At 41.7% G+C, this 144,179-nt stretch overlaps 3 protein-coding genes across 7 annotated transcripts; all 3 read right to left on the reverse strand.

The window, feature by feature from the left end:
• Window positions 1-19,925: 19,925 nt before the first annotated feature.
• CHCHD5 (coiled-coil-helix-coiled-coil-helix domain containing 5) lies at window positions 19,926-23,921 on the reverse strand. 3 transcript variants are annotated; one of them, XM_012742827.2, is made up of 4 exons: window positions 23,792-23,921; window positions 22,631-22,771; window positions 22,381-22,546; window positions 19,926-20,103 (listed from the first exon to the last, which is right to left on the reverse strand). In XM_012742827.2, coding segments are annotated over exons 1-4 (333 nt in total). In that variant the 5' UTR covers window positions 23,794-23,921; the 3' UTR covers window positions 19,926-20,079. The 3 variants fall into 3 exon arrangements, with proteins under 3 accessions (XP_012598281.1, XP_012598280.2, XP_075857086.1); XM_012742826.3 differs by having other exon boundaries at window positions 22,631-22,767; window positions 23,792-23,882; XM_076000971.1 differs by having other exon boundaries at window positions 23,768-23,882.
• A 5,484-nt stretch (window positions 23,922-29,405) lies between these two features.
• Window positions 29,406-58,561, reverse strand: POLR1B (RNA polymerase I subunit B). Of its 2 annotated transcripts, none has more exons than XM_012742820.3 (15): window positions 57,779-58,561; window positions 55,647-55,814; window positions 55,270-55,416; window positions 53,682-53,814; window positions 52,045-52,181; window positions 51,035-51,258; window positions 50,084-50,255; window positions 43,430-43,601; window positions 42,497-42,778; window positions 38,364-38,497; window positions 35,614-35,784; window positions 34,859-35,015; window positions 32,053-32,249; window positions 31,342-31,595; window positions 29,406-30,344 (listed from the first exon to the last, which is right to left on the reverse strand). In XM_012742820.3, the coding sequence occupies exons 1-15, from the start codon at window positions 57,953-57,955 to the stop codon at window positions 29,465-29,467; spliced, it is 3,405 nt and encodes a 1,134-aa protein (XP_012598274.1). In that variant the 5' UTR covers window positions 57,956-58,561; the 3' UTR covers window positions 29,406-29,464. The 2 variants fall into 2 exon arrangements, with proteins under 2 accessions (XP_012598274.1, XP_012598275.1); XM_012742821.3 differs by lacking the exon at window positions 57,779-58,561 and adding an exon at window positions 57,056-57,275.
• A 4,775-nt stretch (window positions 58,562-63,336) lies between these two features.
• On the reverse strand, window positions 63,337-96,767 carry TTL (tubulin tyrosine ligase). 2 transcript variants are annotated; one of them, XM_076000972.1, is made up of 7 exons: window positions 96,436-96,767; window positions 93,255-93,333; window positions 85,407-85,639; window positions 77,912-78,047; window positions 76,372-76,641; window positions 69,879-70,022; window positions 63,337-67,147 (listed from the first exon to the last, which is right to left on the reverse strand). In XM_076000972.1, the coding sequence occupies exons 1-7, from the start codon at window positions 96,590-96,592 to the stop codon at window positions 67,036-67,038; spliced, it is 1,131 nt and encodes a 376-aa protein (XP_075857087.1). In that variant the 5' UTR covers window positions 96,593-96,767; the 3' UTR covers window positions 63,337-67,035. The 2 variants fall into 2 exon arrangements, with proteins under 2 accessions (XP_075857087.1, XP_012598295.2); XM_012742841.3 differs by having other exon boundaries at window positions 63,337-67,215.
• Between the last annotated feature and the right edge of the window lie 47,412 nt (window positions 96,768-144,179).

The following is a 144,179-nucleotide window of genomic DNA, read 5'->3' on the forward strand; positions in this document are numbered from 1 at the left end:
AAGGCAATATCCCAGTAGACAGAATTAAGGACAGTGGTGCTGCCCCTGAAAAACCCCTCTAAAATATGCCTTGCTACATTTTCACTGATTCATGGACAGTAGCCACTGGGCTAACAGTGTGGCTCCAACCCCTATGGCAGCAAACACGGTATCAGATTTTATAAAACCTGTACCCTCTGTTTTGCAACTGATATGGACATCCGTAAAAATAAGCATGAGTACAACCACCTGATCAGACCTGTGCCCTCCAGGTAAGGACATCTGAATACATCATCACATCTCACTCAGACCATGGCATTCTGTCCATAATCCAGATATAGAACTCAGAACAAGGCCAGTGATTCCAACACAGGAAGCCACCAAAGTCTGCCAAATATGCCTATAAATTGAGTGGCAAAGAAAACTCCAGGGCACTTAAACCCAGGAAACCAGGTTTTGGCCAGTCCTGGCAAATAGACTGTATACCTTCCTATATGCTCTCTTCCTTGGAGTACAAGCAGGCGTTGCCTACAGTAGGCAATTTCCCAGGTATGGCACAGGAATTTATGTCCTCATAGCATATACGAGCCATACTATTTAAGGACTCTTGGATGAACTAGGTTACATATTTGGATTCTCTGAATACATCTAATCTAACAACAGTGCTGTATTTACAGTCAAGAGTATCCAGCAGTGGGCAATCACCTTGGACATTCACAGATTACCTCCCACCCCTTATCACCCACAGGCGATAGATGCCATTGAAAGATGGAAGGGGGCTAGGCGCAGTGGCTCACGCCTGTAATTGTAATGTTTTAGGAGGCTGAGGCAGGAGGATCATTTGAAGCTGGAAGTTTGAGGACCAGTCTGGGCAAACATAGCAAGATCCTGTCTCTACAAAAAAAATTTTTTTAAATTTAAAAAGCTCATAAAAATGGAATGGAGGCTTAAAGGAGAAACTAAAAAAGATACATGGACAGCCAAAGCTCAACTTCCAGTACAGTACACACCTAAGACAGACAATATGGGTTCTAAACATGCCAACTCCCCAAAAGAGAACTTCCTTTTTAAATAGAATGTGTAACTATGAGTTTAAGGGGCAGGCCCAGACTGGCTGTTAGGGACCCGAACCACCCAATATGTTTGTTTCACTCCTGTTTTTCCTCCCATGCTTACTCCTGTGCAAACCAAGCTATTGAAATTGAAAAGGGGCCAAGCAGAGACAGGGGATGGAAAACTCTAACCTGAGGCTTTTTTTATTTCCTGGATCTTGGCAGTTACGGATAATGATGATAACAATTATAAGTATGATTGATGACACTGATTATAGGTATGAAATATCAACTCTCAAAGTGGTCCTGGCATGGCCCAGTATGTCAGGAAGTGGGAGATGTTCTAAGATGGCACAAATGTTCAAAAAAGAAAAAAAAAAGCTGAGCTGTTTAGGAATAAGTTCAGATGTACAGTGTGTACTAAGCCTGGTAAGGGTCTGGTTATTCAAGTCACATGGCCATGAAAAGAGAGCCCAGGCTGGTAGTGAAGGAACGCCTAGACCTCTTTTGTCTCTTGCCTGCAGGACATCTGGCTTGGCTAGTCATCTTGGAATCCTTTGGTCACCTTGTCCTAGTCTGTCACCACTGCCCTCAGTCTAACTCCTGGACACTCATTCTATCAAGAGACCTTAATCTGAGGACTAATGACTTTAGAAGTGGAGGACTTCTGCCCAAGACATCAGAAGCAAATTAATTTTCTAGACATTTATGTTTCCACTCAGTCTTATCCTATTATTGATGGTATTCTCTGGTTTTCTTTCACCATCTTTAAAAAAAAAACCCACAAAATTCTCTCATATTGCTCAAGCTGCCCTATCCCTCCTGACCCTGCTGACAGACCCTTAACAGCTCCTCCTTCAAACATTTTGGAAGCAGTCTTCCAAGGAAGTGTTCCTTCTTACAGGTTCTTTCTGATACTTAGATTTTCTTCATATTGTTAATTGCATCCTCCAGTCCTGTAAAAACTGGACCTAGACCTTACCTCAGCACTATGCTACTGCAGAGGTCCCCAGACCTATTAGGAGCATCTAATTCACCCTGAGTGGGACATACTATTGAGATTAGATTGGGCTATGATAGCCAGAGAGTTATACTTCCAATATAGATTTGCCCCAAATGAATAGTACTTCTTGTGGTGGCTACCAGGTGTGTAACAGCCTACCACACATAAACCAGTCTGAACAGTCTAGTGTGAGTGGTGATGGACAAGCACATTGCTCTGAGTTTTCTGTCAGCCAGTCAAGTAGGACACCTAAACTACTGACATATCTAACTGGCCTTGCTCTGGATGGAAGTCTGGTTGCAGCCTCTCTTCTTTCAAGTAGCCTATTCATCTTAAGGTTGCCTAAGAAAAAGAAAAAGGATCCATACAGCTAACTAAGATATTTGATGGCATGGCCTATATTTCCAAGGAGAATTATCAGCAGGATGTGTGGAAGGTCCGGGGTGTAGAATGTCTGCATCATGGTGCCCTGGCGACCTTGCTCGTCTCCACATAGGCCATGTAGATGAGGCTCAACCACAGTCTGACTCCTGTCTTGGAGGAACACCTGCTAGCCTCCCTGAAACATGGCAAGATGGTCTGCTGAGGAACTGCCATGAGCCAGTTTGTCATTTGCCTCCCTGGTTCCCATGAGGCATGGAGTGCTAAGTCTCACCCTCCTTTGAGTGCAGCTGCAGACTGTAATGTGTTTGCCTACAGTTATAATTAGCACCCACACTTCAAGGGAGGTGATTATAAAGAGCATGTACACTAGGGAGTGGCAATTTGGGGCCATCTTAGAATTCTGCATACCCACCTTTGAGCAGGTGCATGGCTTTATAAAGCTGCTTGGCTGGCCGGGCGCTGTGGCTCACGCCTGTAATCCTAGCTCTTAGGAGGCCGAGGCGGGCGGATTGCTCAAGGTCAGGAGTTCAAAACCAGCCTGAGCAAGAGCGAGACCCCATCTCTACTATAAATAGAAAGAAATTAATTGGCCAACTGATATATATATATAAAATTAGCCGGGCATGGTGGCGCATCCCTGTAGTCCCAGCTACCCGGGAGGCTGAGGCAGAAGGATCACTCGAGCCCAGGAGTTTGAGGTTGCTGTGAGCTAGGCTGACGCCACGGCACTCACTCTAGCCTGGACAACAAAGTGAGACTCTGTCTCAAAAAAAAAAAAAAAAAAAAAAAAGCTGCTTGGCTGAAGCAGGGTGTGGGCCCCACCTGTCACCCATGTTGCTGTCATGTGGCTCCTTTTGTTTTGGTCTTGCCCTCTGCATAGGCCACAGGGATCTGGCACCTCTGACTACTCAAGCATTCATTGTATATGTAAGTAATAAACTGCCTAATATGCAAAATAGCTCCCGTTTCTTTACTGGCCAAATACATCAGCCAGGCTTACCTTGTGCCTGATACTTAGCAGCTGAAGCTACCATTCTGCTGCTCAGGGCCACTGCTGGGCCACCTGACAGGAAGATACTGGGTCTGCTAAGGGATGAAAGGAATTATCCACCAAAAGAAGTGTAGGACATGCCCAGCATGTCCAGCCAGCACTGGGGAGATAAATATGGGACTGGTTCTTCTCATGCTGCATCAAGTGAGATGAAATGTAAAGCTGGATAAATGCGAGTTTATTGATATAGGAGTGCTGTCAGGTATTGTAGGGTTAACACCCTGGCAAGGACCTGCAGATGATACTAATTCTCTACTGGGTTGGCTTATTGGAAAAATCAATAGCCCACACTAAGTGATGTAGAACTGCTATGCAAATTATGGACAAAAAGATCAAACAGCTCAGAGAAATCACATGGTAGAGTAGATATACTTCTGAGGACAGAAAACCCACCAGGGAGCTGTGGTCCACAGAGGGGCCTGGGAAACCTTTTACTGATCCAAGTGATAAGGAATGTGCTATTGAAGGAACTACCAGCATCAGTGGGGAGCTCAGTGTGGCTGTCCTCTGCCAGCCAGGGCTGATGGTGGGAGAGGCTGTTACAGACTGTGCTTCCAATACTAATGGGGGTAATAGAATCCTGAAATAATAGAAGCCAGGTGACAACACTCCACTGCCAGAAGAAAGGTGGGTGAGATTACTATAATTCGTGGCAAAAACAGATGTACTATATGGCAAGCAGGGGAGTCTGTTTCCATAGAGAATGATAGAGGTGATAATAGAACATAGTATTATTACAGGCAAGATATACCTAAATTTATGCAATCAAAGAAAATCAGGAAAGATGACAAAGGCTCAAGACAGCCATCTGAATAAAAAATTACGATCCCTTGCCCAACTTCTACACCTGAGCCAGTACTCCACAACTGAAGGGGAGACCAAGCCACATAAGGAAGGATCCTAAAACATTATGGCAAATGTCTATGGTAATGATTTCCTCCAATCCCTCTCCAAACCCACCTGGGGTCAGGTATTCTGGTAACAACTATACACTGAGGAATAACCAGACATTTCAAGGACTATCAGACACAGGATCTAAGTTAACGTTGAAAACCACAGACTGAGAATATTGTCATTAAAGGGACCAGGTAATATATGGGATATTGGGCCAGGCCATGTGCATAGTGGGTCCAACGCAAGCTTCCAAGAGTCCTTTCCCAATATACTCACACAAGACACGCTTAATTTCTCCAGTATGACAACACACGTGAAATGTTGTTTTTTTTTTTTTACCAGGGACGCTCATCAGAGACTCACTGTATCAGGTTTTTATGGCGGGCTGGTCATGTGGGCATCCACTGTCCGGCATGCGCCAAAATTCCAGACTCCCAGAAGGAGTTCAGCATAAACCACATTGTACACGCAGTTTAGGTACAGTGAGCCACTCTCATCAGGGAATGATGGAAACCCTCCCAAAATGCAAGTGTCTACATGCCACCCCAGGGGGGCCAACCTTGCCAACAGGCTTTTCCAAGGATGGTAGGCTCAGGCCTGCTATTTTAACTCTTTTCTACACAGGTTGTCAACCTAGAATTATATACTCATTTTAAGAATGAGCACAAAATAAAGACATTTTCAGGCCAACAGAATAGAAAGTTTACTCCCAAAAGAGCTTCAGTAAATTCTAAGGGATTTCATAGGCAGAAGACGAGCAATCTGGTAAGAAGGCGAAAGATGCAGAAAAGAATCAAGAACGTGAATGGCACAAAACGCAGAACCAGAAGAACAACAACGTGAAATGGGGAGACCATGTGAGGTTAATGTATTCAAACATCTTTGTATGGTTTGAAGGACAGTAAAGCTATTAATTAATTTTAGATTTAAATAAGTTAATTATAAATGTAAAAATACCTAGAATAAAAATTATTAGGCCAGAAATACAAATCCCATGTTTCTATAAAAAATTAGAAAAAAGGATTCAATCAACCTCCCCAAAAAATAGCCAAAAGAAAAGGCAACAATAAAGCATGAAATAAGGTGGTCAAAATAATCCAAACAGCTCACTGATTATCACCTAAATTATAATAGAATATATAATACCAGTAACTGAAAAATTTCACTTAAAAAACAGATTGTCAGAATGGATTATAGAAAATGTAGCTTTATATTGTTGACAAGGAATATCTAAATATTTAATTTCCAGAAAGATCTAAAGTAAAGAAATGCAAGTAGACAAACGAAGTAAAAGAAAACAGATGTGACCATGTTAGTACCAGATAAATAGAATTTAAAGCAAAAAGCATTACTGGAGACAAAGAGGATCACTCCATTATGACAAAAGGTTTAATTCACCAGGAATATAAAACAAGTACAGTACAAATGTGTGTGAACCTAACTAAATAGCATGAAATTACTGTATATAAACAAAAAATGGACACAACTACAAGGAGAAATTCATAATACTACTATCCATGGGATATTTTGAGCATCACTTTCCGTAATATTCTGATCATGATGTTACTATATTGATTAAATTCTTGCAGCCAACAAGCTTAACTTATGGGCAGACATAGAACAGCTGTGCAGTATACATTGTTTTGAATCTTGCAAATAGCATATATGAAGAAGCATCTCACACTGAGCCACAGAAAATATTTCACCAAATCTCAGGAGATTGATGTCATTCTCTGACCACAATTCAATTAAATTAGAAAATATTAGTCAAAAGAAAATTAGAACACCATATTTGGAAATGCATGAGCTCATATGTAAATAACTCGTATGTCAAAGAAGAAGCCATAGTGGAAATCACTCCCTATGCAGAAATGAAAAGCAATGACAATACTACCATATCACAAGTGCTATCGAGATATTTATAGCCTTATAATCTTGTGTTAGAGAAGAGTAAAGGCTATCAGTTAAAAATCCCTGTAAGCACTCAACTTAGGAAGTCACAAAAAGGACAAAATAAATCCAAAGAAAAGATTGATCCCATGGTGTGAGCATTCATTCTCTGTGAACCAGGACCTCAGATCCAGTAGAACATCAGGGTGTAATGATGTGAAGCCCACAGCTGGCAACTGGTTCATTGTGAGTGACATCCAGAAAGGCCACCATTGCTTACTCCTACCACTTGAGTCCAGAACTTGCATATCCTGGCTATTGGTGCAAGGCAATGGACTACAACCCTGAGAAGTAACTGCAAGAGGGACCTATCAGCCCACTAGACAAACATGAGACAAATGTGAGGCAGGACTCCATTCATTACCTTGCCTCCATTGACCCACTTTAGACAGGGGACCACAGTGACATTTCAGACCCTCTGGTATCAGTCTCACCTGAGAACCCAGTATTCCAAGCCCTTGAGAAATCTACATAGTCCCCATTCTGTGGTGGGTGCTACTCTATAACATAGCTATAGGTCCCTTTTAGGAATATTTATGCTTATATTTGCAGTGGCATTGTCGGGCCCTTCCTCAAGGGGAACTGGGCTGCCCTCTGTCAAGGGGGTCTGAGTTTGAGAACTGACTCACATCTAGAAATGAATGAGGGCTTGTGATTTGCATTGTGGTGCGTGATAGGAGGCTTTGCTCCTCAAGTCTTCATTTTTTTCCTGGTTATACTGTCAAATAATACTCTAGTCAACTCCCCTAATTCCTCTCCCCCAGGGAACACTGGATCATTGGCCATTGTCACAGATACCCGTGTGTCCAGGCACCCTGGCTGCCACTCCAGGCTTGCTGCCCACTGCAGTAGTTATAGTCACCTGCCTCTGCTTTTCCAGGATCCTACCGCTCCCATTAACGCTAGGGAGTCAAGTTCAATGGCATCATACCTCACTGTCACCCCTTGCCTGTAGGGGACTGCACCACCAAGTTTTCCATGATCCCAGAAGTCCCCTCACCAGTGCACTCTGCACTACAAAAGGGCCATGGTGTCTGCAACTTATGCTCAAATTGCTCAGGAGAATATTTTAAGAAAATACAGAGAAAGAGAGAGAGAATGCAATAAAATGAGGCCAGATAGCAACATAATAAGAAATCTGAGTAAAGGGAATACAGTTGTTTTTTGTACTATAACTGGGATGTTCGTATTTTATACTTTTTGTGTCAAATAAGATCCTTAGAAGTTCAGCAGGAAATAGAAGTTTAGTGGCACGCAGTAGCCTCCAGACAACTTCTGGTTACATTTCCTTTCTGACTGCAAAGGCGTCTCTTTTAACCTTTTACTTATTCCTTAACCCAGCTTCTGAATAGTACATATACTTTATTCTGAAAGAAGAAATTTGGGATTAATTATTTCAAGTATTCTTTCTTTTTTTTTTTTCCTATTTCCTGTTTCATTAACATCAGGTTTTAATTTCACTAATTCCTTCTTTCTAATTTTTGTACTGCAAGAGCCCAGACTTGGACCAATCAAAATCTTATTTCCACAATACATTTTCATCATTATTCTCATCATTATATGGCCTGCTTTTACTTATTTTGTGTTTTTAAAAATAATATAATAAACATTTTTGTAGTCACTGTCCAGCCTAAGAACTAGAAAGAATAAACTATACCTGCATACCTTTAAAATAAAGACTTATCTGTACTATACCTGCATACCTTTAAAATAAAGAGAATTCCATGCACACCTCCGTGTTAGAAAACGCCCTTGCTTAGCCCTTAATTTTGTTCCAAAGGTGTTTTGGGTGCTACAAGTTTATTTCATGTGCAGTTTGAGTACAGTGTAATGGTGAGCTCCCAAAAGATTGAAAAATTGGGGGACAAAATGGTGCAAAATGGAAAATGCAACTTCCACTAACCATTTTCATGGTCAAGTCCTGTCTTCCTCTTTTGGGAAGGTTAACAAATCTAGATTACCTAAAGTTCTTTGTACAGCTATTTACTTACATTAAAATTATTGTTTGTTACTTATATAAACATATTTTCTTTGTTTAGTTGATTTTTTTTCCACTTGTGAAAATTATTCCAGTGTCTAGGCTTGGAATAAATGATACCTTCAGCTGGGTGTGGTGGCTCATGCCTATAATCCTAGCTCTGTGGGAGGCTGAGGCGGGAGGATTGCTTGAGGTCAGGAGTTCAAAACCAGCCTGAGCAAGAGCCTGACCCTATCTCTACTAAAAATAGAAAGAAATTAATTGACCAACTAAAAATATATAGAAAAAATTAGCCAGGCATGGTGGTGCATGCCTGTAGTCCCAGCTACTTGGGAGGCTGAGGCAAAAGGATTGCTTGACCCTGGGAGTTTGAGGTTGCTGTGAGCTAGGCTGATGCCACGGCACTCTAGCCTGGGCAACAGAGTGAGACTATGTCTCAAAAAAAAAAAAAAAAAATGTTTTGGCCATTCTTTCACATTTTATAAGACTTAAATGAAATTAAGAATAGGTGCATTACATTACTAACACACTATTAATATATCAATATTTTCATTGTTATAAATGTATTGTATTCTGATACGTAGGTGTATCAAAACTTATTGACACAATCCTATATTTAAAGATAATTACAAACCACAATGTGATGAAACCCTTGTGGCTAAATCTTTGCTGATTTTAAAAATGATTTCCTTGTGATGTTTTTTTTTTTTTTTTTTTTGAAACAGAGTCTCACTCTGTCCCCCTAAGTAGAGTGAAGTGGAGTCATCATACCTCACAGCAACCTCAAACTCCTGGGCTCAAGCAATTCTCTTGCCTCAGCCTCCTGAGTAGCTGGGACTACAGGCACGTACCACGACTTCTGGCTAATTTTTCTATTTTTAACAGAGACTAACTTTTCTATTTTTAGTAGAGACAGGGTCTCACTCTTGCTCAGGCTGGTCTCGAACTCCTGAGCTCAAGCGATCCTCCCACCTTGGCCTCCCAGAGTGCTAGGATTACAGGTGTGAGCCACCACACCTGACCTTGTGATGATTTTCTAGACTGTGAATTGTTGGTTTAAAGATACTGATATTTTTCCAGGTCTTACCAAGTCTTGGTGTGTTGCTCTCCAGAAATACTTTCCCAATTTACACTCCTAGTAGCTATGACTGGAGCACAGTTTCCTATACCCTCACCAACATTTAAATATAACAATTGACTAAATTAAATACTAGGGTAAGGGCTACACATACAGGTTTAAAATATAACATAATTTGTATAGCTCATTATTTGAAAATAAAGGCCAACTTGTTTGTATTCTTTGAAACTTGGTATCCAAAATCTCAACCTACTTCCAAGAAATATGAATAACTAAATGATGTAAAACATTTGAAAGTAAAGTAGAAAAATCAAGAATGTTATGGAACGTAAGTTATTAAAATATTGATGAAGTAATGGTAATGGCTGAGGTTTGTATTCTTTTTGCAAAAGAAGCAACAAATAGTCCTGATGGTTCTTAGGCTGTGTAATGCTTGATGGGTATAACCTTACCGTGTCCTCACAACAGTGAGATGAATAGTTTTATCTCCATTTTACAGATGAACAACCAGGCTCAGGGAGCTTAAAGGCACTCCCTTCCCCACAAAAAACACCTGGAAAAAAGTAAAGGCAGGAATCCGATTCTGATCTTTTCCAAAGCCTGTGCTCATTCCACTAGAGAGGCCATATTGTGGCCACTGGCTCTTATCTGACTCTAATCTCTGAGAGCCAAAGTGCCCCATGGTCCACTGTGGGGGTGGGGGGACTTAAGGATGTCAGTAGATAGAGTTTTGGCCAGAGTCCATCTCACAGTGGGTCAGGCAGGACTGAGCGCATCTTGTGGCTGTTTCCCCAGTCACACCAAATATCATACTTCACAGCTAGCCGAGTCCCCACATTTCTTCCCTGACCCAAAGAATAAGGGACAGGACAGGTGAGAGCTCCTGTAACTGCTCGCTTCCCACCTCTGCCACCCAGATACTAAAATAAAAAGTGATTCCTTATTTCTGGGGGAATCCCTATCCCTTGGCACCACCATCGAGGGCTTCAGAAATGGCCCAGGTGGGGATTCCCACCACATCTTCATGTAACCCACATGCTCGGTCTGTGCGAAGCCCAGATGATAGCTTTTCACAAATGTAACCAGATGGTGATGCCAATGCTCAGTTGGACCCATGGACAAGTGGGAATACTGCACATGGAAGAGGCCATGTACGAGATGGCACAGCTGCAGGGCAGACGGTGGAGTCTATGCATGAGCTCAACAGAATGGCCTTTCCTCACCAAGGTTGCTGGGGCTGTGACACTGATGAATGTCCAACCTGAGCTACAGACATCAATCACAGTGACCAAACTGCCTTACTAAGGTATGTGGTCCAGGAATAGGTGAGTCTGAAATCTTCGTGAGTTAAACATAAGGAGGGCGTTTCAGAGCTCAACAATACTAGATGTCTGTGGAAGACAGAGAACACCCAGATTCATTGAATATCTTGACTCTCAGTCCACTGTTGGGTGCCTTCGGAGGCTTTGTTGCAAAATGTGCGCCACTGTCAAACTACCATGAATGATCCAGAGTAAGCCAAAACGTGACAGTTTAGTTCTAAAGGCCACAATAGTTTGCTCAGAGTTGGCTGATCAGACTGGAACAGCAACACCATAGCCTGAAAAGGTGCCAACAGAGGTGAAGCACCATAGGAAGCCACAGGAGGGGTGGTGGAAGGTCTAATGTCATCAGTCTGTCTGAACTGGGTGGGGACAATGCCCCCTGTAATGTGGCTTCTTGTTCTGTGAGATAAACAGGAGCCAACCTTTGGCAGAAGTCACAAGTCTGGCATGTAGTGGAGGCTTCTGCACCAGAAACGGGGTCCTTTACTTTGCACCCAGTATACGGCAGGTGGCTGCAGTGCCATGTTCAGTATGACAGCAGATCCCGGGGCTATTTGGACAGTACAGGCTCGGTCAGCAGCCTGACTCTAGTCAGTCTCATTAGAGAAAGAGCCCTAACTATGGGCCCAATATGTTAAATCATCAACGACAATTTGTTTTCATGGTTTGTATCCCAACGAGGGGTGTCTTTAATTTGCCAGTCTGGTTTTCCAAGCAACAGGGCAGATGGCCAGGCCACTGGAAACAGTCCGAGTCAGTAAAAATATAATCTGACTGGTTCTTAGAGTATCATCTATGGTAATGAGTTCTTGACCAAGAGTGATTGTGCTCCAGGAGACAATTGACAATGTCTGGAGACATTTTTGATTGTCATGACTGGGAGTGGGAGTGCTTCTAGTGGGTCAAGGATGCTGGACCCTACAATGTCCAGGACAGCCCCCACACAAAGAATTATCCAGCCCCAAATGTCAGTAGTGACGAGGTTAAAAAACCCTGGCTTGAGACAACCGGTCCCACTGCGCCAACTGGCCATTCCTGCAGTTGGTCTTCCAGTTGTCCCTGGGAGGCTGGATGACTGTTCATCATTTTAGTCTATTTTTGTATTTGTTTTAGATTCTTCATAAGGAAACCTATAATTAAAGATAGAGACCTAAGGGGCCATAATTCCAGGCAATTTCCATTTTTTCCCAGACCTTCAGGTGATTCTCCTGCCTTCAGAAGTCTGAGAATGTGACCATAATTGTCAGTGGCCCTGCGAAGGCTGTTTTTTTCTGGGCCTCTTGAGAGTGTTTTCTATTCTCTCTCTCAACAGCCACCAATGCAGAAGACTTCTGTGGCCAAACATGTGGAGACTTCTCTCCCCCAGTAAGCAAGCGATCGATTCTGCAGCACCCAACAGCTGGGTGTCCTCCAGTTCAACTCCATCGCTATCTACCTGGAGATAGGGTCGGATCCCACAGGCTCAGTCTCTCACGACTGTCCCCTACTTCCAATGCCAATTGCAAACCCCAGGTTGTTTTACCTGTGCTTCTGACCCACTGGCTGTCAAGTGGGGATCCCATGGCCCCCTCCTTGGGTTCAGCTAATTTGTTAGAGCAGCTCGGGGAACTCAAGGAAACATGTTTTCCAGTTTATTATAAAGGATATTACAAAGGATACAGATGAAGAGGTGTACAGGGCAGAGTATGAGGAAGGGGTGCAGAGCTTCCATATTGGATATGTTGGTGCAAGGGCCTCTGTCTGCACTCTGGCCCTGGCTGAAATAGTGGGAGCCTGTCTCTGCTTTCCAGTTAATCTCTCTCTCTCTCTCTCTCTCTCTCTCTCTCTCTCTCTCTCTCTCTCTTCCAAATAAAAACAAAAAGAAAATGCAAAAAAAAAAAAGAAAAGAAAATGCATGCAATGGCCTGGATAAGGATCTAAGGTTAAAATACAAGACAAGAGAGCAGCTCTCCCAAATGAAGTTAATGATTCCAAGACACTATTTGTTGAAGTTGAGGTGAGTATTCAGCATGTCTTCAAGGCTATGGGGCATCACCAAGACAATGGGTTTAATGTGTCTGAATACAATAGGGATACTGGCAGCAGTGGTGCGCACCTGTACCCCCGCTGCTTGGGAGGCTGAGGCAGGAGGATCACTTGAGCCAAGGAGTTTGAGACTAGCCTAGGCTACATAGCAAGACTCAGTCTCTAAAAAAAAAAAATAGACTTGCTCTTCACCACTTTTTGTAAAAATGCAGGTAGCAGAGAATCACATTGCTGTGTACAATTAGCATAAGCTTTGTTTCAAGGTCATTCTACTTGGTATGTGATTGTCTTCCATGCACACAGGTTATGAGGTGTTCCCTCTATGAACTGAGGTTTTCTCTCAGGCTCTGATCAAACATAGACAAGTAGAATGAAAACATGGTCTGGCTGATGCTTCCACCCCTGGCATCTCTCCAAACCAAGGTAGGCTTGGTGGCTGAGAAAGCCCCGTGCAGACGGCAGCCTGAGGGGAGGAAGGCCAGGGAAGGCCTTTCTCTGCTAGGAAGGATATTCACAATTTTTTTTCCTGTGCACAATGTGAATTCAAAAATTCTTGAGAAATGGGGAACAACATCCTCTAGTGAGAATTTTGGAGTTAGAGGACATAAATAAAAACCAACAAAGTACTTTCATAAAATTCCGGAAGTCTCAGGAAAATTTTAAAGTCAAATTAAGATCTATAATTAAAAAGATTTTTTTAATCTATAAAATGTTCATGCTCACAATTGAGAAGAAGACAGGACTTATCAGAAAAAGAAGAAAATGTACATTTTAAATTTAATTCGTAGAAAACCTTGGCATGTATTTTCTCCTTTCATCATGCTTCCCCTTTTCTCCTTTTTCTCCTTTCTCATCTTGCTGCAAAGGTCACGTTTAGGGGTACAGGACCTAAGGGGTAGGAGGTAACTCCGTCAAAACAAAGATAAGAGGCCGGGCGCGGTGGCTCACACCTGTAATCCTAGCTCTCTGGGAAGCTGAGGTGGGTGGATTGCTTGAGGTCAGGAGTTCGAAACCAGCCTGAGTAAGAGCGAGACCCCGTCTCTAGTATAAATAGAAAGAAATTAATTGGCCAACTAATATATATAGAAAAAAATAGCCGGGCACGGTGGCACATGCCTGTAGTCCCAGCTACTCGGGAGGCTGAGGCAGAAGTATTGCTTAAGCCCAGGAGTTTGAGGTTGCTATGAGCTAGGCTGATGCCACGGCACTCACTCTAGTCTGGGCAACAAAGAGACTCTGTCTCAAAAAAAAACAAAGAGAAGAAAACCTAAACTCTTCTTCTGCTTCACATCTGCAATGGGGCAGGAAACCACAGATGTAACTGGTGAATTGTAAGAAGTTAGGAGTCTGAAGACTGCAGCAGGCATGGAGAGCTTATTTTCTTCATACAGGTGACGTGATCTAAGCTACAGGGCCTGAATCTAAGTAAATAACTACATATGTAGAAGAAAATAGGAACAGTCAGAGGGATGGTACCAAGAGTGAAGAATTGCCCTTCACCAGGCAAGACCAACTATGACAAAATTAACTGAGTCCTCATTTCAGCTTTAAAATGAATAAACGAGGAATTACATACACAGCCCAGGCTTAAGATATGGAGTGAAGTCTTCTAGGGAAAAAAAAGGCAACAATAATAACAATACCAAACCTTCTTTTTCCTTTTAATTCTCTTTGAAAGATGAGTGTGTGAATGGAACATGGCCAAGTAGAGAGTTCTAATACTTGATTGAGGAAAACTTAAAATCATATGTTATCCATGGTTTTTAAGGATATTGCATTGAAATAATGAGCCATTTAAGTTAAGGTGCTATCAATTGAATTGTACTTTAAATCATTAAATTGGTACCTCATATCTGATTTGATTTAAAGAAGGCTATCTTTGCTAGGCATGGTGACTCATGCCTGTAATCCCAGCTACTCAGAAGGCTAAGGTGGGAGGATCACTGGAGGCCAGGAGTTTGAGGCTGGGCAACATAGTGAATCCATGTCTTCGCAAAAAATAAATAAATAGAAAAAAAAAAGGAAAGGCTATCTTTCTGGACTATAGATAAAAACAAGGGGATGATAACATGGCCTGAATGACAGTTATCAAAAAGTTCTTCAAAGTTTCCTATACTTTATAGGTTTATTCATTTTCCCCCAACTTTTTATTTTGAAAATTTTCAAACCTACAAAAAAGTTGCAAGAATATCTTGATTTATCAATTGTTAACCCTTTGTATTTGTTTTCTCTAGAAAGGTAGATGGATAGATGTAGGTATATGTTTATATATATGTACATGCATATATACACATGTATATACACATAATAATATATATGAACAATAATCTCTCTCTCCCCATATATAGAGTTAGAAATGGGTATATACATACTTTTCTGAACTATTTGAGAATAAGTTGCATTTATTGTGAAACTTTATCCCAAACACTTCAACATGTATCTCCTAAGAATAAGGATATTCTTCTGTATTAACTCATTATCATTATCAAACCCAAGGCATAACATTGGCAAAGTACTATTGTCTAATGTGTAGTCCATATTCAAATTTTCCCCAATTGTCTTAGTAATGGCCTTTACAATGGGCTCAGGCAAGGGCAATATCTCTTTAGTCTCTTTCAATTGATACTGTCCCCTAGACTTCTTCTGTCTTTCATGACACTGACATTTCTTTTTTTTTTTTTTTTTTTTTTTTTTTGAGACAAGTCTCGCTTGTTGCCCAGGCTAGAGTGAGTGCCGTGGCGTCAGCCTAGCTCACAGCAACCTCAAACTCCTGGGCTCAAGCAATCCTTCTGCCTCAGCCTCCCGAGTAGCTGGGACTACAGGCATGCGCCACCATGCCCGGCTAATTTTACATATATATATTAGTTGGCCAATTAATTTCTTTCTATTTATAGTAGAGACGGGGTCTTGCTCTTGCTCAGGCTGGTTTCGAACTACTGACCTTGAGCAATCCGCCCGCCTCGGCCTCCCAAAGTGCTAGGATTACAAGCGTGAGCCACCACGCCCGGCCGACACTGACATTTCTGAAGAGTCCAGGACAGTCATTTTGCAGTATCTCCCAATTTGAATCTGCCTGATGTTTCCTCATTCAAGTGGGGCCACATGTGAGAAGTTTACAGTGCTGCCATGAAAACATGTAGAAGTGGAATCTGGCCCTCTGAGGAGAGCAGGGGGAGGTAGGATTCTCTAAAGAACTCTTGGCTGAGCTCATTTCTGAACAATGAGTAGGAATTAACTAAGCATTCTGGTCTGTTGAAAGCAGGACTATTCCAGGCCCAGTTGGTGAGAAAGAGCATGGTGGCTGAAGAAAGTAACAAGCTGGGGAAGACGATGCCTTCAGTTCTGGACGCTGTGGGACCGAGTGCTCCCCCTGAGGAATCTAAGTGAAAAGCCATGTGGGCAGGTGGAGGCCTGAGGCAGAGGCCTGGGCTGGAGATAACCATCTGTGAGTTAATGATTTGTCTGACATTTGCTATGAATGAGATCACTGCACAGAGTGGAGAACAAAAAGAGGCCTGGTGTAAGCCTTGAAGAATACACCATGCAATGGCTGGGTGGGAGAAGGTGGAGGAATAGCCAGAGAGATGAGAGGAAACCTGCAGAGTGTGTGTCAAGAAAGGCAAAGGAAGAAGAGTTTCATGAAATGAGAAGTGTGAAAGAAAAAATTATTTTGACACTTGTTAAACAATAAGGAAAACTTTATTCAGAATCATTGTCCCTGTGTCACCTCCCACTGCCCTACCAATGCGTACTGGGATCATATCCAAACTCCTTGTCTCAGGGTCTGTTTCTGTGGGAGCCCAAGCTAAGACAGTGCATCATGAACCAACGATTATGATTCAAGCACATATGGCACATTAACAAAAACTGAACATATGCCAAGCCATAAAGTCTCAACAAATTTCAAGATTAAATCATATAAAATGTTCCCAAACCAATTGCAATTAGGCAAGATAACTAGAAAAATCTCCTTATGTTTAGAAATGAAGAAATATGATTCTAACTTCTAAATAATCTGAGATCACAGGAGAAATCAAAATAGAAAGCCACGCTTTGTGGGAAATTTAATTGCATATATTAGAAAAGAAGAAAGGCTGAACACCAGTGAGCTAAACATTCATTTCAAAAAGGTAGAAAACAGAAAATCAAATCCAAAGAAAGAAGGAAATAACTAATTGAATTAAAAACAAATAAGCTGGGTATGGTGGTAGCACACACCTATAGTCCCAGCTACTTGGGAGGCTGAGACAAGAAGGTTACTTGAACCCAGAAGTTTAAGGCTACAGTGAGCTATGATTGCACCACTGCACTACAGCCTGGGTGACAGAGTGAGACCCTATCTCAAAAAAAAAAAAGTCTTGCTCTCAAAAACAAGTATGTAAACAAATTAATAAAACTGATAACCCCCTGTCAAAATTGATCAAGAAGAAAAAAAGGAAGAGTGTACAAATAACCAATGTGAAAAATAAAAACAGGGGGCTACCACTATAAATTCTATAGACTTCAAGAATATGAGGATATTAACAAATTGATGGCAATTGGAAAATGTAGATAATTTTTGTCTTGGTCCATTTTCTGTTGATATAACAGAATACCATAGACTGAGCCAGGCACAGTGCCACATTGCCTGTAGTCCCAGCTACTCAGGAGACTGAGGCAGGAGGATCACTTGAGGGCAGGAGTTTGAGGCTATGGTTCACTATGATCACTCATGTGAATAGCAAAAATGGGATAGCATAGATTGGGTAATTTATATAAAGAAGAAATTTATTTCTTATAGTTCTAGAGGTTGGGAAGTCCAAGAGCATGGCAACTGCATCTGATGCAAGCCTTCATGCTGCCTCATAGCATGGGAGATAGCATCACATCGCAAGAGGGCACGAGTGTGCCAGCTCAGGTCTCAATTCTTCTTCTTACAAAGCTACCAGTTTCATCATAGGGGCCCCGACCTGATAACCTTGTCTAATCCTAATTATCTCTCAAAAGCCCCACCTCCAAATACCATCAACATATGAATTCAACATATGAATTCATTCAAACATATGAATTTGAGTCCAAGAGCATGCAGTTTCCATGCTCTTGGACTTCCCAACCTCTAGAACTATAAGAAATAAATTTTTTATATAAATTACCCAATCTATGCTATCCCATTTTTGCTATTCACATGAGTGATACATGAAACTTAGGGGGATACATTTAAACTGTAGCAATGTGAGAAATTCCTAAAAACATACAACTTACCAAAACAGACACAAGAACGAGAAACTATGAAGTTTTTGCAGTAGATTAAATATGGGCACAAATGTTTTGCAGCCAGATGTCATAAAAAGGTGAAGTCTCCCCACTCTTTTAATTGTGGCTGGACTCATAACTGCTTTTACTAAAGAATGTGGTAAAAGTGCTGTCTTTTTCTAAAATTTTTTTTGAGTCAGGATCTCACTCTGTGGTCCAGGATAGAGTGCAGTGGCATCATCATAGGTCACGGCAACCTCAAATTTCTGGGTGTAAGTGATCCTCCTGCCTCAGCCACCTGAGTAGCTGAGACTACAGGCACATACCACCATGCCCAACTAATTTTTTTATTTTTTGTAGAGATGAAATCTCATTATGTTGCCCAGGGTGGTCTTGAACTATTGGCCTCAAGCGATCCATCCATCTTGGCCTCTCAAAGTGCTAGGATTACAGGTGTGAGCCACAGCGTCCAGCCAAAGTGATATCTTTGCAGTTTCCATTTTCACTGAGGCCCTACATAATGGCCATTTCCCTAAGGCCACTACATAAGGAAACTGGTCTAGCCTATTGGAAGAGAGGCCACATAGAGATGTTCTAAAATGTAATGTGAAAAAGCTGGGTGCCTATAGTCCCAGCTACTTGAGTCTGAGGCTGCAGGATTGCATGGGCCCAGGAGTTTGAGTCCAGCCTGGGCAATGTAGTGAGATCTCATCTGTTAAAATAAAAGTAAAATGTAGTCTGGATCTCCATTTGGTCTGTTCTAATTGTTTCTTTCAGTTGTATGAAGCAGAACCCCACTCAAGCTTACTCAAGCAAGTGGGCTGGGCTGAAATCATGCACAGAAATCTGAGGGCTCAATCCACAGCCCAAGGAAAGTAGAGCTGCAAACAGAAAGCCACCAAGGCCCAGGCAGCCCTTTCAGGGACCACAGGAATGGATCACAATCTTCTCTGCACTACCTGGGTTTCCCCCTGTCTTGGCCACATGGGGTCTGGTGGCTCCTGCAACCCTGACTTTACAAAGACTTCCACCCTGAGTCCTAAGCCAATGGACAACTTCCTTTGTCTTGGAGATTAATCTCCAGGAGAGACTCCCATGGGGCAGGCTCATTTTCTAAGCCAGAGCACAAGCCTTAGAATTCAAACGGCAAGTTATTCCAATTACAGAGGTTTGGCGTCACCTCCAGAGAGAAGGGACTTGTCTGAATGGTGAATCTGGGTGCAGGCCAAGAGCATGCTCAGCTCAGCACTCTGGGGTCTCTCTCCAGCATACTTGCCTGCCTGCTCTCTACTCAGAGCTCTCTTCTGATGGCAGAGAGTACACTCTGCCCACATAGGGCAGGCCAGAAGTGCCTGACAATTGATGCCCAGAATAGTCCTCGATGACAGATGAGGAGTTGGTGGATAAATATAGTTCCCTGGCCCCTTGATAGGGTATTGAGGCATGTGCTATACAGGCTCCCAGAGGTCCCCAGTGGGATTGGGCCCTAATGTACCTTTTATTGGTTGCCTTCCTCTCTGTCTCCCTTCTCCACTCCCCTACCAGTGTTTCTGGAATCAAATTCCAAATATACTATCTGCACTCAAATTCTCAGTGTTGGCTTCTGGAGGACTGTAAACCAATAGAAATCCAGTGCTAGACTTCTAAGCCACAGCCTTCCATGCACTTGTTTTCATCTCCATTGCCTAATGCTTCCATCTATTGCTCAACTGGTTCTGAATTCAGCGGGGAAAGAGGGATGTTATTTATTGTCTCCCAAGCCTACAGAAAATGCAATAAAGATCTGGAAAATGCTACAGTGGAAAAAAGAAAAGGTCTGTCTGCCATGGACATGCAGCAGGAGACAAGAATGACTATTTGGTGGAGTTAACAAGGGAAGAAGGGTTGTCCCAACCCTGGTGAACAGACAACCAGGGATTCTGCCCAGCCAGCTCTCCAGGGCCCTCTCAGGTGCTGATGGCAGGAGTCAAAGCCCAGTGTACACAGTCTTTATTTATTGAGAGTCCTGACATCCAGGAAAGTGAGGCCCACAGCCAGGGCCCTCAGAACTCCATTTGGCTGCTCTGCGGGGCTAGGGTGTCAAGTAACCAGTCATTCATGTCCAGTTTTCCTGCAGCCGAAGGAGTCCTCAGGAGGCAGGAAGCGGCTGTGCCTGTGGAGAAAACACATCAACACAACTAGCACCTCTTCTGTGCCCAGCCCGGGACCGCGGATGGGGAGATCATGCAGACCCAGCAGAGGCCGGCCTAGCAAAGCCCACGGTCTGGAGGGAGAGGGTGTCAGGCAGCGACTTGGCCATGTGCTTGTGAACTAGTCAGCTGTGCTGAACTGTTACTGGCAGCAGGGAGGCCCATTCTGCTGAGTTTACTGGGCACCTGCTATGTGCCCAGCAGGCAAAAATCTCACTCTGGGGAGTTTGCCATCAAGTAGCGAGAAACAGACAACAAATGAACAAAATATGTCAACTCATGAGAAATTCAATGAAGAAAACTAAATGAGGGTAAAGAGTAGAGGCATGTTGGAGCGGAGGGACATGCAGCACTTTAAACCATCAGCTACAAGAACACTGGACGTTCCAGCAAGATGTTATATCATGTTGTGTGAGATGGGCTTGTCTGTGTGTCTGCTACTGTGTAGACTAGACGACAGAGGAGGTTCGAAGCTAAGCTGCCCCCAAGCTAAGAAGGAAAAGCTGTAACTGGGATGCCACCACCAGGAAAGAGGAGGACAGTGGGGAGGAGCAGGGTGTTAGTTCCTCTGGGTGTACTGGATAGACATGAGTAGGGTTTAAAGGGAAGAGCTGTGACCTAATTTCCATTTTTAAAAGCTCCTTTGGCTGGCGGGGACTGTCAGGGGAGGGGTGGGATAGCCACAGGGAGACAAGGGAGAGGCTGTTTGTTTGTTCAGGGAAGGAAGGAGCAAATGGCCCTAAGATGGGAGGATAGGTCTTAACTGCTCAGATGCCCAAAAAACTTGAAAGAAAGGAATGCCCCCAACCAATGACTATAAAACTTAGTGTGGACAGTATGTGATCACTACGGAATGTTTCCTGAGGAGAATTAAATTCCTTCTGGCTGGTTTCTACTCTTGGGGTCTCAACTTTTCACATATCCCTGCCTTATAAAAAGGACCAACAACTGTAGGGTCTGGTTAGAAGAGCAACTCCCAAATCTTTAGCCAAACACTCCCCAAAGCAGGCGATGGGAGGGAAGCAGTTACAAAGCAGTAGGATATGAGTCGTGATGGAGGGGCTCGGAGACCTACAGAGCCCAAAGATGGGGATGGGGCATCAGAGAGGTTTTCTGAGGGAGGAGGGTATCATCTATGCTGGAATAGGAATTAGCCAGGAGATGGATTAGGAAGGGCAGTCCAGGCAGAGGAAACTGGACAAAAGCAGCAGAGGCAGTCACTTGAGTAACTGCATGTTCACTGGGGCTAGAATGTAGAGCTTGAGGTGGAAAGTGGGGAGAGGTGGGGCCAGAGGTCACAGGGGCTGCAGGCTGTGCTGGGCTTGATTGAGTCTTGGCCTGGTGGAAGTGAGCACCGTGGAAAAGTTTCTAAGTAGAAGCAGAACATGGTCAGATTTCCTCTGAGATCACTCTGGGACCATCATAGAGAACAGAATGAAAGGTAGGATGGAGCATGGAAGCCCAGGAGAAGGTTGGTCTAATGGTATAAGAGAGAAGCTGGGGCTGCAGGGACAAAGAGGGCCACAGAAAAGGTGCTCAAAGGGGCTGGGGACAGATGTGACTTTTGCCATCGGAGCTCATGATCCAGTGGGGGAGGCAGTAAACATCTGAAAGAGTGGTTTTCAACCTTTTATTCATTATTGACCCCCAAGGAGTCTTTTCAGACTTTTGTTCTAATTGCTCTATCCATGGAATTTTAATATCACAGATATACTATATATCTGTTTACATACTGTACATATTAAAAATATTAAATATTAAAAAACATTTTTAATCCCACCACAACCCCTCTCCCAGTGCAGCTGGGAGGAAGGGAGAGAGAGGGTAAGGGAGGAGGTAGAGGAGGTCAGCCTGGGGAAGAACACAGAAAACCCAGCAAGGACCTAGGACTTTGTTCTCAATGTCAATGGGAAGCCACTGGAGAGCTTTAAGGCATAATGTGACTAGACTTCAGTTCTTAAATGCTCACTCAGCCTACTGCACAGAGGTAAGAGAAGAAGGATTCGGGGAGACCAGGGAGAAGGCTGGGGAAGACATCCTGGAGGTGGAGGCAGGTGGCTGGACTAAAGCAGGGGCTGTAAAACGACAAAAGGTGATCATGTTCTGCATTCTGGATGCATAGCGAAGGCCTGTGTGGTAGTGCGGTGGGGCCAAGGATGACTCCAAGGTCTTTACCTGAACAACCAGAGGATGAGGGGAATGTTATGGGGGAAAAAGTTGAACTGGTGAGCTCCCCTTACCTCCATAGTCGTGGGTGAGCGCGGTGGCTGCACCTGTTCAGCGCACTGCAGGAAGCGGCGCACATGCTCTGCACAGTTGCCTACGGCTGCCTCGTTCTGTCGAAGACACTCCTCAAAGGACTCGAAAGGCTCAGCACAGGCCTGGCGGATCTGGCGGATGATTGGGCTGTGGGGATAGGGCAGTTCAGACCCTGGGAGACTCCCAGTCCACTGCCAACCCCCACACTGCCACATATTTGCCCACACTCACTGGGAGGATGTGCATCTAGCAATGCTCATCTTAAGGTGGTGACAGTCGCGCTGCCATGACTCAGGCTTGGCCGCCACACACTGGCCATACTGTTCCAGTTCCCGGCCGCAGTAGCGAGCAGTGACCTCCAGAGCTGCCTGCCTGTGAGACAGGGTTGGCTGAGGATAATTCCAGGCAGCATGCAACAAAAGGAGTTTTCATCTGGGCCTGAGGTAGGACTAGGTGTCCTGGGCAGATCTGGGAGTCTGAGGGATCCTGAGATGGGGCCAAGGAGGTATAGAGGTGAGGCCTGGCCCTGGGGTTTGTGAAACTGGGTGGGAGCTTCTGGGGAAGGTAGTAGAGGTCTTAAAACAAGGTCTGATTATTCTAAGGTAGGACTTGGGGGTCCTAGAAGAAATGTCTTAGAATCCAGGTATCCTCCAGTAGGCCTGGGATTATGTGCAGGTATGGCCTTGGAAATAAGATCTAGAGTTCTACGGAAACAGCATGGGTGCCCTAAATGAGTTTGGAGGTCTTAAAAGTGAGGTTTATAATTCCAGGACCTAGGGTGGGGGGGTTCTCAGGACCTGGGGTAGGGTCTCTTGGCCAAAGTCTTAAGAGATCAAATCTGAGGGGGTGGGGTAGATTTGAGGGTTCTGGGACTCAGGGTCCTAGGGACATGATCTGGAAGCCCTGGTGAGGTGGAGGCTCTGAAGCAAATCTAGAGAGTCCCACAGTTAAGCTCTTGGGGTTTCAGGAGGACAAGGTCTGGGGTCTTGGGCAGATCTAGAAGGTCCACAAGGTAAGATCTGGTGATTGAAGGGGGGGAGCTTGGGGCTTTAATGAGGGGTATAGGAGACCTAGAGGTCCTTAGACAAGTCTGGAGTCCTAGGGTTGCCATGTGAAGGAATGGAACTGGGGCCCTGGGGACGGAGCATGGGTGAAGAGAGACTGGACCTGGGAGTCCTAAGTGAGCACGACGAAGGGGCGGGGCCTAAACGCTCAGAGGGCGGGGCTTGGGCATGCGGTGGAATGGGGCTTGTGAGGGAAGACAATGAATCGGGAAGGTCGGAATGGACCAGAGTGGCAGGTCCTGATCCCCGAGGTCCTAGGCTAGGTCCAGGTCATTGGGGAAGAAAAGGGAGCAGTGGCACATACGCGGTAGACGTCCCCGCTACTCACATCTCGAGACCGGTGCCGATGTGGGGTCAGGCAGGCAGGTGAGACCCGCCTTTTCCGGTATCAGGTTGTCGTGGCGGCGGCCAGCCCCGCCCTCCCTGCCTGGCTTCTTCCGGTCGCAGAGTGGACGGGCAGCCCCATTCGTTTTGGGCCCAACGCGTCATGGCGGCGCCCTGCCTCTCCTTCCGGCCCGGCCCGTCATGGCGGCGCCCTGCGGAGCCACTTCTGCCCTCCGCGGCCTAGCTGCTTTATCCCTTCCTACTTCTGGCTTGCGGTGGCTGCGCCTGCTGGTCAACGGAAGTAAGCAATCGAAAGGAGCGCAGTGCCTGGGCCCTAAAGGGAGGGCGGCGCTGAACTTTGCGGCGCCTCACCGGGCTGAGCCACAGCTACGAGCGCCCTAAGTCTCCCGACTGGAACTAAGGGCGAGCGCTCCCCACATGCCGTTTGCGTCTTGGTTGGGCGCTGTGGCTGCCGACTGCTGGCTGCCGGGCTCAGAAACCGGGGGCAGATCCCTAACATCACGCTGCCACCTTCGGCCTTGTGCAAACGCTCTTCGTCCTCCCGGGACACTGTTTCCTGCAAGCGCGCGGAGCCAGGGTGCAGGGAGGAGGTCACCCCAAGAGCCGGACCACCCCTGTAGGGCCTCCCCTCTGCCCAGAGTGGGTTACCCAAAACGTGCCCCTTGCCCTTTGGCAAAGGGTCTAAAGCCAGGACATAGATGGGCTTTAATCCTTTATGCGACCGTTGGCAAGTTGTTTCTCTTTGTAATTGCTCCTGGTGTGGTCATCTAGATTCCTCCTAGTGTAGCAACGTTTCCAGCTTTCATCTGTCTTTAAAATGTGAGGTTAGACATGGGCGTGAGTTTCCGCATTTATGAGGCTGGATATCCCTTGGTCAGAACACTGAGCATCAGTCCTGCTGTCTGGTATGCAGATCTTTCAAGACTGCCAAAGTGAGCAGAAAATGCAGTTAATCATAGTGTTTACGAAGAACAAGAGCTATTAGACTGTGAGCAAGTGATAACAACACGTGGTCTCAGTATGCCCATCTGTAAAATGGGAATGCTGACGGTGAAATCCTTAACATAGGACATAATGCCAGTGAACGGTTTAACACAGATACTGGAGTAGTAGGAGTTCAGGATAAGGGAGAGTTGTTAAATGAGGCTGTAACCATAAGCTGCCCTGGTTGGCAGATGACATCTGATGTCTGCACCACTGGCCATCTGAAAGTGCCTCAGTTGACACAAGTAGGTTTGAAGCCATGGGCACTGAAAGGAAGCTATAAACCTTGAGATCTGTCCATTTTTCTTACTTGAAAAACTTTCAAGTGTATGTTTGATGGTTGAAGAGGGGAAGGGAACAGCATCAAGGGCTGTGGGAAGAGACACAGGACTGATCTCTTTGGCTTGATTGTGGACTGAATCCCTAGATTTTCCTCTCCTGGGAGAATGAAATCTTAACTCATCCTATGTCGTTGTTGGTGCTCAAAAGTGATACCCCAAGACTGGCACTTTTGTATGCTGAGAGGCCTTAGAAGCCGCCTCAGAATCAAGATCCCTCTAACTTAGTCTTGTTAACTCCCCATTCCCAAGCACAGGGAGGGACTCTTTCTGGAATTTCCTTATCTGACCAAGAAAGCTTCTTTCCAAAGAAATGCACTTGTTTTAAACCCCTCCCTAGGGATATCCTCATGGAACCAGGAAAGATCAACCACCTGAGAAGAGACTGAGAGTCTTCACCACACACAGGTGGACTTTCTTCTGTTCTGGGGGGAAACTCCAAAAGTTAAAGTCCTCAGGGACTTTATCTGCACAATAAGACAAACTTTGTTCTCATGCAGCTGCACCTCTCACCTTCCCAAGTCTGCCTCCCACCTCCCAGGTCCATTCATTCTCCCTAAAGATTTACTGCCCCCAAAAGAATTGTCAACATTTCTCATCTCCCCTCACCTCATGAAAAAGGGCATATAAGTTTACTGGGTTATTGAGTAATTCTCCCATGATTCCCCCATGCAAGTTAAAATCTGCATGCATTGTCTATGAATATGCTTTTTTTTTTTTTTTCCTTTCGAGACAAGGTCTTGCTCTGTCACCCAGGCTGGAGTGCAGTGGCATGATGAAAGCTCACTGCAACCTCAAACTCCTGGGCTCAAGCAAGCGATTCTTTTGCCTCAGCCTCCCGAGTAGCTGGGACTAGAGCCATGCACCACTATGCTTGGCTAGCTAATTTTTGTGTTGTTTGTAGAGATGGGGTCTTGCTCTTGCTCAGGCTGGTCTTCAACTCCTGATCTTGTAAGCCTTCCATCTTGGCCTCCCAAAGTGTCCAATTAATCTTTATCAACTGTGTAAATAGTTAAGTGCTTTGAGTGGAGTGGAATGTACCATACTTTTTCCAATAGAAAAGAGACATTTTGCATTTAATGGATTTTCACTTAGTATCAGAGTTTTCAGGAATAAGATAGAGCCATCATGTGGGGGTCAGGTGCATGTGAATAAGACAAGTTCTGATCCCAAGTACTGAGGCTCTGGTAGTAGCAGGGGAGAGAGCCATACAGAAAACAGCTACATAAATGAAAGGTGATAGAACAGCTTCAGCAGTTGATGAACTGTATAAAAGTCAGGCAATGGCACATGGCATCTGGAGGTGTCTGTATGTGTGGATCAGGGAAGGTCTCAGGGTCAAGCTCCAGATACATCTTGAGTGGGGAGGAGATGCCACCTGACCACGTGAACAGCAGAGACCAAGGGTATCCTGGAGGGAAGGTCAGGGACCTAGAGATTTCAGATAAGCCATTGTTTGTGGAGAATTTTTTTTTTTACCTCTTTAGTAGTACAAAAGCCAACCAGTCCTATAATAATCAGATCTTTCTAACTTATTTCCTTAAGGATGAGATTTTCATAGTATCATCAAATGCCTTGGCCTGGCCACACGATGACAAAATGTTCCTCACTCAGAAGCTGGAAGGCCAGGTGTGAACCTTGTAGCTAATGTGCATGCTCCCTACAGCCTCCGCCTGCCACTGAAGCTCCTATCCATGGGGTGCTCCCTGCCTCTGGTGGCATCAACCTGAGACAGGGCAGCACTGGACACTGGGTGTCATGGAGTTTGAGATTGCAATGAGCTGTGATGACTCCACTGCACTCTAGCTGGGGTGACAGAGCAAGACCCTGTCTTGAAAGGGAAAAAAAAAGGCAGATTCATAGACAAGGCATGCAGATTTTAACTTGCATGGGAGAATCATGGGAGAATTACTCAATAACCCAGTAAACTTATATGACCTTTTTATATGCCCTCTTTTTTTAAAAAAGGCAACTATTGATATAGGCAACTTGAATAGATTTCAAGGGAATTACGTTAAGTGAAAAAGGCCAATCTCAAAATGTTATGATTCTATTCACATAATATTCTTGAAATAAAATTATAGAGATGGAGAACAGATTAGTGGTTGCCAGGGGTTAGAAATGGGGGACAGGGTTGAGGATGTCTATAAAGGGAAACCATAGTATCTACTTGAGGCAATGGAACTGTTCTTGATTATGTCGTTTACATCAGTCTACACAGGTGATAAAATTAAATAGAACTATGCACACAACACAAATGAGTACATGTAAAACTGGTGAAATATTTAAGTTCTGTGGATTGTCCTAATGTCAATTTCTTAGTTGTAATTATACAATTTAAAATGAAAAGTTAAAAACAAATTTCTAACAAGTTTTAGTGCTGGTAAAAAAATAGACTTGAACAATAGACCTCACCTATGGGTCAGAGACTGAAATAGGGTAAGAAAGTCTATAGTTGGGATTCTATTTACATAGGGGGGAGTTACCAGACAATAGATTCGAGGTGTTTTTCCTTACAGTTTCAAGAAGCAAAGCCAGGATATATCTTGAATGAATAGATTTTTCTGTCTATTCGTATTTGCCTTATAATTAGAGGTAGACCACCTAAAGCCAAACTCAGGAAAAAATTATCTTAGGAAAGCTTTTATTATCAAAAAGCCTCTCATATAAGTGTATATAAGATTATTTACTGCCAACACTATTTATAATGGTCAAAGAATGGAACGACTCAAATATCCATCAACAGGGGGCAGTATGCAAAAAAGAATAAGCAGCACTCTACAAACTAACATGAGAGCAGCTCAATATAAATAATGCAAAAAAAGCTAAGTACAGACTCAATAGAAGACCCACTGGATTTGAGATTTATTATAAAGAAAGATAAGTTATATTTAAAATTTTTCATATTCATTACATGTTGAAATGACATTTCTGCTTTATTACTTTAAAATAAATATATTATTAAAATTATTTCTAAGATATGCAAACAACCTTAATGTCCATTGATGGATGTGGTATATACATCCAATGGAATATTAGCCTTAGAAAGGAGGAAACTTTCCCATATGCTACAACATGGATGAATCTTGAAGACATTATGCTAAGTAAAATAAGCCAGTCAGAGAAGGAAAAATATTACATGATCCCACTACAAGTTATATAATATTAGTCAAACACATAGAAATAGAGAGTAGAATGGTGATTGCTAGGGCCCAGGAAGAAGGGAAATAGAGTTTTTGTTCAACAGGTATAAAGTTTTAATGATGTAAGATGAAGTTCTAGAGATGTGCTGTACAACATGGTGGTTATAGTTGAAAATATTGTATTGTACACTTAAAAATTTGTTGAGTAGATCTCAAGTTAAGTGTTCTCACCACGCACACCCCAAAAAACAAAAACAAAGGGGTAGGACATTTTTAAAGATGATGAATATGTTTATTACCTTGATGTGGTGATATCACAGTTGTGTCCATATGTTCAAACCCATCAAATTATGTACATTAAATATGTATAGTTTTTTGTATAACAATTACATTTAAATAAAGCTGTTAAAAAATATTTGTTTTTTTAAAGATCAGAATTGACCTGAAATCTACCTTATTTTTTTACTTTAACATGGCTATAAGAAAATACAAAATGATATACATGGCTTAAATTATATTTGTATTTTACTGCCCTGTTATGGATAGACTACCAGGTGTGTGATAGTCACTGCCTGTTGAAAGGAGGGTATAGGGACCCTCTGGGTGGAAGGGACCCTCTACCTTTCTATGTATGAATATTTCATAGGGAAGCAGGGTATAGGGACCCTCTACCTTTCTATGTACGAATATTTCACTTTTTAAGAAGATACATGTGAAATTTTTAAACAAATATACCAAAAAACAGTATTAGTAGTTAGTATACGAGAGATACTCAGAACCTTGAATTCTTGGTTGCCAAGTCTTTTTTTTGAGATAGAGCCCCAGCTAGAGTGCAGTGGCCTCATCATAGCTCACTGCAACCTCAAACTACTGGGCTCAAGTGATCCTCCCACCTCAGCCTTCTGAGTAGCTGGGACTACAGGTGTGCACCACCAAGCCTGGCTAATTTTTCTATTTTTGTTTGTGGAGATGGGGGTCTTGCTCTTTCTGAGGCTGGTCTCAAACTTCTGGCCTCAACCAATCCTCCCAACTTGGCCTTCTAAACCGATAGGATTATGGGCATCAGTCACCATGCCCATCCCCAAGTCTTGGTTGAGAATTCCAACACCCTTGAAAGAACACAAGAGTAATGTAGTGGTAACATCATTTTTTAATCTGATCGATCTCCTAATTCAAAAGGCCAGCACCAAGTTAAATGACATCCAGTTTCACTTTGATGTTCATAGCTGCCAGTTCAGCTACAAAATACCGGAAAACATAAGGCACAGAAACAGTATCAACAGTGTCACTGCGATTACACAAAGTACAGTTGTATTTTCTGTTACGCATGGCAGACCAAGATGGGGGTGGCTTCTCCAACAGTGGAGAGAGTAAGCTGCCACACTTCACACACACATGGGCTACCGATCGGTCAGAGCAGTTGAAGAGGCGGTCATGAAGGAGGAAAGATGTACCGTGAGCTAAAAGAGCATCTCGCTCCATCTCCCCAAAACGGATTCCACCCTGAACATTTCTTCCTCCAATAGGCTGGTTGGTGACTTTGTCTCTCGCTCCAGTTGTCCTAACTTGAAATTTGTCTGAGACCATGTGGCGTAGACGTTGATAATATACGACGCCTATGAAGATGTCTGCTTCCAGCTCTAGCCCACTGATGCCACTATACATCCTCTCAGTGCCATAGAAGTTGTAGCCAGCAGCCTTTAACATCTCACCAAAGTATTCTAAGGCTGAGTTCTCTGAGAAGGTGAAGGGTGTAGCATCATGGCAGAGACCGTGCAAAGCTGCAGACTTCCCAGCCATACTCTCAATTAACATACCGATGGTCATGCGCGATGGAAAACCGTGAGGGTTGAACAGAATGTCTGGGACCATCCCACTTTCAGTAAAAGGCATGTCTTCTACTGGCCATAATCTGCTCAAAATGCCCTTTTGCCCATGACGACTGGCAAATTTATCCCCAATAGTTGGGTTCCGAGGGACTCTCATTGTGATACAGATACACTTAAATTTTCCACTCCCAGTGTCATTACTACACACTTTGATGTTATCCACAACACAATTTTCTTTACTCCTAGGAAAAAATAAATCATATAAAAAGTCAAACTATTTGTCTAAACTTAAATATGTTTGAGTTTTGTTGATATAAAAGGATATTCCCAACTTATTCTTACCTCTATTCTCTTAATACAAATAAAGTTGGTATCCCTGAAAATATTTATGAATTGGGCTGTTGATTATATTTACTATAGAATTATGCTAATTTGAAAGAATATCAGCAATAAAGGCAGCTGAAAAACTATTATGAAGACCTACTGAAATCAATTTTATTGTTGTAAAAAGAAGCTACAATAAAAATTTATTTTTAGTAAGAGGCATAATGAACTCAACATTCTGGCCAGAAAACATTCCTAACAATGTTTACGAGAGAAATGATAAAGTTTGAATAATACAGTTTTAAAATAAGTCACCAATAACTCTCAAAAATTGTAACGGACTGACAAGAAAAGTAGAAAAACAAAGGCAGTACAACAGACAGGAATTTTTGTCTCATTTAAGCAATGCTAATTTAGTTATGACTGAGACAATAACTGCTATGGTTTGAATGTTTGTGTTCCCTCCAAAATTCATGTCAAAACCTAACCCCATTGTGGTGGTATTAAGAGGTGGGGCCTTTAGGAGGTGAATAAGTCGTGAGGATGGAGCCCTTATGAATGGATTAGTGACCTTATAAAGGAGGTGCAAGAAGTTGCTTGCCCCTTTCTGCCTTGCCATGTGAAGACACCTAGACAGCACCATCTATGAGGAATGGGCCATTACCAGACACTGAATCTGCCAGCACCTTCATCATGGACTTCCCAGCCTCCAGGACTCTGAGAAATAAATTTCTGTTCCTTGTAAATGATCCAGTCTCAGGTATTAGTATAGCAGGACAAACAGACTAAGATAATAACTAAATAATCACTTATATTTTCTCCAAATATTTTCTTGCTAAAAGATAACTTTCATTGACCTCTAGCAATTCCACTGAGAAATAGCCTTTAAGAAATAGCACAGATACACAAACTTACTTGTAGTACATCACAAAGCTTTCCCCGGTGTTCAGGTTTAGGTAGCCGTAATATGGATCTCCATACTGCAGTTTTGCTCCTATAAACGGCAATCCATCATCATCTAACTTCTGCAAAATCCGTGGGTCACCAGGTTTGACTCCAAACACCAGATTATCATCTCCTTGTTTAATTTTTTCAGTGAGGTCTATGAACTCAGACTTGTAGACACTTCCATGGGCAAAGCCTCGCTCCCAAGAGGCCTTATTCACAATCTGTGAGGTCCAAGAATTGTTAATTTAAGAGACTGAGGCCAAATTAGGATTTTCACAATAAAAATGGGCAGGACTATAATAATATTTGGTTTAGGACAACTGGCCTTAGATTTTATAATTCTCCCTACATTTTCCAAATTACTGATACTATAAAAACCCAGACACATTTAAATGGCTTAAATCCTAATCACATATAAATATAAAAGATATATTTAAGACCACACTCATTCAACACTTACTCATAGTGCGCACTCAAATGTTTGATATCTGAATATTTAGTAAATATTCCTCAAGGCTTGCCCACTTTCAATTCAGACCAGGAACTAAACATTTACCAGAACTCTCATATGTCAAATACTAGGTACTTGGGGACACAAAAATATTCCTTGTGTCATCTTGCAGTAAACAAAAGTTAAAACATAAAAAGACTAGAACTACATCTCCTGGAAAAACTTACCATGGCATCTTCCATATCATAGCCAGTGTAAGAAATCACAGCTACGATGGCATTTGTCCCAATTGGATAGTTATCCATGTCATAATAATCATACATGTAAGGTCTCACTAATGGGCTTTGCGGAGTCTGAAGACGATACAATTTATTATCTGATCGATCTTGATAAGTGAGAAGTGGAAAGCCCATAGTTTGTTTACCTACAGAGGGAAATAACATCTTAGCATTTTCTGTTTTTTTTTCCCACCTTGATTATACAGGTGAAAATTAAAAATGGCAACTACATATTCACCATAGGGGAATGAATAAATAACACACATGGATGTGAAAATGAAGTACACCAACATGTATCAACACAATCAGATCACGAAAACCATGCTGAGTAGGACAGAAAGCACCCAATGACATTCAACATGGCACTATTTATGTGCATTTGCAACACATCTCAAACAATTCTATACTTAGTTTATGGATATGTGTGAGATATAATAAAAGAATAAGTATGTGCACACACTACAGGCTATTGCTACTTCAGGGTGAATGGGAGCAGTGATTATTATCTAATGAGATTACTTTCTTACACACACACACACACACACACACAGAAGAAAATGGAATATTTGTTAATACTGGGTAGAGGGGCAGAGGGTGAGACTCTTCCTTATACTGCCTCATGGTACAGAGAATCATTTCTGAACAAAATGACTTAAAAAACTAAAATACACATATAAGTGAAATCTTTCAAAAATATAGGGAGGTTTACATCTTCCACTAAGAAAGGGCTACTCTTAAACAAGATCCCCCTCAACACTTGAGTAAAAGATCCAGAATAAAACCAAAACAACTACACATAGCTGGAAATAACCAAAGCAGTCAGAGACTGAGAGTAATTTTCACCTGAACAAAAGTAACTGTACTAGGTGATTTTCCAGTTTTTACATTGTTAATGTTTTTCTTTTTTAGCCTAATGGCCCAGTCAATGTGATGGCTACAACTTAGATACTGGTTTGAAGAACCAAGGAATAGAGTTCAGAGCATGACAGCAACTAGAAAGTAAAGGGGCATATTTCAGAAGTCAGAGAACCACAAAGGGAGATCCTTAAATTCTGCATATTGGTGGAGTCCTGAACAATGCACACATGAGAAAGATCCAAACAACCTATCTCAGGCTGAGACAATGCATTTCAACTGCTGTGTTCACTTAAGTAACTACCATTAAAACTAAAAAACCAGTCCTCGTCCCCTGGAGAGTTTTTGGTGACATGCAATGAGCCATGGTGATGAACAGTATAGTAAGGAAAGACACATGAAGAAAAAAACTAAAATGGATTTGCAGGCCAAACACCACAAAACAAAACAAAAAATCAACTATAACAGACCCAGTTTTTAAAACATTATTTACCATGTTCACAATACAATCCAATATCAATGGATATACAAAGAAGGAATAAAACATGACTCATACTCAAGAAAAAAATATAATCAATGGAAACTGATCCTGAGATGACCCAAATGTTGGAATTAGCAATGATTTTGAAACACCTATTATATAAACCATGCTCAAAAATGTAAAGAAAAATATGTCCACAATGAAGATAAGAAATCTCAGAGAAAAGGGAAACTATAAAAAAGAAACAAGTGGGAATTCTAGACTGAAAAATACTCATGTGCCACATGATGATGTTTTAGTCAACAGTGGACTGCATCTATGATGGTGGTCCCGTAAGAATACAACATTTTTACTGTACCTTTCCTATGTTTAGATAAACAAATCCTTGCCACTGTGTTATAATCGCCTACAGTATTCAGTATAGCAATATGCTCTACAGATTTATAGACTAGATGTACAGTAGGTTATGACATCTAGGCTTATAGAAGTGTACTCTATGATGCTCACATGATGACAAAATTGCCTAAGGACTCATTCTCGGAATGTATACCTGTTGTTAAACGATGTATGAGTGTAAAAGAAAATTTAGTAGATGACAGAGTGAGAAGTGAATGTGATGATAGATCAATAAAAATGATCCAATCTGAAGAAAAGAAAGAAAAAAAGGACATAAAAAAAAGAACAGAAACTCAGTGGCTTATGGGACAATAACCAAAAGGCTTTTAACAGACATGACAGCTGAAATCTCAAAAGAGGAGGACAGACAGACTAGGGAAGGAGCAATATTTGTAGAAATAATGACAGAAAACTTTACAAATCTGGCTAAATTTAAAAAAAAAAAAAAAACTCCAAGCAGGACAAACACAAAAAATTCTATCTAGGCATATCATAGTCAATCTGCTAAAAACCAAATATAAAGAGAAAATCTTAAGGATACAGGAAAAACACATTATATTCAGGAAAACAATAATATCTATATGACACACCCAAGAAGAGACTGTAAGAGCTTTTAAGTGGTCAAAGAACAATAACTGTCAACTCAGAACTGTATGTCCATTGAAAATTTCCTTCAAGAGAAGCAAAATAAAGACATTTGTCAGATAAATGAAAACCAAGAGAATTTGTGGCCAGCAACTTGCACTATAAAAAATGTTAAAGGAAATCTTTCAGACCAAAGGGAAATTATATGTGATGAAAACCTGAATTTTTAGGCAGGAATAAAGAACACTGAAAGTGATAATTAAATGACAATAATGGCTTCTATTCTTCAAAAGCCGAATCACCAGATCTAAGACAACCTAAACCAATGGACATTTTATAATTCTTAATACTTTTCTCTGAGTTTGAAATTACTTTAAAAAGTTACAAGTGCTTTTATTCTGTAAGTGTTACTACTGCCCCATACTCCCTCCACCTCACCCATCTGGCACTGGTACATGTTCCGTGGACTCTGGTTGTGATCAGAGAAAGGGATGAAGTTGGCGATCACACTCAGCAGGCTGTGAGGGAAGAGCTCCTGGTGTGTGGTGACTCCAGCAATCACCTCATCCTCAAAGATGGCGACGTTCATGAAGATCTGGAAAAGAGCAAGTTCAAGGCTCACAATAACCGTGACTGCTCACATATCAACTCTGTTTCTCAGAGTTCAGTACTCAAAGACCTGAAAGAAAACCTTCCCCACCCAGCATCAGGAATGCTGAAGGGATCCACTGGGAAGCACAGGGAAGCTTCTAGTTAGAAATAGCACCTGCCTTATGTATTTCACTCTATATCTGCCCCAGTTCAACTATGAAAGGGAATAGGAAGAAAGAACAATCTTTTAAGTGGCATAAAGCCCACAATTTTGCAACTGCAAAGATATAGGCAAAGACTGACAGTGAGTCTAATAGAATTGTTTCCATCTCACGGGCTAGGGCAGAGCCGGGTGCAAAGGAGTTCTGGGAGCTGGGCAGGCAGCTCATGTGACTACCAGTCCTCTCTCAGGCTCCATGCAGCAAGATAAGCCATGGAAACTGCTTTGCGCTGGTCACAGAGGTGGCAGAAAATAAGCGTGACTTTCTTTCAAATGTCTAATTGTTACTGTAACAAATGATAATAATCCCTTTAAAAGGAACAGTTAAGTCTCTGAAAGTTACACAGGCACACATGCCCACTCATCACACACACTTACGTACCTGTTCCATAGTTCCAATTAGTTCTTCTTTGCCTAATCCCAAGTTCTGCACAGGCCGTACCAGTCTACAAGGAGTGGTAAAAAGAAACAATCCTGGATACAGACTTGCTTTTCCTGTCATGGGGACAAGGGCCACCTCCATCCAGGGAGGAATTCTTTTTTCTCTCAACACCTGTTTTTGACAAAAAGAGATACAATAAAAATAACTGATGTGTGGCTGTCCCCACAAATCTCAACCCCACGTGGAATGCCACTCCCCCACACCCAGTCATGACCAAAGCCCTACTTCGGAGGGGGGAGGAGGGGCTCAGCACCGCCAGCAGGCAAACCATTAACAACTGAGGCTGGGGATGAGGCTCACTGAGAATGTGTCTATAGACACACTAATGAAATTCTGTCCTCTGGAGTTTAAAATATATTTGATTACTGGCTTTATTTTTAGATGATTAGGTGAAAAGGCCCTTCCTTTTCACTTAATAAGTGAAATTAAGGAAAAATACCAAAACTATTAAACAGCTGCTAGGTAAAAGGAGAAATACAAACCGAAATTACAGAAATTTGGGGGAAAAAAGGACAAAATCCATGTACCCAAAGTTTTATGGGGATTCACAGCTAAACCCATTATTAATAAAAATGAAAGGATGTGTGAAATAAGAAAAAAAAAAAGAAAGGACATTGGGCAGACGGGGAGATGGAGTGATATAGATCAAAGTGTACAAAGCTTCAGTTACACAAGAGGATTAAGTTGTGGAAATTGAATGTACATTTTGTGACTACAGTTAACTATATTATATTGTATACTTGAAATTTACTAAGAGGGTAGATCTTAAGTGTTCTCATCACATATACCCACATATAATGATAAACAAAAAAAGAAAGAAAGAGAATGAAACTAAACGAATTAACTTAAAAGCTAAAAAAAAGAATAAAATAAACCAAAAGAAAGCATAACAAATTATTTTAAACAATCTGAAATTAATGAAATCAGAGTATAGAAAGGTTCAAATTAATGAATCAAAATTCTTGGTCCTTAAAAATCAATACCCACTACTTAATGTAATCAAAGTGGGGGTAGGAGGGAGGGACAATATATTTCAAGAAACAAAAGAGGAAAACCACTGAAACAAAATTTTCTAAGTCATACTTTCTACTTTTTTTTTTTTTGAGGCAGAGTCTCACTTTGTTGCCCAGGCTAGAGTGAGTGCCGTGGCATCAGCCTAGCTCAAAGCAACCTCAATCTCCTGGACTCAAGCAATTCTACTGCCTCAGCCTCCCGAGTAGCTGGGACTACAGGCATGTGCTACCATGCCCAGCTAATTTTTTTGTATATATATTTTTAGTTGGTCAATTAATTTCTTTCTATTTTTAGTGGAGATGGGGTCTTGCTCAGGCTGGTTTCGAACTCCTGACCTTGAGCAATCCGCCTGCCTTGGCCTCCCAGAATGCTAGGATTACAGGCGTGAGCCACCATGCCTGGCCCATACTTTCTACTTTGCATACTTTCCATGAAACCAAGATGAAGTGGACAAAATGCAGGTTATCAAAATAGACTAATTTTCAATTTCTAATTTCTATATAAGAAATGAAGATATCAAGAAACTACCCTGCCAAGGAAGCACAAGAGCCAGATGGTTTCACAGCAGACTAGATAACCCAATGTTTCACAAACTGTTTGAGAACACTGAAAACAAATGAAAACTTTCTAATTCTTTTTTATAAAACATTTATGAATGTCAATTTAAAAAATCTTACAGTATTAGTATTTAAGAAAGTATTGGTATTTCTCAAACATTAAGAAAGCAGCATACCATGACCAAGTAGGATTTATTCTAGGAATTTAAACACTCATTATTTATCACTATCACCTGAGAATGATCATTACTAGAAGATGAATGAATACACTCAATTAAAGGAAAAAAATCTTGCAATTTTCCCCCAAAACGCCAAACAATTAAACCTAGAATTACCACACAATCCAACAATTCCACTTCTAGGTCCATACCAAAAAGGACTAAAATAAAAGCAGGGACTTGAACAGATACTCATACACCCATGTTCACAGCAGTATTATTCACAACAGCCCCAAAGTGGAAACAACCCAAGTGTCCTACAAACATTTAAAAAATAAAAACTAAAAGTATTGTTTGATAACTTGGAATATAAAAAAGAAAAACTAAAACTAAATTTTAGTTTAAAAAATTTAAAACTAAAACCCAACAAAATAGAACAGAATATGAACCACAAATTCATCCTGTTGCTAAAGGACAATTTTTCCAATGGCCATTATCTAAGCCAACCAATACTCTTTGTTAAGAGAAAATTCCAAATATAAGTTATTTAAGGAATGTCCTTCTACTTGCCTTTTTTAAAAAATGTTATTTTCAAAACCTAGAAGGCGATAGGGTATGACATGTCTTATAGATCTTTAATATTATTGAAATGTCCTTATTTTGAGATCCCTTATGTCACTAGTATTAACAAAGGAAAAAAAGTTAAAATTTGTTAGATAAGGAGACTGGGGGCTCAATGAAACTACCAACAAATACACATGGGTCAAATATCAGTCACTGACCCCAACAATAAGATCAGTACAAGGCAAAACTCTCACCAGAGGGAATATGCCAACATTTTGGAAGTGGCTTCTACCGCACAACCATTTGATCACTCTGAACGGCCCTGGGGCTAACCCCATCAATTAGAAAAGGATTGAAAACCTAAAGTTAATGACAACTTACAAAGAGTTAAGATCACCTTAAAATGACGGAGAGAGTCTGCAACTCCTGGAGCCAGCTCCTTATCCACCCAGCCAACCATGACACCATCCAGCAGGACAGGGTAGCACTCACTGTAGGGTCTGTGGGGAGCTCCATCTACAGGAGTGACCCCTGGTAAGGGAACAAACAGACGCAACACGTTAGAGTGCTCTGTGCACCGTTGCAAACTCCCTCCTGATGGGTTCAACAGTTGCTTCATCAGTTTAGATATCTAATTATCCTTGTCTCTGAAACTGGTACTGGTGTATCTCTTTACTGAGCTTCACAGATACTGCGTTTTTTTTTCTTTTTTTACACAATTTAAGGTTTGTGGCAACCCTGCATCGAGCAAGTCTACTGGCACCATTTTTCCGACATACTGTGCTCACTTCATGTCTCTAGGTCAGTGTTTTGGTATTCTCACAATATTTCAAACATTTCTATTTTATCTGTTATGGTGAGCTGTGATTAGTGATCTTTGATGTTACTACTATTGTACTTGCAGATCTGGTGGAAACAGCAAGAGAACTAGAATTGAAAGTAGAGTCTGAAGATGCGACTGAATTGCTGCAACCTCATGATCAAACTTGAACAGATAAAGAGTTGCTTCTTACAGATGAGTAAAGAAAGTGGTTTCTTGAGATGGGATCTATTCTAGGTGAAGATGCTGTGAACATTGTTGAATGACAACAAAGGATTTAGAATATTCCATACACTTAGTTGATGAAGCAACAGCAGGGCTTGAGAGGACAGACTCCAATTTTGAAAGCGCTACTGTAGGTAAAATGCTACCAAACAGTATCACGTGTTACAGGGAAATCTTTTGTGAAAGGAAGAATAAACTGATGCAGGAAATAAGATATCTTACTACTGCAGCCACCCCAATCTTTAGCAACCACCACCCTGATCAGTCAGTAGCCATCAACATTAAGGCAAGACCCTCTACCAGCAAAAGGATTACGACTCACTGAAATCTCAGATGACTGTCAGCATTTTTTAGCAATGAAGTATTTTTAATTGAAGTATTTAGAATGTTTTTTGTAGACATAATAGAATATAACATAGTGTAAACAAGTTTTGTATGCACTAGGAAAGCAAAATGTTCACTTTATTGCTGTATTTGCTTTATCACTGTGGTCTGGAACACAACAGCAACATATCTGAGCTATCTCTGTATGTTTTTCTATTGCGCGTTTAAGTCTAAATCACTTTAGCAAGGACACCCAAGAAGCTACTAACTCTGATTGCCTGTGAGGACGTTAGCTAGCAGTGGTCCTCAAACTTTTTGGCAACAGAGACCAGTTTCATAGGAGACAATTTTTCCACGGGGGTACATGGGGGGAGGTGGAGCTCAGGTGGGGATGCTCAGCCCAGTTCCTAACAGGCCACAGACTGGTACCAGGCCTAGGGGTTGGGGACTACAGAGGAGACAGGGGTATAAGGGAGACTTTGTACACCTTTTAAATATTTTGATTCCTGAGCCATGTAAATGTATTAACTCTCTCCTAAATAATCTAATTACAGTTGATCATTATTTGCTACATGATATCTGTAAGCACAAAATCAGTACTAGGAAGTGCTTTCAAGGTTATTTGACTACATGGCAAAAAATTTTAGTCCCCTGATGCACACTCCCAGCTGAGGTCAAACAAGGTGATGCCCTGTCTTCTTGTCTCAGCTCACGTTGTAATCAAGTGACATTTTCACAGTGTGTTTAGTGCCATATATTTTGCATTTTGTTGTTGATTTCACTGTATAAAGTGGTCCTCCAGTGTAGTGCTGAAGTGCTGTCTAGTGTTCCTAAATGCAAGAAGGCTGTCACGTACCTCACAGAGAAAATACCTGTTAGATAAGCTTATAGCTATAGTGCTGTTGTCTGTTGCTGCTCAATGTTAACAAATCAATGATACACATTACAGAAGGTGTCTTTCAATGGAAAGACACATAAAACAAGGCTATGCATTGATTAACTGATGAAAATTGATCAGAGGCCCCCAGGAACCTACTCCTGTACCTCTCCTAGAAACAAGGGTTCAATATTCACTGGTGACTTTATAGAACACAAGTACTACATGTAATGAGCATCAGCTGGAATTAAGTAAAAAAAGAACATTCTTCTATGAATCATAAATACCATCTGAAGACAGCAAGTGTTGAGCATCACAGATTACCCAGTCTGTGTTTCATCTATCACCCTAAGATGACCAGCTCTACTAAAAGTTAGGCAGCATTTTCTATTCTGTCTTCTTTCCCAGTATCAGAGCAAATAACCCTTCCCATCTCTTCTGCACTAAGAAATATTTTCCACCTCTCCACTATCTGTTTTTCTCCTTTCTATCCTCTCCCAGACTTTGATGTTTTTTAATCACTGGTAGCAAAGAAAATTCTTTTCCTTTTAGAGAGTGAACCTTCAAATTACACTGATTACATCTACTGAATCTTGAGTATTTCTTGGCTACTTTCTCTGGGGCTGCATTCTCACAGGCCACTCTCTAGTTGGGAGAAATAATTTTAAGCAAAAATTTCTTGACTGTTGCCTCAATGCCCATCTGGTTGCTCGAGAATCCCTATATCGTCTGATCCCCATGAATTGGACCTCTTACCACATAAACATTAGTCCCACCCACTGGAGACCTCGCCCACAGCTCACCAAAGACTTAACACTTCTGGTTTCCAATTCCCAACAGGAGAACCCCAGGACTAGAAGACTACAGAGCACCCAAAGACAAGACTGACATCTTTTAAATATGAAGGTAAATGCAAACCAAATACCAAACCTAGAAGAATAATGAGAGATAGCTTTCCAGCAGGGCCAAGGTTACCAGGAACAAAGGTTATGTATCTGATGATATTGAGGCAGATTTGACCACTCCCCTCCCTTCCCTTCCCTTCCCTTCCCTTCCCTTCCCTTCCCTTCCCTTCCCTTCCCTTCCCTTCCCTTCCCTTCCCTTCCCTTCCCTTCCCTTCCCCTCCCCTCCCCTCCCCTCCCCTCTCCTCTCCTCTCCTTTCTCTCTCTCTCTCTCTCTCTCTTTATTTATTTATTGAGACAGAGTCTTGCTTTGTTGCCTGGGTTAGAGCGAGTGCCAGGGCGTCAGCCTAGCTCACAGCAACCTCAAACTCCTGGGCTCAAGCAATCCTTCTGCCTCAGTCTCCCAAGTAGCTGGGACTACAGGCATGCGCCACCATGCCCGGCTAATTTTTTCTATATATATTAGTTGGCCAATTAATTTCTTTCTATTTATAGTAGAGACGGGGTCTCGTTCTGGCTCAGGCTGGTTTTGAACTCCTGACCTTGAGCAATCCGCCTGCCTCGGCCTCCCAGAGTGTTAGGATTACAGGCATGAGCCACCGCGCCTGGCCTGACAACCCCCTTTTAAACTGTTTTCCTACAAACCTGTAAACATTGTTTTCTACTTACAGATGCAAAGGCGCACCAAGAGATGCAAGGAGAGTGACCCAGAAGGTTACACAACAGCTTCTATATTTCCAATATTAATTGCTGGTCTACTGCAAATACTTTGGCATCGTTTTTTGGTTTTGTTTTTTGAAAGAGAAAAACAAAACACCTGTAACATTGAATTCTTCCCGTTTTCATTTTCAAAGAATGGATTTGAAACCTTCTGTAGAGAACCCAAGAAAGCAGCCCAACTCCTACACAGAAAAGTGAAAAAAAATTCTTGCAGGAATTCTCTGCTGAATCCCCAAAGGAAACGAACTTACGGTTTGCAGCTGTTAAAAACCATATAACCGGCCGGGTGAGGTGGCTCATGCCTGTAATCCTAGCACTCTGGGAGGCCGAGGCGGGCGGATTGCTCAAGGTCAGAAGTTCAAAACCAGCCTGAGCAAGAGCAAGACCCTGTCTCTACTATAAATAGAAAGAAATTAATTGGCCAGCTAATATATATACAAAAAATTAGCTGGGCATGGTGGCGCATGCCTGTAGTCCCAGCTACTCGGGAGGCTGAGGCAGGAGGATCGCTTGAGCCCAGGAGTTTGAGGTTGCTGTGAGCTAGGCTGACGCAACGGCACTCACTCTAGCCTGGGCAACAAAGCGAGACTCTGTCTCAAAACAAAACAAAACAAAACAAAACAAAACCCATATAACCAAACAAGACTGCTGATCATACATACCCAGGTTGCACAGCAAAGCTGGAATAGGTGTTGTATACACAAACTGTGTGACAACCTCACACACAGCAGTTAAGTGGTTCATCAGCCCACAGGGCTCCCCGTCTGGGGTGTGCACGGGACAAAGGAAGCCCCAGGACTCTGGCAGCAGCCTGCGTACTGTGGTGGTCCTCATCTTGGCAAAATCAGCCCCTCTGTGCACACAGCGGAAATGGGAGAGATACCGTATGAAGTTCAGCTTGTCAGCTACAACACAAAGTCCAGAATCTTGCAGGAAGCCAAGACCTTAATAAAACAAAGGTTACTCAAAAAACGAGCCAAATTTATAACTTCTCCTAGTTCTAATAAGTGGAGTTCACAAAAACTAGCAAAAAAAAATCCCGTGTTTCACAAATCATATTAGCCCCAAGTGGTTCCCTATCTCCTCCACCACTACCGTCTACATGAGAGAACATTAAATGAGTAATAAAATAGCAAGTATTTAAATTCATCTGGAAGGCCTGGATGATATACAAGCATGTGATAGCATGCTAACAAAGGAATCTGCATCAGTAGTAACTATTAAAAAAATGCAGATTTCTGGGGTCCCAATTACCACTTTTTGCTTTTAAGTTTTCCAGATCATTCTAAGGTAACTGGTTTAGGGATGGGCACGTATAGCGACTCTTCCGGACATCCTGTGAGGTAACTCTTCCTCAGAGATCTAAGTGGTTTGGCATTTTCCAGGAGGCACAGGAAATATATTTGGTTATTAGAATTAGATTTAAGCTATACAGACTTCAGACTGATATATAGTCAAAATTTACCACAACATGAAATCTGTCTTTAGTGAAAATGAGGAATTTACTTTTAAAAAGAATCTCTCAGGGTCATGTAAATTGTAAGGAAATAAATTGAAAAACACAACTAAAATGAAGCCAGTCTATTTAATTTCACCTGTTTTAGAACGCAGATTCCCAGTAGCAAAAAGGTATTCAAATGGTTTTGTGAGCTCACTTCCCAGACTAAAAATCTTCATCAAATTATCCGTGTTCACGGACACATTGGTCTTCTGAGCCTTCTTATCAAAAGCTATTTTAATAGACACTAACCAAGATTCCATTTTTTCCTGAAATAAAATAATTTCAATTTAAAATAGCATCCATTTTAATTATCACAAATTTCATATTTATTCACATGTAACCTGTACGATCCTTAACAATAGTCCACAAATTTATATACCTGACATGGAAAACATCTAAATCACAACCCTGAAAGACAGCTTTTCTACAGCTGTCTGTACACATAGTACTATACGTGTGGCATTTCTTATGACAGAATAGATAAGCAAGTTCCTCTAGGACAGGGTTTCTTAACCTCAGCCCTATTAACATTTTGGTTGGAGAGTCCTTTCTTATGAGGGCCTTTACCCAATGGATGCCAGTAGCACCTGCCACTGAAGTTGTGACAACCAAAAATGTCTCCAGACATTGCCAAATGTCCCTTGGAGGGTGGGATGGGGGCAGACCACTGCTTTAGATAACCCACATTAAGGGAAAGAATCGAATTTATTTGCTTTGGCCTTAGAAGTTTTTAATTTAAATGCTCTTGTCCAGCAGTTGGAACAGCTTCAATCCCAGAAAAAAGCAAAAGCTTTGAGACAAAAGCAGTAGCCCCATGTTCCTAAGAAGTAAAACCAAGAGCTCAAAGTCCCCAAATTAGATCCAACATCCAAGATAGCTGATGAACTAATAGGAAAGATTGATACTTTCTTCCCCTATAAAATCTGAAACATAATGGAAATGAAGTAGAAGACCAAAAAAAAAAAGAAGAAAGGAAGCCACAGAGACAAGAAACAGATCTGTACCCTGAGATTGGAGAAGGCTAGGAGAATAAGGAGCTCAACTCTCTCCTTTGTTAAAGGTCTGCCTATTGTCTCTTATTAAAGTCTTGCAGAGGCAAAGAACTAGCATTTATTGGGAACACACCATAAACTGACCCTCTCAATCTATGTTGAAATTTCACAACAAACTTTTCTTCAGGAAGCAGCACATTACAGAACCACTGAAAAGTTTTAGGCCAAATACATGTCAGTATTAAGAATTTTTCAGACTTTAGAAAAGAAACAGGTACATAAATCATGTACTACCTAACACCCATGATGGAGAATGAGGTAGACTTATAATCAAATGTGATCAAGTGTAATCGAAAGTAAAGCACACAAACTATTAATAAGTAGGATAATAAAAGTTACAAAAAAACCTGTTCATTCAGGTCAGGTCTTACTGCCAACTCATGCTTTTTTTAGTTCTAGCACTTTTAATTTTGTTGAGACAGAGTCTGCCTCTGTCATCTTGGGTAGAGTGCAGAGGCATCATTGTAGCTCACTGTGACCTCAAACTCTTGGTCTCAAAATATCCTCTTTCCTCAGCCTCCTGAGTAGCTGGGACTACAGGTGTGTGCCATGACACTAGGCCTATTTTTCTATTTTCAGTAGAGATGGGGTCTTGCCCTTGCTCAGGCTGGTCTCAAACTCCTGAGCTGAAGCAATCCTCCTGCCTTGGCCTCCCAGAGTGCTAGGATTATAGGTGTGAGCCACCATACCTGGTCTCTAGTGCTTTGTTTGTTTGTTTGTTTGAGACAAAGTCTCACTTTGTTGCCCAGGCTAGAGTGAGTACCGTGGCGTCAGCCTAGCTCACAGCAACCTCAATCTCTTGGGCTCAAGAGATCCTACTGCCTCAGCCTCCCGAATAGCTGGGAATACAGGCATGCACCAACATGCCTGGCTCATTTTTTTTTGTATATATATATATTTTTTAGTTGGTCAATTAATCTCTATTTTTTTTAGTAGAGACAGGGTCTCGCTCTTGCTCAGGCTGGTCTTGAAATCCTGACCTCGAGCGATCCGCCCACCTCGGCCTCCCATAGTGCTAGGATTACAGGTGTAAGCCACTGCGCCCGGCCTCTAGTGCTTTTTGAAGCTAGCATTACAGATAAGTGATGGGAACACATGTATGCAACCTGGATACATCGTACAAGCAGCAGAACTGAGCAGGAGACCTCTAAGAAGCCTTCCTATGGTGAAAGCTGTAAGAGAACAGTTGTCCCTTGGACAACTGTCCCTCTGTGAGGGACTGGTTCCAGGACCTCCATGGATATCAAAACCCAGAGATGCTTAAGTCTCTATAGGAAATGGCTTAGTATTTGCATATAACCTACACATATGCTCCACATACTTTAAATCATCTTTAGATTATTTATAATATCTAATGCAATGTAAATGCTAAGTAAATAGTTGTTATACTGCATTTTTTTATAATATGTGCATTTTTATTGTGTTTTTATTTCCTGAATATTTTCAATCTGAGGTTGGCTGGATCCATGGAGGCGGAACTTGCGGATACCCAGGGCTGACTGTATAAAATTGCACTAATCTGAAAAGATGAACTGACACTGCCTACGGCAGAGAGGAGACACCACACAGAAACCATGAACAGTGTCCACCTTGTCTGTCATAAGAGTGTAGAAAGGGCAGCTCTTTAATAGTGCCCATTTCCTCACTGTTGTTAAGTAGCCCTCAGAACTAATTACACCAACCACAGGGTCCCAATTTATGCTGATGACAGTCAGGGTAGTGGCTAAAGATGTCTGTAATTCCAAAATTACAACTAGATAGAAAGAATGAGTTCCAGTGTTCTGCAGTATTGTGGGGTAAACATGGATTACTATAATTTATTATGCATTTTCAAAAAGCTAGGAGGATTCCGAATGTTCGTAACACAAAAACAGAATGATAAATGTCTGAGCTAATGAATATGCTAATTACCCTGATCTGATTATTATACATTGCATATATGCATCAATAGACCACTCTGTATTCCTTAAATATGTACAAATATGTACATATCAACTAAAAATAAAAGGAAAGAAAATAAAAACAAGTCAGAGCTTCCTATGGGTGAGTCAGAAACCACTGAAAATCCCTGAGGGAATGTTTTAAGTAGGTTTTCCCTTATATCTGATATTTGGAGGAAAAGCTGGAAGACATGCATAGGCCATTTAATCACTGGGTATCTCTGCCCACAGGCCTCTGATTGAATATATTAGCCATTGCTAATCCAGCTGATGAAATAATCACTGCTTGAACTCTCACACTTTAAAGACCTACCTATCTCTTCTTCCAGAAGATAGCACCAAAGTACCACATTTCATTTCTGCCTACTATCTGGTACTGGCACTCTCAAGTAATTTTACAGTCATTTTAGACACAGCATTTAGTGTCACTGTGGATCCAGTTATACCGAGTTATCAGTACTTTAAAGGAATAACTTTCTGGGAGGAATAGGGGGAACTTTATAAAATTCTACAATGAATCTCAAAACAGACTTTTCCCTAGTATGACTTTTAAGTAGACTAGTAAATATCTGTACTGTACAGATGAGGGAACTACCAGAGAGTGAGCGAGAACTGTGAGCTCACCAAACAAGGGTGTCAGTGTAGGTTTGGTCTTTTATCAAGTGAACCTAAAAGAGTAAGTTTCAATGGAAGAGCCTGGCACTGTTGTTCCACTTCTGCTTGTTGGTGTTTTCCATTCCTCTGTTAAGCCTACACCTGCCAGTGTCATAAGCTTTTTTATCAGGTATATGTTGAACACTTCAGCTTCACAGTCAAGACAGAATCAGAAATCCTGGATAGGCTGGGCACAGTGGCTCACGCCTGTAATCCTAGCACTCTGGGAGGCTGAGGAGGGAGGACCGCTCAAGGTCAGGAGTTCAAAACCAGCCTGAGCAAGAGAGAGACCCCGTCTCTACTAAAAATAGAAAGAAATTTTTTTTTTTTTTTGATACAGAGTCTCGATTTGTTGCCCAGGCTAGAGTGAGTGCCATGGCATTAGCCTAGCTCACAGCAACCTCAAACTCCTGGGCTCAAGCGATCCTCCTGCCTCATCCTCCCAAGTAGCTGGGACTACAGACATGCGCCACCATGCCCGGCTGATTTTTTGTATATATTTTTTTAGTTGGCCAATTAATTTCCTTCTATTTATAGTAGAGGTGGGGTCTCGCTCTTGCTCAGGCTGGTTTCGAACTCCTGACCTCGAGCAATCCGCCCGCCTCAGCCTCCCAGAGAGCTAGGACTACAGGCGTGAGCCACCTCGCCCGGCCTAAAAATAGAAAGAAATTAATTGGCCAACTACAAATACATAGAAAAAATTAGCCGGGCATAGTGGCATGTGCCTGTAATCCCAGCTACTCAGGAGGCTGAGGCAGAAGGATTGCTTAAGCCCAGGAGTTTGAGGTTGCTGTGAGTGAGGCTGACGCCACGGCACTCTAGCCCGGGCAACAGAGTGAGACTCTGTCTCAAAAAAAAAAAAGAAATCCTGGATATAATACTGATTTCTCTATTTCCCTTGTCTTTTCTCATGACTATGTCTACACTTCCTCATTTAGATTTAAAAAGCAAGACCTGAATAGTCTACAAATAATACAGAAAATAGGGCCGTTACTTCTGGCAAGAAATATCAACTTCGTATAACTTCTTTCTTTTTAAAATTTTTCCCACAAATAGGACTCTTTATTTGTCCTTATTAACAGTCTGAATTTCTATACAAAGTAAAAGTGAAGAAGGAAGCTATATAAAGTGAAAATACATTTTAAAGAGAAAGGAATGGGTCAGTTTCCATGAGTGGAGAAAGACATATAGGGCTTATTTCAATGTAAATAAAATGTGAATTTAAAAGTCTGTAATTTATCTTATGTCATGGTCATGTATCCTCTGAAGACTGTGTTCCAAACTTACAAGTTTACAACTTAAACATAGCTGGTAAGGAATTAAACACTCTTAAGCAATGAATTCTCTGAAAAAGTCCTAATATTCCCATTTCCCTGTTGCTAAAACAGGTCGCCTTAGTAATGCCTTGCTACTAAAGACATATTACTCCTAACAGTGTGGGATACAATGAACCCACCATGCTTAGTTTAAGTAGGTGGGAAATGCAACTTAGCCTTTACTCAACAGGCTACCAATAACAGAAAACTTCTGCTGTCTGATTTCATTTTTTGCTAGGGAAATACTAGGCTGCTGAAATTTTCCAATCTAATTTTATGGATAGAGCAGACAGAAACAAAAATTATTAGTTTTCAGTATTAATTAAGAATTACTAATTAGATAAGGAATTAGGAGATCTTTACTTCAGCTTTCTCTACCTTCCCACTACATTACCTCTTATATTAAATGCTTTTTAGATAAAATGCAAAACATAAAATGCCACCAAATCAACATTCTTATGAAATCATTTTTGTGTAATGCTAAGTCTCTTTCTCTCTCTCTATATATATATTTACAATTAATTGTCAGCATTTATAGTAGTTATGTCTTACTGAATTATGTCTTACTGAATACTGAACCCTCACTCCTAGGGGAAACACAGGGCTGGATTCCTGCAAGTCTCTGCTCGTAACATTGTAGTCAGCCGATCAATACATAACTTTGATTTGTGTTTCTATTGAAAGACAAGTTATTAGCTGGGCACAGTGGCTCACACCTGTAATCCTAGCACTCTGGGAGGCTGAGGCGGGAGGATCGCTTGAGGTCAGGAGTTCGAGACCAGCCTGAGCAAGAGCAACACCTGTCTCCACTAAAAACAGAAAAATTAGCCAGGTGTGGTGGCACATGCCTATAGTCCCAGCTACTTGGAAGGCAGGAGGATCACTTGAGCCCAGGAGTTTGATGTTGCTGTGAGCTAAGCTGATGCCATGGCACTGTATCCCAAGTGGCACAGTGAAACTTTGTCTCAAAAAAAAAAAGAAAGAGAACTTATTAGGTATATGTTGTTAATTCATTAACATGGAACTCTCAGGCACAGCACAGCCTTCTTACATTTAGAAACACTAGACAGCACTTAGCACTATACCTGGGGCTATTCTAAAGAGCAAAAATCATGAATAAAAAGCACAAAAAGTGAAAAACATCACACTAAACAGACCTTAAAAAGGACCCTTGTTTACAGCATCAGGGCTGACACAAGATAGCAGAGCCCTGCCTTGCCTGACCTCACTGGTAGCAGGCATCAGAACTCAAGATTTTTCACTGCTCTGCTCATGTCTCTGAATAACCACAAAAACATGAGTATTAATATTTGGATTACAAATAAAGTTTAACCAGTAGGTGAATTCGCAAATATAGAATCTGTGACTAATTCAGATCAATGGTATGTAGGCCATTTACTTTTTACCATTAACCCTTTGCACTAGCTTGCTTTTTTCTCATTATCCTCATTTGAAATGAGGAAAAATGAGAAAGATAAGAAAAAAATGAGAATTTTTTCTCATTATCCACTCGACATTATCTACACTCAACATCCGAGTGCAAAGGGTTAAAGCTATAACCAAGATTTGATGTGGTCTTTCAACTATATAAAAATATTAAACAAATTTCCAAACCTGGTATAAGCTACAATTTTTTATTCCCTTATTGATAAATGAACAAACAAAAGGAGATCATGAAAAGTGCCAAAACCAGAAATCAAAACATGCTAAAAACAACACCGCTTGATACAATCACACCATTCCACACGTGGCACCACTGGCAGAGGGGGAGGCTGCATGTATTTACCTTCAGAAACATAAGGAAGAGCTGACCAGGTGTAAGGACTTCTTGATTCACTATACTGTCAGGATTGTCCTCCATGCACTCTCCTTTGGCTAATGCAAAGAGCTTCCGTGTCATGAGACAAAGCATATAAAACTTTTCAGTATTGGATTTCAAGTGGATACAGATGCACTGACTGTCAAACAGAAAGAAAAAGCTTAAGACAATTCAGTTGCTAGTATTACTTAATGCCCTACTAACCAAGGTCCCAAATTCATGCTTAGAATAAAATCCTTTACTTGGAAAAACTGCTTTTCACTTTTACTGGCAACATTAGCAAAAGAACAGAACATAGTAGCAAGGTCTAGAGCTGTGCTGGTCAAACTGAGAGCAAGCAGCCACATGCAGCTAACTTTGATTATTAATGAAATTAAATAAAATTCTGAATTCAGCTTCTCAGCCACACTGGCCACATGTGAAGTGCTCAACATGTGGCTTGTGCCTACATATTGGACACTGCTGGTCTAGAGCTGGCTCCTTTATAACTATACAGTGGTTATATAAGACAATGTCCTTGCCTTGGGGAAATAAAGGGACATGTGTGCAACTGCAACTTTCAAAAGCTACGAAAGAAAAATGTATACCTGTGTACAGAGAAAGTAATAAATAAAATACTACGAGTCAGTATATATGTGTCTAATGTATTATACTATTTGAACATTATTCCTGAATTTTGAAGTTATTTCAAAATAAAAGTTAAAAAGTACAAGTGAACTTTAAAAAACGACCATAAAAAGAGAGAAAGGCGAGGATGGCCACAGAAACAAAGGTAGCCTCCACTGGCCAGGACCAGAATTCTACCCCCAGGTTCATTCTGAGTCACACATGATTTGCCAGCCCAAACTGCAGTCAATACAAAGCACCACTGACGCCCCACCACCCCTGCAAAAAACAATGTAAGCAAAGCGCACATACTTAAGCAGGAACTCTGCAGCTTGTTCATTTGGGTACCAGTCGGGAAGATTGAGTTTTACTCTGAAGCATTCACCTAGATAGTTAAGGACCTGTTTTTGTGTGGAACAGCCCTCTTCTGTTACAATCCTTAACATCTGAGAAACAGAGTTCCTAAAGAAAGAGTCATCCTCTTTTCCTTTAATGAGCTCTTGAAAAATCTGATAATCGGAAAAGTTGACAAGTGCCTAGAACAGAAAATAAAAGGTTTTCTTTTTCATGCTCACAAATAATAACTATAATATTTTATTCATTTAGCAATAATTTTCTCCTCTGATTTTTTCATACCCAAGAAAAATTAGCACTCCACTATTGCTGAATCAAAGGAAGCTCTCCAAAACAAAGCATTCCTTATTTGCCAGCCAGACACCAAGGTGGCCCCCCAGTGGTCTCAGCCTCCTGCTGTTCACAGAAGTGTACCATCTCCTCCCACACCGAATTGGGGCTGGCCTGTATGACCAAGAGGATATGGCAGAAAAGATGACATGAGACCCCCAAGGCCAAGTTATAAGAAACACTGCATCTTCCACCCTGTTCTCTCTGCAAACTATGTCAGGGAAAGATAGCTGCCTCAAGCAGCCTATGGAGAGGTCTATGTGGACAGGAACTCCATGAGACCTCCTGCCAACAGTTAGCACTGACTCATCAGCCCTGTGAGGGAGCCCCCTTTCAAGTGGATTCTCTGGCCCTGGTCAAGTATTCAAAATGACTGCAGCTCTGACTGACATCTCATTGCACCCTCCTAAGACCCCAGGCACAGCTGGCTGCCAAACCACTCCCAAATTTCTGACCCACGGAAACTGTCGGACAAATGTTTATTGATGCTTTAAGCTACTGAACTTTGAGGTAATCTGTTAGAGAGCAGTAGACAAATAGTATAGCATGTACTTTAACGAGAACCCACCCAATCTGAATAGGGTACTACCTCCACTCAATCCCTTCCTAACAAAAGAAATATATTCATTAAGTCACACCTTAAGTGCAAATCCCAAAGGAAGAAAAAACAGTTCTTTCCGGTAGATAAAGTTCACCGTAACTGTGCCATTTTCCAAGTAGTGAAGGTTCATATTAACCGCGGAATGTTCTTCCCTCACACAGTGCATTGAAACTCCTATTGAAACAAAAAGCAAAAAATCAGAAACTCAGTAATATAATAATTGCCTCAATCATTTTTTTTCTGAACTATTTTATTCTCTTAGATATACATTAGAACCAAATCACTAAGTTTAGCCAAGATTGGCAATCAAAAATGTTTCTAGATCTTGCCAAATGTCCTCTTGGGTACAAAATCTGTTTTGAGAAAAATTAATATAAAGTAACTGAAGCTATGAACTTAAGTTTATTTCAGCCTTAGGCAAAGATTGCTAAGACATACTACATCAATTGATACAAAAGAATAAATGACTAGACATTTTGATGGGCTGAAATGTTGTTTTTCTAGGTATAATATACACGGCCACAACTAAAGGCTGATTTTTTAGCTCAAGTATAAGGATAAATTGCTTAATCATAGGGGTTAAACAAGAATGCAACATGCTGCCTTGTGAAGCCAGGCACTGTCACAGAGTGCTCAAACAGAGGCCAGGTGGCTGTAGCTAGAGACCCTGAGGGGAGTGGTATGGTAGCCTGAACCAGAAGACTTCCAAGACCCATGCCCAAGTCAAGCCAACCTCCATCCTCATAAGCAATAACATAAATACATGCTCTTGCAGTTTGAAAAAAATGGAACGTAATAGAAAGTAGGTTTCCCACTGCGAAATGTTTTTTTCAGGTGTAATTTAAAAAATTTTTTAAATACTTAATTGATCAAAATTATATGTACTGGCCGGGCGCGGTGGCTCACGCCTGTAATCCTAGCTCTCTGGGAGGCCGAGGCGGGCGGATTGCTCGAGGTCAGGAGTTCGAAACCAGCCTGAGCAAGAGCGAGACCCCGTCTCTACTATAAATAGAAAGAAACTAATTGGCCAACTAATATATATAGAAAAAATTAGCCGGGCATGGTGGCACATGCCTGTAGTCCCAGCTACTTGGGAGGCTGAGGCAGCAGGATTGCTTGAGCCCAGGTGTTTGAGGTTGCTGTGAGCTAAGCTGACGCCATGGCACTCACTCTAGCCTAGGCAACAAAGCGAGACTCTGTCTCAAAAAAAAAAAAAAAAAAGAAAAAAAAATTATATGTACTCAAAGTGTATAATACCTTGAATATACACAAATATAACACTGTGTGATGATTACCACAATCAAATTAATAAAAACAGCAATCACCACCCACAGTTACACACTGTGTGTGCACACATGTGTAGTCAGGACATTTAATATTTACTCTTATCAAATTTCAAGTAAGCAGCACAGCGTCATTAAATATGGGCACTATGTTGTTCATTAGATTCCCCAGAACTTATTCATTTTACAAGTGAAAGTTTGTACCCTTTGACCAAAATCTATTTCTTCCTTACCCCATTATGAAATTTTAACATGGAAATGCTTCATAGAAAAACAAAAATATGAGAAAAATATCAAAGACTCTATTTAGATGTATCTACTTTTTTTTTTTTTTTTAACAAAAGGTTTTAAACTTTTCTAAAAGAGCATTCCAATAATCACTAGAACTTACCATACTGAGTATAGCCAGGCCCTCTGGTTTTCCATTTTGGTCTAATCATTGCAATGGGAAAATTTCTCCGAGGCATAATCAACATTCGAATTACTTTCTCAATGCCATTAATTATAAAATAGCCTCCCATTTCCTGCCAAAAAGATGAATTATAATTTATTAAACAAAGATGCACAACTAATCGCAAACACGTATTTTATCACTAGCCAAATGTAGTATGACATGAATAAGAGGTGAACAGAGGTAAAAGGAACTACTGATCCCTTGAGAACAGTACACAGGCACTGTTTATGTGTGCATTAACAGTCTTCTCAAGTACATTAAAAAGTTCCTAAGGACATGGGAGAAAAGTATGGAAGGAAAACAAGGTATTACTTCTCTCTACTAGACAGACTTGAACTAACTTGCCTTTCTGTCTTCTAAAATGACCTCAGTCTTCAAATAACATTAACAAACTTATTCCAAAGAGAAGCCTAAAGGTTAAAATGGTAATCATTTTGCTTCCATAAGAGTATGGTTTCCCAAGAAGTTAAAGAGCTAGTATTTACTAATTGCCTACTATGAAACAGGCATATCATGCCAGGCACTCTATGTTATAACATTTAATCCTCATAACAGTAAGTGGGATAACAACTAATGTGCTTATTTTCAGCAGAGGAAACTTCTCCAACCCTCACAACTGGTAAGTGGAAGAAACAGATGTCAAACACAGATTGGACACCAAAACCCTCTGGGAAGAGGGTTTGTATTGTATAACACATTGTTATACAATTGTATAACACATTGTTATCTATTGGAGACAGCGTCTGTTTGTCTTGATGACTTCAATCAGTACTGCAAAGCCACCTAACATAGTTGAAAGAAATGATGAAGAGGAAGAAGGTATATGAATCATTTAATATGCTTACAGAATCTGTCAGTAAAGCAGACTTTTTTTTTTTTTTTTTTTGAGACAGAGTCTCACTCTGTTGCCTGGGTTAGAGCGCTGTGGTGTCAGCCTAGCTCACAGCAACCTCAAACTCCTGAGCTCAAGCAATCCTCTGCCTCAGCCTCCCGAGTAGCAGGGATTATAGGCATGCATCACCATGCCCGGCTAATTTTTTCTATATATTTTTAGTTGTCCAGCTAATTTCTTTCTTTTTTAGTAGAGGCAGGGTCTTACTCTTGGTCAGGCTGGTCTTAAACTCCTGACCTCAAGCAATCCTCCCTCCTCAGCCTCCCAGAGTGCTAGGATTACAGGCGTGAGCCACCATGCCTGGCCAAAGCAAACATTTTTGACAATAGTTTTGTGGGTTAAGACAGCTTGAAAAAAATAAATTTCCTGGAAGGACATGTCTAAATATGTTATCACTCAGAAAATTAGGGAAAAATCTACCAGTTCTTTCCCCAAAACAATAATGTTCTCTAATTATACAGCCACTTTTTCATACTGTCTCATTTGATAGTCATTAAGAGCAATGCAGTCTTGTAGATAAGATATTAATTCCCATCTTACCTATATAGAAATTAGAGAAGAGAAAGGAAAGTTGACTCCTCACTACCAACCCAGGCCTGCTCTACTATCTCCAGGCATGGATCCCCAGATTACCTCTGCCTCCTCGTGGTGCTCAATGAGGGCTTGTGGAGGAAGGCTGTGTAAATTGCAAAGCTTGGACTTCACCATGATGGGAACATAGCCAAGAGACTGCTTAATGCTTCCTCTTGGGATTCCATTTACTGCCCAGCTGATATCAACCTAAATGAAAAGGAAAGAAAAAAAATTACTTAAAAAATATATTTGAACCTGCGAGAACAAATGAGTATTTTTTAAAGAGTGAGGAAGAAGACCATACTAAATGATTTTATGCTTAGATGATAGTACTAAGAAAGTAGAATTCTGGTATAAACTTTTAGGCTGCAGCTGTAGTCTCAAAAACAAGCAGTATAAGAGTCACATACACATAGCACATAGTCTCTTGTACTCACTGTCAACTTCCCACGGTAGGTACTCCTTCGGCCCCGGCATTCTGCTGGGTAAACATTGAGCTCTTTGCAGATGGTCCCTTTTGGAACTGTGGGCGGACTAATAACAGCATCCACAATAGTAATAGAGATACGCTCATCTTTGAAAGCAAATTCAAAGGGAGGTATAGCCTGAAATACAATTCATGATAATAAATTGCTTGCATTTCCAAGGCACTTTTTCTCTAAGATTCTTCCAAATCCCATGTGTTCCATAAACATTGATGCCTATAATGCCAATGTGGCACATCTAAAAAAGACAGTTAAAGCTACATGCAAGTCTACTCATAACTTCACTAAGTACTTAAAACTATAATGCGTTAGCTTATGATTTTTTTGAGTGCCCAGTATGTGTCAGATTCTGTAGCAGGCTCTAGGGATACAGCTGTGAACAGAACAAAGCTCCTGCTCTCTGAACCTAATGCCTACCTTGTCTATTCTTATCTTGTCTATGTTCACAACAACACAAATGGGACTGCTGCTAATAAGGCAAGGATATGGAAACATCCTCTTGATTTAGTACTGGACACCTTAACAGCATTCTTTAGGTTGATATTTGTACATTTCATTTCCATGGTGGCCTCACACTGAAGCCGGACACATGCAAAAGGTAGCCAAGGTTAAGTTTTCCCTTCCACAGCAGTTGCTTCTCTGCATCACCTCTTGGGGGAGAGCTTTGCTTTTCTGAGGAAGGGGCACCCCTGAACTATGAACAGTCTCCTGGTCTTAGTGTTAGAATAATGAGAATGCCAAAAATGGTGCCACAAAAGAATACCAAAAAGGCTCTCCACCCTCATGTGAGTTCAACTGACCTTTTCTAAATTTTTTAATTTAATCCAAAGCTGGAATTATTTTAGGATTTAATATTTTATTTAAAAATAAAATTTATATTTCATGTTTAAGGATGGAGCATTAAAAAGGAGAACAAAAGATTCACTTTCTCAAACCAAAGCTGTACTGCCCAAACCTAAATATAGTTGACGCTCATTATTCACAACAGTTATGTATGTTCTGTAAAACTGCCATAAACACTGAATTAGCAAATACTGAACCACTGCTCCTAGGGGAACAAGGTTAGGTTCTCTCGAGCCTATTTAAGGACACCTCTAATATGTATTGTTGAGTCATTAACACTGAATTCTTAGCCAACAGCACTAACTCATGCCTGAACAAACCTTATATAAGGTGTGTATTTTCTCCATGAGCCTTCTTTCTTAGGAACACTACATAGCACTTTAATACTATGCTTGAGGGACATTTTAAGTCTCAAAATCACCAACAAAAACCACAAAACGTGGCACTAAAACAGATAGCAGAAAAGAGCCTTGTTTGCAGTCTGAGAACTTGAAGAAACAAGGAAGGAGAGCATTCACCTTATTGGCCCTCAGCTGGGAATATGCACGATGGGCGATGCAAATTTTGCACCGTTCTCAGCATGTTGACAAGCACTGATTTTGAGGTTGCAAGTAAATTCTTAGCAAGTAGATGAACCTACAAATATGGAATGCCTAAACAATGAAAATCAATTGTATTCTGAAATGATTAACATGATAGACATAAATCTTGATTCACAGAATGAAGGAATCTACTCCAAAGAAACCAAACAAAACCTATGTTCAAGACTTTCAAGTGTTATAAAAAGGCGTGTGCATTGTGAATGGTTGGGAAACACCCCAAACGGGCCACTTCCTCACTCACAGCACCCAGAAACTCACTGTCCTACCAAAAATCTATGTTTCGCAAGCATTTATCAATCCAGAAATCACGAATGCATCCTTCCCCTGATATAGACTAGACCACAAGTCCAACGAGGCCAAGCCCCGCGTCCTGTTCAACAAGTGTTTCTGTCTCGCGTACGTTCTGAGCCTGGCGCGATCAAGGAGCACGAGTACTGGGGGTCGTGCTGTGGCCTCCCAGCCACCTCTCTGGGTCCCTGTCCCCCGTCCGTGCCCCACACGGCCGAGACTTCACCCCCGCCCCCCGTCCTCCAGCCTCGCCGGGCCCCTGTCCTCCGCCCGCCCAGAGCCTGGCCTCGCCGCGAAAGCCGCGCGGGCGGACGCACAGCTGCCTGCAGCCCAGGAGGACGCCGCGCTCACCTGCACCGCGTGGCCGAGCCCCTCGCGCACAGCGTAGTTGAAAGACTCCACGTGCGCCCGCGTCAGCTCCTGCAACGCTGCCTTTTGCTGCTCCCGCGGGACCCCGTAAGAGGGGTCGGTCAAGTGCTTTAGGCTAGGCCCGCTGGGCAGGTTCCGCCACCGGCCCTCCGGATCCATGCTGCCGCCTGCACACGGACGCCAGCGGCCAGCAGCGCCGCGCGCACCGGGAGGAATGGCCGGGTTCCGACGCCCGCGGCCTGCTGGGAAATGCAGTTCCCTCTTGTTCCGCCCGCCCCTGGCCCTGCGGCTTTATAGGGCCGACTTGGAACCGAAACCGTAGCGTGAATGGGCCGGCTAAAACCCTACCGAGGCAGAGCGTTGCGGGCCGTCCCCATCTCTGCCACCCGACCCCTGTCTCTCCTCCGCGAAAGACCGTGCACGTGGGAGCTGGCCCCACTCTTGGTTCGGCGTGTGACTACCTGGGCTCTCGTTCGCTCAACTGGGATTGGACGAGAGCGTTCTTCACAGGCTCCCTTCTAAACCCCTTGACTGCTTTCCGACCCGATGCTGACGCCGACCGTGGGGAGACACCCTGCCGGAGTCGTGGCTTCAGCGAGAAAGCAGATGTTGCTGGGCCCCAGGCTGACTGTTCTCTGTACCCAACTCTTAACTCGTGAAGGCCGGTCACCGGGACAGTCAAGCAGCGGCCGGCCCACGCTAACCTCCTCCTCCGCGACTTCTGCCCTGGAGTCCTGAGCCGGGAGGGGTGGGGGAGGGCGGCGTCCGCGTGGACTTACACCCTTAAAATCCTCTGAATCTCTATGAATCACTTAACCTCTCAGAATACTGATTATTCAGAGAATGCCTGCTGATGTCTTTCAACTTCGTGTGTATGTATGTAACAGCTGTATCGCGATGCAATTGGCATACAATAAACTCACACATTTTAAGTGTACGCATTAAGTTTTGACCCGTGCAGCCATCACCACAAGTTAAGACAATTAATTAATCCACCAATCCCTAACGTGTCCTCCTGCCCCTTTGAAATCCCTGCTAATTGTCCACTTCATCTTTTCCTAGTGCAGCTGGTAATTTTCACACTTATATTACTTTTTTAGAAAAGTGATCTTCTGTGTCTGTTTTATCTTTAAATCACCAAATCTACCAAGGTGTGTACAGCTGCCTTCCCTCCTTTTACAATGTCTCTGCCTCTTCTAAGGAACGCTCTTCCTTAATTCCCTCTCCCCTAGTCAAGGACTCCTAGAAGGCAGGAGAATAAAGGGATTATTGCAGATGCAATAATTTACATCAGCATACAACCCTGCTGCAACAGCTCTTAAAACAACTCACTGATCCTTTGTCCCTTTTCGGGCCACCGTATATTTCTTTGCTCCCCTTTAGACCATATATCTTAAGAGGACTGGCCATCTTCATCATCTCGCCACTGTTCAAGGTTCATCCATGTTGTAGCTTGTATCAGTACTTCACTCCCTTCATGGCTGAATAATAATCTATTGTGTGAACATAACACATTTTGTTTATCCATTCACAAGTTGATGGACAATTGGGTTGTTTCCATTTTTGGTTAATATGAATAATGCTGCTGTGAATACCCAAGCACAGGTTTTTGTATGGACATGTTTTAATTCTCTTAGGTATTATAGCTAGGAATGGACATTTCTGGGTCATATGTTTAACTTTTTGAGGTACTGTGAAACTGTTTCCCAAAGAAGCTGTACAATTTTACATCCAATACTTATTACTAGCAATCTACAAAGATCCCAAATTCTCTATATCCTTACCTGTACTTGTTATTGTCTGGTTTTTATTATGGCCATCTTAGTATATATGCAGTAGTATCTAATTGTGGTTTTGATCTGCATTTCCCTAATGACTAGTGATGCCAAGCATCTTTTCATGTCTTTATCAATCACTTGTATATTTTCTTTAGAGAAATGGCTGTTTAGATACATTGCCCGTTTTAAAATTGGGTTGTCTTTTTATGGTCGAACTGTTATAGTTCTTTATATAGGTTATACTAGTCTGTGTCAGATATATGATTTGCAAATATTTTCTCCATTCTGTGAGTTGTCTTTTTGCTTTCTTTGTGATGTACTTTGAAGCAAACAAGTTTTTAATTTTGATGAAATACAGTTTTTTTCTTTTGCTGTCTGTGCTTTTTGGTATCACATCTAGGAAAGCATTGCCTAATCCAAGGTCATGAGGCTTTACACCTATGTTTTCTACTAAGAGTTTTGTAGTTTCAATTCTTATACTTAAGTCTTTGACCCACTTTGAGTCAATTTTTGTGTATGTTGTAAAGTCATTTCTTTGCTTGTGGATATTCAGTTGTCCTAACACCATTTGTTGAAAAGACTACTCTTTCTTCCATCGAATTATCTTAGCTTCATTGTCAAAAATCAAGTGACCATAGATGCAAGGGTTTATTTTTGGGTTCTCAAATCTATTTCTTTGATCTATATGTCTATCCTTATGCCAATATCACCCAGTCCTGATTAATATAGGTTTGTAATAAGTTTTGAAATCAGGAAGTGTACTTCTTCCAACTTTGCTCTTCTTTCTCCAGATTGCTTTGCTATTCCTGGTCCTTTATTTTTCCATATGAATTTTAAAGTCAGCTTGTCAATTTCTGCAATAAAAAGGCAGCTGAGATGTTTGACAGGGATTGTGTTCAATCTGTAGATCAATTTGGGGCCTATTTTTATTTTAACAATAGTTGTCTTTCAAACCATGAACAAGGGGTGACTGATCATTCATTTAGTTCTTTAATTTCTTTCAAAAATGTTTTGCAGTTTTTGGTGTACAAATGAACATTTGTTATTTATTACTATGTATTTAATTCTTTTTGGTGCTGACATAAATGGAATTATTTTCTTAATTTCATTTCAAATTGTTCATTTATAGTATATAGAAATACAACTCAGTTTTGTATATTGATCTTGTATCTGGCAACCTTGCTGAATTCATTCATTAGATCGAATAGATTTTGTGGATTCCTTAGGATTTTCTATATATAGGATTTTATCATCTGCAAAGAGAGATAGTTATACTTCTTCCTTTCCAATCTGGTTGCCCACCCTCCCTTTCTTCCTTCATTCCTTTAATCCTTTAATATAATTGCTTTGTCCAGAACATTTAGTACAATGTTGAAGTGGCAAGAATGAATATCCTTGTTTTGTGCCTGATACAAAGGAGACAGCTTTAGCCTTATTAAATATGATGTAGGCTGTGGCTTTTTCCAAAGATACCCTTTATCATGTGGAGGAAATATTCTATTCCTAGTTTGTTGAGTGTTTTTATCAAGAAAGTATTGTGTATTGTCAAAGCTTTTTCTGGGTCTATTGATATGATTATGTAGTTTTTATCCTTTTTTCTATTAAAATGGTATATAACATTGATTGAATTTTGTAAGTTGAACAAACTGTATTCTTCAAATAAATCCTATTTGGTCATAGTGTATCATCCTTTTTATGTGTTACTGGATTTGGTTTGCCAGTATTTTGATTTTTGCCATGTATATTCCTAAGAGATATTGGTTTGTTGTTTTTCTTGTCTTTGTCCAATTTTGGTATCAGAGTATTAATAGTGACCCAGTTAATTCCCAGACAGTTTTGCAAGTGTTTTCATTGCTTTTATAGAAGAGGGGATTTTCAGAGGCTCTTTCTCTGCTATTCCCACCAATGTCCTCTCGTGAATTTTTTTTTTTTTTTTTTTTTTTGAGACAGAGTCTCACTTTGTTGCCCAGGCTCGAGTGAGTGCCGTGGCATCAGCCTAGCTCACAGCAACCTCAATCTCCTGGGCTCAAGCGATCCTGCTGCCTCAGCCTCCCGAGTAGCTGGGACTACAGGCATGGGCCACTGTGCCCAGCTCATTTTTTCTATATATTAGTTGGCCAATTAATTTCTTTCTATTTATAGTAGAGATGGGGTCTCGCTCTTGCTCAGGCTGGTTTCGAACTCCTGACCTGGAGCAATCCGCCCGCCTCGGCCTCCCAGAGTGCTAGGATTACAGGCGTGAGCCACCGTGCCCGGCCTCATGTGAATTTTTAAAAGGAATTTTTGTTGCAGAAATCTTCAAGTTGTCCTATGAAATGTTGTATGGGATAGGGACTCATTTTCCTTTGCCTTTAGGAATTGCTATGGTTTGAATGTGTCCCCCAAAGTAAATGTGTTGGAAACTTAGTCCGCAACGCAACCGAATGGAGAGGTGGGACGTTTAAGAGGTGATTAAATCATGAGGGCTCTGCCCTCATGAATGGATTAATGATGTTATTGTTGCAGAAGTGGGTTGGTTATCTCAGAAGTAGTTTTCTGATAAAAGGATGGGTTCCAGCTCCTTTCCTCTCTTACCATGTGTCTTCCTGCCATGCAATGATGCAGTAAGAAGGCCCTCATCAGATGTAGCCCCTCAATCTAGGATTTCACCATCCTTCAGAACCGTGAGCCAAATAAGTTTATTTTCTTTATAAATTACCCAGTCTGTGGCATTCTGTTATAGCAGCACAAAATGGACAAAGACAGGGATACTTTCAGGAAAACCTCTGGGGTCATGGGAGAACTTTAGATTCTTTAAGAAGGGACAGCTGCTGATGGCAAATGGGACCAGCATCTAAAAGAAGTCCTCCAAAACCTTTGTAGCTGCACACCCAGGCTCCTAAGTAGCTGCCTGCCTGGGTCCATGTCTGTTTATTCCCTGCACTCTGTCCATGCAATCTCTTCTGAGCCTATTGAGAGTGTGTCATGTTGCATCTGAAACTTGTTTGGTGTGGGATGCCCATGCCAGGGTTTCTGTCATGGAAGACATTCTTCTGTGCCAGAAGAATATATTTATGATGTGGAAGAAGCCATGGAAGGCAGGCCAGCCATACATGGGAAAGAGGCCCAAAGCCTTCAGCCTTACCGTACAAGAAGTTACAAGGTGATGACAGTTTGTGTAAATCAAGCTCTTTCTATCTGTAAGTCCTTAGGCTTTGTGAGGTTTATAGATATTTATAGACCTGGCCTTAGTGAAATACGTAGTAAGAACTTCTTGGCCATCTGGCTAATTATGAAAGTAGCCTCATTTCAGAAGCCCCTCTACCTCTGCCCCATGTCTGAACACATAAAACTCTCCTTCACACCATGGGTCATACTTCACAATTTCCATCAGAATGCAGACCATATACAAGATGTGAGAAACAATGGGCTAGATTTTGGCAGCTGAAATTATATCAATGCTTCACCCTAGAGCTCATCAGTTTTGCAGGACAACCTGTTGGTTTATGTATTGGGTAATGTCCTGGGGCCAGCAAACTATGGCCACAGCTGACCTACTGTTGTATGGCCTATAAGCTTAGAATAGCTTTGGTATTTTTAAAGAGTTGGGGGCAAAAACAAAGAATATGCAACAGAGACCCTACATGGCTTGCAAAGCTGGTAGATTTCCTATCTCCCTACCCCCGGGTAATGAGATCATGGATTTAAACAACCAGAGATATCCCAGGACAGTCAACACCCACAATAAGATGACAGAACCAAAGGGGACAAAAACACTTGAAATATCATTACTTTACTTTAATGCTCCAGGCATATTAAACATTCATAAAATTGCTGTATTTCAGAAGTCATTTCCTCTTCAGTACAGATTCTGTATCCAGGATCAGAGACATGTATATCACTGAATTTTCTCTACAGCACCCACATGCTACACAGAACCCACTCTGGCGCCCTGTTTTTGCTAGTAGAGCCCCTCACCACACCCACTACAGGTCTGGATCGCCCCAGCTTGACACAACCTCAGCTGCTAATGAAACATGCTTCGTAGCTTCACTGCCACCTGCTGGTTCTGTCGATCCCAGTGCATTTCCAGCACTCCCAGATGTTCCATGTGTGTATATAATAGTAACCATCCTGAAGAGCTAGTGAAACATGGTGTCAGCTGGTAAGTTCGCCAGCACCTGCTCCACTAAATCAGACAACACTGAGGCACTTAAATGTTCTTGGTAAAACGGATTTACAATTGCCATAGGAATGAGGGAAGGGGCTTTTCTCTCAATAATTGATTAATAAACTTAATACATTTTTAGCAGATTTATAATTTCATATCTGTTTACATTTGTTGTCAAAGCTTCATAAACTGTTTATGTAAATGAAAGCATGTTGGGGTTGCCAAATGCTGGGATGAGAAGCAAATAGAGAACCTGCCTAGATCACACTTGCTTGTTCCACGAATATATATGTCAACATCTGGTGATTCTTAACAAAATGACTGTGTTTCCAAAAAGGATTTTTTAAAAGCCATAAGCTGTATGCAGTTCTTCCAAGGTAATAATGTGTTTTTCGTTCTTTCTCAAGCTATGGTTCAAGGCATCTTAAGACAGATTGCTGTCTGAGGTCCTGATTTAACTGGCCAGTGGTGGGGAGAGGGGAAAAGTATGGGCAGCATTTTTTAAAAGCTTCACAAGTGATTCCAGCATGTAGTCAGTATTGAGAATCTTGGTATTAAAGGCTCTTGAGTCTTCTCTTTTCTTTTGGTCTTTCGTTTTTGTCTTCTTCCTAGAACTAATACAGGAGCACTCACTCTCATTTACCCTCAGTAAAAGCCCCTGAGGTAGTCCCCGGGTCAGGCAATGATCTCTTCCATGAGCTAAGAAACTAAGGCACAGAGAGGTTAACGGGTTCATCTGCTACTGTGCAGTCGAATGACAGAGCCGGGATTGGAATTAACATTTCCAAATAAATAATGCCTCCTTCTCCAGCAGCTGGCAGCACTTCCATGCTTCCACTGAAAGTGTGAAGCCTGACAGGGAGCCAGGCATGGCCATCTGTGCCAAGGACACCATAGGAAGGTATAGAAGAGTTCTGAGCCAACCATCCCACCTAATCAGAAATAAATGTGTAAAGCCAGGTGCAGTGGCTCATGCCTATAGTCCCAGCTACTGGGGAGGCTGAGGTTGGAGGATCACTTGAGCCCAGGAGTTCAAGGCTGCAGTGAATTATGATCTCAGCTGTGAATAGTCACTATACTTCAGCCTGGGTGACAAAGCAAAAACTCATCTTTAAAAGGAAAAAAGAAATAAATAAAAAGAAATAAAATTAAAAAATAAACAAAAATATTTTAAATAAGAAATATGTGTAAAAAATAGTTATTTGAAGTCCCATGAGGAATGAAGTGTAACTTTTTGTTTTTTTCTAAAGTCTTACTCCCTCACATATATGCTATCGATTCAGGTTTCTTAGGAAATCCATCAAGATTCATAGGCTTCCTAACATCTGGATCCTTAGCTCTGTCACTATAAAGGTTAGAAAACTTTTGAATGTCCCTGTAATTTGGGTCCAAAAGATGATTACAAATCTGTGTTAGCATGTGACGCCATTACAAAGACTTCCATGCTTTCCCGTTGCCAGCCCACTCAGCCTTGCCAAGGACCCAGTACCCCACACTTTCTAAATGGGCACGCATCTTCCCATGATCTGATCAGACCTCATTCCCTTCTCAGAAGTTTCAAAACACTAACCCATCAACTGTGTTGGGCCTCCAGGATTCACAATTACCAATGACTGTTTTATTTTGCTCTAGATGTAAACTTTTAAAAATCCGTATTCTGGGCAACCACCAGGACTTTTATTTTGTAATTCCAAATTCCCATGAGAACCAACCTAGTTGGGTCCTTCTCCACTTAACCCCAAGGCAACACCCTCACATCCTATCACCCATTGCTGCACCCATTAAATAACGTCTATCATTACCCCTCTCCTCACTGTAAGCTCTCACATTATCATCATGTTCAAGGAAGTATTGCTTTTCCTTCTTTTTTGTGAAAGTCTCACCTGACTGCAGAGATGTTTTCTAGTGCCAAGGAGAAACGAATAATGGAGCACACATATGCACAGAGAAAGAATCCACCATGTTCTGGGATGGAGTGCAGTTGTCAACGGGTCTGCTGTGATTTCCAGGAGACTATAAGAAGGACCTGTTTACTCAGTTTGCATCAAACACAAATGACATCTTGTTCTTCCCATTACTAGTAAGGTGGTCTCCTGAAAAGCCTACAAAGTATATTAGTCCATCCAGTACATGGAAGCCACATGGCACAGTACACGTTTGTTGAGACTCACAAGACACTGCATGGAACTCCAAAACCACTTCTCTCCCATTTTAGAAGACTCTTCCATGTAGGCACGACATACATACACTCTCCTGACACCTGCAGGTACAGGCAGGCACAGAACCCTTCCTGGAACAAAACCTGCCCCTCCACTCCTGCAGAAGGTGCTTGGAGCAGAAGGAGAACAAAAAGGGGGCAAGCTACCTGTGTCTGGGGCAGGGCCACTTGAAGGGGCTAGGGAATGAAGATTGGAATTCTCCTTTCTCCTGACTCCCAGAAAAGTTTTCTACAAAATTAAAAAAAAAAAAAAGTCAAGGGAAATTCGCAAAGCTGCATTTAGAATTCTGGTTAAAACAAAGATAATTGAGAATCATCATATTTTCAAAGACCCACCACACCCAACCTATTTAAGTAAAGCAAGATATGGTTTTTTTTTCTCTCTCATGCTATTTGATGCTTACAGGTTCAGGGCAGACTTGCCACTCTTGTTTCTAAAACATGCAGAGAGCAGACCTAGAGAAGCAGTTTGCCATATTGGGGCCTGACCCACACGAACCCTGACAGGCGACTGACCACACGCCATCAGGAAGGTGAGGAGGAAAACCGCCTTTGCCGAGAGGCTGGTGCGCAGCACGAAACTAAGGACTGTTGGTGCATGCTTGTCCAGAGTTTAGGGGGCAGACTGTCGTGAAGGACGAGTGGGGAACACACGGGCAACCTCCAAGATGCTCTGATGTCCACTCCATGTCCCAGAACAGCGGGGCTGCGGCGGGCACGGAGCTAAGGCACTAGGGCTGTAGCAGGTGGGGGCACCGACCAGAGGTCCTGGCGGCCTGCGATCCCCAGGGAGTGGGGAGGGGGTTTTGCTCCCAAGGCTGCCTTTGGGTACCTAGGTTGTTTTAAGGGATGAGAACATAAAATAACCAAATCCCTGGTTTTTTCCCCTTAGAAGAATATGTTGCTCTCCCCTCAGAGACATTTTCTTCAGTTTTCAGAAGTCTCAGCAGCATTGTTGAGAGCTCCACCTGGGTCACTCCCTGAGCACCCCGCTTTCCGGGAGTCACCTCCTCTGCTCACACGCTCTGTTCCGTCCCATCTTTGCGAGTTGCCTTTCTTCCCCCTCGCTTTGGCTTGATAACGAGCGATCCAGTCACTTCACTGTCCCCCGGAGCAGGACCCTGGGCTTTTTCCAAGGCAGCTCTGAGCACCCCTCTGTCACAGTTTGATGAAGGCGGCTGGTGGGGCCTGCGGCGGTTCCACATCTGGGGGTGGGAAGACACTGGATATGGCTATGTCCACGATGCCCTGGCACAGTTCTGCATAAAGCTTCCTGAAATGTGTTGTTAAAAATATCACTGAGGATGTTCATCAAAGTGCAAGCAAAGAAAATGCTTAAGTTTTATTATTAGTTTTTTTTTTAACCAAGATCTGCCCTAGAAATTCCATCTCATGACCACATTTATAAACGAGTCGCCACTATACATACAAATACTGCAGAAGGCACTGCATGAGTTAAAGTATTCCTTCAATAAGTATTTATGGAAGGCCTTGTAGGTGAACAAGACAGACAACTGTTGCTCTGACCAGCAGGGAAGACAGGCAATTTCAAGAGTGAGTGAGAACGATCTTGCCTGTCTGTGATAAGGGACAGACAGACACACACACACACACACACACACACAGGCCCTTTTGATGAGTTAATTTCATGGCAATTAGTGCAATGAAGGAAACTACTAAGCCTCTGGCTAGAGAAAATCAGAGATGGGATTGCTCAGGGAAGGTTTCCTGGAGATGGCATTGTGGTGAATGAGGAGCCAGCCATGGTGAGCCTGGTGGTGATGGTGGTGGGGACTCCACACAGAGGTGACAGCAGACACAAAGGCTCCATGGCAGCCTGGGGTGAAGCTGGAGAGGCAGGCGGGCTGTGGCCTGGCAGGTGGAGAGAGGGGTCTGTCCAAGGTGCAATGGGAAGCACGGAGAACAGCGTGCTCTGTTTTTCTTTTATCACTCTGGCTTCTCTGGGAGGATAGATCTTACCACGGTAAGAGCAGAATTAGTGACCCCAGTTAGGACGCTCTTTGCAGAAGCCTCTGCCACGATGGAAGACGGCTTGTGCGAGGCAACGGCAGTGGGAGTGGAGGACTGAGGAGGCACAAGCCACAGGGCCTGAGGGTGAGAGAGGCGGGAGGCAGGGCCTTCTTGGGGCAAGTCTGGGAGGGGGAGGGGGAGGGGGATGCTGTCAGACATCCAGACATCACAGCAAGGAAGGCAGGTGCAGACACAGGTCTTTATGGCTGGGCTGTGAGGTAATTTGGTGGTTTTAAGCCCATGAAGTTGAATGAGATCATGCAGAGAGAGAGCACAGCAGGGAGAGGAGACGGACACCCAGTGCTGGGACCTGAGGTACCTGATGAGGATGCGGAGCCCCACTTGCCCGCACATCCCTAGGCAAGCCTGCCCAGCACCCAGCGTGCCTGCAGCTGCCACAACAGCGCAGCTCAACACGTGGTGGCCAGCTGTCTGGAGTGCTGCCAACAGGTCCAGGGGAGTGGGGACAGAACAAGGCTGCTGGACTTGGCAATGTGGACTTGGCTGGGGCCCTTCCAAGAGCAGTTTCTACAGAGTGGTCAGGATGGAAGCAGCATAGAGGGAGAAAGGTGGCAAAGTAACTGAGCAAGGCAGGAGGACAGACGGGGGAAGGTCTAGACTAGAGTTATCATGGAAGGACATTCTGTGAGAGAAAGGACAGCAGGAGAGAGACTGGGCACACCACTGTTGATTGGTGAAGGAAGATGCAAAGCCCTGCCTGCCTCCGCTCTCAGCCTACCTAACTCACTTTCCACCTTCAGTTCTCAGTGCCAAGATCACTCCCAGTGGGGGCCTTTTGCTTGATTATGTTACTTTTCAGCATCCTTTGCTCCCTGTCAAAGGACTTGCCTGGTCCTTTGTTTTGCTCACAGTCTCTCTCTACTGAGGGTAGGTCCCATGTTTCTCTTTGCTCCCCACTGTGAACCCACGGCCTGGGACACAGCCTGGCTGGGTGCCAGCTGCAAGGGCTGACAAATGAATTGGAATCACACCTGTTGCAGCCATCACACAAGTGGCAAAGGCCCAGCTCCTAACCAAAGAGCAGCTTGTGTGTTCAGGATGGTCCCTTGCAGGTCAGGACTTTCTCCTAAGCCTTTGAAAAGTTACCTCAACTTCTCAGTTTCTCCAAGATGTAGATGGGAACCATGAAAGGGTCTTGACATGATGAAAGTTGATCTTCAGAAGAATGAAGAGGATAAGCGGATTGAGTCCAAATGGCTTTGTGTTACACTTAAGGCCTTTCACAGAAGGTCTGACTTACCTTCTTACCTTCATCTTTCATTACACCATGACAGTAATACCACCATAGCCAGGCACCTTCCCAGGAGGGACAGAAGCTCCCCAAAGACAGGTTCTCAGGGAGCTTCTATTCCTCTGTGCATCTCCCAGACATGCACAGGGCAAGGTCCCAGTGGGCACTGCGCCCCTTTCTGGAGGCTTTCCCCTCCTCCCTCTGGTGCATCTCACCCTCTTCCCTGGCATCCCAGCTCCAGCTCCACTGTGTCTATGATGCCTCCCAGACTCCTTCCTGCCCGGGGAGCCCCTTGACTTCTGGGTCATCCCTGTTTCCCCACTCACAGGATCTTACTCACTCAATTTGTCACATGAGAGGGTCTCTCTGGCAGTTATTAGCTTTGTTTGAAACTCTCACAGCATCTACCACCTGCCTGAGCGTGGGCCAACTGCTCAAACACAGGGGGAAAATGGAAAGGAAATGACTTGGCAAAGCCCCCCTGCCACACAGCTCCTCCTGAAGGACTCTATCGCTGTGCCATCCTCCCTGATAGCAGTCAAGGGTCTATGCTTGCACCCTTCAGGACTGGGAGCTCACCACCTTACCAAGACGCTTTTCCAACTGCTGAACCAACTTCCCACGTGTTAAAGCACAATGGCATTGAGGCTTACTGAGCACAAGCAGGGGCGCCGTTGACTTCAATGAGCCAGACCTTTAGCTCCTCATCCACCATGAAGTCGAAGCCGAAGAGCTGGAAGCTCTGGTAAGGGAGGTGCTTGGTGCTGATGGCAGGCTCCACGCTCAGGAGGCAGCTCCTGCAGGGCAGGAGGGGAGAACTTGCTGAGAATGGGGTGGTCAAGGGAGAAGGAGTACATGAGACGTGCCTAGAAGATTTTATATCAAATGTGTCCAAAAATCAGCTTTGACTTAATTCTCTCATTTCGATTTATTATCAATAAATTATTCATGAGAATGCTACTTATCAAGCATTTATTGGAAACCTCTGCAACCACTCATGTTCTTCCAGGCTGTTCTCCCTGGCCTCGAGAAGCAGCACAGCACTGAGTTGCCGTGGCCTCTACAAATGAAATTCCTCCGACAGGCGGGCAGCTGCTGTGTTTGTTTATAATAAATACAACATTTCTCTGTATTTTTGTCATGCAACAAATGGACTATCATTTGGTGAAGGGCAGAATTTGCAAAACGAATGGTGGCCTCATTAATTTCTTTCACTAGCTCCAGTTGTAATGCCAAATCATTGCTGATTAAAAGACTTGAGAGCCATACATGTTGAAGCTAAATATGGAAATATGGAATAGAATTATTATTAGCATCAACTACAGTTTAAAAAAATTAGGGGATTGTAGTGATACAGAAAAAAAAGCTGAATCTTGGAAACATAATGAAAAAGTACATGAAGACAGTCTGAGGTCAGGCTAGAATCTCAGACAAGTTTTTTAACTTCTCTAAGTCAAATTTTGACTTTTTTACCTATAAAGTAAAAATAGTATCTACTCCAATTGCTGAGATTGTTCAATAAGATAATTACAAATGGTTCTTAGCATAACTTCTGGTACCAAGGAAGCATTTAATAAATGTTACTCTTGTAAACAAGCATATTTCATTAATTATAATTATTAAAATCTCTTATTTATGAATAATAAAAACCCGTTACCTAGTACAACCATTCCAGAAAGCCTGTGCCATTTCTGTCGTATGAAGATCTTCCTTGATTTTCCCCTCAACTGAACGTTGGGGCACAATGCTTATCTTAGTAAATAAAATGTGTTACGATGACTCTGGGATTACCAGAGATAACTGTCCTTCTACACAGCTGTATATTCAGAAGGAAAAAGATGTAGGGTACTGGCTGCTATGTGACTAACTCTAAGATGTACCTCTATAGGTAGGTTTTGACTCATGACTTTAAAAAAGAACTAAGGGCTCTGTGAACTTAGAGCCGGGGTCTTGCTCTCCTTGCTCTCCTCCTTTCCCACTCCTCCTAGCCCCCACAAACTTCAATCTCCTTTTCTTTTTCCTCCCAAAAGAAAAATATTTTTATAGCTATGTTTAAAACTTTAAAAACAATTTTGCACAGATAAGCCATTTAGGAACTAATTATAATAAAAATTTCTTCTCCCATTAATCTTTAACCTGCATTGATTGACAAGTCACATGCCACATTAAAAAAAATCTCTATTCTATGAAAGAATACCCTTAAGTTTTATTTTAATTGAAATATTCTTCAAGATATAATTAAGAAAAGTTTAATAGATACTAATAGTAAAAAAAAAGAGCGAGAGAGAAAGATACTAAAGGATAAACAGTCAAAGAAGCATTACACTCTGACACATAAAAGAAAAACCGAGAACCAGAACCAATTTAAAACTAAATAAATATTGTATTTTTTTCTGCTAAAAGCTCAAGATTAATATTCGCTTTAAAGAATTTTTTTCATCATCAGAACCTTATACAGTGTATCTTTTTTTGGCTGGAGTGGGAAGTTAGGGGGAGGCTAGCTGGAAAAAAAGAAAACATGAGAGCTGGGAGGAATATTTATAGCACCAAAGCAGCAACACTCTCTGAACTGTGCAGAACAATGTGGAGGGGGCGTAGCAAATTTCCAATAAACCTTTTACCTAAAATAGGAATTCTTTCTTCAGCACCCTTGATTTATCTGGTGTGAGAATTCTAACCACCTATAATCCCTAAAGAAATGGGACTTCAATCCCTTTATTCTGCTGGGCTCTGTGTAAGAATACTTTAAGGAACAAGTCTCAGTCATCCAGACAGAGTAGCGACAATACAGTGGATAAACAGATTAATGGTGCAGAACAGGGATCACAGGAACAGACCTGCCCATGAACCGCCACATGATCGACAACAAAGGCACAACCCATGCAGTGGGGAAAGGACAGTCTTATGCACAAATGGCCCTGGGTCAATGGGATATCCATGTGGAAAAACATGAAATGTCACATATAACAATTCCAGATAGGCCTACATATAAGAGATAAAACCTAGACAGGTATCAATGATAGAAGGGATAAACTGTAAAATATTCACACAGTGGAATACTACACAGCAATAAAAAGGATAAATGACAGCTACGTGCAAGAATATGGATGAATGCTACAGACACAACATTGAAAGAATTTGAACACAAAATAGGAAATACAGTATAATCCCATTTACATAAAGTTTGAGAACAAGCAAAAGGAATCTATGGTAATAAAAGTCAGAAGAGAGGCTGTCTGTGGCAGGGAATATATATTCTGAGGGAGTTTAAAGGAGTCTTTTGGGGTGCTATAAGTGTTTTATATCTTTATTTGTATCATGGTTAGGTAAGTATATTCATCATTAAAAGCTCACTAAACTATATACTTTATGCATGGTATACCTTATTTTAAAAAATCTCTACTTGACTTAATAAACTCTAATAAATGAACACTAACACTAAAAAATTATCTTCAGGCATTGTTAAGAAATAGGACCAAGAGAAAAAAACAGATAATAAAAACAGACCTAAAAGTCAGGGGTTGTCAAACCTTTTCTATAAAGGGCCAGATAGTAAATATTTTAAATTTTACAGGCTATATACAGCTTCTGTTGCATATTCTTCTTTTTTACTATATATATATATATATATATTTTTTTTTTTTTTTTTTTTTTTTTTGAGACAGAGTCTCACTCTCTTGCCCGGGCTAGAGTGCGTGGTGTTGGCCTAGCTCACAGCAACCTCAAATTCTTGGGCTCAAGCAATCCTCCTGCCTCAGCCTCCCAAGTAGCTGGGACTACAGACCTGCACCACCATGGCCCACTGATTTTTTCTATTTTTAGTAGAGATGGGGTCTCCCTCTTGCTTAGGCTGGTCTTAAACTCCTGACCTCAAGCAATCCTCCTGCCTCGGCCTCCCAGAGTGCCAGGATTACAGGTGTGAGTCACTGCACCTGGCTGCATATTCTTTTTTAAAAAATTAAAAAACTTAGGGTTGGGTGGGGAAAAAATAAACAAAAATAAAAACAAAAAAATAAAACACTATTCTAGGCTTATAGACCTTATAAAAATAGGCTGTAGGCCAGATTTGGCCCATAGGGCATGGTTTGCTGATATCTGCTATGGCTGATTCAGATTTTGGAGTTATCAGGTAAAGATGTTAAAGAATTCCATTATGTTTTAGAAAATATAAGACAAGTGGGAGAATTTCATAAGAGGACCAAAATCCAAAAAAGGAATAGAAAATTTCAGAACTAAAAAGCACAATAATTAAAATCAAGAACTCAATAGATGCGTTTACCAGTAGATTTTTAAAGTTTTTAACATTTTAATAGGTTTTAATAGCTGAAGAAAAGATTAGCAAATAGGAAGATAAGCCAGAAGAAAAGAATGAGTAGAATCCTGGAGAGATAAAATGATATGCAAAAGCCATAGGAGAAGTGTGAGAAACAGTATAAAGGATTAACGTCCATGTATTAATATTATAATACGAGACCCAGAAGCAGAGGGGAATGGGGCAAAAGGTACAGTTGAAAGGATAATGGCCAGGAACATTCCAAGACTGGTAAAAAAATAACAAGCTAAAGATGCAAGAAGCACTACGAATCACAAGAATAAGTACAGAGAAAACTACACACGTCTCTGAGTAAACTTTATAAAAATCAATGAAACAGAACCTCAAAAACAGAGAAAAGAAACATTAAGAGCAATACTAAGATTTCAGCTGACTTTTCAGTAGAAAAGACAAAGCCAGAAGACAACAGTATGCTGCCTTCAAAGTGATAAAAGAAATTAACTGCAGATCTAGATATCTGTTTTCAGAGCAAATGTCCTTAAAAAAACAGACACAATATATTTTCAGATGAATAATGACTGAGATAACATTACCAGCAGGCCTTACTTAAAAAGTACTAAAATTCTTCTAAATAATATAATATTTAGTTTTGCTTGTTTTTTAACTTACATAAAATGAAATCAATCTGTATATAGCTTATATATTTTTTGTATGTTTTGCTTCACATATGTTTGTGTAAATCCAGTGAAAATATTCTTCAGGAATAAGGTGAAATAAACACATTCTCAGATGATAGACAACTAAGAGGATTTATCACCAGCAAAACATCTCAAAAAGAAATGCTTAACTCTGAAGGGAAATGATGTCAGAGAGGAACTCAGAACTTCAGACTAAAGGAGAAACAAAAGAAATGTCTGTGGGTCTACATAAAGGAACATTTTTCTCCTTTTTCATTTAAACTGGGTTTCTTTTTTTTATTTTAGCGTATTATGGGGGTACAAGTGTTGAGGTTACATATATTGCCCATTCCCCCCCCCTCCTCGAGTAAGAGCTTCAAGCGTGTCTATCCCCCAAACGTTGCACATAAACTGGGTTTCTTATAGAGAGTATATAGTTTGATTTTACATTAAAAAAAAAATCCAACCTGATAATCTATCATTCATATGAAAATATATATAACTGTTGATAGCAAAAATAACAACATTATGTGGTGGAGACTTCAATATATGTAGATGTAATACATATGGTAACTATAACATAAAGAGGGAGAGTTAGTAAACCATAAAGTTATAAGGTTTTTGCATTTTATTTGAAGTGGTAAATTATTAACTCAAAGAAGGCTGTGAATTATTAGGTATATATATTGTAATCCCTAGAGCAATCACTAAAAAACCCCCAAACAGAGAGAGAGAGAAAGAGTGAGAGAGAGCGAGCCAAATACACAACAGAAAAATTAAAATAAACTCTTAAAGACATTTCAAATATTGCAAAAGAAGGCAGAAAAGGGGGAAATGAAAAAGGAAAACCAAATATACAAAAAAAAAAAAAGAGAGGACAACGAATAATAAAATGGTAGATGTGAATCCAACCAAATCAATAATTACATTAAGTTTAAGTGGTATAAACACACCAATTAAATGATAGAGATTATCATATTGAATTAAAATAAAAATACAAAACCCAACTATATGCTGTCTATCAGAAAACTACTTTAAGTATAGAATATAATGCATGAGATATAACATAGAATAGAATAAAAATAAAAGGATGGAAAAAGACATGCCATGGAAACATTAATCAAAAGAAAGCTAGAGTGGCCATATTAAAATATGATAAAATAGACTACCAGAGATAAAGATAAATTACTAATGGTAAAATGGTCAATTCCCAAAGAAGAAATAACAATCTAAATGCATATTCACCTAACAATAGATTTTCAAAATATATGAAGCAAAAATTGATAAAACTGAATGGAGACATAGAAAAGTTCATAATCATACTTGGAGACTTCAGTGCTTTCCCTCTTGATAATAAATAGAACAAGTAGAACAGAAAATAAGCAAGGATATAAAAGGCTTGAACAACATTATCAATCACTTTGACCTAATTGACATTTATAGAACAGTCTGCACAACTATAGCAGAATATACATGAAACATTCACTAAGATGGACCACATTCTGGGCCATGGAACAAACCTTAGAAAATTTTAAAGAAATGAAACCATACAAACTATGTTCCTCTGGCCATAATGGAATTACTAGAAAATTCCCAAATATCTGGATATTAGACAAAAATTTCTAAATCACACATGAGTTGAAGATAAAGTTACAGGGAAGTTTGAAAATATTTTAATAAAATGGAAATGAAAGCATAACATAGCAAAATCTGTGGGATTCAGCCATGCAGTACTTAAAGGAAAATTGATAGTTTTAAAATGCTTATATTTTTTTCCAAAAAGAAATCTCTCAAATCAATGAGCTAAGCTTTTACTTTTAGAAACTGAAAAAAAACAAACAAAAACAAATTAAATCCCCCAAAAAGCAGAAGAAAATAATAAAGAGCATAATCAAAGAAACTGAAATAAAAATAGAGAAAACCAATAAAGCCAAAAGCTGATTTTTTAAAACATTAATAAAATTGATAAACCTCTAGTCAATCTGTCCAAGTAAATAAAATAGAGAGGTTATCAATATCAGGAATGAAAGAAGTGACATTATTACAGATCCTATAGATAGTAAAAGGAAAGAAATATTACAAATAATTTTTGCCCATAAATTAGACGACTTAAATGAAACAATTCTTTGAAAGGCATAGGTACTCAAAGCTTCTTCAAGAAGAAACACATAACCAAAAAAGATCCAATTAAGTTACCTTATTATATGTTTGATTTGTAGTAAGATACTACTCTCTAGGGTAATGTTCAAAGCACTTGTTAGGTACTGATTAAATTCCTCGAAGAACATTTCATTCCCTTCTTCATATTTCCCATAGTTCTTTGAGTACTCCTTTTGAATGCAGTGATTGGTCAAATGGCAGGTTTTGTCTTGGAAATTATCAACATGATATGGTTCTGAAGCAGTCCGAAGCACACCCTCTCTATAGAGGTAGATATTATACTGATGATCCACCAAGACCCAGCTTCTGCAAATCAATAAAAACACTCCTTTACTCAAGTCATCCAAAGTTGCTGCATATTATAGAATATATATATATATATATATATATATATAATGTAGCCGAGATAGTAGAATATCACTATAAAGAGACAAACAAAACATTTCACCATAAATGACAAGGAGTCTTTAATACATTCAAAAGACACAGCATTTTGAAGAGATTTAGATGGGTTGGTTTTTACGGTTAACCTGTAAAACCTCCATTTGCCATAGTTGCTCTTTCAGTAATCTTAAGAGGAAGAGTATTCATGCTGAAGCTGATCTGACCTAGGACTGATGTTCAAGAAGCAGCAAGTTGGCCGGGCGTGGTGGCTCACGCCTGTAATCCTAACACTCTGGGAGGCCGAGGCGGGCGGATTGCTCAAGGTCAGGAGTTCGAAACCAGTCTGAGCGAGACCCTGTCTCTACCAAAAATAGAAATAAATTAATTGACCAACTAAAAATATATGTACAAAAAATTAGCCGGGCATGGTGGCGCATGCCTGTAGTCCCAGCTACTCGGGAGGCTGAGGCAGTAGGATCGCTGAGCCCCGGAGATTGAGGTTGCTGTGAGCCAGGCTGACGCCATGGCACTCACTCTAGCCCGGGCAACAAAGTGAGACTCTGTCTCAAAAAAAAAAAAAAAAAAAAAAGAAGCAGCAAGTTATCATGAAGGAATCAAGGAGGCAGAGTCCTCGATGAGGAGATGACAGCAAGGCCAGGGATGAGCTGGGCACAGAGGGTTGTTCCACTTTAGAAAGCAGCACACAACTCTTTCTCCATGCCAGGTCCTTTTGCTCAGAAACTTGAAATCCAAAAGCCTGAGGTGTGTTCATGAAATTCATAAAAAGTGGGATACAAGTAATGAAATGAGGACAAATTGTTTGGCAGGGTCACACAATCTGTTATGTCTGAAGTATATGCTCTATGTACATCTCTCAACTTATTCCATAAGCAAGCCCCATACCTTTACACCTTTGGATCCATAAGTCATTTTCATAATAGAGAATATTAAAAAAAGAAAAAAAAAAGAAAATCTATAACCTTAGTCCCATTTTCTAGACAGAAAAAAGAAATGTTGAAAGGAAAACAGAGAGTCAGGTACAGAAGCTCAGTTCCAGTCAGTTGTACTCAATTTTGGTAACATCTTAAACACAGTCAAATACTTCTTCATATTCCATGTCCCCCTCCTCACCACACATGACTGCATTTTTTCATATGAATAAAAACAAAAGCTATGGACACTGATGCATTACCGAATGTCAAATTTGCGATGACCCGGTTCCAGAAGCAGAGGGCGTTCAAGATATTTCTGGATCACGTGCACTTGGCCCTGGTTGTCTATGAAATCGAGAAGCTCTGAGGCCTCTGAGGAGATGAGAATGCCTTCACCTAACAGGGCAAAAGCAAAACAGAAAACCAGTCCAGCTGAAACAAAGAGGAAAAGCTCTCTACAAAGCCAGAAAGGAAATACAGCAAAAAACTCACAGGAGCCTTTTATTGGCCTGCTCACTCTTTTCTTTCTCCCCGCCGCCCTCCTCCAATCTCTCACATTCTCTGCTCTCCCACAAGAGCACCAGGGTTATCCAACTCTTTTCCCAAAGAGGATTGTCAACACTTTATCTTGACAGGCTACAAACATGAAATTTCAGTTTTACAGATATTCCAAGTGTCTAAGCATTCTAAATAAATCCCACCGTACTATTGGTCCCTGGCTACCACAATAAAGACTGTGTACTGCCTTAACTAATAAATCACGTCTAACAGTAAAACTTACAGAAACACCAAGAAGGTCATAAAGACACATGTACAAATATGTTCCCTGCAGCATTATAACAGACATAACTGGATGCATTCAAACTGTCCATTAACATTAAATAAATGACATATATCATTTTTAACAGCATAATTGAGATATAACTTATATACTATAAAATTCACCCTTTTAAAGTGTACAATTCAATGGGTTTTAATAATGCGAGAGTTTTGCAAGTATCACTACAGTCTAATTTTAGAACATTTTCATTGCTAATGGTTACAGGGGTTTTGGGGGAAGCAGTTAGTCCCCATTCTCTCCCCATACTCCAGCCCCTGACAATCCCTAATCTACTCTTTATGGATTTACCTCTTCGGGACATTTCATACAAATGGAATTATATAGTATGTAGCCTTTGACATCTGGCTAATTTCACTTCACACAAAGTTTTCAAGGTTTATCCATGTTGCATCATGTATCAGTACTTCATTCCTTTCTATGGCTGAAGAGTACTCTACTGTGTGGATATACCACATTTTGTTCATTAATTTTTAACTGATGGACATTTGGATTGTTTCCATTATTGTTTGGCTCTTATGAATAATAGTGCTATAAGATTTGATAAAAGTTTTTGTGGATATATATTTTCAGTTCTCTTGAAAATATACCTGGAAGTACAATAGCTAAGTCATATGGTAATTCTACGTTTAACTTTTTGAGGAACTACTAAATCCTATTCCAAGGTGGTTGTACCATTTTACAATCCTAACAGCAATGTTCGAGGGTTCCAATTTCTTCACATCCTCACATTTATCATCAGTCTCCTTAATCACAGCCATCCTAGTGGGTATGAAGTGGTATCTCGTATGATTTCAATTTTCATTTCTCTAATGATTAATAATGTTGATATGCTTATTGTTGATATGTTAATATTTTAATGTGCTTACGGGCTATTTATTAATATTACCTTCTTTGGTTCTTTGGAGAAATGTCTACTCAGACTCCTTGTTTATTTCTTGATTGGATTATTTGTGTTTTTATTATTAAGTTATGAGTTTTTTAATACATTCTTGAGACAGGCCCCTTATCAGATATACGATTTGCAAATATATTCTCCCTTTGTGAACAGTCCCATTATTGCATGGCTTCCTCATGTTGCCCTTTAAAGCCACACTCATAGCCCTCCCTATCCTACCCCCATTTGCTGGCAACCACTAATCTGCTTCCTGTTCCTATAATTTTGTCATTTCAGAAATGTTATATAAATAGAATTATACAGTATGTGATCTTTTGGGATTCACTTTTTCCACCCAGCATAATTTCCTGAAGATTCATCTAAGTAAGTTGTTATATCAATAGTTCACTCCTTTTTATTGCTAAGCATTAATAGTATTCCAGGGTATCAATTCACCACAGTTTGTTTAATCACATACTCTTTGAAGGACATTTGAGTTGTTTTCAGTTTGGGGCTATTGAAAATAAAGCTGCTACATACAGGTTTTTGTGTGGACATAAATTTTCATCTCTCTGGGACAAATGCCCAAGAGTGTGCAATTGCTGCATTGTATGGTAGTTACATGCTTAGTTTTGTAAAACATCGCCAAACTTTTTTTCAGGGTGGCTGTACCATTTTACATTCCCACTAGCAACGTACGAGTGATCCAGTTCCTCCAGATCCTTGCCAGCATTTGCTATTGTCGCCATTTCTTATTTAGCCACTTTAATAAAAGTGCAGTGACAGCTTGTTGTGGTTTCAATTTGCATTTCCCCAATAGTTAGTGATACAGAAAATCTTTTCATTTGCTTATTTTCCATCTGTATAGTCTCTTTAATAAAATGTTTTCATGTCTTTTGCCCATTTTCTTATTTATTTCAGCATATTATGGGGGGTACAAATGTTAAGGTTACATATATTGCCCTTGTCCCCCCTTCTCCCTCATGCCCATTTTTCTAATTGGATTGTAAGTCTGTTGTTATTTACTGTGACATTTTGAAAGCTGTTTATATATTTTAGATCTGAGTCCTTTGTCATATAAATGGTTCAAAAATCTTTTCCCCCACTTTGGAGTGTATCTTTTCATCCTCTTAAAGGGTGTTTCACAAAGCAAAAGTTTTACTTTGATGAGGTTCGATTTATCAATTTTCACTCTTAGGGATTATACCTTTAGTGTTAAGTTTAAGAACTCTTTGCCAAGCTCTATCCCCTATTTTCTTCCAAAAAATGTTATAGTTTTACATTTAAGTCCACAATGCATTTTGAGTTAGTTTTTGTATATAAGGTGTGAGGTTTATTCTGACATTCATTTTTTTTTTGTCTGTAGATATCCACCTTATTCAGCATTATTTGTGGAAAAGTTTATCCTTCTAGTGAATGGATTTTTGCACTTTGTCAAAAATCAGGTGGGCATATATGTTTGAGTCTATTTCTGAGTTCTCTATTCTGTTCCATTGATTTATGTTTCCATCCCTCCACCAATACTAGCGTGTGTTGAGTACTGTCTAGCAAATGTTGGCAAGGGTCTGGAGGAACTGGATCACTCATACATTGCTAGTGGGAATGTAAAACGGTACAGCCATTCTAGAAAAAAGTTTGGCAATGTTTTATAAAACTAAACATATATAATACTGTATAGTATGCCTTAATGTCAGGTAGAGTGATTAATTCTTTATTCTTCTTTTTCAAGATCGTTTAAGCTATTCTAGGGCCTGTACCTTTTCATATGAATTTTAGAAGCAGCCTTATTTCTATACAAAAACCTTGCTGATATCATGATAGGAATTACATTAAACCTACAGACCAGTCTGGGGCAAAATGACATATTTTCTTTACTATGTTGAGTACTGCAATCTATGAACACAATATACGTCTGTCCTTTTCTTTAGGTCCTCTTTGACTTCTTCCATAATCATTTTGTAATTTTCAGCATACAGAGCCTATATATGGTTTGTTAATTTACTATCTAAGCACTTAATTTTCACTGGGGTGATTGTAAGTGATGCTATGTTTTTTACTTTGGTTTCTGCATGTTCACTGTTGGTACATAAAAATGCAATTGTTTTTGTGTGTGTGTGTGTTGATCTCACATCCTGTAACACTGCTGAACTTACTTTTTAGTTCTAGGACTTTCTCACCTATGCTTTTAGATTTTTAGATGTATAGCATCTCTCCACTTAGGTCTCATGCTTTCAGTACAAAGGAATTCAATTCAGTTCATTAATTCAGTGATGCATCTTTCCTAAAAGTCAGCCCCCCTCTCAACTACCCCGTTTCTGTCGCTGGCTCCACCATCTGGTCAGCCTCTCGAACAAGGAACCACACATCTACTTGGAAAAGCTCACTGCTTCTCTTTCCTTGCACCCATGACTCATTCTGCTTCTCCTCCCTTAGGAACCACACTCAGATGTTCTGGTTCCTCTTTATTTTCCCTTGCCAATTCTTAAGTTCAGACTTGAATCTCCCCTCCCTTATAGCACTTTTCAAACTACTTTTAGAATAATCATCCTAAAACACCACCTCCTGACTAATGTCTTGAAACCATCTCTATCACCCACTGACGCCTTGCTCTGCACAACCTAAGCCCATTGCCTCCCATGTGCTCCAACCTTATTTTCCTTATGCTATTTCCTTATGTAAACTATTTCTTAGTGAAAATGAATATGCCTAATGTTAACGGGTTGGGAAAATAAGAAGACAGATAGCTACATTTTTATAACTTATAAAAGCTATTGTCATTTTAAAAAACATAGCATTAAAGGGAAATGGAAAAATTACCCATAGACTTATTTCCTGACATTCTAATTATCTTTATTTTTTTTTTATATTACCTTTCTTTTATATATAGGGAAAGCCTGGGTCAATCACAGTGAACTCATTTCATACTCCTTTTTGCACTTTATATTGTCAATGTTTTCACTGCTTCTATATTAACTTCACAATTATGTTAGTGGCTGAAAAATATCTCTTTGTGTGGATGTAAACCAATTATATATTTGTTTACTGATTACTGGATAATGAGGTTGCTTCTAAACAATATTTTGCTATTGTAGATAGCATAGTAGTAAATGTCTTTGCTATAGATCACTCTTGTTTCTTTTAAAATATTTCTTTGGCGTAAGTTTTCAGGAATGAGATTACCGGATAAAACGATGATATGCATCCTTTATGGCTCTTGCTCTGTGTTATCCTGTTGTTTTTTCAAAGGGCTATAAACTGTCAGTAACAAGGAGAAATCCACAACAAACTTTCAGCAACAGTATCACTAAAAGTTTTTGCTTTCTTATTTTGTAGGTGTAAAATGATACATAACATTCAAATTTATTTTGCAAGTTTTGGATACCGGTGTTGCATGTTTCCATGTGTTTATTATATTACATTTCTTATATTACTGCATTCTTATATTACTTATTTGTTCATGTCCTCACTAACTAAATCTGAAGAAATTATGAAGGAACATTTGGGATCTTTAAGGAGCTTCAAGGTCAGTCTTTCTTTACTGTGTTACCATCTCAATTTTTAGGTAATCTGGAAATAGATGCAAAATTAGCCTTCCTTCTGACTAAACTGTGGGTCCATGAAGGCAATAGATAATGTCTGTCTTATTTATTCCTGTATCTCCAAACACTCATTGCTTCATTCATTCATTCCTTCAGTACATATACTGAACTTTTGCTGGGTGCCAGGTGCTGTCCTGGTGGGGGAGACAGTGCTGAGCACAGGTGTGACATGGTCTGACTGCTTTAGCAGACTCTCTGTCTGCTGTATTGTGCATAGATTCTGGAGAATGGCCAAGAACAGGAGGACAGGGAGCAATGCTGTGGGAGGTGAAGGTGGCTCAGATCAGAGATGGGTGGTGAACAGTGGCTTGATACTGGATATAGCTGGAAGGTTGAGCCAATTATAGCAAACATGTATAATAGTAAGTAAATATTTATTCAACAAGGATAAAAGCTATTCATCCTATTGGTTGAATAGGACAAGACAAATATACACCACTTATTTCTTCAACTCCTAAAGCAAAAGTTCTTGTATTTTACTTTTTTTTTTTGAGACAGAGTCTCACTCTGTCACCCAGGCTAGAGTGCAGTGGCATCATCATAGATCATGGCAACTGCCTAGGATTAAGTGATTCATCCTCCTGCCTCAACCTCCCAAGTAGTTGGGACTACAGGCACATGCCACAACACTCAGTTAATTTTTCTATTTTTTACAGATGGGGTCTTGCTCTGGCTCTGGCCAGTGTCAAACTCTTGGCCTCAAGCAATCCTCCCACCTAGGCCTCCCAGAGTTCTAGGATTATAGGCATGAGCCTGTAATCACCACACCCAGCCCTAAAGCAAAAATTCTTTGTTTAGCATTTATTCTCTTTACCCTCTCTTCCCTGCTGCTTGGTGTCCCTCTAAGTCTTGCCTTGGTGAGGGTCCAGGGGCTACCCACGTGTCCTCACAATGGCCTTTCTGACTCTAAGTCCAAATCCACAAGGGGAATCTGGATTACCATGAATGTCTCTTCCAATTCTTCCATTTACCATTAGAACCAAACTAGGGGACAGTACTTGAGAAGAGGTCAAAAGAGGACAGAGAGATGCAGATGAGGTACCTGGCTTGTGGCAAGAGTCCAGCTTTCCCACTTGCAGGAGACTCCAGGTGATGCCCTCCTGTCTCATGGTTGGTGGAAAAGAAGGTGAGGTCCACTGGACCAGGAATAGTACCAATGGCCAGATAGTCTTTCCAGGCAATAAAAGAAGTAAATTCAAAATGGAATGGTTTTTAAAGGAGCACATGATGGTAATCATAGAGAGAGACTGTTTATGTGCTCACTACATTGGGAACTGCCTCTACTTTAAGCCCATGTAATATTATAAACATCACTTCTTCAATGCATTCATTCAACACACATTTATTGTTTGAGGAGGGTCCAAGGATGCACAAGACATAAAGTCTGTGTTTGTGTGGATAGATGGATGGATAAACAAGTAACAGAGTGCTAAAAAGAGGTTGCTTGAAAGAAGAAAAATAAAGCAAGGGAAAGGGAAAGAAAGCAATGGGCAGAGAGGTTACTTTAGCATAGAAAAGACTTCTCTGATGAGGCAACATCTGAGCTACAAGTAACAAAATCATCCATCATTAAGCACATTCCAGGTACAGAGACAAATTTAGAGTATTTGAGGGACATGAGGCAGTCTTTGTGGCTGCAGCACAGTGAAGAAGGCTGAGAATAGAAGAAGATGAGATCAGAGATATGGGCAAATGTCAAATGGTGCAGGCTACCCTGCAGAAGCTGGAGTTTATTCTAATTGCATTAGGAGGCCAGCTGGTAAGTCTTGGGCAAGGAGTAACATGATTAGATTTAGTTTTTTTTAAAACATTGCTCTGTCTGGGAGGAGGAGGAGGACTAGCTGTGGGCAGGCGCTGCAATTTCACAGACTAGAGAGAATGGGGGCTTTGATTGAGAGTGGAAATTTCAAGAAAAAGTCTAGTTCAGAATCTGTTTTAAAGACAGAGCTTTCCTGTTTCAGTCTTCCACAAAAAAAAAAAAAAAAAAAAAAGACAGAGCTAGCAAGACCTGCTAATGCATTAGGTGGAGACTATAAAGAAAAATGCAGTCGAGGATGCATCCTAGGTTTGGGGGCTTCAAAGCCTGGGAATAGTAGGATCACAAACTAAGTGGGAAGCATGAAAGAGAAGCAGCCAGCACTGGGCAACGTTGGGAAGGAAATGAAGAGTTCTGTATCAAACATGGTCAGTTTAAATGGCTTTTAGAGAAGGGGAGGGTGTCAATAGATCTAGAGCCAAAGGGAAAGACCTAGACAGGAGAGGTATATCAGTATATAGGCGGTTATTTAAAACTATGTAACTAGATGCGGTCTCTACCCTCGATGACTCAGATTTGAATACGGTCATTCATCTAAACTTGTCATTAAAATCTGACATGCCATTGAACAAAGCATGACAGGAACCTACAGGGAATAGAAAAAGGGACAGCAATGCCAACTCACCTTTGGCACCAGCTGATGACTTTGCGATCCAGACGTTGCCCTCTCCATCCTCTTTCTTTCTGTTATAAGAAGCCAGGAAGAATTCTCTTTCATCTGTCCTTGAGTTATTGATCAGTGGCTGGATTCCATTCTGCGCTGGAGCAACTGGAGTCTTGAGATTAGTTGGATAAATCACATAAGACTCAGGAAACCATGTGCAGCACTCAGCCAGTTCTGGGCTTGTCTTGATTAGCCTGGCAGATGACAGAAGAAGGTCAGTGTCCCTTCTTATTGCACTCTGCACTCTCTTCAGAAAGGCCACTGCTTTCCCCAGAGCTTTTCAGAGAGGCAAAGTATGACTCAGTCTCCTTCTAACCCCTCTATTTGCTCTTGGCCACCCTGGACAGACCTCTAATGCACCATCAGGCTGTTAGATGCAACTTTAAGGGCATGTCCCAGTCAATTCAAATGGCTTAATGCTCAGAACTTTAGCTCTTTTTTTAAATGCACCTCTTCGGAAACTTGACATAATCCTGAGCCAACACCTTTTCAACAAGCATGCTGTGGGTGAGCCAGACCTACACTAAAAAATGCAGTGGGGAACGGAGGAAAATTTAACTAGTGAAAATACTATCTTGGCTCAACTCTCTGGGGAAGAAAAAGCTACTTAGGAATCTGAATTATCTAAAGACTTCTTTTTTTAGTCCATTTCTTGCTTTTGGCTCAGCCTAGATTTAGTGACAGAATAAAGAAGGAGCCTTTCTAATGGGACATAATAGGACCCCAGTGATCATTATAAAACATACCTCCTGCTCCCAAAATAACATAACAACACAGAAGATAAAGTCAGGCCCTGGGCGAGGCACTTAACAAATACAAGAGCTTATCAAAGGCTCCCCACTGTACCTAATCAAACCTCTGGAGCCAGTGGTGCTAGAATCACATTTCACAAAATAGGAAATGGGTCATAGAAAAGCAAACTTCCCAAGATCATAAAGGCAGTAAGTATCGTGTTTTCTTGAAAATAAGGCCTACCCATAAAATAAGCCCCAGCAGGATTTCTAAGCATTTGCGCAATATAAGCCCTACCCAGAAAATAAGACCTAGTGATGGGTGTGGCTACGCAGTGTATCTGCACAACCCATGCATTTCATCTTGGAGCAGTAAAGATGAGCAGCCCTTCTCATCTGCCCCATGAGAGCTCTATTGCTCGACATGAGAGATTGGGGCCAATGGTTCTAAAGGAAATAGAGTCACAAGAAATTCAGGATGGAATTCGGGGTTTGGAGAGTTATGATGATGCTCCAGAAAAAAATTACTTAACTATATTTGAATAAATGTAGATTGTTGTACCATACTTAAAAAAAATAACACATCTCCTGAAAATAAGCCCTAGGGTGCCTTCTTGAGGAAAACTAAATATAAGACCCTGTCTTATTTTCGGGGAAACACAGTACCAGCCAGGATACAAGCCCTAAACTCCCAGATCTTTTTTTTTTTTTTTTTTTTTTTTAGACAGAGTCTCACTCTGTTGCCCAGGGTAGAGTGCCATGGCATCAGCCTAGCTCACAGCAACTCAAACTCCCGGGCTCAGGTGATCCTCCCACCTCAGCCTCCTAAGTAGCAGGCCAGTGCCACCACACCTGGCTAATTTTTTCCACTTTTAGTTGTCTGGTTAATTTCTTTCTATTTTTAGTAGAGACAGGGTCTAGCTCTTACTGAGGCTGGTCTTAAACTCCTGAGCTTAAGCAATCCTCCCACCTCGGCCTCCCAGAGTGCTAGGATTACAGGGATGAGCCACCACGCCCGGCCATCCAAACTCCCAAGTCTTAACTCTAAACCTACCCTTACTCCCCAGGAGTCAGAGGCAGGGAGGAACCTACTCAAAGACACGTGCAGGCCTTCCCCAAGCTGTGCTCCGTCTTCTGTCTAGAACAGAACTGTTAATGTTAAGCCTACATTAAGATTCACCTATAAACCCTAGTCACAGAGCAAAGGGCAGAAATAATGAAAAGAAAATTTTAGATTGAGATTACAAATAAAGTAATTTTAAAGTGAAAGGCAAAGAAATTGGAAGTTACTTGAATTCAAAGGAGTAAAAAAGTAAAATAAAAACAAATGAATTTTTAGCCCTTTTAATGTTCAACTCTATGTCTGCATTGTCCCATATGGTAGCCACTAGTCATACGTGATTACTGAGCATTTGAAATGTGGCCAGTGTGACTCAGAAACTGGATTTTAAGTTTCATTTACTTTTAATTTAAAAACTGATAACACTGTAAAATATTTTCCCATTAAGCACAACTTATTGATTTGGTAGGATGACATTTTACTTTATTGTTGTATTGCAGTGTGCACATCAGGCCCATGTGTCATTTCTAGTATCACACACAATACATCACTGTTATCTTTGGGGACAATAGTTTGATTCAGTTCAAGTGATTATTTTTCTGTGGGCTGATGAAACATTATGATGTGTTTATTATGCAAAAAGCATGAGTTATAGTGCTACCTATATAAATCACAAATTGGTAACTAAGGTGAAATATAGTTATTTTTCTAGTTTAAAAAATGGGCAAATTTTAAAATTCAAAACAAAGGCATATTACTGCTGTAGAATTGACTAGAACTATGATCAGGTCAATAAAGAAAAACAAAACAAAACAAAACAAACTGGAAGAAAATACATCATAAATTCACAAAGAATGGCAACTGCAATACACTGCCACAGATAAAATGAAAAAGCAAGTTTATAGTGTAAAGGAGAAATTTTCAGCAAATACAGGATGAATTTGATAAATATTATCCTTTCCTTTCAACAAAGAAGAATTAATGAAATTAGTGGCTGAAATCACAGTTAATTATCTTACAAAAATTTTTTTAATCAAAATTTTAATAGGATCTAAGCTTATAATTTTGGTTAACAATAAAATGGCTTGGATCCTTACACAAAAAGAAAACCATTTTAGATGCAACTACTGTGAAAGAAACTATCTTAAGAAAAATACTTAAAATAAAATTGTACAAAAAGTTAACAATCTTCCATTAAGGCACAATTGCCCTCAGACTACAAAACCTTTCTTTTTTTTTTTTTGAGACAGAGTCTCACTTTGTTGTCCAGGCTAGAGTGAGTGCCGTGGCATCAGCCTAGCTCACAGCAACCTCAAACTCCTGGGCTCGAGTGATCCTTCTGCCTCAGCCTCCCAAGTAGCTGGGACTACAGGCATGTGCCACCATGCCCGGCTAATTTTTTTTTTTATATATATATATCAGTTGGCCAATTAATTTCTTTCTATTTATAGTAGAGACGGGGTCTCGCTCTTGCTCAGGCTGGTTTTGAACTCCTGACCTTGAGCAATCCGCCCGCCTCGGCCTCCCAGAGAGCTAGGATTACAGGCGTGAGCCACAGCGCCCGGCCACTACAAAACCTTTCTAGCTAATAATATCAAAGATTGATTCAAAGTTGGAAAAATATTAAATATTTTAATAAATAAACTCATATGTAAATAAATATAGCTTTAGATGAGTTGCATGACATAAGAGATGCTGCCCAATACTTTTGGCATGCTATGCCAAAGATACTGTCAAATTGTAGCCCCCAAAATATCAAATTCATGGTGTAGAAATTTTTGAATCTTTTACATCTGTCAAAAAGTTTCACCAACATGTGAAATATTATTTTCTATCATCACAGACAGGACTTCAGCTAAGTTGTATTAAAATATAGACTTACTGGGCTTTTAATAGACTGATGTTTCCTTTGTTACCTCATTCTACTTACTCCATGATACATATTGGAAACATTTGCTTCATTACACTATATGATACATATTTAGAACATTTGCCTTCAGTTTTCTGAAGCAAACTCTGTGAAAGTGTCATGGATACAGTTGTTGAGATGGTTCAGTATATATTTGCAAATGTTGCAATGACTTTCCAGTTTATGAAACTATTGAATGAAACAGAAGACAATGAATTTAATGATACTGTATTCTTTATCAATACTCATTGATTGAGAGATGGAAGAGTTTTACAAAGATTTGCTTTGTAACTCCAATTCAGATTTTCTTAAAAAGGAATGTTTGCCAAATCATTATTTTCACCTAATAATTCGTTATTTCATTCAATAATCAAAGATTAAAAATGGCAATCTTATTTACATTCTCTCACCTATATCCATATTGCATATGAAAAAGTTAAATGTAAAGCTCCAAGGAAGGGAAAGAAGACCTTATTTGTGATCCATACAGACAGGTATGAGAATTTATGTTTCAACTTCATAAATCAAGTCAATAATAATGATTTCACATATTTTTATAACATGACTCAGTAGTATGCAGAAGATTTTAATTGTAATTGACAGCCTTGTGAAAACTGGCTACAAAAACTAAAATAGAATTTCAAGAATACTTTGTTAATATTGGTAAATTTAGTTACTTTTCAATATATTCAATACCCCCGTGAATTTGATAATAACACTGAGTTGATACAAGAGTCAGTGAATTTCCTTAACTTGGACAGACATAATACTGAAAACAATATGCTTTTGTTTCAAAGTCAAATCAATTCTCCTAAAAAAAGATGAACCAGTTTTGTCAATGTATGCATAAATATTAAAGATAAATGATTTTTTTTTGTACTTGATTCAGTTACTGAAATACTTTTACATATGTGGGAACAACTTCAACTATAAATTTTTTGAGATCTAAATTCAGAGGAAGAGTTTCTGAAGAAAATTTAATGTCTGAATTAAGATGTTCTACAAATGTAAAATATACATCAGATTTTGAATAGTCAGAATGAAAAAATACATAAAGTATCTTTTTTATATTAATTACATGTCAAATGATATTTTGGATTTATTCAGCTAAATAAAATAGATTATTAATTTAATTGCACCTGTTTTTGTACTTATTTTAAGGTGGCTACTAGGAAGTTTAAAATTACATGTGTGGGGAGCATTCTATTTCTGTTGGACAGTGCTGTAAGATGACCTTAGTTTGGAAGCCCTCATTTCCTCTACAGAACCAAGACTAGGCTGTGCAGAAATCCTTTGCATTTGTTCCTCATGGGGCCCACTGGGAAGTAATCACAGTGGAGGTTTATTCACATCTATAAGGGAGTAATGCTTACAAGAGGGAAAGAAAGGCTCTGATCTGCACCAGGAGAAAAAAAGCACCCCCCAGGGCTCTGAGACCACAGACTTGGGACCTTGATGAGTTTCTGACACTCTCTGCAGTGACAGGAGGAAGGAGTGGGCTGTACAGGGTCCAGTATAGAACCCCACTGAGGCTCTGGGCAGCCTTCTTAGGGCACCCCGTCACACTGCCCATGAGTCCCATCTGTACCGGTTATAACTGTCCTGGCTCAACGTGAATTGCTATGGCTGTCGGTAACCTGACTGTCCTCTCTGAGCTGCCAATTTGTCCTATAAAATGAGGGAGATCTCATTTCTCACTCTCTGGAGTGCTTTCAAGCCATACAAAATCATGGAGAAGAGACAAACTGACAAAGGGAACCATCATCTCCTGGAACTATTACAGATCCTCGCAGGACACCTGAGAGAATGAAGGAAGCTGATGAGGATGACAATAACCTCCAACCTGCATAAGTCATGTCATTTATAAGGTGCCATCACAGGTCACATCGTGTGCCTCCAAAGGGCAAAGAACAGGTATTGTCACCACCATTCATCCCTATTTTACAGATGGGATACTGGGATTCAGAGAGGTGCTGTCCAAGGCCACAGATATCTACCCAGACCTGTCATGACTCTAGCCCTGCACTCACTCTGCCTCACTATAGCTGCTAAATATGCAAATGTGGAGAACAATATTTTTTACAGCATCCTCTGCTTCTGAATTATACAAGCAAACTTCTACCTTTATCTTTAGGGAAAAATTCATAGTAGAAAAGATTGAATAAACATTTTATAAAAACTTCTAAATGAAGAATTTAAATAAGCCATCATGTCCAACTTCTACTCCCGATTCTAGTGAAACAGCTGTTTGCATTCTATCACATAACTATGTAACAAGAAGACTTCAGGAAGCCTCAGTCTCCTTTAGGAGTGGCTGGTGAACCACAAAAACCCATCATGGGGAGGAGTAAATGTGTAAGCTACCAGGGCCAGTGAGTCTGAACAAAATTGGAAATGTTCCTGTGAGCCTTCAACCTAAGTAAACATCTAGAGCCCAGAAAGAAATGTTAGTGGGAAAAAGAGTATTTTGCATCAAGTCAAAAATCCCAGTGCAGGCCAGGTGCGGTGGCTCACGCCTGTAATCCTAGCTCTCTGGGAGGCCGAGGTGGGCGGATTGCTCGAGGTCAGGAATTCAAAACCAGCCTGAGCAAGAGTGAGACCCCGTCTCTACTATAAATAGAAAGAAATTAATTGGCCAACTAAAAATATATATACAAAAAATTAGCCGGGCATGGTGGTGCATGCCTGTAGTCCCAGCTACTTGGGAGGCTGAGGCAGGAGGATCACTTGAGCCCAGGAGTTTGAGGTTGCTGTGAGCTAGGCTGACACCATGGCACTCACTCTAGCAACAAAGTGAGACTCTGTCTCAAAAAAAAAAAAATCCCAGTGCATTCTTACCTAAATGATCTGTTTGGTTACACACACATGTTCACTACTCATTATGAAAAGAATACCAGAGACCTACTACAGCCCTGATTTCAGGGGCCATACCCTGTGTTTCCCTACTGAAATGAAAAAAATAATAGCAATGACAACCACAACAATACTAATAATAAAGTGAAGGAGAGCTTTCAATTATACAGTAGGAACTACGAGACAGGCATTATTCAAAGCCTTTTCATAAATTAATTCAATTAGTCCTCATAACAACACTGAAGTAGTTACTATTATCCCCATTTTACACAGAAGAAAATTAAGGCACAAATACTCCTTATGTACCAGGCCACTGTGCTATATGTACTTTACCTGTACCACTTTATTTAATCCTCATAGCCTTATGAGGGAGGTACTGAGGTTTAGAGAGTTGAGATTTGTAAAGGGAAGAGCTGGGGTTAAAATCCAAGCTTTTGACCCTAGATCTTAATCATTGTATAATATAGTCTCCTTCTATTTTATGATACTATTCTTGTGATACCTGGCCATAATCCAACTGCTCAGAGACCGGCAGTGGCGTGGGCACTGTTATACCCTGCCCAGATATCCTTTCTGAGGTTCCCCTCGCTGCTGTGCGAGATGGCTGCTAAAGGCTGTGCACACTCTTCTCCAGGGTCCAGCCTTTGCCCAGAAATGCCTGGGAAGCTAAGTCCTCTGCTTCTACCCACAGCCAAAGGCTGACTGATACTGGATGGAGCAGAAAAGCATGGTCCCCTTGCCTCAAGACGTGACGACTCTGAGGCGCCATTCACTCCGGTGCTCCATGGAGTCAAGCTGAGGCAAGACTTCAGCTGAAACCACCTCTTTGCATGGCTCTTCCCCTGCCCTGCCCCTCTCTGTTGCCCCTGCTCCGTGGCGGGTTGCTCTGGAGAAATCACTTGTTCTCCCAAGAAATCACTCACACAAGAAACCCTGCGCCAGGCTCTGCCTCCAGGGAGCCCCCCCTAAGAGACAGACAAGCTTTATCGAGCATGAGATAGCAATGACTTGGACTGCAATCCAAATCGCAATCCAATTTTTAACAGGATGTACATAATGAAGCTCAGATCCTGTTAAAAATTGCTTCAATCAAAGCAGCTTAGGGGAAGCTTCAGAACTGGTATTTGTTGGCTTTTTAAATAAAAGTATTTTTGTCCTTTAAACAACCCCACATTTTTGCTTAAATGCTTCATATATATATGTGTGTGTGTGTGTATATATATGAATTGAAAACACAGGTCTTCAAGAACACTTACTTCACTAAGGAAGCTTTGCGGCACAGTTTGTCAGCCCCCCTGTAGTAATTCACCAACTGCGCCAGCCCGGGCTCGTGACCTGTGAAGGAAAGAGGAGGCTCAGAAGGGAAACAGGACAGGTGGGGAACGACAGGGTCAGCACCAGCTCGCAGGAGGGAGAACAGCTGTGCCACACCCAGCTTTTCTTTCTCTCATTTCAGGGCTGGTTGTTAGAAACGAACAATTTCGTTTCTCTGTCCCCAGGGTCCCTCTTCTTCTCTGTACCCTGCTGGTAACTCTTGCCCACCCCTCCATGGATATAATGATAGCACCATCGTAGGTCTGCCAAAGACCACTGCTACCTTTCTTGTTAAGGCAGAGGGCGCTGGGGGTATTTTCTATTTCACCTCTTCCTGAGGCATAGCACATTCCTCTCTTGGCTTAACGCTTATGGACTGGTGATCTCTGCACAGTGCGGCTACTTACTTTCATAGAGTCATGCTTTCCACATCCCCAACCTTGCTTCTACAGCCACCAAGGAAGGCAGCAGAACTATGATGCTGCTGGTCTCGAGCAAATCTACCTCTGCAAGCTTCTAGGAGAGCCACTAGGAGGTGAAGGAAGCTAGTGGAGAGGCCATGTCTACAAAACCAGAAGCTCTGAGAACTTTCTTCTGTGCATCATCCCACACGGAAACTCACTCTCAACAGTTCTTATTACATGTCCTCTTCTTTATAAAGTGAGAGTACTAAGGATACAATGAAAAACAAATTTTTATTTAAGATAAAAAAATGTTTTGTTTAAAATGCTAATGAAATGCATTGCATTTCCAGTAACAAAAATCAAAGTAAAACCAAACAGAGAGATTTTGAGATGAAGATTCCAGAGATAAGAATAATTCATCTGAGAATGGCATACAGCCAAATCAAAAGTTTCAGGTAGGCATTAACCGGCCCTCACTATCTTCCCAGGGCAGACAGACCTGATTCACACTTTCTCATTCCCTGGGCACCAGCATTGCTGAGCTTTGAAATGGCTCTATAAGCCTTCTCCTTGGGTTTCCCCGCAATGCACTTTAAGTAAACAGTAAATATCCCTAACAGTGATGGCATATAACCATTTTTCATTGTGGGATGCTGTTTTCTTTTATAAAACCCAGTTGTTCACTGATCATCTGCTGAATTTGTGGTTCCTATTTAGGATTCAGACCCTGTAGGTTTCTGCTTCTCATCCCTAGGCTTGAACACCACAGCAATGCCAATCACTCCTGCCTCTGCCCTGGGCATAGGCAATTTTTTGGTTTTGTTTTGTTTTGTTTTGCTTTTGAGACAGGGTCTCATTTTGCAGCCAGGGCTAAAGTACAGTGGCATCAGCATAGTTCACTGCAACCTCAAACTCCTGGGCTCAAGTGATTCTCTTGCTTCAGCCTCCCAAATAGCTGGAACTACAGGCAGATGACACCATACCCAGCTAATTTTTCTAGTTTTTGCAGAGACAGGGTCTCACTCCTGCTCAGGCTGGTCTCCAACTCCTGGCCTCAAGCGATCCTCCTGTCTTAGCCTCTTAGAGTTCTAGAATTACAGGTGTGAGCCACCATGCCCATCCTTTTTCTGTTTTTCATTTTAGGGTTCCACCTAAGCTTTTACAGGCAGGCACTGCCAAGTCCAAGTCCAAACAGGAAATTAAGTCAGTAATGGAAGAGGACAATGAAAGGAAGAAATAGCTGTTGTCAACTATAAGCAGTTTTTCCTCTTTCTTTCAGGGGGGTATTCTCTTTGCTGAGGGCTTCCTGAAACAGTTTAACAAAAGGGAATCTCCAGGCACATTTCCTGCATTCTGAGATTTCTGGGGGTTCAAATCAGCCCTTCTATGGAGGCACCATTCTACATCATCAACTTGTATAACAGTGAAAATTTGTTCCAGGTATATTCCAAAGGGAAAATCTCTGTAAGTTTATACCACAACATCCTTCATTACTCAAACTGTTATGGTTTTACACAGCTACAAGTGTAAAATGCTCTGTGTAAGCTCACCAATGGCTAGTCAACTCCAAATGGCCTGTTTTCAGTCTTTGCCCATTCGACCTCTGACCACACCTATTACTAAAAACTGTTTCCTCTCCTGGACATAGAACATTGCTCTCCTTGAGTTCCCCTCCGAGGTAGAGATGACTCTTTCTCCAGTACCAGTTCTCCTCTTTTGTCCTTGGAAAACAACTGGCCCCCACCCCTGATGAATTTTGGCAAGGAACATGGCTACTCAGATAGAGGCTGGAGGTCCCAGACCACTGTGCAGGGGGGGGGGGGGGGCATCAGACTATGCTCAGGTCAACGGCATGTGAGTTGAACCAATCTGGACAACTCCTGGATTACATCATTTACAAAGGAGGGCTGGTCCTCTCTTTTCTCCTGCCTTTCCTACCAGAGGTTATGTGGATACGGTGGTGCTTAGCCAGCTTCAACCGTATGAAGGAAGGCAACTTCCCCAGGGCGAGTAGAGCAGAGACGCAGGCAAACCCAGCCTCATGTAAAACCTTTCTTCAATGTACAATTGTGAAAACACATTCTTTGGTGAAACTAAGGAAAGGTCTAAAATCAGACACCCTCCACCCTTCCCTGGGCTAAGATCCCTTCTGAAGCTGCTGTTTTGGGAATCCAGGGGTCTTTCCCAAATTCTCTGGCCGTTCACCTGAGCCTTCCGGTGGCAGAATCCTGAGGAGTCTCAACACCTACACTCCCGCACCCGCGCCAGGGCGGGAGGAATCCCCAATGCAGAAAAGCTGCACGGTGACTCCAGCCGGATGCCAGCCACCGGCTCTGCGGAGCCGCGCTCCGCTCTGCTCAGTCCCGCCCACCTGCCAGACTTGGGGGACGGTCGGGTCGGGGGAACTAGGATACGCGCGGCCTCAAGTCCCAGCCTCAGCGGCTGATGTGCCGATGTCCCCCCGGCTGCAGGGACCGGTCATTGTCAGGAGACAGCTGCGTCCCCGGGTGGCCGCACTGCGACTCCCGCTCCGAATCCGGAGACGAGAAGGCATTAACAACGACAGGTTTAGATCTTTCTGGATCTGTGTCTAATCTCCCTGAGAAACGAACGAGGGGAAGATTTATGACCTTAAAAACAAAGCGCTCGTTCCACCGGGCCGTGGGAGGAGCGGAGGGCCGCTCGGGGGCGGGGAGGCGGGAAATGGGGAAGGGCTCACCCAGTCTCCCGAAGGGCAGCCGGTTCCTCTCTCCCAGCATCAGGTTAAACCTGGGATTGTCTCGCCTCAGCCTCTTCCAGTGGCCGGTGGCGAGAAGCAGCCGGGAGACCTCGGCGTAGACACTGCTGTTCTCGTCGCGCACCACGAAGGTGTACATGGCGAAGGGCCGCGCGCCCGGGCCGCCCAGGCAGCCGCTGCAGGGACCAGCGGGCCGAGGCGCCTGCTCAGCCTGGACCCCGCCCGGGCGCCCGCGCTGCGCTCCGGCCGCGCCCCCGCGCCGGCTGGCCGCGCCTCTCGGGTCCCGGCGGCGCCGCGCCTGGGCGCCCGCGCGTCCGCCCGAGTGGAGAGCGCGGCCCGGACGCCCGCCCTCCCGCCGGCCCCGCCCCCGGCCCGTGATTCCGCGCGGCCCGGCCCCCCCTCGCCCGCAGAGGGCCTGTGGGCCCGGCGCGCCCCCTCCGCTCCCTGGGCCGGCTGCGGCCGCGGAGGGTTGGGGGCCGCGAGGCTGGGCGCGGCTTGCCGCCGCCCTGGGAATGCGCGGTGGAGAGCCGCAGCCCGGGCAGGTCCTCCGGAGCCCAGGGTCACAGCCCGGGGGTGGTGCGGGTGGGAGATCCTTTTTACAGGGCTTGCTCTGGGTCTTCCTTGTTACCAAAGCACGTTTTATGGATAGAAACAAAAAGTTCTAAAGCCCAATCCTGTGTCCAAGGGAATATGTGCTTCCCTTCTTCTTTGCTTAACGACAACTGAGAACTCGGAGCAGCTGTTGGTTTTGTTTAGGTCGAGTGCTCCCTTCGTCTGCTGAGACCTCCTGGGTGGCACACGTCTGGGTTTTGGGGGGTTGACTTTAGACTCCGTTGGTGGAAACAGTCCACAGAGGCCCCGGAGAGCCCTGGACTCTGCTCCCAGTCTTGCCATTTACTAGCGTTACTCGCTTTCCCTTCTCCCGACCTTGATTTCCCCTTCTGAGTGGCGGGGAGAGTTTCTTTAAAGTCTCTTAGGTTCTGACAGCCCACTCTAACTTCCTTTTAGAAAACCATTTTTAGTGCATTCGAAGGACAGAAAGAGGACAACGACTATCAGATTCCCGCAAACTTCCTACATTCCCTCAAAGTATCCACATCAGCCATGTGCTTTTAGTGAAAGAACACTCTGGGACTTCTCCCCATCCTGTTCCTCCTGTGTCCATGGTATCTACGGATCATACTGTAGAAGCGCCCTCCTCCCTCCCGTCTTTGCCCAGATTGCGTGTGGCAGGCAGGCACTGGCGGATTTGCGCACCGCCTCCATCTGTAGGCATTCGCTGGCTGTGGGGAGCTTGCTCAGAGCAAAACTGGAGCAGGCCCAGAAGTGCAAGGTGCTTACATTCCCTCCCAAGTGCTCTCCATCCTTGACTGATAAGAGTTGGCCTCTAACGCCCTGGCCCCCTCAACCCTCAGGTGAATCTGCAGGAAGGCGTGTATCCCAGGCGGTACTTCAGCGGTTCTCCGTAGGATAATGGAGCTGCAGTTGTCCCCAACTGTAGCTTGCTCTTCAGTGCACCTCTGTGGGCTTCCTTCCGTTTCCTGACTCACTATGCCACTACTGTACTAATGTTTCTTGGGGTCACCTCCCAAATAAATTACCGTATTTGCTTTTTGCCATCAAGTCCTTGTCCCAGGGCCACCTTTGGGAAACTCCTGCCCAGACACTGCTGCCCTTCATAGCCGATCATCTCGGAAGTGGCATCTGCTCCAACGGGCCCCATTCATTCCTCTCCACCCACTCCTCCTGCGCCGCAGTTGGTTTCTCTCTGACACTCCACAGCCATGGCTCTCCTTAGGAACACCGGTGGCCTCTGAATTTCCAGATCCAGGGGTTACCTTTTTCCGTTTTCTCACTTTTTGTAATGAGCACCATTTTTGTTTGTTTTAGTTTTTGTATAGCAGTGGTCTCCAACCTTTTTGGCACCTGGGATGGGTTTCACCTAAGCCAATTTTTTCACAGATGGGGCAGTGGAGGGAGGGGGATGGTTTCAGGATGATTCAAGTGCATTACATTTATTGTGCACTTTATTTCTATTATTATTACATTGTAATATATAATGAAATGATTATACAACTCACCATAATGCAGACTCTAACGGCACCGCTGATCTGACAGGAGGGGAGCGCCGGTCCCTGTGATCATGGGGAGAGGCTGTAAATACAGATGCAGCTTCGCTAGCTAGCTAGGATGGCCAGACCCGACAGGGGGAGCCGATCTTGTTGGTGTCACCTTTGGGATAGTAGCTGTCACGATGGGGCAGGTGAGAAGGGCTGCTGGTTTTCTTTACCGCTCTGCGAGGAAATGCATGGGTTGTGCAGATAGCCACGCCCATCACTAGGTCTCATTTTCGGGGTAGGGCTTATACTGCGCAAATGCTTAGAAATCCTGCTAGGGCTTATTTTATGGGTAGGTCTTACTTTCAGGGAAACACGGTGGTAAAGCCTACAGAATCTCTAAATAATTTGCATGAATAACTACATATAGCAAAGTCACTAGATACAAGGTAAATATACAGATATAAATTTTATTTCTATATGTAAACAACCAAGAAACAGAAAATGAAATTTTAAAAGATATAGGCCGGGCGCGGTGGCTCACGCCTGTAATCTGGGAGGCTGAGGCTGGCAGATTGCTCGAGGTCAGGAGTTCAAAACCAGTCTGAGCAAGAGTGAGACCCGTCTCTACTATAATAGAAAGAAATTAATTGGCCAACTAATATATATAGAAAAAATTAGCCGGGCATAGTGGTACATGCCTGTAGTCCCAGCTACTCAGGAGGCTGAGGCAGCAGGATCACTTGAGCCCAGGAGTTTGAGGTTGCTGTGAGCTAGGCTGATGCCAGGGCACTCACTCTAGCCTGGGCAACAAAGTGAGATTCTGTCTCAAAAAAAAATTGTTTTTAAAGATATAATTTATAATAGCATCAATACGTGTCAAATAATTATTTAATAGGACTCTCTAATGTAAGCTGTGCAAGATCTCTATACTGAAAACTACAAGATGTAATTGAGAGAAATTTTAAATGCAAAAAATAAATGAAAGAATATACCATGTTCATGATCCAAAGACTCAAAATCATTAAGGTGTCAAATTGATCTATAGGTTCAATACAATCCCAGAAAAAATCCCTACAGAGCATTTGTGGAAATTGACAAGGCAATTATAAAATGTATAAGAAATGCAAAGGACCAAGCATAGCAAAGGTGATCTTGAAGAAAAAAAATGGAGGACTATCAGATATCAAGACCTATCCAGAAAAGTTACAGTATTTAGGTACAAAGCTATAGTAATTAAGGAAGTGTGGTTTTGGCATAAGAGGAGACAAATTAACCAATGTAACAAATAGACCAATGTAACCTACACATATATGGTCACTTGGTTTATAACAAAGGTGACCTTGCAGATCAATGAAGGCAAGAAAGGACTTTCTAATAAATGGGGCTGGGTCAATGGATATCTAAATGGACAATAAAGTTAATCTTGACCCCCCCAATCTTGACCATTTGTATATATGCTATATACAAAAAATAGTTGTAGATACATTATGATCTAATACATCTAAATTTGAAAGGTAAAATAATAAAGTTCTAGAGGAAAACAGGAAATAATCTTTATGATCTTGTACTAGGTAAAGATTTCTTATAGAGGACACAAAAATCTCTATGAATAAAGGAAAAAAATGCCTGAATTGGCAACCTTAAAATTAATCTTTCCAAAGCACAGCATTCATCCCATCGTTCCATACACCAAACACTGCAAAGGCTCATTGAAGCCAGAGTCCTGTTTCAAATTTATGGCCTTTCATTAAGCCTTTCCATTGTATCTTTCCTGTTGCATTTACCACATTCCCTCAGCCAAAGTCTCTGAAGTGCCCTGATCATCACCAAGATCAAATTACCACATGTCAGATGGAGTTTTAATGTTGAGTGTGCATTAACCCCTTCCAAAATTGATGAACCATGTACTAGATGGACTGTTAAATCTCTATTCATCAAAACCTTTGATTAGAGGGCATTTTCTATGTCATAATCACGCTGAATAAAATGAGATTTACTCTTCCCTCAGCCTGACACTTGCTCTTAAGCACTTTGGAGACAGGACTGCCTCACCCTTCAGTGGAACCTTTTGAACCCCACCTCGAGGAAGAGGTGGGGTTCACTCACACTCTTCTATCCCCAGAGAACCTGTATGTACTAACTTCATGGTGCTAGGTTTGGTTCACATTGTTACCTTACTTACTCATAAGGTCAAGGACCACATTGTTTCAGCTCTACCTTTTAGCATCTCGCATAGAGCCTATGCCATGGAAGTTACTTAATAAAGATCTTGTAAAGGAGAGAAAGAAAAAGTCCCGATTATAAACAAGATGAATTATAAGATGAATTTTTACAATTAGGAAGTTAAACAAGGAAAGGACAAGCTCTCACAAAAGGAAGAGTTTAATTAAAAATTTAATTATCTTTCTAGGTTAGGCGCAGTGGCTCATGCCTGTAATCCCAGCACCTCGGCAGGCCGAGGCAGGAGGATTGCTTGAGACCAGCCTGGGCAACATAGCAAGACCCCAGCTCTAAAATAATAATAATAATAATAAATTAGCTGGGGATGGTGGTGAGAGACTGTAGTCCTAGCTACTCCAGAGGCTGAGACAGGAGGATTGCTTGAGTTCAGGCATTTGCAATTGCAGTGGGCTATGATTGCACCACTGCACTCTAGCCTGGGTGATAGAGCAAGACTCTGTCTCTAAAAAAAAAAAAATGCTGTTTCCATTTTTCTTTGACAGGTTGATTTCAGCAAACTCCCCTTGTATAACACATTGTATAAACATTTACAGACAATGGTTGTCTTTTTAATATGAGCTCTCCTTGTCCAGTTTGTATATCCCAGCACTGCCTATTTTTCCACAAGGGTAGACTTGGGTGAAGTATTCAGGAAGAGACAGAGTCAGGTTATCAATGGTGTGTGGGATAAGTACAAGGGATATGGACATCCCAGAAGAAGAATGGGGGAGCCCCTCACCCCTCCATAAATACCCCACTTGCACCTCTCCCAAGTTCTTAGCTCCTCTGGGTGCAGTAGACTGAGTTCAAGCAACTTATCCCTTTCTTTGTTCTCCTAACATTTAAAATTCCCCAGAGAGGCTGGGCCCTGAAGCCCAGTGTTCCAGCCATAGAGAGGGGCTTTGAGTTCCAGAACCAGTCCCTGGTTTTTAGGATGGTGTCATTAGAAATCATGAAGCCTGAGGTTTTCATGGGGATGATGGAGCTTGGAGTCACTTTGGAAAGTGACTGTGCCTGGGCTTGGGACTCTGCACAGGCTGTGCAACAGAGACAAAGACTCTGGGGCTAGCCAGAGCCAGATCATCCCAGAACTGCAGTTACCGTCTGTGTGGCTCAAGGCAGGTGAAGTTACCTGACCTCTCTGGGCCTCAAATTCTATCTTTGAAGAATGGAATAATAATAGACAACTGTGAGGATTAAATGACATGTAAAATGCTTAGCACATGCCTGGCATATAATAAACTCTCCATATATGGGAAGTTACCAAGTTTAGATGCTGCACTTATATAATAGGCTAAAAATGATATTTCTGTTAGGAGAAAAGCAGAGTCTGTAGGCTGGGGATATCCCTGTTCGTGAATGCGAACGTTTTCATTTTCTATTCAAAAGGAGCCACCTCCACGAACATAGCTAAGTTCATAAAATTCAACTTTCCGCATCATTTAACATGCTCTCTCACCTACCCCACACCACCCAGGGCTCCATTGCAAGTCCTGGTACTGTCCTTTTAAGGCAGCGAGGCCAGCTCTGCACAGGGCAGCTCCCTCCCCATCACATTGCTCCTGGACCCACTGGGCTGAGTGTTCCAGTCATGGCCCATGAGCACAAACGAGGAGGACCCTTACTTCCAACTACAGACAGGGTCATACAGAGCAATGGGAATGGGACTAGTAGAGCTTGGGACGGTGTGTCTCAATTATCTGTGGAACAGAAGGATTGGAGGCAGCTACAAAGTTTATCAATGGTTGGTAATGCAAGGACTGGGTTGTTTCACTGTATTTTATGTTGAGACTCACACCAAGATGTCTCTGCTGCTTCATATATTATATACAGTATGTTAAGAGCAGCCGTGCTTGGTGCCTCACACCTGTAATCCTAGCACTCTGGGAGGCCGAGGCGGGCGGATTGCTCAAGGTCAGGAGTTCGAAACCAGCCTGAGCAAGAGTGAGACCCCGTCTCTACTATAAATAGAAAGAAATTAATTGACCAACTAATATATATAGAAAAAATTAGCTGGGCATGGTGGCGCATGCCTGTAGTCCCAGCTACTTGGGAGGCTGAGGCAGCAGGATTGCTTGAGCCCAGGAGTTTGAGGTTACTGTGAGCTAAGCTGATGCCACAGCACTCACTCTAGCCTGGGCAACAAAGTGAGACTCTGTCTCCCCCACCCCACCCCCAAAAAAGAAATATACAAATACTTACCAAACCAACCTGCTTGTGTGTGTCACACTCCTTCGCTGCTCTCAGCCAGCTCGCTCGGGAAGCAAACTGACATTAGATAAACGTACTAGGTTGTAAGGTCCCTCGAGGCAGGTGCCTTGACTTTATGTCCCTCCAAGTATTTCTCAAAACTAGGACAAAAATATTTTCCATTTGAATGAGCTCATTAATGCTGAGAGTATAGTGACTGGTGGTGGTGTTTTGCCCAGCAGCATTGATCACTGATGCAGAGACTTTTGAATGCCAGAAATGGCTTCCTGCCAAGAGATGAATCACTCATTCAGCATTTGACATGTACTTGTTCCAGACAATGTTCTAGGCAGGAGAATATAAGACAAGGTCCTTATCTTCATATTTCTAAGACAAAGTCCTTGCCCTCATAGAGCTTATGTTCTTGGAGGAGCTTGCATGTTAATGGATGCTCAGTAGAAACATTTTTAACTGAAGGAGCACATATTCTCACAGACCCAGCTGCTGGAATTCTGAGTCAAAGTGACAGCTGTGGAAACAGGGATCCTTTCTGGAAACCCTCACATCTTACTATGTAGGAGGAAGTTGCTTATGTCTATGTGTCACCTGAGTTATTTTCTCCTCTCGTTTCCTTTTCTTTCTGGGATGGATGCAATGGTTTAGACATAAAGATTTTTTAAAAAGGAAAATAACTCAGTGAATTACATTCAAAGGATAATGTCAAAACCTCCTAGAGTTATAGAGTCCAACGACTGAGATACACCCGTGCCTCCTGTCCAGAGGCCCCTGGTGGAGTCTTACTCTCTTTTCAGCCTGGCTCGCGTTGCTACAGTGTGATGCAGGCTTGGGGTTTGCACACAGCGTAATGGGCCTGTGAATAGCCAGCTCAGCTAGGTGTTGGTGGCATCTATGCAAACAAAGACATCAGGAGGTAGACACCCAGCATGCCAGCAAAGAATTAGACTTCTGAGTTTCAATGGGAAAAGCCTAAACTGTAAGAAGGCATATGCACAGAGTTTTAGGAAAGAATATGCCTGTTCTTCAACTGCAGAAGAAATAAAGGCAGCTCAGTAAAGAGAAAAAGTAACATATATGCCAGTTTCCAGTGTTGCTTATTTCCCACAACTGGGCATGGTGCCAGAGAAATAGGAAGAGGGAGAAAGGGCCAGTCTCGTACTGCACATATGCCACCAGCCAAAAGCAGTCCATTTTCATGGGGTTTGGGGCAGCCAGCCTCTAAGTTAGCTGCAGAGATCCAACTGCTGGTATTCACACCTTGGTTTTCCCTCCCACAGTATAGCTGGGTTGGTGTTCATGACTGATAGAATGTGGCAGAAGACATGATTCCCTTCCAAGATTAGGTTAGAAAAGACATTGGGCTCTGTCACTCTCTGTCTCTCTGACTCTTGCTCTGTCAGATAACTCTCCCAAGCAGTTTACAATTTAGTGACAAGAAGCATGCACAAAGGGAACAATTAGAGAAATATTACAAATGAAAATACAAGTTTAAGATAATTTCACCCCTTTAAGCTGTAGTAACCAGAGGTGCTAAGGAAATAGGAATGCAAGAGGTATGTGTGTTGGGGGGAAGAACAATCAGGGAAAATTTCTTAGAAAAAATCAGTTTTGATTCAGATGTAGAATGGAAGGCAACTGAGTATCATCAGAGCTGGTTGCAACATGTCTTGACCTAAGGAAAGGCCAAAGGCAGCATCTTCCTCTCCCTAGTCTGTCCTTAAACCTCATCTGCCCCTGGGCACTGCTGAGGTCATGTTAACCATTAATACCAAGGTTTTATTATTAACAGTTCATTCCTTCACTACATACAGACTCTGCCGCCTGTGAAGATCTCTTGTCCCATATTCCTAGGAGTTCTCAGGGAGTAGCGCCTTCTCAAGCCAAGCCTTGCTAAGCCTCCTCCGTGTTTCACTTCCCTGCAGCTGCTCCTGGGGGTGAATCCTCTCTTCCCTGGTCTATGATGCATGGGGCATATCCAAGGTTGGAAAAACCACCCAAGTTCCCCAACTGGCTCTACTGAAATGAACAGAATCTCTCTTGTCATAGAAGTCATACCAGCCCTGGAGTGGAGTTAAGGATTGATTCTCATACTGTCTCCTCAGTAGGACTTCTCCTAAAATTCTCATTTTCAATTCCAAACCTTTTCCCCTTTGAAAACCAGGCCCCTGCTGCTCCAGGCAAATTACTTCACAGCCCGCCCTGAGTACCAGTCTAGGCTCAACTGAAACATCCAGGTCCACCACAAAGCAAAGCTCAAGATAAAAATCTGAGGTGAAATGCCTGAAATACTTTTTGGATTAGTCATTTGCATTTTTTTCCCTGCATTTTAGAATCTTTAAAGGGAAAAAAATAAAATCTATAAAATCTGAACAAGCTCTGTGGATTGTGCTGATGTCAATGTCCTAGTTTTGATAATTATACTACAGTTATGTAAGATGTTACCACTGGGGAAAACTGGGAAAAGGGTATAAGGGACCTCCCAGTACTTTTTTTTTTTCCTGCAACTTTCTGCAAATCTAAATAAAAAAAAATTTTTTTTAAGGGAAAGAGCTATTTCCCAGGTATGCCAATGCCAATCAGTTGTCTGTTGACTCTTAACTCCATTCAAATACTGTGTGTGCTATTTGGCATTACAGGGGGCTGGAAGCTTGCAAACTACATTTCCTAGACTCTGTTTTCAGCTGATTTTAGGTTCTGCTGGTGGAAAACACTGGCAATAAATTGGAAGTTGATAAAAGGAACAGACTTTTTCTTTTTATTCTTGAGGCAGCAGTGTATCCCAGCAGCCTCAGTAGCGCAGTGATTCTGGGTGCCGGAAAATACCTTTCCTTTTCTTTCTTCAGTTTAGTTGGATGGTGGCATCCTGCAGTTACTGATCTTTGGGTAATCTCATTTCCCCCTTGAATCCCTCAGCCTTTCTGACATTTTTAAAAATGGCTTTATTGAAATATAATTCACATATAATAAGATTCATCCATTATAAGTAACTTTACAATAATTTTGGCAACTTTGTGTAACCATTGCTACAATTCCATTTTAGAATATATCATCACGTAAGAAAATTTACTCGTGACTGTTTGTAGTTATTCTCCACTCTCATCCAGCCCTCGGGAACCACCGCTCTGCTTTCTCTCTATAATTTTCCCTTTTGTAGATATTTTATATATTAATAGATCAAATTTACAAATTGTAGTCTCTTGTGTTTGGCTTCTATCACTTAGCATAAAGTTTTTGAAGTTCATCTATGTGTTATCAGTAGTTCGTTCCTTTTAATTGCTGAACAGTATTTCACCATATAAAAATGCTACATTTTGTTTTTCTATTCATCAGTTGATGACCATTTATGTGTTTCAAATTTTTAGCTATTGGAAATAATTCACATTATATGTCTTTGTGTGGACATATGTTTTTATTTCTTTTTTTTTTTTTTTTTTTTTTTTCTTAAATGAAAGCAACTTGTCTGAAATGTTTTTATTTCTTTAGGGTAGATTCCTAAGAACAGAATTGCTGTGTTTTAGGGTAAATTTATGTTTAACTTTTTAAGACATTGCTGAAACTGTTTTCCACAGTGGATCTATCATTTTACCAGCAGTTTCTCTGCATCCTCAACAAAACTTGGTCAACAAGGGTGCATGTAGTGGTAGCTGGTGGTTTTAATTTGCATTTCTCTGATGATTATGTTGTTGTTGAGCATATTTTCACTTGCTTATTAGACATCTGTGTTCTTTCTTTGGTGAAATGTCTATTAAATCTTATGTTCATTTTAAATGGAGTTGCTTTCCTGTGATTGAGTTGTATGAATTCTTTTTTTCTCTCTCTCTTTTTATATACCCTGCACTCCTTTTTGATGAGTTCTTTATATATTGTGGATACATGCTCTTTATCAGATATATGATTGGTAAATACTTCTCCCAGTTTGTGGCTTATCTTTTTATTTTGTTTATGGTGTCTTTTGTAGTACAAATGTCTTAGATTTTGGTGAATTCCAATTTACTTATTTTTTATTTTAGGATCATTCTTTTGGTGTCATATTTAAGAAGTCCTTCCCTGACCCAAGGCCATGAAGATTTTCTCCTATGTTTTCTTCTATAAGTTTTGTAATTTTAGCTTGTGCATTTAAATATATAATATGTTTTAGTTAATTTTTGTGTGAGGACAAGGTCTAAGGCATTTTTTTAAAAATGTCAATATCCAGTTGTCCCAGATTATTTGTTGAAAACATTGTCCTTTCCTTGTTAAATTTGTTTGACAACTTTGTCAAAAATCAACTATTAATGTAAGGACTTATTTCTGGACTCTCAATTCTGTTTCATTGATGTACATGCCTATCCTTGTGTTCATATCTGATTGTCTTGAGGAATTCCTCTTCTATTCTTAGTTGGTTGAGAGTTTTTATCATGACTGGGTGTTGAATTTTGTCAAATACTTTTTCTACATACATTAAGATGTTCATGTAATTTTTTTTTTTTTTTTTTTTTTTTTTGAGACAGAGTCTTGCTTTGTTGCCCAGGCTAGAGTGAGTGCCATGGCATCAGCCTAGCTCACAGCAACCTCAAACTCCTGGGCTCAAGCAATCCTGCTGCCTCAGCCTCCCGAGTAGCTGGGACTACAGGCATGTGCCACCATGCCCGGCTCATTTTTTCTATATACATTAGTTGGCTAATTGATTTCTTTCTATTCATAGTAGAGACAGGGTCTCGCTCTTGCTCAGGCTGGTTTCGAACTCCTGACCTTGAGCAATCCACCCGCCTCAGTCTCCCAGAGTGCTAGGATTACAGGCGTGAGCCACCGCGCCCAGCCGATGTTCATGTAATATTTGTCCTTTATTGTATTATTATGGTGTTATATTATTTGATTTTCAATATCAAACCAAACTTACATTCTTAGGATAAATCCCAGTTGGTGGTGTATAATAATACTTCTTATATGTTAATATGTTTTAAATGTATCCACTCAGCTAGTATTTTTTAAAGATTTTTTCCTTTTTGTTCACTAGAGGTATTCGTCTTTAGTTTTCTTTTCTATGATGTCCTTGCCTGGCTTCGTTATTAGAGTGATGCTGGCCTCATAAAATCATTTAGAAGGTGTTTCTTCCTCCTCTGTTTGATAGAAGAGTTTGTGAATAATTGGTATTGTTTACTCTTTAAATGTTTGGTAGAATTCACAAATGAAACCGTCTGGGTCTGGGCTTTTCTTTCTAGGAAGATTTTAAGTTATGAATTCAATTTATTTATTTGTTATAGATATATTCATATTTTCTATTTATTTTTTAGTCAGTTTGACAATTTATGTCTTTTTAAGAAGTTATCCATTATGAAAGTTGTTCAATTTGTTTGCATAAATGTGTTCATAATATTTCCTGTATTCCTTTTTATTTCTATAGGGCCATTAGTGATGTGTACTATTTCATGCTGGATGTGACTTCTCTCTCTCTCTCTCTCTTTCTTGGTCAGTCTAGCTAAAGGTTTACTAATTTTTTTTTTATCTTTGCAAAGAACTAGTGTTTAGCTTTCTTGATTTTTCTGTGTTATTTTTCTTCTTTCTGATACACTGATTTCTTCCCTAATCTTGATTATTTCTTCTCCTTACTTTAAGTTAAGCTCACTCTTCTTTTTTGAATTCTTCTTCTTCTTCTTCTTTTTTTGTAGCCAGCTTTGCATGGATGACTTTTTTAAAACACAGAAACTTAAGTTCTGGTCTTTGAGACTCTGTTCATTTTTCTGCAATCTTTCCTCTCTGTATTGTTTAGATTGGATAATTTTTCTTGATCTCTCTTCATGTTCACTGATTATTTCTTATGCCACATTGAATCTGCTGTTGAACCCCTTTAGTGAATTATTTGCTTCAGTTGTTATACTTTTTGATACCAAATTTTTATTTTTTAGTAATCTCTATACTCTTATGAGAATCACTATTTGTTGATTTATTGTCATCTTAATTTCCTTTAAGTCTTTGAACATGATTTTATTTTTTGAACATATTTACTATAGTTCTTTTGAAATTTTTGTTTGATAAATCTAACATTCATAGTCACTCAGAGGAAGAGTCTATTGACTGCCTTTTTTCCTGAGTATCGGTCACACTCTTCTGTTACTTTCCATGTCTTGTAATTTTTTGTTAAAAATGGTCATTGTAAGCAACTCTGGATTCTGATTTTTTTCCTTCTGAAAGTTGTTTTTGTAGCTATTTGTTTAGTACCTTACTTGCTATATCTGTGAAATCTGTCTCCCCTGTGATGTGCAGCCATTGATGTCTTTGCTCAAGAATATATTCTTGTTTTTACTCTTTACTCTGGTTTCCTATGGTTGCATGTGTCTGCATAGCTTAGTGGTCAGCCAATGATTAGATAAAGATTGTGCTCAAAAACCTTGAACCAGTCAGGCTTGTATGCTCTGCTGATGCATCTGAATATAGATAGGGAGGCACATTCAAAATTTAGGCTATTCACAGGTCTCACCTGGGGTTTACTTTCTGATGGGCCCTTTTGAGTCTTCTATGCTCACACACAAAGTCTTAGGGTCAGCCAGGAGTATGTGAACAACTTGGGGATTCTCAGTCTCTGCTACACATGTGCATGGCATCAGTCAGGGACATGCTTGCCCCAGTCACAACCTCAGGCTCAGGCTAGTAGAAATGAGTCCTTGGCTCTTCCTCACTCTCTTACCTCTGGGAAATCACTTTCACTTACTGATCCTGGCTATGAAGGTCATCCATTGCTCCTAATGGAGCGAGTCCTCTTTGATGGCAGTAGAGAAGCTGCAGGTCATTATGTCCCTTTCCAAAGTGCTGAAATAGCTCTCTTTTGGGCAATTTTGTGCATCTTTATAGTTGTTTTTAGGGAAGATGATTTGATGACCTCCTCACTCAACCATAGCCAGAAGTTCTGCCTGAATCAACTATTTCTCCCAACACTTCTGTAATTAATTCCTTAAATCAAATTCCCTCTGTTTTAAATCCCTAGAATGGTTTCTGTTTTCCTGACTGGATATAGCTCAAACACTGTAGACTTTAGGAACTTATTGCAAATCAAGGCATGGATGATAATTTCAATAGGAAATAATCCTCAAAGGTTTGGCACCATCGATATGCCCCAATCTTTCTCACCCTCACACATACACACAAAAAGACCAGACTTTGATATAAATTGAGTGTAGATTTGAGTCCAGTCTCCACCCATTTATTAGCTCTGAGGTTGTGGACACAATGCTGAGGCTCTGTGAGCTTTGGTTTCCTCATCTGTAAAGGGAAGTTAATAATACTTAACTAATAATGCATAGTGCTAAATGTCTTGATGTAGTCATTACACAATGCATACATATATCAAAACAATGTGTTGCATACCATAAATATATACAATTTTTACTTGTCAATTAAAAAGAAAGAAATAAAAAAAATGCTTGCCTAATGAAATTGTTCTGGGGAATGAGATGATGTATGGAAATCACTTGGGACAATACACATGCCTAATGTGTATTGAAATCTACTTTTTCTCCAGTTTAAGACTTCATTCCTTTTATTGTTCCCAAGAAACATCAGAGTAAATATTCACTGAGAAATCATATTCTCATGAAAATCCACACATGAGGGACCTGGAAGGAAGAAGCCAGATTAATTAAACTGCTCAGCAATTCATCATCTGGCTTTCATGCGTCCCATGGCCTAATTTCCTTTCGGTTTCCCCATAACAAAACTTTTTGAAGACCCAGAGATGAGCCTTATATGTATGCCTGAATTGATTAAAACTTTTAGCTTCTTTCTCAGATTCTAATGCAGTTCTTATTCCTGTGAATAAGCAGGACCTTCAACACAGCAGAAACAGCAGACCTCCCAAAGCTCCATGAATAAATTATGATGTTTGCCTGCTAGCAATACTGCCTGTAACATGAGGAGCAGAGTCAGCTAACAGTTGCTGGGAGATGCCACAGTCTTGAACCGTAGAATAAATGGAGATAGATTTCCGTGGCTGGTAAACCAATTGGATTTCTTACATTTAGGGTGAATTCAATTATCTACTCTTTCGTTTTGGAGAGTGGAAAGTGTCTTCCCATCAAGGTAAGTAAAACTGTCCATGTTTTTCCCCTTGTTGGTTCTTCTTGGGTGGCTACCCTCTGATGATTGTCCATCAAAGATGGATCGTAGGATTTTCACAACTTATGCTCTGAGTAAGATGGTGTTGGCTGATCTCTAGATGTATTCAGAAGCAGGAATAATCACACTGCCCATTTCCCTAGGTGTTAAACTTTTGTTACCTGGAATAGTTTATTTTATAATACATTTTGATGTGTCAATGTGTTTCATTAAGAGTTCATGCTAAAAACATAATGTGGATTATCCATTTAAAAATGAGAAGGCAAAATCTACTAAAGTGACAAAAAAACAGTATGAGATATAACCATCTCTCTTCTTGGATAATTAAGAAGGTGTGTCAGGACCCTACATGTCCTCTCTCCCTCTTTGTAAGCACTGCACCTCTACCACCTAAGGCTGTGCAGAAATGAAGGTCCCTAGAGAGATGGGGTGCATAGGTGTGCCGGTTGGGCCTCCCAAAACACAATCAAAATGGTTTAAGCAAAACAAAAAAGTGTGTGTTGAGGGACAGATGCTTACCTGAATCTAAGGGCCCAAGCAATGTCCTCAGGACTTGGTCTCACTCTCTCCCTCCCCTCACTACACTTTCCTCAGTGCTGGCTCTATCCACAAGCAGGCCCCGTTATGGGGGCAAAAGGGCTGTCAGCACCTCTAGATGCATAGCCTGGTTCTCGACAAGATTTTTGAGGTCAGCCCTAATTGGACAGGCTGAGACCATCTACCCTTCCTAATCGATCCACGTAGCCAGGGCAAGGGTCTTAGCTCAGTTTCCCCGGCAGCAGTGCCAGAGACAGTGGTTTGAGGGCAAATGATGTATCGAAGAAGTGCCCTTCAAGAAAAGCCTATAGGGGAGGGAGAGAAACAGGAGAGGGTGGTGAAGGAGCCACACAAGAATGCAGTCTCAGGTCAAGTCTAACCTGGTCTGATCCACAAGATACAGCCACAGAGCACAAACCGCATTATAGATTTACCTTCCCCAGAGGTAAGGGGGCTGACCTTTTACACTAGATATCATTCACAGTTACTTGTTGAAATATATTCATGATGACTCCTTTAAAATCCTTGTCAGATAATGTCAACATCTGTGTCATCTTGGTTTTCATGTATGATGATTGTCTTTTCTCATTTTCTGGTTTTTGGCACGATGAGTGATTTTTTTGTTATGTCCTGGGCACTTTCAGTATTGTCTTAAGAGATTCCAGATCTCTTTTAAATCTGCTCCTGGAGGAGCGATTACTCCCCCAGGGAAAGTAGCTCTGTCATCTCAGATCCAATCTCCTGCAGAGGGGGCAGCCGGGAGCTGCCAGCAGCCGGTATTGCAGCCCTAGGTGCACTGGCTGGTAAAGGGATCTTAGTGGGCCCCATGGCATCTACTGCCTTGCCGGTGAAATAGCTACATAAATTATTTAGAATTCTTCTCCATGGGAGAAGTATTTATTCAATCATGACTAATGGATATTTATTTCATACTTTCGGTTAGAATCCAATACTACTTTATTTTATTGCTCAAATTGTACCAGCTTTGGCCATTGGGAGTTTTTTCATTTGAATCCTGTGTCCCTTTGGCATACCTCCACCAATGTGGGTTTTATTTTGTTTTGGAGCACTTCTTTATTTTCTGTAATTTCAAGAGGCTCCATGCTCACTGTTTTTTGTTTTTGTTTTTTTTTTGAGATAGAGTCTCAGTCTACTGCTAGAGTGCCGTGGCATCAGCCTACCTCACTGTAACCTCAAACTCCTGGGCTCAAGCAGTCCTCCTGTCTCAGCCTCCTGAGTAGCTGAGACTACAGGCGTGTGCCACCATGCCCAGCTATATTTTCTATTTTTAGTTGCTCAGCTATTTTTTTTTTCCTATTTTTGGTAAGGATGGGTCTTGCTCTTGCTAGGGCTTGTCTCAAACTCCTGAGCTCAAGCAATCTTCCTGCCTCGGCCTCCCAGAGTGCTAGGATTAAAGGCGTGAGCCACTGTGCCCAGCTTCCACACTCACTTTCTATACTTCCTGTCTCAGTCCTAGAAGCAGCCATTTCTCCAAGGAATCCTGGTTAGTTGATGGTTTAATGTTGAAGCATCTTCTCATTTCTCAAATAAACCCTAATTTCTAAAGGGGTATTGTTCTTTTTCTATACAATTGGATTTCATATTCTAATATTTTGTTTACAAATTGTTGCAGCCATATCCCTATATAAAAATGGTGTCTACTTTCGTTTTTGGACATTCCTTACTAGTTTTTGTTATTAAGGCAATGTTAGCTTTATAAAGTAAATAATGAAGCTTTCCATTTTTCTAAGTAGTGAAATAGTTTAAGCATCATAAGTATCATTTCTTCTTTAAAAGCCAGAAAGTGGCCAGTTGTTGTGGCTCACACCTGTAATCCCAGCACTTTTGGAGGCCAAGGTAGGAGGATCACTTGAGCTCAGGAGTTCGAGAATACAACGAGTTATGATTGCACCACTGCATTCCAGTCTAAGCAACAAAGCGAGACCCTTTCTCTAAGGCAGGGGTCCTCAAACTTTTTAAACAGGGGGCCAGTTCACTGTCCCTCAGACTGTTGGAGGGCCGGACTATAGTTTAAAAAAAACTATGAACAAATTCCTATGCACACTGCACATATCTTATTTTGAAGTAAAAAAATAAACGGGCAAAAACACCTGCATGTTGCCTGTGGGTCGTAGTTTGAGGATGCCTGCTCTAAGATATGAATGAATGAATGAATGAATGCATGCCAGAAAAAAATTCAGCAATTAAAATCTTCCGGATCTGTGACCTTTTAAAAGATAAGCCTTTAATTATTATTTTACTCTCTCTATAGCTAATCATTCATTCAGGTTTTCTGTTTCTTCTGGGTCATTTTTATTTGCTTATATTTTGATAAGAAAGGATTTTATTTCCCCTTTATTTTCCTGAAGATATTTTCACTGAGTAAAGAATTAGGGGTTAACAGTTCTTTTTTTTTTTTCAGTACTTCAAAATGTTAGATATTTTGTTACTGCCTCACAAGTTCCTGAATCTCTGTCCATTTCTTTTACAGACAACTCTCTCTTTGTTGTTAAGCTTAGAAAACTTGTTATGATCTATCTTTAAATTCACTGACTTTTTCTTCTGTCATCTCCATTGTATTATTGAGCCTAACCAGTGAATTTGCCACTTTAGTTATATTTTTCAGTTCTAAATGTTTCATTTGGTTTTTATTTATAGTATCTTTCCCCCTTAGACTTTTAATTTTCATATTTATTTCAAGTGTGTTCACAGTTACTTGTTGAAATATATTCATGATGACTCCTTTAAAATCCTTGTCAGATAATGTCAACATCTGTGTCATCTTGGTTTTCATGTATGATGATTGTCTTTTCTCATTTTCTGGTTTTTGGCATGATGAGTGATTTTTTTGTTATGTCCTGGGCACTTTCAGTATTGTCTTAAGAGATTCCAGATCTCATTTAAATATTCTACTTTAACAAGCCTCCAGTGACACTGCAATAAAGGAATGGGAGGGCTGCCTCATTATCACTGGGTGGGGGTGAAAATCAAGGCTCTGCATTTGACCTCTGCTGATACTGCCCCAGAGGGAAGAAGGAGGGGTGCTTCAGTAATGCTGGACAGGAGTGGATATCCAAGCTCCTCTTCAGTATCTGCTAGGGAGAAGAGGAGTCCTGTGTTACCACTGGATGGGCATGGAAGTTCAGGCTCCTCACTTGGCCTCCATTGACAGGGAATGGTATCCATATTTTGTGTATAAAGTGTTTGGTGGGGTTAGAGGAGTTATTATTAAAATGCTTTCTGTCCTCCCAGGGCCACCCTTTTTCTGGTGTTTTGGCTAGAGAGAACCAGCTTTTCTTAGTGTCTGGGTTGTACTATTGGTGTTTTTGGGTTGTGGGTTTCACAAGCACCCAGTTTGGGAAATATGGGATGCAAAGAGAAAACCCAGGGAACTCACTATTATGTTCTTCCTTGAGTTCTAAGATCCTTAGCTAGTCCACCTTTTCTTGCCACTTTTCAGAATCTTATGTTCGTTATATGTGTTATAATATTACGTCTAAGGGTTTTTACTTGCATTTAGCAGGAGGAATAAATAAAGATATGTCTACTCTATCTTAGTCTGAATCAGAATTTAGCACCTTTTAATATTTATTGGTCATTAGAATATCCTATTTATGGAAACATTTTTCAAGGATTTGTCTCATTTGTTAATTCAGTTGACTGTCTTTTTCATGTTGATTTGTAGGCATTTCATATATTTAGGGGATTTGAATCCTTTATTGGGTATACGTATTACAACTATCTTTGCCTGTTCATTGGCTTGCCTTTTCACTCTGTTAATGGTTTATTTTTTACCTCAGTTTCCTGTGTAGTTGGGACTATAGGCATGCACAACCACACTTGGCTAATTTTTTTTTTTTTTTTTTTTAGAGACAGTGTCCCACTGTGTTGTTCAAGCTGGTATGGTGTATTTTGATGAACAGAACAGAAATTCTTAATTTTAATGTAGTCCAATTTATCAACTTTTTATGATTAGTACTTTTGGGGTTTTAAAAAAAATATTTGCCTGTTGCAGTGTCCTCCAGAGTTGTTCTTCTAAGTTTTCCTTTGTAAACATTATTATTTAGCTATAGCATTGAGATCCATAATTCATCCAATATTGATTTCTTATACAAGATGAATGTTAGATGTCAAGACCTATGTATATTTTTCTATTTGGAAAACCAATCCACTTAACATCAAAAAAAGATCACCTTTTCCCTATTGCATTGCAGCATCAGCTTTGTCATAGATCAAGGATTATTTATGCAGGGGTCTATTAAATTGAATTTCTATTCTGTTCCACTGGCCTGTTTTTCAATCCTGTGCAAATACTATACTATTTAATTATTATTGCTCAATAATAGGTCTTGCTGTAAGTACTCCAAAGCTCTAAGTCTTCTGGCTTTGTTTTTCTTCTTTAAGATTATATTGGCTATTTACTGTCCTTTGTGTTTCCATGAAAATTTAAGAATGAGCCTATCAATTTCCACAAAGGCCTGATAGTAGTTCAAATGGGATTTCACATAATTTATAAATCAATTTGGGGGATTTTCCGTTTTTACAGTATAAAGTCATCCAGATGAATACTTAGGTCTTCTTTAATTTCTTTCAATAATATTTTATAGTTTTAAATTTAGTAATCTTACATATTTTTGTTATATTTTTCCTAGACATTTTAACTTTTTAATGGTACTATAAATAGCATTTTAAAAAACATTCACTTTTCATTGGTTTATTTCCATTACATGAAAATATAATTGATTTTTGCATATTGACCATTGTTTCTAGTGCCCTTACCAAATTCACATGTTAATTATAGTTATTTGTAGATTTCTTTGGATCTTCTACATATGCAATCATGTCATCTCTCAATAATTATATAGTTTTATTCATCCTTGTCTCATTTCTAGTCTCAGGGGGTACTTTTCCATATTTCATCATTAGGTATGATGTTCGCTCTAAATTTTTTGGAGGGAGAATATTCATTATGAGATTAAGAAAATTTTCTCCTATTTTTGATTTGATGAGATGTTTTTTTTAAAAAATCATGAATGGGTATTGGGGTTAATCAAATGCTTTTTCTATATATATTTAGTTGATCACAAGTGAATTTTTCCCCTTTATCCTATTAATGTGGTAGATTGCATTGGTTGCTCTTAAAATGCTAAACAAAGCTTCTGTTCCTGGAATAATCTCATTCTGTCATGATGTATTATTCTATTATATATACAACTGATTCAATTTGCTGATATTTTATTTAGAATTTTTGCATCTATATTTATGTAAGAGTGTGGCTTGTAATTTTTCTTTTTCTTTTTTTTTAATTTTATTTTGTTTTTTAGACAGAGTCTCACTCTGTTGCCCAGGCTAGAGTGCTGTGGTGTCAGCCTAGCTCACAGCAACCTCAAACTCTGGGGCTCAAACAATCCTTCTGCCTCAGCCTTCCAAGTAGCTGGGATTATAAGCATGTGCCACCATGCCTGGCTAATTTTTTCTATATATATTTTTAGTTGGCCAATTAATTTCTTCCTATTTTTAGTAGAGATGGGGTCTTGCTCTTGCTCAGGCTGGTTTTGAACTCCTGACCTTGAGTGATCCTCCAGCCTCGGCCTCCCAGAGTGCTAGGATTACAGGTGTGAGCCACCACACCTGGCCCATCTGTCAATTTTAACATGGCTCTTTTAAAGATAGTCCTTTGTTTCTCCAGGTGCTTTAAGATTTTTTTCTTTGTATTTGATTTTCAGCAGTGGGACTATGTAATTTGTCTAATTAGGGGGTTTTTAATTACAAATCTTTCTTTTTTTTTTTTTTGAGACAGAGTCTCACTTTGTTGTCCAGGCTAGAGTGAGTGCCGTGGCATCAGCCTAGCTCACAGCAACCTCAAACTCCTGGGCTCAAGCGATCCTACTGCCTCAGCCTCCTAAGTAGCTGGGACTACAGGCATGCGCCACCATGCTCGGCTAATTTTTTACATATATATATCAGTTGGCCAATTAATTTCTTTCTATTTATAGTAGAGACGGGGTCTTGCTCTTGCTCAGGCTGGTTTTGAACTCCTGACCTCGAGCAATCCGCCCGCCTCGGCCTCCCAGAGAGCTAGGATTACAGGCGTGAGCCACCGCGCCCGGCCCACAAAATCTTTCTTTAAAATTTATTTCTCCCAACACTGGACTTCTGATTGTTTCAGGCCCTCTTCCTCAGCCTGTGCTCAGAATCAGCAAATGCCTCTAAAAAAATAAATAATCATTTACACTGTCTCATCTCTCAAACCATTCTTCCCTCTCTGAGATTTTAGTCCATCTCATGGTCCTTCCTTCCACAGCTCTCTGATGTGTTCTAGAATATAATTTTCATAATTTATCTGACTAATCCCCCAATTATAGTGGGGACTTTGACCTGTTGTAAACTATTACACCCTAACCAGAAAAGCAAGTCTTAGCCTTCCTCATTTAGTCTCAATTTGGGAGGAGATTTTGTATGACAGAATAAAATTGAACAAATTACTGAATTTTGGCATTGAAATTTTGTCCATCCACCCACATAATGCTTGAAATATAATATACTCAAGTTGTCATATAGCTTTGTATTCTGCCAGGGGAAGAAGCTTATTACACCCTCAGTAAGGATACTCCTAGTACCTTTGAGAAGTTTGCTTTGAGGTGCAATCTAACGGAGAACTTTCTATTGCTATATGACTTTCACCCCTTGTTCTAGACACTTCATAGGATAAAAGCTAGGCAAAATCTGGTCCCTCTACTATATGCAGTGCTACAAATATTGGAGACTTCAATCATGTCTTTATAATTAAATTAACCATTTCTTAAACTGTCTCTATTTCAGACAGTTTGTGAGTCCATTCACCATTTTGTATGCCTTTCTCAGAACCCGTCTCATTGTATCTTTGTCTCACATTTTTTATATATTTCTGCTAAGTTACAACCTATCCCATATTTGTAAGGTCCTGACAACAAACCCCACTTATCCCTTTAATATTTTATGGATTTCTTTCCCATCATAGAAGTAAAAGTAGATGAACATGAAGTCAAAGAGAAGTAGTTTCACATGACAGTCAGCATGGGCTAATCCATGTCCTAACTTCTGTGCACAGACTGGCAGAGATGGAGTCTTTCCCCCTGGATGACATTGGCTCCATGATACAGAACAAGGACATCGAGAGAATCATCTCACCAATGGTTGTTCAGCTTTGCCATCTGCTCATCTCGATGGAGGGGAAAGATGTGCAGAATGAAGTATTTGCCTCTCTGGAGAAGATGGCAGAGGAATTGGCTAAAGCTAGTGAAGACTTTGCACAAGCTGCCAAAAGGTAATACTTTCTAAGAATTCAAGCCCTTTATTCTGACAAATGTGCAGAAGAAGGAAAGCATAACTAGAGCCTTAGTATAATCTTCTTCAGTGCTTTTGGAAAGATGTCAGGTGCAAAAAAGAATAAATTGATAAAACACAAAGCAAATCTATTTAAAATATGTTGCTATTTATTATTTGGGGTGTAATTGAAGTATGCAAACATTTCAGAATTAGTTAACCAAGCTTTCCACTAAGAAGCAATTCTATGTCCCATTAAACGTTTCTAGGCCGGGCGCTGTGGCTCACGCCTGTAATCCTAGCTCTTGGGAGGCCGAGGCGGGCGGATTGCTCAAGGTCAGGAGTTCAAAACCAGCCTGAGCAAGAGCGAGACCCCGTCTCTACTATAAATAGAAAGAAATTAATTGGCCAACTAAAAATATATAGAAAAAATTAGCCGGGCATGGTGGCACATGCCTGTAGTCCCAGCTACTCGGGAGGCTGAGGCAGGAGGATCGCTTGAGCCCAGGAGTTTGAGGTTGCTGTGAGCTAGGCTGACGCCATGGCACTCACTCTAGCCTGGACAACAAAGTGAGACTCTGTCTCAAAAAAAAAAAAAAAACAAAAAACCAAAAAACCATTAAACGTTTCTAGATTCATTCTTATTTCATTTCACAGATTAATTATTTTTTATTATAGAAATAAGAATTTTCAGAGTTGTCTAATCATAATTGTCATGTTTGTTATTCAGTGCATTTGGGCTTGAGTCTTTATTAGTAAACCTGCAGGCAAATTATTTCCACACTGAGATCCAACTCCAGGGTTAATATAAGGGAGCCAGGTCGTAATAAGAAAACTCAACTCTATAGACGAACATTGAGTACTACCACAAAATTTTACATTTTTACTGCCCTAAACTTAAGTGCTGGAGTTAATTGCCTGTGTTTGAATTTTAACTTTACCATCAATTTAATATAATTCCATAAAAAACTCCACCTAAAATTTTTTAAGTGAAGCTTGAAAAGTTGATAATCACATTCATATGGAAAATTAAACATGTAAGAATAACTAGGAGAACCTTGAGATAAAAAGCTATGGGGTAAGACTAGCCTACCAGATATTAAAACATATTCTAGATACTCTATAATGAAAGTTAGTGTGATACAGTTACAGGAAGAGGCAGATTGACCAATGGAACAGAATAGGAAGCCCAGAAACACCAAATACACATGGAACTGTATACCACAAAGAATGGACTTTACTGTATGCAAAGTTAAAAAATGAACCAGGCTGTTAGGAAATCCTATGGAGATATGTAGACTGTGATGAAGGAATCTAACTTTATTACAAACTCATGATATAACCTCACTGAAAGGGTTAGGGGGAAAAGAAGGAGCTGAACGAAGCAACTTTGGAAAACAGTGTTTTGTCTGGATCCTGTAAAGCTAAGCACAACAAGAACTCTACAGAAACACTGTATCCTAGTTGGTAAAATTGTTTCTCATAGAAGAATGGGTTAGCGATTTTGAAACTACAAGTATAACAAGTAAAGATGTTGCAGATAATGAAAGTCAGAGTCTCACTGTCAGAGAAAAAAGTTACAAATAAGCAAGCTGGGAAAGTTAGAATGAGCCCTGAGTACTAGAGTGGGAGGTTTCAGTATGAATTCATGTGCATCTGTGTGTGTGTGTGTGTGGTGTATATGTATGTGTATGTGTATCTGTGCATACACATGTATACTAATCTGTGTAGATTAGATACATTTCTTAGCTCTATCTCCAGAGAAGCTCTAGAAGCAATGACATTCCAGTATCGATGAGCATGCTCAGCGCACCTTCAGTTATCTCTGGAGAAATGGCTGAGAAATTCTAGGGCTGGGCCCAGAAAGATATAAGATAAGGCTGGGGCATCTTGTAGTGCCAGAAGAAAAAATAAGGAGGAGGCATATTAAAAGGACTTGTGGAAGGCTGAGTGACCTTGCATGGCAAAGGGACCCTGAGATGGGAGGTGATCCTGGGTTATCTGGGTAGGTCGGATGGTGTCCCAGGTGGCATAGGAGGGGTGCAGGAGGAGTCACAGAGAGGAGAAAGTAAAGTGATAGTGGAAACAAAGATTGGAGTGATATGCTTTGAAGATGGAGGAAAGAACCACAAGCCCAAGTACCCAGGCAGCCACAGATACTGAAAGAGGCAAGGAGACAGATTCTCCCCTCAGAGTCTCCAGAAGGACCTAGTTCTGCAGACACCTTGACTTTGGGCCCATTGAGACCCATTTTAGACTTCTGACCTCCCAGAACTGTGCAGTAATAAGTTTGTGTTGTTTTAAATCATTAAATTTGTAGTAATTTATTATAGCAGCAGAAATAGAAAACTAATACAGGACATAAGAGCCAATCCGAAAGAGCCAATGGCCAAAGCTAGAACAATTTGAGCAATAAAATAAATAGCATTGCATTATAAGCTAAAGAATAAAATTAATACCCATGAATAGACCACACTACATTTTGCACAATATAGGAGGTGGGCAGGGTAAATTTGGGACAAATATGGCCTAATATGGGATAATTTGAGCATCAAAATAAAAATGATGATAACAGATTAAAGTCTATGGAATAAAATAAGAATCAATGAGTCCATATTGCTAATAAGTGAATAAATAAAGGAGCAGAGAATATTCTTCCTTGTAGAAGAATAACAACTAATGAATGTAGAAGGAATTGTGGAGTTGGATAATTATCTTTGGCAGCTATCATAATAATAACTATTCCAGGCAAAGGTCATCAATAAATGCTAAAATTAGTAGGCAAAAGTTTGATGAGGAGCTGGATGTTTATATTGTCTCAAGGTATCTTCCTTTAATGTTTTTATTAATTACAAAGAGGAAAATAGTTTTGCAGAGGAAAGTCCTGGCAGGTATCACATTACCCAAGTAACCTAAGTTAACATTACTGTTATTAGGACAAAATAAGCATCACATTTCTGCTGAGGGTGATACAGTGAGAACAGGATGTCTTCCTGGCGAATTACTTCCCCAAATGTATAACCTGAATCTATTAATAAAAACAAACCCCAGCAGACAAACCCCAATTGAAGGACTTTCCACAAATAACCGGCATATGCTCTTCATAAAATATCAAAGGTCAAAAAAGACAGAGAAAGTCTCAGGAGTTGTTCTAGAGATAACTAAGTCACCGAGGAGGCTGTGCACTTCCCCAGTTTCAGCTGATCAGAGCTCCTCTGTGTTTGGGATTCCTCTGGGGTGGGGCTGCTTTCTGATGCTCCAGCTCTAATGTTATAGACATCAAGGAATCACGCTTGGAGAGGTCCTCTCAAATGGAGCCCACTCATTCTGAAAGGGGAAGCAAGGAAGACCAAAGGGTTTTTATATTGATCATAGTGGAATGTTCTGAAAAGGTAACAAAATTTTTAAAAATGTTTAATTGACAAATAATAATTGTACATATTCATGAGGAGTATGTAGTGATGGTGCAATACATATGATGCATAGTGATCAGATCAGGGTAATTAGAATATGCATCCCCTCAAACATTTATCATTTCTTTGTGTCGGGAAGATTCAATATCCTCCTTCTAGCTATTTGAAACTATATAATACATTATTGTTAACTCTAGTTATCCTACAACGGTTACAACACCAGAACTTAGCCCTCCTGTCTAGCTGTGATTTGGTATCCTTGAACAAATCTCTCCTTATCCCTCCCTTCCCCCTACCTTTCCCAGCCCCTAGTGTTGTCAATTTTACTTTTTACTTCTATGAGATCAACTTTTTTTTTTTAGCTTTCACATAGGAATGAGAGCATGGAGTGTTTAACTTCTATTCCCGGCTTATTTCACTTAATATAACGCCCTCCAGCGGTTGGCCAAACCTAGATCCTTGTGGTTGTAGGACTGAAGTCCCTGTTTCTTTGTTGGCTGTCAGCCAGGGGTGGTCTTTGCTCTTTGAGACTGCCTGTAATCCCATGGCCCCCTCCAGCAAAGGCAGGTCAAATTCTCTTTCCTCTTGGAATCGCTCTAACTTCTTCTTCTACACCTCTCTCACTCACTCTTCTGCCATCCTCTTCTGCTTTTAAGGGTTCATGGAATTACATTGGACCTACCTAGATAGATATGCTCCTTCTTTTAAGGTCAGCTGATTAGTAATCTTAATTGTATTCACAAAGTCTCTGCATAGCATATCTAGATTTGTGTTTGACTAACCAGGGGACAAGAATATTGGGGGAGGAGGGGATGGAGGGTGCATCTTTAGAATTCTGCCCACCATAAGACTTGACAGTTAAATATAATGCACATTCTCAGATTGGGGACAATTAACAAAATTTGACTGTTGGCTTTGGATTAGATAATAGTACAGAGGGTCCTGATTTGGGATGGTTCAACTCCCAATTTTTTTGACTTTATCATACTTTGAGTGCCCATCCAACCATTGTTTTTCAGTACAGTATTCCATAAATTATATGAGATACTCAACACTTTATTATACTATCGGCTTTGTGTTAAGATGATTTTGCCCAATTACAGGCTAATGTAATTGCCCTGAGCACATTTAAGATAGGCTAAGCTAAACAAAGATGTTTGGTAGGTTAGGTGCATTAAATGCATTTTTGATTTATGATATTTTTAGCTTACAATGGGTTTATCAGAACATAACACTATTGTAAGTGGAGGAGCATCTGTATTGTATCAATGTTTAATTTCCTGATTTTGATGATTTGTTTTGTAGTTAGGAAAATGAATGTTCTTGTTTTTAGGGAATTCACACTAAATCATTTTGGGGTAAAGGAGCATCATGCCTGAAACTTTCTACACACACACACACACACACACACACACACACCTTACAGAGTCACAGACAGAAATAATAAAGCAAATGTAGAAAAATGATAACAATTGATGAATCTGGTTAAAGGATATATTAGGGTATATTGTACTATTTTTGCAACCTGTGTAAGTTTGAAATTATAGAAAAAAAAAGTTACAAAAATATTGTTAAAAAATGCTCAGAAGTTAAGAGAATTAGATAAGAAGAGGATTTAAAACTGCATATGGGTTCACAAAAAATAGAATTAACATTACAAACATTAAAAGTAGAATTAACACCCAACAATTCCACTTTTGCGTATATACCCAAAAGAATTAAAAGCAGGGACACGAACCGACATTTGTACACCCACGTTCATAGCAGCGTTGTTCAAGATGGCCAAAAGGTGGAAACAACACAAACGTCCATTGATGGATGAATGAATCAACGAAATGTGGTATAATCATACAGTGGAATATTATTCAGCCTCAAAGAGAAAGGTAATTCTGACACTTGCTACAATATGGATGAACCGCGAGGACACGATGCTAAGTGAAGCAAGCCAGGCACAAAACCACAAATACTGCATGATCCCGCTTACATGAGGTGCCTGAGTATTTGAATTCATAGAGACAGAAAGTGGAATGGGGTTGCCAAAGGCTGGGGCGGGGGAGGGTTGTGGGTGGTAATGGGGAGGTAATGTTTAATAGGTACAGAGTTTCAGTTTAGGATGATGAAAAAAGATCTGGAGATTAATGTCACTGAGGGTTGCAGTTTGACTATACTTAATACCACCAAACTGTACACCAAAAAATGGTTAAAATGGTAAACTTTATTTTATGTATATTTTACCACAATTAAAAAGAAGATATGGAACTGGGGGCATGGGGAACTGTACGTGGTGTGACCCCAATTATGTAAAAAGAAAAAAAATCATGGAAAGAAATTTGCCAAAATATTTATAATTATTTAGGAGTTTGGGAACAGCGATCTCATACAAATTTAATACTACTTTGTACATTCTAGATTTTCTAACACAATGCATTTTGTAATCACAAAAAAGCACACTAAATTTTGAGAGAAGTTAAAAGTAATTTTTATCTGTTTCTGTGCAAATGCCTTTGTTATATTGTTTGTTCCTGGCAAGGTAAATTATTTATACAGAGAATTATCTGTGCTCAAGATGATGGGAAATGGTCCAGCCCATCTATTAGGGCAATACTGCAAGTAATTCATATTTGGATGCAGGTTTGGCTCCTCTGACTTTGAGAGCAGCTCAAGGAGCTGCCCAAATGGACGCAGGGAGGGCCCAAATGGACGCAGTCAGCAAAAACCGTGCTAAGTGTTTGGCTGTAGGCTCCAGCTTTCCCGTCTGCTGGGTAAGCTCTGGGGGGGGGGTGCGGAAAGAACTTGCCCCATCTGCAGCCCCTAGATCAGTGTTTGGCAGCAGGGCGTGGCTTAGAAAGAAACCTGAGAGAAGAGGCCAACACGGTATATATTTCCTTTTACTTATAATTGTATCATAGATGAACATCAAATGTATAATGAATATGAATGAGCTTAAGAATTACAACCTAAGGATAGCCACTGTGAACACTTGGGCTTACTGTATACTTATTCCAGATAGTTTTCTTTTCTTGGCCTCCTTTTTACTCCTTCTTCTCATCCTTTTTCTTCCCTATCTTTCCACTTTTCCTTTTTTTAAAAACTCATATGAAGAAATATCCGTATAATTATATCTATTCATATACATATGTAAACATGCACATATATGTGTGTATACATAACGCAGGCCATTCTGACTGGCAAACAGGGAAGGGCCCCTATGCTGCGAGTCCCCTGAGGGGAACCACTCGCTCAGCGTCTATGTGGCCAGTACCTGTGGGGCTGTGCCCTATCCAGTCAGCAGAGGCATCACTCCCATCATCCTGGGAAGGATGATGGTTTAGCACATCTTCTCCCTCTGCTTCCAACTTCAGTCTCTCCTGGACATGCAGCTGGGGATGTTCTAGTTATTATTTTTTTCTTATTTCTAGCATAATTGCACTGTGGTCCAATAAATTTATAATTTTTTAGCTATGCTTTGTGGCCTAGCCTTTGGCCTATATTTGTAAATGTTCCATGTACCCTTGAATAGACACATATTCTAAATTACTAAGTGCAGTATTCTGTATATATCATTTAGGGCAAATTAATATGTTCACAAATTCCATCCCTATAGTTTTGATGTTGTTGTTTTATTTTTTGGCCAAGAGAGGCATGCTAACAATCTTTTATCATAATTGTGGATCTATTTCTCCTTTTAGTTTTGTTACTATTTGCTTTTGTATATTGAGCTTTTTATGATAAAGTGCTTACAAATTTAGAATTGTCTCTTTATGTCTAATAATTCTTCTTATCTTAAAGTCTACTTTGTCTAAATACTATAGGTGTCCCAGTTTATTTTTATTACTATTTGCATGGTATATGATCATTTCCATTCTTTTGCTTTCAATTAATCTGTGACTTTATAATTATTATTATTATTTGAGACAGAGTCTCACTCTGTTGCCCACACTAGAGTGCCATGGCATCAGCTGACAATTCTAAATTTGTAAGCACTCTTACCTTCTCCTCCAGTGTTCTGGCATTTTGCTGTGTTGGGATGTTTGGGGTTAGTGGTGTGATTCTGTAGGCTAGGAACTCAGGGGATATTTCGTGTTAAGGTAGCTGGGATGTTTGGGACAGGAAGAGGTAAGGAGTGTTGAAATTGATTGCCGCTCTGTAAAGGACCAAAAGGTGGAGGAGCTTCTCAGCGATCACTCCCAGTGATGCTCCCAAGTCCTCCCAGGCCACGATTCCATGGGTGCACAGCTTGGCCTCATTTCTAAAGAATAACTATTAAAAGGATGGGGACTGGAGGGAGGGGGGCTTTTGTGTTACAGGGTTAGGGATTATTATTGAAAGAAATATTTGTCACATTAACAAAATAGTTGCTGTGAACATCTGTGTTCATTCATGGAACCTAATTTTTGTTACATAAAACTTCTTTCGATAACATAGATTGCAACGAGATTCTAGATATTGTTTTCTTTCTTTAAAAAATAGATTTTTTTTTAACATTTGTACCCCCATAATATGCTGAAATAAAAATAAATATATAAAAGATTTGTTTTTGTAGTAGTTATACATGTTCATTGCAGAGAAAATAAGAGCAATTCAAAAAGAAACAAAGTATACATATTATTATTATTATTATTATTTGAGACAGAGTCTTGCTTTGTCACCCCAGCCAGAGTACAGTGGAGTCAGCATAGCTTACTGCAACCTCCAACTCCTGGGGGCACGTGCTGCCACAGCTGGCTAATTTTTCTATTTTTGTAGAGATGGAGTCTGGCTTTTGCTCGGGCTGGTCTCAAACTCCTAACCTCAGGTGATCCTCCTGCCTCAGCCTCCCAGAGTGCTAGGGTCTTAGGCCTGAGCCTGGCCCCAAAGTATACTTTAAAATGCTACAATATAGCTACAATTATATGATCATCCTTCTAGAAAGATACTTCTCTGTGTAGTAATAGATTTGTATACAACTGAAAACAAATGGGATCTTGTCCTGCATGCTATTCTGTAATTTGGTTACATTTTGTTTTGTTTTGTTTTCTCAACACTATGTCTTGGAGAGGCGTCTCTGACCATAAATACAGGCTTATATCTCATTTTAATGGCTGCTTACTGCTCTGCAACTTCTGTGTATCATAAGTTCCCTTTGGCTAGGTTTCATTTTGGTAACAACACACGTTACAACTGTCATGTGTCCGTCCAGGCTGGCAGAAGACTCTGAGGAGGAGTGGCTCAGGGAGGAAATGGGGCCTGCTGCTGAGTGTCTGATGCTCTCTGGAAGGAACATCACGCTGGTGGCACAGAAGCTCCATCTTCAGCCAGAATGCAAGTGCCACCGGGAGGAGCTAGTGACCATAGCTCAGCAGATCCTGGTGAACACCACGAAGGTGAGGCTGATGTCATCTGGCTGGCTCGTTGGTATGGACAGAGAGCTCACTGCCGGGGAGCGTGGATGGGGCATGTGATTCCCACAGCTGATGCCTGCCCCAGAGAGAGAAACCTGCCCAAGTTTCTGCCAAGCACAGAGCCACAGGTGCTAAATGTGGAAGCTGCCAGAGGGAGCTGGGCAGACATACTGAGTTAGGGTCTATGATCTAAAACCCACGTGCAGTCCCCTCACCCCCACACTCAGCCACCAATAACAGGGAACAATGTCCCAAGATAAAAGAGTTGTGCTAATCTAACAAAAAGATGTCACCAAAGGGCTCATTTTCCACCCTGCTTTTGTCCAGGAGCTATGGGGAGAGGCTGCTGAAACCTATGTAACTCTCAGCCTATTTGGCAAACCTGGCTCCAAAATGAAAGCTCTGCTGCATTGGCTTAAAGCTGGAATGACCTCAGGAAGCCAGAAAAATGCTTCAGCCTCCAAATACTCCCTCTTCTCCATCCTGATATTCCCCTATTACTGCACAACTCTTTAAGGTTGGGACATTCCCCCTGTTAGAATCTATATGCCTTAAATATTAGCGAATATTGTTGTTCATCATTCAAACTTTAGTAGTGTGGGTAATGGGGGTGGCATTTGTAATTTAACAGGTCCTGATTAAAGGAAGGTTAGAGATAGGGAGATGAGAGAGACAGTGTGGACGGCTGTGGGCACCTGCTGATGACAGGAGAGGGGAGGAAGGGCGGACTTTGGGTACCAGCTCTGTTGGAGGGAGTGGCCAGGAAAGATGTCTCAGAGGCACTTCCTGGACAGGCTATTCCTCCAGCCCCCACGGTCCCCACCCAAATAATAAGTCCTCCCTAAACATGCTTTCGTTAGGCGCAGGTTACCCCGTAGACCGTTCACTGCTTCCCCCCAACCTGGAGATCTGTACTCCAAACCCAGGTAGGACTTCTCATTATTATTTTTTTTTTTTTTTGAGACAGTCTCGCTTTGTTGCCCAGGCTAGAGTGAGTGCCTTGGCATCAGCCTAGCTCACAGCAACCTCAGAATCCCAAGCTCAAGCAATCCTTCTGCCTCAGCCTCTCAAGTAGCTGGGACTACAGGCATTCGCCACCATGCCCGGCTAATTTTTTCTATGTATATTAGTTGGCCAATTAATTTCTTTCTATTTATAGTAGAGATAGGGTCTTGCTCTTGCTCAGGCAGGTTTCGAACTCCTGACCTCAGCAATCCGCCCGCCTCAGGCTCCCAGAGCGCTAGGATTACAAGCGTGAGCCACCGCGCCCGGCCAGGACTTCTCGTTAAATGTAGCTCAAATTTAGGAGGCCTTGCATTTTCAGTTAAACCAAACGTTTTCTTGTAAACACCACTCCAAGTGACTTATTTTGGCTTTAGTCTTGGGAGACTAGGGCGATGTTTATTAGTAAACCCGGGGGAGGGAGTAGCCATCGCTCCAGAAACAGCAAGGTCCTTCAACCCTCTCTTCCCTTCGATGTCCGAACAGGTCCTGCTCCTCGAGGACGCCGCAATGGCGAGGAAGATTGTGCGGGCGGCCGGTTGGTGCCTGACCTGCCTGGACGCGCTGGAGGCGGCGGGCGACGCGGCCCCGCTGCGCGGCCCCTTCTCCGACCTGGCCGCGGCGCTGCTGCGCCTGGGGGGCCTGTCGGCGCGGGGGCCGGAGGGGCGCCTGGGCCGCGCGGGCCGCCAGCTGCGGGCCTGCGTCTCCGCACTGCTCGCGGTCGCCCGCGGCCACCTCCGGGAGCCGCGCGACCCGCAGCTGGCCGCCTCCCGGCGCCACGTGCTCACTCTGACCCGGGAGACGCTCGGGGAGCTCCTGGCGCGGCTGGAGCCCAGCGCCGCAGCCCCAGCGGCCTGCAGCGGGAACGGCGCGCTCGCCCGGCGCCTGCGGCAGCTGCGCGAGCTGCTGGCGGCGCCCGGGCCCGAGCGCCTGCGCCGAGGCCTGCTGGACGCGCCGCTGGCGGCCGTGCTCTGGCACTGCATGCGCCTGGCCGCCTGCTCCGCGCCGCCCGACAGGCTGCGCCTGGTGGCCCGCTGCGGCCGGCTGCTGGAGCTGCGGGGCGCCGGCCCGGGAAGGCTGGAGCCGGGGGAGGAGCGCGCGGCGCTGCGGGCCGCCACCGAGGCCCTCTCCCAGGGAGTCCGCAGTGGGCTGCTGCGCCAGATCCTGGACACGTTCACAGACACGCGAAGTCCTCTTCAAAGGCTGGTCCAGGTCGCCTTGGCCACTTCCCCGGACAGCTCCCTGTGCGATGGCGAGGCCTTGCCGCAGAGCCTGCAGCTTTTCCTTGCTGCTTTCCACGACCAGGCCAAGCAGATGCTCAGGGTGGCTCACTTGGCCTTGGTTTGCTGCCCCCGACAACAAACTGGCAGAGAGATGGAGGCCGCCATGGCAGGCCTTTGGGGGCTTGTGGCCAGAGTGCAACAGCTTTTCTCACAAAGCCCCCACGGGGCTGGTCTGGACCGGAGCCCTGCTGCCCTGCAGGCCCTGCCGCAGGCCTGGGTCACGGCGTCTGAAAGCCTGTTGGCATGTTTTGATGATGTTCTCTATATGCCTGAGTTCCTAAGTGTGTCCATTCAGGAAATGACCAAGCACTTGGACTTGTTTACATGGGCTTTGAGGAGTGGAAATCCCAGAGAGCTTTCCCGATGTGTGGCTTAATTACAGGGTCGAGCCACACACATAGTGCAGGTGATGAGCAGGTATGTGGGTCGAGATCGAGACCCCATTTTCCGGAATGGCCTGAGAGTCTTGATCCAGCAGCTGGAGCGATCTTCTCTGGTCTTGGGCGCAGCTGCTGAGCGCTGTTCAGATGGGTATGACTCTCAGGACACTGAGGCCTTCTTAACCAGGGCAAGAGAGCTGATCTATTCAGCTCAGAGCATCAGAGAAGGGCTAGATGGGAGTAACCACCCAGATATCCTCAGCCCCCTCAGGGACCAAGTCCAGAAGTTTGAGACTGCTAAGAGACGGCCTTATTTCATTCTCCCCAGCCTCCAGGACTCCACTGCTCCTGAATTAAAATACCAAAAGGCGCCTGGGCTGGGGGAAAATGGCCCAGGCACCTCCTCTGCACCAATGGACCACCCTTCCTGCCCTTTGATTCCTGACACCCATCCACAGAGGAGGGGCTCTCCACTCCCTGCCATCAGCAAACCCACCCTTGCTGTAGCGAGCCATGACCACCAGGCAGTGACCTCAGCTTGTGCCAACGTACCGGGGCAAGCTGCAGCTGTGGGTGCAGCTCATGGGGCCCTGGCTGGAGACAGGCCACTGGGGTCAGAGAGGGTGGTTGGACTTGAAGAAATCTCAACACCAACCCCTTCTATTGTTGACCTGGCAAAGGAGATGGCGCACTGCGCACCTGCTGGAGCTGATAGCCCTCTGGAAGTGGCTCTCCAGCCGTCTGGGAAGACCAGAGAAACCAGGCAGGGTTTGGTAGCCATGGCTGGTGACTGGTACCCTCTGTGTCAACAACTATTTTGCCATAATCTACCAGCTGATCTGCCAGAGAACATTGCAGTGTTCATGGAGCTTCGGCAGAATTTAGCCTCAATGGTTCAACTAGCAGTTAAAAGTGGGCCTACAGATTTGGATAAGAAGGACCCTGACTCAACTAGGCATCTAGAAGTGCTTTTACAAATGCAAGGCAGATTGGAGGAGGCAGAGACCCACGCTAAACAGCTGGTGGACAAGGTTCTGGCATCTGATGGTCTCCAAGCCCCCAAGTCATGGGAAGAAAGCATTGAGGATGGGTGCCTTCTATGGTCAGTGGCTGTCCAAGACCTGCTCCAGTACATGGAGAGGTTCAGTGGGAGACAAGGCCTGTTCCTGCAGCCTCTGCGACAGGCAATGAAGGGCCAGAAGGGGCTGCAGGAAGGGTTGGATCAGGCAGCGGAAGTTTCTCAGAGGCTACAAGAGGCTGCCAGGCTGTCCAGCCTGTTGTGTGGGGATGAGCAGGTAAAGGGTGAGGTCTCCTTTCTGTGCAGGGAAGTTCATGTGCTCACAGATGCTCTGCTGGATGTGGCACGGATCCTGGTGTGCTCTCCCAAACCATCTCCCAGCCTGTCCACACGCTTTGAGCTTCTCTGCTTGGAGCTCGTCCTTCATGCCAAGGCCCTGACTGGCCACCTCAGCAGCATCAATGCAGACTATGAACGTGCCCTCCAAGATGCTGTCTGCTCAGGACCCCAGGCCAGGCCAGAACGCTCCCTGGAAAGAATGGTGTCCGGTATCCAAGCTGTACGGGGAATTGTGGCAGAAGGTCAGGAGTCTGGCTCCTGCCAGGAAGACCTTCTTATGGCTCTGGAGAGCATTATAATCCTCACCAGGGAGGTGACCCAGAGGATCCCTGTGCTCCGAGAACACCCAGAGGAGTGGGGAATGCACGTCTTAGACTGGCTTCGGTGGGAGTGGGCAGCCAAGGCCCACCATGCCATGGCCCAGCTCGAGGCCTGGCAAGGTAGTCACACCAAAGCCTGGAGACTACTGGCCCAGTGCTTAAAACTCAGGGAGGAGCCAGCAAGGGCCCCAGAACAGGATCCTATCCAGCCCCAGTTCCACTGCAAGGAAGACACAGTAGGAGCCACTGCAGTGAGCAGTGTGGATTCTCAGGGTACTGCCCCCAGACTCCCCCCAGGGAGGCCAGTGGTGACCTGCACTGCTGAGCCAGCCGTCACTGGGACAACCACAGTGGACGTGGGCATGGTAGGATACTCAGCATCTGTCCTTCATTCCCACCTCAATCTTCTTTCTAGTAACCAAAGACCCTGCCAATTTCCAGAAAAAGCTGTCTTGGTGTCCATGCGTGTAATTCACATCAGGCAGGCAGTGCGTGCGGACTCCAGGAGCCTAAGGAATCAGTCTGCATGGCCTGCACCTAGTTCTACCATTTCCTAGCTCTGAGATCTCAGAGGAGCTTTGTAGCCATTTTCTTCAATATTTTAATCTAGAAAATGGAAACATTGATTTCTGATGAAGGGTTAATGAAAGCATCCATGCAAAATATCTGCACTCACCTGGCATATAGTAAGTATCCTTATATATAGTATACCGTAGTATACTTATAGTATACTATAAATAGTGGCTGTAAGTATTATCATCTTCCAAGAAATGTTCCTGATGAGTCCGACTGGAAGTGATTCCCTTGCTGTAACGAACAGCACTCCTCTTGTAAATCAGGCTGCTTCATCCTACCTTCACCTCTGGAGCTGCTACCTCCCTCCTCCAATCAACGCTCTTTTGTTTGCAAGTGGCAGGAATCCAACTTGAATCAGCATGGGCAAAAGAAAGGATTTCTTGGAAGGATATTCGGTCTTTTGAATATTGTTCATGCAGACTTGTTTCCTTCTAGAGCAACAGATAGGATACTTAGGCACTGTGGGTCCCAAACATTTGATTTATTATATTGCCCAGGACAAAGTCAGTGGGATAAACAATAGGTTGGCAGTGCCTGGAAAGTTCCCAAGCAGACACGCTCAGCCCAGTGTTTGGTGCACAACCCGACCTACCCCGTTATGACCTTATGCCTGGCTGCACAGACCCTCCCAAGCCCTTCCCTGGGCCTTCTTCCAAGATGAAAGCAACCAGACCGTGTGATTCTCAACCCCATTACTCCTTACTTCATTTGCTCCATTAAAATGTCATTGCCACGAGAGGAGCCCTTTTACCAAAGCAGCAGGGAAAAGAGCAGGCACAATTCTCTTCTCCAACTGTCTTCTAGGCTCACCTTGCTCTGTATCTGGTCTCGTGAATCCAAACATCCTACAGGCTCCTCCTTTTCTTGTCTGTTTCTTCATAGGGTCGTTCTGACACATACTTACTGCCACTGGATTCGCTAACTTAACATATTCTATTTCCGCCAGTTCACCTGGTCCATTTTCCTTCTCATCACAACCCACCAAAGGAACAGCTCCCAGACTGTGGGGCGAGGTGATGCAGGCCACCCGGCACCTGGGGAGAACAGCAAACTCATCCATCACCACTCCTGGCCGTGAAGGATCCATCTCTCCTGTGGGAGGCGGGTTTCCTCTGGGTGGCGGGCAAGGCTCACATTCCAAAGTTTGCACCCCAGGGAAGCACTGCCCTTCTACACACTGTTCCAGTTTAAAAAACCACAGGAAACAGGACTCTGCCTCGGGGCCCCTCTCAGGAGTGTGGCAGTCACAAAGGGAGAATGGCCATCTGTGACTTGTGTCTGCCCTACTCTCCCGCTCCCTGGGGCTCCTGCGGTTCAGAGACACAGCCTCAGTGCAACCCAGAACGGCACCTCAAACACCTGCCAGGACCTGCTGAGGGAGGACATGGGTTTGGGAAGTGGCTTGTGCACTACCAGTCTCTGGGGCACTGGTAGGTCACCATCTGGAAATTCTCCATTCCACTTAAGGGGCTCTCCAGCACCCAGTCCTAGGTCACTTCCATTATTGAAGAGCCTAGATGTTCCTAGCTTTGGATGTTTAAGGTCCCTGGTGGTTAAAAATGGGATGTGAGTTGAAAAGAATATTTCTGAGTTTCCTAACCCTTGGGTTGAGGACCACCAGATCACACTTGCCATTTTCTCCCTTCGTGGTCTTTAGTCACTACAGTTGAGTCTTGGTGCCAGATGACTTCTCTCCCTTTCTCTTCTCTTCACCTGCTTCTGGGCCCCCCATCTGGGTGGCCACTGGCCCTCAGTGTAATTAGTCTCTCTCCTCCCCCTCTTAGCATTCAGGAGACATCCCAGCCTGTCTAAAAGCAGTAGAATCAGTAGAAGACGTTGCAAATGTTCAGAAGGTGGGGACGATTTAATTGAAAAAACCAACATAAAAACATTACCAAAGCCAGGTGACTTCTCAACATGCACTAGCTCAGAGAAGCTAAACTGTCAGCCCCTTAACTTCAGGGACTCCTTCTTACTTGTTTTAGATCCTTCCTGCCAATATCTGACATGGCCAGTGTGCAGAACATGATTTGCTAGGATGCTGAAGGCAGCCTAGAAGTGCAGGTGGGGTTCAAATTTGGGGTAAAGTGATCGTGGGAGGGATGGATATTCTAGATGTCTCCTGAGAGGGAGGCAGTCTTGAGTTGAGCTTCAAAGGAAGCATAGGATTTCTGTTTGCCAATAAGGATGGGAAGAATTTTCCAAGCAATTAAAAGCTCTGAGGTGAACTTGGACCCAGAGGTTCTCCCAGGGCCATTGAGTCTTAGATTTGCTCCTGATGTGGACATGAATACCGTGTGGTTGGGGAGGGAGGCAGCTGCACCTAGGCCTTCACTGTGAGGCCCTTCCCCCCCTCCAGCTCCATCCCTAGCATCTGGACAACTTCCGAGTCAAATGAGAGAGATCAGGACTCTTCCCACACAAGTGGCAACTGCTGCCTCTGCTTGCTCCTGGCCCAAACTTGGGGCTGAGTGTCCTGCTGTGGGGCACCCACACCTCAGCTCAGGTCACTTGGATCCAGACTCATGTATGTCCTCTCATCTGTCACATGACAGCTGCTCACTAAACACCCATCTGGAAGTACACAATTTACCCCACGTCTTACTCTGTTTAGTGCTGCTATAACAGAATACCTGAGACTGGGGTAGTTTATAAAGAAAAGAGGCTCATTTGGTTCACAAATTTAAGACGGCATCTGATGAGGGCCTCAGGCCGCTTTGACCCAGCAGAAGTGGAAGAGAGCCAGTGTGTACAGAGATCACTTGGTAAGAGAGGAAGGGGGTGTGGGGCTGTATCAGGCTCTTTTTAACAATCAGCTCCCTTAAAGAGCAAGAGCTCGCTCACCCCCAAGGGAGGGCATTAATCTATGCATAGGGATCTGATCCCATGACCCAAACACCTCCTACCAGGACCCACCTCCCAAAGCTGCCACACTGCAGGTGGGATTTCAGCATGAGCTTCGGTGGAGATAAGCAAACCATATCCACCAGTAGCACCCACCTCTTCTTCGGATGGTCGATCTTCTGATTCCACGTCCTCACCCACAGCTCCCTCCCCGTGTGCTCTACAGTGGGGGGAGGATGACAAAGACATAGCTGACTAACAAGGCGGGGGTGGAGGGACACATGCAAGTGGCAGGTCTCTCCATGGAGCTGGCACAGGTATCCTTTGATTTCCATTTATCTCTTGGCGAAATATCTGCTGCACATGTAGCCTCGGACCAAATAGTATCATGAACTTCTATCTCCCAATTTAGATAGAATTTACTCCATGTTTATGACCTCACACTTTACAACAGCTCTGATTTTTCCCTTCTGAGGCATTAGTATGGGACATTTAGGGAGAACTAGGGGTGGGGTAGGTTCAGAGGTTCTCTGTCCCGCCTATAGTGAGGGCATAGCTCCGGCCCTTGAGGAACTCAGGGTCCAGTGGGTGAGGCAGAGATAGTCAAGGACATTCTTGACATTTTCTTATTGAATTTATTTCCAAATGCAGGGCAACTCATCTTAATTCCAGGGTCAGGAAAAGACTTAGGGGAAGCTGGGCAGAGTGGCTCATGCCTGCAATCCTAGCACTTTGGGAGGAGGCAGAAAGATCCTTTGAGGTCAGGAGTTCGAGACCAGCCTGAGCAAGAGTGAGACCCTATCTCTACAAAAATAGGAAAATTAGCTGGGCATGGTGGCATGCTCCTATAGTCTCAGCTACTCAGGAGGCTGAGGCAGGAGGATCGCTTGAGCTCAGGAGTTTGAGGTTGCCATGGGTTATGGTGTTGCCACTTTACTCTATCCAGGGCGAGGACGAGACCCTGTTTCAAGAAAAAAAGGTCCAATAGGAAAATAATATTTTTCCTATTTCACAGGACCTAGCTGTGAGTCCAAAGCCCACTTCAGGATGTCAGAGGCTGCTCTTTTTCTCTTTCTCTTTAGAAAGTAACAACAACAACAACAACAACAAAAATCACAATTATTCACACCAAATCTATAAAGTCCTTTCTCATATTAATAGAATAACAAATGTGAAAGTGTTTGGATTCCCAAAGTTGGAACATTCACAGATTGCTGAATTTCTTCAAGAGGGTACAGATTCTCCCTCCCCCCATGTAAGGCCTAAAAATTCACAAAGGAAAAGAAAATGTGATATTTTTACTATATCAGAAGCTGAGTGTGGCAGGTTTCTGTTTATGCAAATTTTGGATGAACGGAGCACAAATTAATAGGGAATCATTACATCTCTTCTCACCATTTCCTCACATTGCTGGAGAAGATTGTCGAGAACTGCTGGCACGTGGTGAATCAGGAAACCTACCTGATACCCACTGCTCTTGTTGAAAAAAAAACGATAAAAAGGCAGTTGACATCCCCACTGTAGTTTAAAGGCCTGAGTGCCAGGAATTCATGGGTCCTAACCTGTCCTCTTCTTACAGCAGCAGAGCGGCGCCCCCTCCGTCTCCCCAGAGCCGGCCCAGCGTCCGCCTGAGGACGGCAGCTCAGACGGCGACAACAGAATCACCCAGATCACTCGAGAGATGGCCAAGGAGGTGTTCCTGATGGCGCAGAGTTTGAGGAGGAGAGGACCCGTCCTGGTACCTGGGCTTGGGCCGGCCATGGTGGCGGGAGGGCCGGGAGCTGTGTGGGGAAAGGGGGCTCCCAGCTACCACCCTGGGCAGCTCCCAGGGACCCTGAGGGGGACCATTGGGCACTCAGCCTCTTTCTCCGTTCTCTGCCTGAGTATGTCATGAAGTCCGCCTCTCCGTTCTCTTTCCCTCCTCTTTTGGCTCAGTTGCTAAGGCTCTGTCTTATTGCACCAGGGAAGGCAATTTCTCAAAAGCCGCAACTTAGTAAAATCAAGGACTCATTCATATCCCAGAAAGATGAACTAAAGGGAGCCATTTATATCTTTTAAATTTCCCAAAACAGAGGTGACAAGGATGGTGTCACCTGAAGGATGAGCACTCAAGGTGGCACAGCCTGGCAGGGAGGGGGCGGCTCCCGCTCCCCACTGGCTTCTGGGGGCAACTTCAATCATGTGTGGCCCGCTCTAACTCTCCTTCTCCCTTTTCTTGATTTTAGCTAGCACTGTTTAATGTCGACACACCAACATGAAAAATAAAATAAAAGTCTTTATCCTGTCCTCTGCTGATGGGCACTTAGCTTGATTCTGTATCTTTGTGATTGTGAATAGTGCTATGATAAACATACAAGTGCTGATATCTTTTCAATATAATGATTTCTTTTCCTTTGGGTAGATACCCAGTTGTGGTACTGCTGGATCAAATGGTAGATCTACTTGCAGTTCTTTGAGAAATCTCCATACTGATTTCCTAGAGGGTGTACTATTAATAATTTTCCTTCCCACCACATCCACATCAGCGTCTATTGTTTTTTGACTTTTTAGTAATGGCCATTCTTATTGGAATAAGATGATGTCTCATTGTGGTTTTAATTTGCATTTCTCTGATGATTAGTGATGTTGAATATTTTTCATATGTTTTTTGGCCATTTGTATGTCTTCTTTTGAAAATGTCTACTCATGTTGTATGCCCACTTTTAATGGAGTTGTTTATTCTTGCTGAGTTGTTTGAATTCTTTGTAGATTCTGGATATTAGTCCTTTGTCAGATGCACAGTTTGCAAATATTTTCTCCCATTTTGTAGTTGTCTATTTATTGTTGATTATTTCTTTTGCTGTGCAGAAGCTTTTTAGTTTAATGAAGTTGCATTTGCTTATTTTTTTGTTTGTTTCATTTGCTTTTGGGGTCTTAGTCATAAATTCTTTGCCTAGGCCAGTGTCCAAAAGAGTTTTTCCTAGATAACCTTCTAGAAATTTTATGGTTTCAGGTCTTACATTTAAGTCTTTGATCCATCTGAAATTTATTTTTGGATATAGTGAGAGATAGAGACCCAGTTTCATTCTGTCGCATCTGGCTCTCCATTTTTCCCAGCACCATTTATTGAATAGGGTGTGCTTTCTCCAGTGTATTTTTTGTCTGCTTTTTTGAAGATCAGTTGGTTGTATAAGATTTTATTTGAACAAAGGGCTCTGTTGCTTTCAAAAAAGAAAGAAAAGAAAAGGACAGCTGTGGATTTACCCAAATCTCTCTTTTTTTTTTAATTTTTTTATTTTTCATGTATTCTTAGCCTTGTAAAAATCTCTCTTTTTAAGTAAAGAAAAGTGAGGCCCAGAAAGGTCAAAATTTCAAATCAGCTAACTAATGTCACCAGTCTATTAATCATCAGTTCCCAGCTGGGAATCTCTACATGTGACTGTCATCCTTTGCACCTTGGTTCCAGCCAAGTCCTTCAATCTGGATGTTTCCCACACCAGGCCTGTCTTAGGGGCCTCACACCTGTCCTGAGCCTACTGAAAACTAACTCTGAGCTCAGTGCAGGCCATTGTTAATAGAATGAGAATGGTTACATGGTTGGATACTTTCCAGACAGCCTTCATATGTTCATTTCAGGGCTGAAGTAGGTTGTGCCAAGCAAGGTTTTGGAAGCTTTGTAAGTTTGCTATCATTTTCGCAATATTGTCTTTCATTTCTTTGATATAGACCAAAGATCAGCTCATTACTTCTGCTAGGAAAATTGCGACCCTGGGACAAAACTTCACCAGACTTGTCTGCATCATTGCTAAGAACTGCATAGATCAGAGATGTTCCCAGGAGCTTGTGTGCGTGGTAGAGCAGATTCAAACAATGAGCAACCAGCTCCGCATCATCTCCAGGTGGGAAGCAGCTCAGTAATTCCATTGTTATGCACTTCTTTTAGTTAATTTTTTATCCTCTAAAAGTTTACTTTTATTTTGGGAATATTAAACCAATGTTGAAAATATAGAGAAATATTATAGGGCACAAAAAACACACTTAAGCTAGAGCCATTTCTCATTTATCACAACTATGTTGTATCATACATAAGAAAGAAAAAAATTTTAACATAGAAAACTAGTGCCTGAGTAGGTGTGAACATACAGTAACCATAAGACATTTTCAAAAGTTGACTATGTTAGAACTTATGTTGTCTTTCAACTCTGGGCCCTCCTCCTTTCAGAGCACCAGGTACTGACTTCGGTGATAGAACTGTGCTCACAAAACTTTGGGATGAATCAACAAACACAAACGATTGATCTCCATACTTTAAAACAATGTCTACATTTTGACCATTAGCTCTCTATTTGCTTTTACGCTAATCATGTCTGATAAAAACAGTTATCTTTAAGAATACATTGATTTCAAAGTGAATGCACTGCAAATGTCATCTGCCTAAGAAAAACTATGCCAGCACAGAGCTTATGTTAAGATTAATCTATTTAATATGCACAAACTGTGGAATTGAACAGTTGTCATTCATTATCTCCTTATAACAGCTTTCCTCTTGGCGATAAAGAACATAATAGTTATGGAATCCGGTTCCACTTCAGCCACAGTCCCTTAGTACTTGCACATTTACCAATAACAAATTTTGTTTAGTGATTGTCTTATGGAAAACTTTAATAGTTAAGACTGTTATCAATTGTTGTTAGGCATGAGAATAACAGTGCCAAAGACAAGGTATATGAAGTGGGATTTTTTTGTTTTGTTTTGTTTTGTTTTTTTTGAGACAGAGTCTCACTGTGTTGCCTGGGCTAGAGTTCTGTGGTGTCAGCCTAGCTCACAGCAACCTCAAACTCCTGGGCTCAAGCAATCCTCTGCCTCAGCCTCCTGAGTAAGCAGGACTACAGGCATGCACCGCCATGCCCAGCTAATTTTTTTCTGTATATTTTTAGTTGGCCAATTAATTTCTTTCTATTTTTAGTAGAGACGGGGTCTTGCTCTTGCTCAGGCTGGTCTCAAACTCCTGAGCTCAAGAAATCCTCCCGCCTCGGCCTCCCAGAGTGCTAGGTTTACAGGCGCCAGCCACCGCACCTGGCCTATGAAGTGTTTTTAAATTGAAAATAAAATCTGGCTGATGTTCTCCAGGAAATAATATTTCAGGTACATCACTGTCTCAAGATTAGCTACCAAAATTTTTCTACTTAAGATCCAGGAGCTACAATCAATTTTAGCATATCAAATATGGGTATTATTATAGGGGTACCTGGGATTTGCCTTAATGAGGTAGGCGTGGAAATGAAAGCCACAGACATAGAAATAACTATCATGAAGAAAGAGGTTTCTATGCTCACAGATCCCTGGAAACGGGAGGCATGCTGTGCCATGCAGGGCCACGTGGGAAAGCACTAGGATCAGTCAAATGGTAAAAGGAGTCAGGGCAAGAACATTTATTGAGGTTTTCACAGGAAGGAATGGGTGAGGCAGGGAGAACAGGCTAGGAGAGTTTAAGATTGGCTAGTTTGCATCATTTCAGAGGACTCTGGGATGTAAGGACTGTCTCTATCTGCATGGAACCTGGCTGTGGATGATCAGAGCAGGTGATCAGTGGTCTGGAGTATAAGAGCTTGGTAAAGGAGGTGGTTGGGGAGTCTGGGCTCTGGATTGGCTGGTGTGCATATGGCAGGTGTGCTCACAGGTGAGTAAGTTACTAGCTCTAGCAATCAGCTAGTTCTAGGAGAGGCAATCTCTCCAATATCAGCAGGGCCTCAAGATGTCAAGGCATCAGAAATACAGAAAATGAAAAGGTATGATTAATACTGGTGTATTTATCAAGCTCTCAATCTTCTAAAGGATCTGGAAGTCCTGAGATTTTGCCTAAGTTACAGTCACTGAAGTTTCACAGCATTTTTATTTTCAATGGAAGAAAACAACTTGTCTAAACTAAATCCAGTTACATTCAGTCTAAAACAAATACCACTGAGAAAAAGAAAAACAAATGAAACCCAAAATAAAACAAAAAAAAGAACAAATAAATAAATACCATTGAGGACTGCAATTCCATTAGGAAGTACTAGTCTGCTCTTTGATGAGAACTTTTAATCTAAGCCCCCAAAACAATTCTATACAAAATTTCTTATTCTCTTTCATTATATATGTCAGTTGCCATTTGTTCTGCTACTTTTCTTCAGTTATTTTCATTGAAAACATATTACTTGCTAATTTATAGATACTGTGAGTCATATTTTTAATATTAAAATAATATTTTAAAATGTTAAATTAGGCTTCTAGCTGCCCTGGTTCTGAAAAAAAAGTAAAATAAAATAAATGTTAAATTAGACCTTTTTCTGCATAGTCCCCACAAAGGCAACCTAGCATTTTGGAAGAGGCTCCCATTGTAATACCTTCTGGTTACTTGAGAGTGCATCTTTTACCTGTTGTAAGATCTGTTTTTCTCCTGTAAACTCCCAAGTGTAAAGGCCTCCTTGGCGAGGAGCAAGTCCTCTGAAGAGCTCCTACTGGAAAATGCACAGCACCTCCTCCAGGCTGTCTTCAAGACTGTGAGGGCTGCAGAAGCTGCGAGTCTCCGGGTAAGTAGTAAGTAATGACTCCAAGAGTTGGCCTTGGCGTAGAGTACACATGCACAGCACCACAACTCAGGGTCACGGGCCCATAAGAACATGGTAAGCTGCAGATGCAAGATACTGGGCTTTCTTCTTAGCTATTACATTCAACTTCATCCCTTCCCCAAACCTGTCACCTACTTTCCCGTGTGGTTCAGTTTGGCTAATTTCTGTTGACCTACCTTCCATTTCACTGATCATTCCTTCAGCTGTATCCCATCTTCTGATGAGCCTGTGAAAACATTTTTCATAGCTGTTACCATGCTTTTTAAAATTTCTAGCATTTCTGTTTATTTTTGATAGTTTTTATCACTATGCTAAAATTCTCCATTTGTTCATGCATTTTGCCCACTTTTTTCAGGAAAGTCCTTAATATATTAATCACAGTTATTTTTAATTTCCTGTCTGACACTTTCAACATATGACATGTAACTCATATCTGAGTCTGGGTTTGGTTTTTTTTTTCTTTTTTTAATCATTTTGTCTCTTGACAGTAGGTTGTTTCTTGGGATTGTTTTGTTTTTCTTTTTTGTCTCATAATTTTCCATTGAAAACTTGATATTATGTGTAGACTGGGAGAGATGAAATGAATAGTATTTATGGCTGAAAATGGGCACATCTCTTCTAGGCCCTTAGTGTGGTAGTGAGTCCGTGTAGTGAGGAGTTGATCTGAGTTGGGTTTTATTGTTGTTAGAGTCACCGTCGGTGCACCACTGGAGTGTTGAATTTGCTAGCATCACCTTATGTTTAGTTTACTGTCCTTCCCTCAGTGGCTTAAGGCTTCTGTTGCACAAAGGAGACAGGTTTGGACACGAATCTGAGCCTTTGTGGCAGTGGTGGCTGCTCCCCTCCCCAAAACCTGTCCCAGGGGAGGCATTCCCAGGCTGGCCCTAGTCTTATGAGGACCAGGTGAGAGGTTCTGGACAAGAGGCTGTGACCAGATGTGGACTTTTCTTGTGTTGTGTTATGGCTCCCACAGACGCTATGCATTCACACTGGCCATTAGCAATTTGCCCAACATTTTGACTAAGTCTTCTTACAGCATGATAGGGTAGACTCATCTTCTTCCTGTGCTCTGTTCTACATCAGCCAGTGCTTGTCCCTGTCACTCCTTGGAGGTGCCTGTCTTTTCTTAGATTTCAGGCTAGTTAGTTGCCATTCAACCTGAGTTCTTTAACAGGTTGAAGAAAAGTTATGATTTTGTGGATTATCTGGCTTTTTTGTTTTGTTAGGGTGAGAGCAACACTCTTCCCAGCTTTTTTTTTTTTTTTTTTTTGAGACAGAGTCTCACTTTGTTGCCCAGGCTAGAGTGAGTGCCGTGGCATCAGCCTAGCTCACAGCAACCTCAAACTCCTGGGCTCAAGTGATACTACTGCCTCAGCCTCCCAAGTAGCTGGGACTATAGGCATGTGCCACCATGCCCGGCTAATTTTTTTATATATATATATATATATCAGTTGGCCAATTAATTTCTTTCTATTTATAGTAGAGACGGGATCTTGCTCTTGCTCAGGCTGGTTTTGAACTCCTGACCTCGAGCAATCCGCCCGCCTCAGCCTCCTAGAGAGCTAGGATTACAGGCGTGAGCCACCGCACCCGGCTCTTCCCAGCTTTTTATATCCTAAGTGGAAGCTGGAAATGGGAAATATTTGAGTGCCTAAAAGAACACCCTGCTTAGGGCCTTGGTGGGTGCTGTTCCACCTGTGTAAGACCCATCTCTGCCCCCTCCCTTCCACCAAATTGCCTGGCTTGTTTTTATCCTTTAGATCTGAACTGAAATTCCACCTCCTCAGAAGGGATGAAACACCTCCACTATATCTAAACTATATCACAGCCCATTTACTCTGTTTTAGTCCATCACATGATTCCTTCCTAGTACTCACTGCAATTTGCAATTATAAATCTATTTTCTTTCCTTGCATTTATTTATTTGTCTGGCTCTTTTCTTAGAATGGAAACTCCGTGAAGCCACAGACATAAACCAGTGGGCTAGTGGGAGGCGGGTGCTCAACATAGAATGAGAATTTTCATTTCAAATTTAAAGCAACTTTGTACCAGTTGAGTTCAGGTGAGACATAGGTGAGACACACCCAGTGAAAAGCATTTGAAAAATGTGCATATTCCAGCTACAAGTTGCAGAATCCCTTGAACAGAAAAGAAAGCTGAGA

This window comes from Microcebus murinus, chromosome 3 (genome assembly GCF_040939455.1).
Source record: "Microcebus murinus isolate Inina chromosome 3, M.murinus_Inina_mat1.0, whole genome shotgun sequence".
Classification (NCBI taxonomy): Eukaryota; Metazoa; Chordata; class Mammalia; order Primates; family Cheirogaleidae; genus Microcebus; species Microcebus murinus.

Coding starts and splice junctions, on each gene's coding strand:
- POLR1B (XM_012742820.3), bottom strand. CDS start 57,955: ATGGATCCGGAGGGCCGGTGGCGGAACCTGCCCAGCGGGCCTAGCCTA. Junction 43,602..50,083: donor TCTTCCTTATGTTTCTGAAG/GTAAATACATGC, acceptor ATTTTATTTCAG/GAAAAAATGGAATCTTGGTT. Junction 35,785..38,363: donor ACTCTCTCCGTCATTTTAAG/GTGATCTTAACT, acceptor TGTCAAAAACAG/GTGTTGAGAGAAAAAAGAAT.
- CHCHD5 (XM_012742827.2), bottom strand. Junction 22,547..22,630: donor GCTAGATGCACATCCTCCCA/GTGAGTGTGGGC, acceptor CTATCCCCACAG/CCCAATCATCCGCCAGATCC. Junction 20,104..22,380: donor GCTCACCCACGACTATGGAG/GTAAGGGGAGCT, acceptor TTTTCTCCACAG/GCACAGCCGCTTCCTGCCTC.
- TTL (XM_012742841.3), bottom strand. CDS start 96,592: ATGTACACCTTCGTGGTGCGCGACGAGAACAGCAGTGTCTACGCCGAG. Junction 70,023..76,371: donor CAAATCAAACATATAATAAG/GTAACTTAATTG, acceptor CCTGCCCTGCAG/GAGCTGCCTCCTGAGCGTGG. Junction 67,216..69,878: donor GGCGCCCCTGCTTGTGCTCA/GTAAGCCTCAAT, acceptor AACACATTTCAG/GAAGCTTTATGCAGAACTGT.